Here is a 144179-nt window from a genome sequence, read left to right on the forward strand (position 1 = left end):
TTCCATCAGAAAGGATACCGTTTCTCCCAAGTGGTTCCTTTTTAAAACATCATCTGGACACCTCAGTTGTCAGTTGCGAACAGGGTCGCAAAGGGGTTATCGTTTTGGGAGTCAGACTCAAAGTCGTTATCTTTTCCCGGATGCCATACTCTCGAATGTATAAAGGCTGATAGGGCTACATGGTGCGATTTGGGGTCCATCTTGCCGTTCCGGACGAGCCTGAACAAATTACCGTGGTGCCAAAAGGTGGTGTCTAGTTTTGTGGGGACGGAATCGTCATCATAGGGCGGTGGTGTTTGGTGGGGTTTGTTGAGGAAAGTGATGAGGAAGGGATCACTCGAATCGTGGTCAGATTCGCTGGCTGTGGGTCCTGTTGCCTGGGGATAGTAGGGAGGCGTGCTGTGGCTATTGTCTGAGTCACAGTCGCTGTCGCTGCTGCTGCTGTCTGTGGGCATTCCGGGGCGGATTCTAGAGGTCGGGGTGGAGTCGAGGGCGAGTCCGTGGATGCGGTGGGCGTGTTGGGGGAGGGTAGGGATACGTTGGCTGTGGGCGGGGTGTGGTCTGCGTCGAGCATGACGTGTGTGTGGTTGGACTGTGGGCCATATGCCTTAAGCTGGTTAATATGGAACCACACAGTCTTTCCGTTGGGGTACTTAATTTTATACACGGAGGGGCTTACTTTGTCCGCAATGGAGTACGGACCCGAATACTTTGGTCCCAGGAATGTGCTGGGGTTGTAAATTGAGAGCATGACCTGCTGGCCTACCTCAAACTCAGTCGCATGCACTGTCTTGTCGAAACAGGCCTTGCTCTGTTTCTTCCGTGTGCCTAATCTTACTGTGGCTGCTAGCTGAGCCGTTTTTACATTTTCGATTAATTGCTTGACTGCATTCTCGTGTGTGAGGGCCGTCACTTCAGGGCTGGTCAAGTCCAATCCTAATAAAAATTCTGTGCCTTTCATGGGGCGTCCGGACATGAGAGTGTGTGGGGTGTAGCCTGTGGAGGTTGAGACAGTATTTCTCAAAAACATCAGCGCAAAAGGGAGGACTGAATCCCAAGTGGTGTTGTTTTGTTGGACCATTTTTCTGAGGATGGGTCCGATTCATGCGCTCCACGATACCACTTGACTGGGGGTGGTATGCGATGTGGAATTTTTGGGTAGTAAAGTCAATTCCCAAAATGTGTTCTGTGTGGGGCAGATCGACCAAAACTATGGGGTACTTTGTCGTTATATTGCCAATCTGAATGGGTACAGGGGCTGTGATGTGTCCCTGCTGTGAGTGGCCTGTGAAACCGCTGAGGGTGATGGTGGCTGTAGTGGGCCACGTGTCTTTCTGGAATATGGTGGAGGAATTGATTGTGGTGCGGGACCCTCCTGTGTCCCAGAGAAATTCGATGGGCTGTCCCCGTAACTTTGCTGCAACTACTGGTCGGCCGGACCTATCCCAAAGGGTGTCGCAGACCCAACTGGGGGAGCCCGAACACCGTCAGTCCGTTCCGTTCAGGTCTGCTTGGTCTGAACGGGTGCTAATACTATGTATGGGATCTGTCCTATTCTTATTCAGAGTGCCTGCCTGCTGGGCTCTCTGTGGCTTTCGTGGGGCATTGCATTCTTGTGCAAAGTGTCCTAACTGTCCACAGTTGTAACACTCCTGTGGCTTTTGTGGGGGGCTGTTCCTGCCTTCGTTCACCCATGCGGGGTTCTGGTGCGTTTTCACCGCTTGGATGTCTGCTTCTTCCTGCTGTTCCTCGGGTTTCCTAACTGCGGGTTTGTTTTGTACAGACTGCTCAGGCACGGGACAATCTTTTTAAAACCCATTTCTCATTGTGGGCTTCCTCTGAGGGGTCATAATTCGTACAGGCTTTTTGTCCTGCCTCTGTGGCATGGGAGCGTGTCCATTTGGCCATACCGTCTTGGGACAAATGGGCGCGTTCTAAATTGCCGAAAACTGCTGTGAAATGAATCCACAGGCGTCCAGCAAACGCTGTGGGGTGTTCCGTCTTTTTCTGCCTGCACTTATTCAGACCTTCTACGGGGTCACCTCTGTTGTAGCCGATCGCGTCTAGGATTGCTGCGTGCATTTCTGCAAGGGTGCCTCCTCCTACATTCTGTGGGTCGGGAAGGGTTGCTACGACCGAAGGGTCTACACTCAAAACTGTGAGCTTCACGTGCTCACGTTCGTCCAGGCCGTAAATGGTCGCCTTTGCTTTACTCTGGCAAAGAAATGGTGGGAGTCTGAGGTGGGGAGGAACGGTGTGATTTTCTCGCACGCGTCCCGTAATTGGGTCACGGTTAAGGGGGTGGTCTCAAGAAATTCTGTATCTCCGTCCGATATGATTGTGCGGTGGGTGGTTACTGGATTCATTGGTGCCTGAACTATCTGCGACGTGGGGGGTTGGGGTGCTTTTCTCTTCTGGGGCTTTCCTTGCGCACATGTTCCCTGAACATATCTATGCGCGGTCTCATTTAATTCTTCCCAATCCGGGCCGTCTTCTGATTCTAACTGGGATCCAAAGGTGCTCTGGAACCAATTCTGAACTGAAAGCAAAGACTGCAGTTCTGCAATCTGCTTCCGGCACTTTGCGTGATCTAGTGAACTTTGTCTGTGCTCCGTGGTGGTAACATGGAGTGCTCATAATGCTGCTTTCAGGTCGCTACACTGTCTTTGCAATGCCTCTACCTGTTTCTCTGTTTCCTCTCTTACCAGGACTGCACGTTGCGTGTCCTGATAGGCCTTTTCGTACTGTGCCTGGAAGCTGCTTAGGTGCGCCAGACAAGACTGGTGTGCCCTATTGGCATCATCCACCTCTCCGTCCTTTGCTGCTAACTTCCTTCGTAATTCTAGGTTCTCTTTCTCTATCTTGCTCACATCGACCTTACTCATTCGATGTGTCTCCTCTATCTCTTTGCAGAGCGTCCGAACAACCTCCTCTGTGCCTCGCAATTGTGCCAAACAGGACACGATTGCCATCGGCTTGCGAGCTTTTCCCAAGCTTTTCTTATGAATTTCTGACAGGTTCTCCCACCAAGTATGTCCTATACCCCCGGGTCCTGTTTCCTCATTTCACAGAACTCACTCCAAAGGGGCCATCCTTTCCCTTTGAGATATTTCCTGATTTCCTCTTCCCAAACGGGACACTGTCCCACTCTACTGCTGGTCGCTGCGACCATTGCCTGCATTGCCATCTTTCCTCTCTGAATACTTCTCTTAATATTTGGAACGAGGGGTATTAAGGTGGTGCTGTAATTACGGGTACGGCTTTCGCTATTTTCCGGAATACAAACTCCTGACAGTTTTTCGCAACAAAAATCTATCGGTATTACCTTATAACTCTGTTAGTTACGCATGCATTAACACACTTCTGAATTATGAGGATTGATCAGAACTGCTTGAACACTTGTGGTTTTTCTGTTCCCAATTGGATTTCTAATTCACATTTTGGGTTCTCCCGGAGTGGTTAAGCCACTTCTAAGTCGGGTCCCGTCAGGATGTCGCCAGTAATATGTTGCTAACTTTTGGTTGGCTCTTAAATCGTAATTTGCTCTGTTTGTTTCACCTTTGCTCTAGAGTCGCCAGGTATCTTTATGATACCGCCACGAGGTTCAAGTTCAAGTAATCATCAATAACTCAACACACCAATTAGTAAGATTAAAATCAAAACACATTTATTATACACAGTAAATCACTACTCATGCATAAATTCTACTTTCTAGGCTATTCCTGTCACTAAAAGGCCTATACTTAGCTTCGGACTGGCCCACCAGGTCAGGGAACAAATGGCCTTTCGTTCGGGTTCTGAGTCTGCAAGATTCAAAGGCTGGTATGGACTTGTAGCAAGGAGCGCCTATCTCGTAGCGAGCGTTGACTTGAGACTTACTTGGTTGATGCAGCAGCGAGGCAGGTCACTGTCAAGGGTTGGTTCAAGCTGCTGAGTGACCCTGCCAAAGAAGGATGATTTGAACTTGGGGGCTCTACTTTATAGTCCCCAGGGGCTTCCCGCCCTTCGGGGCGGACCCCGTACCTGGTTCCAAGTTATTGGACTGCGTTCCGATCACTTGGATCGATTTCTCCAATACTGGAGTTGTTCCCTGATCGTTGGGCAGTCCCTAAATGTCCGTTGGCCTTCCTTTGTCTTGGCTCCTGCTGGTGCCGAGGAGTCTGGCTTGGCTTTATTTACCTTAACTGTTGCAATTGTGCCTTGGAATAGCTCATTACTTTGCAGATGGCTGCTGGTTTCAGTGCTGTCTGGCTTCTTACAGGTTTCCAATACACATAATTTCTGTATTTGCTATTTTTGCCTGTGTTGGCTGAATTTCCCTTTAACCTTTGCGGTTTTCCATTTTAAGTCGGGACGTGGCCAACCCAGGTGGCTACAACAATCAAAGTGAAATAAGTTACTTTACAGTAAAGTCATAAAAACTTAATAACTGTTAGAAAAATATATAAACCTAGAGTCCAGAGCAGGAACTACGAGAACCAGAACTCAGAGAGAGAGAGAGAGAGAGGGGGGGGGAGAAGCAGAGTCAGATTACAGTCAGCTCGACCATGGGAAAGAGACAGTGCAAAGCAGCCGAGCTAAAACAGCTAATACATCTAAGGAAGACTTGAATTTAAAGAGTAGGCATAGTCAGCTCAGAGTCAGCTCAGAGATAGCCAGCAGAGTCAGCTCTCACAGCTCGGTACATGGGACAGACAGGACACAGCAACCGAGCTCATCAGCGAATACATCTAAAGAAGACCAGACTTTAAAAAGAAGATTGATTGTCAAGGTGGACCTGAAGGTCCCTTCAACCAACCAGAAGGATCCAGAAGCAAGATCTTTTTCCTTTCTGTAAAGAAAGTATTTGCAGCTTTTAAAAGAAAAAAATAATAACAAAATAACTTAATTTAACCTGAAATAGTGGTTATTCCAAAGTCTACTTTACTTACTTAGCAATGCGGGACCCAGGGTCGATGCTACTAAGTGGTAAATAGATGAAATCTTCGGTGAAGGTATGGGTTATACCAGGGGATAACTTGAAAACATAGTTTGACCTGAATAGCACCCACTGAAGCTTGCATTGGAGTCGGGGAGTGAGAATCCCTGATCACCATTTAGAATGTCGGCCCTTTTTGGTATAGGGGGACTTCTAAGAATAATGGTGAGTTTTCAAAAACAATGGACACGCCAAAAGACTTGTTTGAGATGAGATATGTGTTCCTCGGGGGTCGTGGACCATATCATTACATCATCTACGGAGACATGCACACCCTCAATGCCCTCCATCATCTGCTCCATGATCCTGTGGAAGATTTCAGAGGCTGAGACTGTGCTGATCGGCATACGGTTATAACAGTATCTGCCAAATGGTGTGTTGAACGTGCAGAGCTTCCTGCTGGACCCGTCCAGTTGTATCTGCCAGAAACCACACGATGCATCTAGCTTCGTGAAGAATTTGGCATGTGCCATCTCACTGGTCAGTTCCTCCTGCTTCGGGATCGGGTAGTGTTCCCGCATTATGTTCTGGTTAAGATCTTTGGGATCTATGCATATCCGCAACTCTCCTGAGGGCTTCTTCACACAGACCATCGAGCTGACCCAGTCAGTCAGTTTCGTCACTTTGGATACGATGCCCTGGTCTTGGAGCTCCTGTAGCTGTGCCTTTAAATGTTCCATCAGAGGAGCCAGCACTCGTTGTGGTGCATGGATTACAGGCGTGGCATCAGGCCTGAGTAGTCTTGTAGCAGTATGGCAGAGTGCCCATTCCATCAAACACATCCGGATATTGAGCAAGGATGTCATCAATGTCAGCCTGAAGATCCACATTGGAAGAAGACATGGCATGGACTCGCTGTACGAGGTTGAGTAGCTTGCAGGCATGGGCACCAAGCAGGGATGCCTTATCAGGCTTGACGATTTTGAATCGCAGTGTGACATTGATGGTCTTGTTGGAGACAAATAGATGACAAGATCCTAGTGCAGTTATGGCATTGCCATTATAATCGAGGAGCTGGCAGACTGGCGGAAGAATTTTGGGTTGCTTTTTAATGCGGTCAAAATCAGCTTGAGAGATGAGATTGGCAGAAGCACCAGTGTCCAGCTTGAACTGGATGCTGCATTGATTAACTTGTATGACAGCACGCCATTTGTCCGCGGAATCCACATTGAGGATAGATAGGCGTCTCACACGATGATGCCCACACGATAGGGGACTCCAGGCGGTCGTCCTCGGGATCCGTAGTGCTACCAGGATCAGAATCCAGTCAACCTTGCTGTACACATCGAACGCACTTGCGTTGGAATTGGGATCGCTGGCCCTTGACTGGTGGTGCAGACCTGCACAGGGCTGCATAATGTCCAGGCTTCCCGCAATTTAAACATTGCATGCCTTTTGACGTGCATTGCCGCTTTAAGTGGGTGGTGCCGCAGTTCGGGCAGGTCATGAAGTTGACGTTGTTACGCTCCGTGCGTCGTCGCACATGCGCAGTGCGGTCAACCGACATTCGCACCTGCGCAGTTTAGTTTTCGACCGCTTCGTTCTCCCGTTCGTGTTGCGCATGAATGGAGCCCCGGGAAAAGTGCGCGAAATGGCCGTTTTCATCGATACTGAGGCGCTGCATCCGGGTGATGGACTTGTAGCCATCTGGGATGGCCACTTTCAGCATATAAAATGGACAATGCAAAGTAACAAACAGGAGAGCCTGAACGTGTATTTGGAAACAGACTGCAGACGGAACCGAAACTCTTGGCCGATTTGCACATTGATGGCCCATCTCCGATAAACTAGTGCTCAGGTAACCAATACTGTCCCAGACATTCCGGCACCACTACCCCAGCAAGAAGACACAAACAACGCAAGGCCAACGGCCACTTAGGACACGCCCAGCCATCAAGGCACCGGCCCCTTTATTGGCTCAGATCGATGGCAGTGATCGAGAAGCTGCCCAATTAATTGAGATCAAGTTTAAGGCCCGCCTAAAAGCCCATCTAAGTCAGAGGACCCGAAGTTAAGTACTGGTGTTAGTGATAGACATAGTTTAGCCTGTAGTGTTATTGTGCATGAGTAAATCATACTGTGTGTAAATAAAGTAGCATTGACTTTGAACTAACTAACTGGTGTATTGGCTCTTTGATTGGTATTCGGTTGAACCTTGTGGCGGTATCGCGAGATATCTGGCGACTCTGAAAGCATATTCATAATTAAGATTAAGAAAGGCGACCTTATTAATCGCCATATTTAGAGCCACAAAAGAGAGCAATAGCCTGTACACTGTGCCTCGTGGGAGACAGGTTTTTCGTATTCTGCCGATTTGAAACGGGAGTACTGATTTCTCGCATGCTCATGCACTATAGACGTCTCAATTGCCACTGGCAGGGTCATGTGCTTAATTTTGAGGAGTTGCTCCCGCAAGGAATCGGAGTGCACCCCAAACACGATCTGATCCTTGAACATGGAATCAGCGGTTGCACCGTAATTGCAGGACTGCGCTAATATACGGAGATGAGTTAGAAAGGATTGGAACGGTTCATCCTTACCCTGAAGGCGTTGCTGGAAGATATAGCGCTCAAAGGTCTTGTTTGCTTCGACTTCACAGTGACTGTCGAACTTCTCCAAAACGGTCTTGAATTTGGTCTTGTCCTGGCCGTCGGTAAAATTAAGCGAGTTGAAAATCTGGATGGCTTGGTCCCCCGCAGTTGATAGGAGCAGTGTGATTTTTCTGGCATCGGACGTATCCTCGAGGTCAGAGGCCTCAATGTAGAGAAGGGACCTCTGCTTGAAGACCCACCAGTTGGCGCCGAGATTGCCAAAAATCCGTAGCTGTGGAGGGGCCTGGATCTTCTCCATGCCGCTGGAAGGCACTTGCTGGTCATCACGGAATCACTTGAGGTAAACCACTTAGAGATAGTAGACTACTTGTACCATGTCGTGTTAATCACCCTGTGGTAACACGGACTGCAACTGGATGCAGTTGTACTTGAAAGTAGACTCCAAACTTTGGTGTTGGTTCAATACGCTTTATTGAACTTGTTAAGCAGTGCACACAATTCGCTGTGGGTTTGACACTCTACTAATCTAAGCGTGCTTACTATAACTAACTAGACCAGACTAGCTCTGAGCCACGTGTAGAAGGTGCTAACTGATATATACACCCTGACTGTCACTCCAGTTGTCACCAGTGGAAAGAGGCAGAGTGTTGATGCCTCGTGCGTTTTACAGTGGGAGACCACCTTTTAGTGTTCTGCCTGGTGATTGGTTGTGTTCTGTCCTGTGTGTTGATTGGCTGTACTGGGTGTCTGTCACTGCCTGTCACTCATTATGTGCATGAGTGCATATCATGACAGGTTCGTCTTTTGCATCACTATCTTCATCCGAGCTAACTAGTTCCCTTTGTTCAGCGCCTCGTGTAGTGATAACAATCTCGGAGCCTGCTGGAGCTGCTCCGGAGGTTTTTGAATCGGAATTAGTGGAGTGTTTTGGCCGACTACACTTGCATTGTAGGCAGCTGTGGGGACTAGCTGAGGGTTTAAAAAAAGATTTGCCGGCTTCTGAGCCGCTAAATTTTCTGTCAGCAATTTGTAATGATCTTTCATGTTGTCCATTTCATTCTCTAGAATACACTTGTCTTTAAGTAATTGGGTGTTCTCCGTTTGTAGCCCAGTATTTTGGGAATTCAATTCATCATTTTGTGATATTAATTGCCGAACTGTGGAGACCGATTTGGTATTTTTCCTTTGGAGCTCACCAATTTGCAATTCTAATTGTTGAACTCTGCAGTTCGCGTCGGCTAATAGGGTTTTAGTTTGGTCTAATTTTTCGAGCTTAGATTTTGATTCTCGCAATTGCCCAACGACCGCCTGGAGTTGATCTTTAGTAGATTTAAGTTCGCAATCGTGGTTTGTATCGGCGTTTTTTTCTTGTCACTTACAGAGCTGTCCCATTACTGCAAGAGACCACCTAACACGCTCGGTCACCCTTTGAGGTTGTGGGAAGCTCTGCTGCACCCTTGGAAGCAGTGGGGACTTTTTTAGGACTAGCATCCCCCATAACTCTTCCGAAAAGGTTTCTGACCTGGGCCGCATACATTTCGCCAGTTGCTGTGGGAGGCCACACATCTTAGAGCAATAAAGCCTCAGTTGTACCCAACTCAAGTCTTTGTGCAATTGATCGTGCATCAATTTATTGCTCTAAGATTTTCAAAAGGTGGACCTCCGTATCAAACCGGATCGCCTGCAGCTGGATCCGCATTCAAGCGACTCCAAAAAGGACTTTCAACACTGGCTAGCTTGTTTCGAGGCATACATCAACTCGGCGCCCAGCCCTGTCTCGGAGGCTCAGAAGATACAGATCCTGTACTCAAGGTTGAGCTCCAGCGTCTTTCGGTTAATCCAGGACGCGCCGAACTACGCCGAAGCCATGACGCTTCTCAAAGAAAACTACGCTCAGAAGACGAACGCACTCTTCGCCAGGCACATACTACCACTCGCTCTCAACTCCCTGGTGAGTCCATAGAAGACTACTGGCGGGCCCTAATTCCACTTGTCCGGGAGTGTGACTGTCAGGCCGTTACGGCCACGGAACATTCAAACCTCCTTATGCGGGACGCGTTTGTTACGGGGATTGGGTCGGACCGCATACGCCAGCGACTGTTAGAAGGGGTCACGCTCGACCTAGCAGACACAAAGAAGCTAGCGCTCTCTATGGCGGTCGCCTCGCGCAACATTCAGGCCTACATCCCCAGCAGCGCGGCCCACCCCGCCTACGCATCGTGGACCCCACAGACGGCCACCCCAGGGGGGCCTTACCTAGCCAATATGCCTGCACCACGCGCCAGCCATCGAACCCCGGGGGTCCCCGATGTTACTTTTGCGGCCAGTAGAAACACCCCCGCCAACGCTGCCCGGCGGGCGCTGCCCTTTTTAAGGCTTGCGGCAAGAAGGGGCACTTCGCCACGGTGTGCCAGGCCCGCACAGTCGCCGCTATCGCCCCCACCTCCCTTGTTTCCGGATAATGAGCGCCGCCATTTTCACCTCCCCGGACCACGCACGGCCAGTGGGCGCCGCCATCTTCCCCCCCTCAGACCACACGCAGCCAGTGGGCGCTGCCATCTTCTCCTCCTCAGACCAAGCGCAGCCAGTGGGCGCCACCATCTTCCCCTCCAAGCAACACTTGCGGCCCATGGGCGCCGCCATCTTGTTCAACCCCACCACATGCGGCCCATGGGTGCCGCCATTTTGTCCTCCTCAAGATCTTCCGGTGCCGCCATCTTGTCTCCCCCACGGCACATGGGCACCGCCAGCGTTCCAGGACCTGTGCCCCCGGGCTCCCCATCATCCGACACCAGCGACGACCGACCACGACTCGCCTCAGTGACCATCGACCAGTCTCGTCCGCACAACCTGGCCACCGCACCAACCAGCGTTAAAATCAACGGACACGTGACCTCTTGCCTGCTGGACTCCGGGAGCACTGAAAGCTTCATCCACCCGGATACGGTAAGGCGCTGCTCCCTCGCGGTACACCCCGGCAAACAAAAAAATCTCCCTGGCCACCGGATCCCATTCCGTGGCGATCCGGGGGTACTGTACGGTCACACTCACGGTCCAGGGCGTAGAATTCAGCGGTTTCCACCTCTATGTCCTCCCTGACCTCTACGCTGCCCTACTTCCAGTGCAACCTCCAGAGCCTAACCCTGAAATTCGGCGGGCCCCTACGACCCCTCACTGTGTGCGGCCTCACGACCCTAAAGGTCGATCCGCCTTCCCTCTTCGCAAATCTAACCTCAGATTGCAATCCCGTCGCCACCAGGAGCAGACAGTACAGCACCCAGGACAGGACCTTCATCAGGTCCGAGGTCCAGCGGCTGCTTCGGGAAGGCATCATCGAGGCCAGCAACAGCCCCTGGAGAGCCCAAGTGGCAGTAGTTAAAACTGGGGAGAAACACAGAATGGTAGTGGACGACAGTCAGACCATCAATCGGCACACGCAGCTTGACGCGTACCCCCCTCCCACGCATATCTGATATGGTCAATCAGATTGCACAGTACCGGGTCTTCTCAACGGTAGACCTCAAATCCGCCTACCACCAGCTCCCCATTCGTAAATCAGACCGTCCAAACACTGCCTTCGAGGCAGACGGCCACTTCTATCACTTCCTCAGGGTTCCCTTCGACGTCACCAACGGGGTCTCGGTCTTCCAAAGGGAGATGGACCGAATGGTCGACCGGTACGGCTTGCGGGCCACCTTTCCATACCTAGACAACGTCACCATCTGCGGCCATGATCAGCAGGACCAACAGACGCCAACCTTGCCAGATTTCGCCACTCTCCTAAACCTCACCTACAACAAGGAGAAGTGCGTGTTTAGCACGACCCGCTTAGCCATCCTCGGCTATGTGGTCCAGAACGGAGTTCTGGGGCCCGATCCCGACCGCATGCGCCCCCTCATGGAGCGCCCCCTCCCCCACTGCCCCAAGGCCCTCAAACACTGCCTGGGGTTCTTTTAGTACTACGCTCAGTGGGTCCCAAACTATGCGGACAAGGCCCGCTCACTCATACAGTCAATCCATTTTCCCCTGACGGCCGAGGCACAACAGGCCTTCGCCCATATCAGAGCCGATATCGCCAAGGCCGGAATGCACGCAGTAGACGAGACACTGTCCTTACAAGTAGAGAGTGACGCATCAGACGTCGCCCTAGCCGACACCCTCAATCAGGCAGGCAGGCCCGTAGCATTCTTTTCCCGCACCCTTCATGCCTCAGAAATTCGGCACTCATCTGTCGAAAAAGAGGCCCAAGCTATCGTTGAAGCTGTGCGGCATTGGAGGCATTAGCTGGCCGGCAGGAGATTCACTCTCCTCACTGACCAACGGTCGGTAGCCTTCATGTTCAATAACACACAGCGGGGCAAGATCAAGAATGATAAGATCTTGAGGTGGAAGATCAAGCTCTTGTAGACACCTAAAATGGCTGATTCCCAATTAATTTGGCCAAAACCCGATATAAAATGGCTAACCGAAATGGCTGATGGGAAAAGCAGCCAACAGGGCACAAACGGACAGCTGCAGACAGAATAGCGTATTCGGCTCTGGGGAAGTCGGCCCAGATCGATACCTGCGACCATTAGCAGCACATCAACCCAGACATCTACAGTTTAATCGGCTATCCCCGGGAACAATTGCAACTTATTAGCAATTGAATGCCGGGCCAGACCTCTCGGCGCCAGCAGTGGCCGAGACAAAGACAGGTGAACGACCACCCCCCGATCAAGGAATCGCCCCATTATTGGAGCATATCGAACCCAGTAATTGGGAACAAGTCCAATCACTTGGGACTCAGGGTCAAGGTCCGCCCCGAGAGGCGGGAAGCCCCTGGGCCCTATAAAAATAGGGGCCAAGTTCAGATTGACCCTCTCTCCCTTCTTCTCCTGCTCGCAACCTTCGCAAGAACCATCGACCAGCAACCGTAAGTTTGACTCCAGCGATCGTTACCCGATAGAGACTCCTAGCCATCGACCTGTATCAGCCTTTTGAATCCCGCAGGCCAGACCCAATTTGATAAGCCATTCGTTTCCCTGACCTGGTGGACCATTTCCAAAAGTTAAGTATTGGCCAGTAGTGGTAGATAGTGATATAGAAAGTAGGATTATTGTGTAAGTATTTATTGCTGTACATAATAAATGACCGTTGATATTAATCTTACTAAGCGGTGTGCTGTCTTATTAATCATAACTCGATCTTGAACCACGTGGCGGTATCAGAAAGATACCTGGCGACTCGTGAGCAAAGGTGACAGAATTAGAGCAAATAAAACTAAGGCTAATAAGAGTAACACCCTCCACCTACAATTACGAGATTTTGTATCGTCCCGGTAAGCTCAACGAGTCCCCAGATGCCCTATCCCGAGGTACATGTGCCAGCGCACATGTTATATTGTTATCTTGTTATATTGTTGCTAAAACCGGGTCCCTTTGTGTCCACAAACAAATGTTTTGTGCGGCCACTGGAAGGGTGTCCAGGAAATGAAGTGTCATCACCGTTTCTTCTATTCTGGGTATCAATGGCAGGGTGTCCGGTAATGGCAGCCTGCTCAGTGCATCGACGTTTGCCACCCGGGTTCCCGGTCGATGCTTCAGTTGATATTGGTACGCTGCCAGTATTAGGGCCCAGCAGTGCTCCGGGCCGAAGCAGTTGGTGGCACTACTTTGTCTTCTTTCAGCAAGGCCAGCAATGGCTTGTGGTCTGTGATTATTGTGAATTTCCGCCCAAGCAAGTACCGGTGACATTTCTTCATCGCAAAGATCACAGCCAGTCCCTCTTTTTCAATTTGGGCATACTTTTGCTCTGCTGCTGCTAATGTCCTGGAAGCAAATGCTATAGGCTGTTCCTGTCCGTTTTGCCCTCTGTGAGCCAGAACTGCCCCAATGCCATACGGAGACACATCGCAAGTGAGCACCAACTCTTTCCTGGGTCGTAGTGTGCCAAGACGTTTTCTGAGGAGAGCTGCTGTTTTATGTTCTTGAAAGCCCTGTCTTGCTGGGCGGACCACTCCCAGGCTTGCTCCTTTTTTAGTAATTGGTGTAGGGCTATGACCCACGGGATATGGGGCTGGTATAGCACAGGGCTAAATTGCTGGCTTTTAAAGCAGACCAAGGCAGGCCAGCAGCACAGTTCAATTCCTGTACCAGCCTCCCCGAACAGGCGCCGGAATGTGGCAACTAGGAACTTTTCACAGTAACTTCATTTGAAGCCTACTTGTGACAATAAGCGATTTTCATTTTTCATTTCAGGGGGTCCAGGATGGAAGCCCTGTTCTGTATGAACTTTCCGTAGTATGTCACCAGTCCTAAAAAAGATCTTAACTCCTGGATTGTGGTGGGAGCCAGGGCATCTTTAATCGTCCTCACCCGATCCTCCAAAGGATGTAGCCCTGACGTGTCAACCTTGTACCCCAGATAAGTTACTTGAGGTGCAATAAAAACACATTTCTCCCTCTTTAGGCACACACCTGCTGCTGAAAACCTCTTCCTCCAGGTTTTGCAAGTGTTCTGCCCTTGTGTTTCCCGTAATGAGGATGTCGTCTAGGTAAATGGCGACCTGTGGTAACCCTTGTAATATATTCTCCATTGTCCTCTTAAATATCGCACAGGCTGACGATATCCCGAAGGGTAATCTTGTATACTTAAAAAGCCCCTTCAGGGTGTTTATCGTTGAGAATTTGTGCGACTCTTCATCCTGCTTCAGCTGTAGATATGCGTGGGTCATATCCAGCTTTGCATACCAATCCTCAATCCAGGGAATTGGGTATTTGTCCAGTTGTGAGTAGCAATTAATCGTTTGTTTGAAATCGCCACAAAAGTGGACCGAGCCGTCCGGCTTAAGAATAAGCACCACGGGTGCCGGCCATTCTGCAAACTGGACCGGTTTTATTATTTCTTCCCGCTCCATCTTTTGATTTCCGTATAATCTCTGTGATGGCTTTGAGTGTGAGAGGATTTATCATTCCTTTTTCTCTTGGAGGAACAAGGTGAATGTTTTCCTTTGGCATGGGAAACTAAAATGATACAAGGGGCGGTGAAAGTACATTGGCAGCAAAGCCACTTGCCCAAATGGAGGTGGTAGATCCGGCAGGATGGATTCTTCACTAGTGGGATTCTCTGTTGCGTCGGCAGCGCACTCACGCCCGGGGATTTCCCGACGGCGTGGGGCTGCCCACAATAGGAAACCCTTTTGGCCAGCTCATGGGACGGAGAACCCCGTTGCCGACGGGGGAGCGCTGCACCAGTAAACTGGTGCGGCGGGACGGAGATTCCCGCCCGGCATTTTCAGTATCCAGGATCCTGACTGTCATGATATTCGGGTGAACATCACAGCACATACATACACACATAATGATGGACAGATCAACGGACCAATCAACACACACAACACGGCAGCCAATCACGGACAAGAGGATACACAGTACAAAGCAGGGAACACAACACATCCTGGGCACTCGAGCAGGAGAGAGCTCAGGGCACAGACCTCATTGCCAGCCACTCAGAGGTTCACCATGTGCTGAATACCAGAGTTTACTATGTTTATAGTTCAATGAAATAAAACTGCGTTGTACCATACGCAACCGTGTTGGTTCGTCTGTGTGTCAGAGTACCCAACACTTCATGATACCAGGAGTGAATGGACACCTACCCACAAATCTGCCATCCTGCGCCAAGGACACCGTCTTCACACCGCAGCCGCTGCAAGTCGCTGGGAACCTGGGCATAAATTGGAAGCTATTCAAGCAGCGCTTCCAGCTCTTTCTGGAAGCCAACGAAAGAGGGAGCGCCTCGGACACCAGAAAGATCGGCATCCTCCTCACCACCGCAGGGCAGCACGCCATCCATATCTACAACTCCCTGGTGTTCGCGGAAGGCGAGGACAAATCCAAATACGAGACGGTCCTTCTCAAGCTCGACCAAAACTTCAACGTTGAGGTCAACGAGAGCTTCGAGAGATATGTCTTCCAGCGGCGCCTGCAAGGTAAGGATGAGCTCTTTCAGTCATTCCTTACCCATCTCCGCATCCTCGCGCAGTCCTGCGGTGACGACACCACCTCAGACTCCATGATTCGGGACCAGATTGTTTTTGGGGTCGCCTCGGGCACCCTACGCCAGCAGCTTTTAAAAATAAAAGGCCTCACCTTAGCCTCCGCAATCGAAGCCTGTGTCCTGCACGAAAACGCGACTAGCCGCTATGCACAATTTCAGGCGACCGAATCGGCGGGCCGGGGTCCTACGCGGCCGGATCGGCGAGCCAGGTGCCCCACGAGGCCGAACGGGTCCAGGCGATCGAGTTCCTCCCGGCCCGCGGCCCGGACGACGTCGGCCATTTCGCGCGCTTTTCGGGGCCTCCCGCGCTTGTAGCTAAATGTGTGTGTGTGCAATATTTACAGCAAAACCAAAACCTACGGCAACACTGAGGGATGTGATGCGCAGGCGCGCCCGACGCAAGACCAAACCGCGCATGCGCAGTGGCGCAATGAATGTCATGACGTCACGACGTGCGGCAACTGTGGAGCTGCACATTTAAAGCGGCAATGTCCCGCAAGAACCCGACAATGCCTACGCTGTGGCAAGGTGGGCCACTACGCTGCTTACTGTCGAGCAGCTCAACCTGTCAATCTTCCACAATTCCGACAACCTCGCAGGGACGTGCGGACCATTCAGCCTCCCCATTACGAATCTTGCCCAGACGACATCCAGACCGGTGACACAGATGACTGAGATGCCTTCCGTGTTGCGGTCATTGATGGGAACCGAGTTAACATGATCAATCCGGGTAATGAATAGTGTGCCACCCTGACGGTCAATCCGAATTCGTCGCTCACCTACTAGACTGGACTTATGAGACTGTTTATACATTGAACTCATGCAACCACTTTGTTAACATGTTTATGTTCTTATCGTTACAGGAATTTGCTTTATCGTTCAACGTTTCCCCGTTCTTTGTTCATGGTACAACCTCGTTGTTATGTCACACCCGACATCGCCCCTTGTATATAGTTAAACCCCATGTACATGCTGTTAATATTGCACACACACATTTAGCTACACTCAGTACACATCTCTATTTATAACCACGTAGGCACATAATCCTGCAAAAAGGGGGGATGTCATGATATTCAGGTGAACATCACAGCACATACATACACACATAATGATGGCCAGATCAACGGGCCAATCAACACACACAACACGACAGCCAATCACGGACAAGAGGATACACAGTACAAAGCAGGGAACACGACACTTCCTCGGCACTCGAGCAGGAGAGAGCTCAGGGCACAGACCTCATTGCCAGCCACTCAGAGGTTCACCATGTGCTGAATATCAGAGTTTACTATGTTTATAGTTCAATGAAATAAAACTGCGTTGTACCATACGCAACCGTGTTGGTTCGTCTGTGTTTCAGAGTACCCAACACTTCACTGACTGAAATTTAAAATGGAACAGGGCATTTGGCAACAGTATCTACAGAGTACCCCATAGACAATAAGTCCCTTTTGAGAGATGGAAAGAGACTACGGATTGACATAGCGAGCCTAAAACACGTGCCAGTTACCATTATCTGACTGCCTGATGAAAAAAGGGGCCAGCTCAAAAAGTTACTAGAAATGTTTCGAGGGTGTCTCTTCCTGTAAGGAAGGGAATACAAGGGTGGCTGTTTTTTTTTTAAATGGGGGGAATTCTTTGCTTCCCCAGTCGTGAGATTCCCGGCGGCACACCATCGGTGACAGTGGGTTTCTCCATTCCAGTGGCTGGCCAATGGGAATTCCCAATGTAGCCACCCCACACCACCAGGAAACCCACAAGCAGGGCGCACTGCCGGCGGAATGGAGAATCCCAGAGAATTCACCCCAATGCATACATTTTGTGTTATGGTAATTAACGTCAAATTTACCTTACTGACTGACCCATCCTCCCACTGACCACATATCCATTCTCCCACAGGTCCTCCAGCCGATGGCATCGGTCCATCCCGCCCGCACACTCTCCTGACTCCGAGGAGAACACCTCGGAGGAGAGCTCCGAGGATGCCACCATAGTCGCGGCACAGCTGTCATGCTCACCCCCCCACCAGCGCATATACACACACCTCGTGGGAAATGTTGCTGGACAGGCTTCTGGGGCACAATCTGGTGAGCACCACACTGCTGATGATATACATCAGGTGGGGGAAGGAACCCCAAGCAGTCGGAGGGCTGTTGGATCCCAGGACCCAGCTGGGTCTCAGCCTGATGCTGAGCCTGTGGAATAGAGTTACCCGGAGCTGACGGAGACGATAGGGACCAACCTGGGCATTCAGAGGGAAATGTTAGTGTCACTCCAGCAGGTCGATCGCCGCTTGGAGGAGTTCAAGAGGCTAGGGGCGCAGGAGATGACAGCGGCAATGAGTGACACCAAGGCCAACACTGCAAGGGTAGCGACCGCAGGGGAGAGCCTGGTGCGTGACGTTGGGACCATGAGTGAAGGTGGCCAAGACTTCGCGCAGTCGATGATTATCATGGCCCAGGTACTGCGGTGCTTGTCCCAGTTGCAAGTGGGCATGGCTGAGGTGCTGCAGAGGATGTCCCAGTCACTGAGAAGCATCGCTGAGGGTACCAAGCTGGACCTGTCCCATGGAATCATAGAACCCCCACAGTGCAGAAGGAGAACATTCGACCCATCGAGTCTGCGCCAGCCCTTGCTCCGTTAGAGCATCCCAACAGAGGCCCAATCCCCCACTTCTATCTCCGTAACCCCACCTAACTTTTTAGGGGGCAATTTAGCATGGCCAAGTCACCTAACCTGCACATCTTTCGACTGTGGGAGGAAACCGGGGTACCCGGAGTGTGGTGTTGGGTGTTCTGACACACAGATGAGCCAACACGGTTGCATATGGTACAATGCTATTTTATTTAAACTTACTATTTACAGTTTGGTCTTTGCACTCTGCACGTGGGGGTTCCCTGCTTGTGATGTTTTAACAGCTCTTTCTTGTTCCCTTCTCCCCAGACCTACTGACCACCAGGTGTCGTGCTCGTGCTTTTTATGTGGTTGGTGTTCTTGTCTGTGATTGGTTGTGGTGTTGTGTACTCTGATTTGCCTGTTAGTGTGTCCATCATGATGTGTGTGTTTGAATATCATGACATCCCCCCTTTTTACAAAGATATGTGCCTACGTGGTAATAAATATGATCGTGTCGTGAGTGCATCTAAGAGTGTGTGTGTGTCGTGTGCAGCATGTGCATATGACGGAACTATGTACATGGGGCGATGTCGGGTGCGTCACATGAACCAAGTTGTACCATAACATAACATAAATGCGAACGAGAGAAGAAAGAGAAAAAAAAAAAAACTTGAACAGTTGTCCAGTCAGACGACATCTGGAACGATAAACAACAACAGGTTATCATGTAAAATTGTGCAACTTGTCAAACATATGAACGGTATTATAAGTCCAGTCTAATGGGCTTGCGACGAGTTCGGGTTGACCGCCTCAAGGGTGGATCAAGAACCACCGGCTGCTCTGCAGGCATGGCCATGGGTGGCGATGGAAAGGGCGTGATGTGCGGCAGCTCCACAAAGTCATCCTCGGAAGCCTGTTGAGGATCTGGCGTGTGCGTACTGTGTGGCTGTGAGCGTGGAAGTCGGCGAAGGGCGCGCCGATTGCGGCGACGCACGGAACCATCCGGCATGCGAACCAGGAACGAGCGGGGAGCCACTTGTCGGAGGACTTCGGCCGGTGCTGACCAGCCACCATACGGTTGATGGACGCGTACTTTGTCTCCGGAGGACAGGGGGGGCAGGTCCGTCGCTCGTGTGTCGTACCGACTTTTCTGGCGATCACGCTGCAGTTGCATGTTCCGAAGAACCGCCTCATGGTCTGTTGTTGGTGCCAGGATGGAAGGTACCGTCGTCCTGAGGGAGCGACCCATTAGTAGCTGCGCTGGCGAGAGACCCGTGGATAGCGGGGCCGATCGATAGGCCAGCAAGGCAAGGTTAAAGTCCGATCCGGCAGCAGCCGCCTTGCACAGGAGCCGCTTGGCGATGTGGACACCCTTTTCAGCCTTCCCGTTCGATTGTGGATGCAGAGGGCTGGATGTCACATGAGTGAAACCATATGCTGCGGCAAAGGACGACCATTCACGGCTGGCGAAACAGGGTCCATTGTCTGACATGACAGTCCTTGGAATGCCATAGCGAGCAAATGTTTCCTTGCAGGCCCCAATGACTGCGGACGACGTCAGATCATGGAGAGGCATGACTTCCGGGTAGTTTGAGAAGTAGTCTATAATAACAATGTAATCTCTGCCGAGCGCGTGAAATAGGTCAACACCCACCTTCGCCCAGGGGGACGTCACCATCTCGTGTGGTAGAAGTGTTTCCGGAGGTTGCGCCGGCTGAAACCTCTGACAGGTTGTGCAGTTGAGCACCATGTTGGCTATGTCTTCATTAATACCCGGCCAATATACCGCCTCCCGGGCCCTTCATCTGCATTTTTCGACGCCCAAGTGGCCTTCGTGTAGTTGATGAAGAATCATCTGGCGCACGCTGTGCGGAATAACGATCCTGTGTGATTTCATAAGGACCCCGTCTATGTTGGTGAGATCATCTCGCACATTATAAAACTGGGGGCACTGCCCTTTTAGCCACCCTTCCGTCATGTGGCGCATCACCCGCTGCAGAAGGGGGTCAGTCGCCGTCTCTGCGCGTATGTGGGCCAGACTAGGATCATCAGCTGGCAGATTTGCTGCTGTCAGAGTTACGTGTGCCTCAATTTGACGCACGAACCCCTCCGCATCTGGTGGTGTGCTCACTGCTCGGGAAAGAGTGTCCGCCACGATGAGCTCCTTCCCCGGAGTGTAGATCAGTTCAAAATCGTACCTCCTGAGTTTAAGTAAGATGCGCTGGAGGCGAGGAGTCATGTCGTTCAGGTCTTTGTTAATGATGTTGACCAGGGGGCGGTGGTCAGTTTCGACCGTAAATCGTGGCAGGCCATACACATAGTCGTGGAACTTGTCCAGTCCAGTTAACAAGCCCAGGCATTCTTTTTCGATTTGCGCGTAGCGCTGTTCGGTAGGGGTCATGGCTCGTGAGGCATATGCGACCGGGGCCCATGACGACGTGCTGTCTTTTTGCAGGAGTACCGCTCCAATACCAGATTGGCTGGCGTCTGTTGAGATCTTTGTAGGGCGAGTCGTGTCAAAGAAGGCCAGCACTGGTGCCGTGACCAGTTTGTGCTTGAGCTCCTCCCATTCCCGCTGATGCGATTGGTGCCAGTTGAATTCTGTCGATTTTTTTACGAGATGGCGCATATTTGTTGTATGAGAAGCCAGGTTGGGAATGAACTTCCCAAGGAAGTTGACCATGCCCAGGAATCTTAAGACAGCCTTCTTGTCAGCCGGTCGTGGCATGGCTGTGATGGCGCTAACCTTGTCTGCATCGGGACGGACCCCTGACCTTGAGATGTGGTCCCCGAGGAATTTCAGCTCCGTCTGGCCGAAGGCACACTTCGCACGGTTGAGACGCAGGCCATTTTGTCGTATGCGGGTAAAGACACGTCGTAGACGATGCATGTGTTCCTGCGGAGTGGTGGACCAAATGATGATATCGTCCACATATACACGTACCCCTTCGATGCCTTCCATCATCTGCTCCATAATGCGGTGGAAAACTTCAGATGCTGAAATGATGCCGAATGGCATCCGGTTGTAGCAGAATCTGCCAAAAGGGGTGTTGAATGTGCATAGTCTTCGGCTGGCCGGGTCCAGTTGGATCTGCCAGAATCCTTTGGACGCATCCAATTTAGTGAATATTTTGGCTCGCGCCATCTCGCTGGTGAGGTCTTCTCGTTTCGGGATGGGATAGTGTTCCCGCATGATGTTGTTATTCAGATCTTTAGGATCTATACATATACGGAGCTCGCCAGAGGGCTTCTTTACACAGACCATGGAGCTGACCCATGGCGTGGGCTCCGTGACCCTGGATAGGACCCCTTGGTCCTGAAGAATCTGCAGTTGTGCCTTGAGGCGGTTTTTAAGTGGCGCAGGAACCCTGCGAGGTGCGTGAACGACAGGGATGGCGTCCGGTCTGAGTCGAATCTTGTACGTGTATGGCAATGTTCCCATGCCTTCAAAAACTTCCTGGTTGTGAGCAAGGAGGGAATGGAGATTTGCGTGGAACTCAGCATCCGGGAAGTCGGATATCTCATCTGGAGAGAGAGACATAATGCGCTGTACCAGGTGAAGGACCTTACACGCCTGTGCGCCCAGTAACGAGTCCTTTGATGAGCCGACAACTTCGAAGGGGAGTGTGGCCGTATACATCTTGTGAGTCACCTGTAGCTGGCAAGATCCTATGGACGGGATGACGTTCCCGTTATAGTCAACCATCTTGAGCCGGGATGGCGTGATGGGTGGTTTGACCTTCATGGCCTGGACTGCAGAGTAAGCAATCAGGTTGGCGGATGCGCCGGTGTCCAGACGGAAGGCGACGCGCGATCGGTTGACCGTCAGGGTGGCACACCACTCATCGGCTGGATTGATGGCATTGACCTTGTTGACATCAATGACGGAAACGCGGAAGGCATCCTGGTCATCTGCATCACTTAACTGGAAGTCTTGATGCGTGGGCTGGACGGTCCTGACTTGTCTGCGAGATTGTCGAGGATGCGCCGGATCCATGGGTTGAGCGAACGACAGTGGGCTGCGTAGTGGCCCATCTTGCCACATCTGAGGCACTGTCGGTTTTTTGCAGGACATTGCCCTTTTAAATGTAGAGCTCCACAACGGCCGCACGTCATGACGTCACGGCGTTCGTTGCGCCACTGCGCATGCGCAGTGCGATCTTGCGGTGGGCGCGCCTGCGCAGTGCGTCCCTCGTTGTGGCCGTTATTTTTGGCGCGCACCTGCGCGGGAGACCGCGAAAAGCGCGGGAAGCGGCCGCTGTCGTCCGGGCCTTCCCGGGTCGGGAAGTAATCGACGGCCTGGATGCGTTCGACGTCGTGGGCGGCCTGGCTTGCCGATTCGACGGCTGGGGACCCCCTCCGTGCCAACTCGGACGCCTGAAATCGGGCAAAACGGCAGGTAGCATTTTCGTGGAGGACACAGGCTTCCACAGCAGACGCTAAGGTGAGGCTTTTCATTTTAAGAAGCTGCTGGCGTAGGTCACTAGAGGCAACGCCAAAAACAATCTGGTCCCTGATCATGGACTCTGTGGTGGTGCCGTAACCGCAGGACTGCGCTAGAATCCGGAGGTGCGTCAAGAAGGGTTGAAAAAGCTCCTCCTTACCTTGCAGGCGTTGCTGAAAGAGGTATCTTTCAAAACTTTCATTTACTTCAACTTGAAAGTGCTGGTCCAGTTTGAGGATGACCGTGTCATATTTGGCTTGGTTTTCGCCTTCTTCGAACACCAGTGAGTTGAAGACGTCGGTGGCGTGCCGACCTGCGTAGAAGAGGAGCATTGCAATCTTCGTGTCATCCGAGGCATTCTGTTTTTCGGTGGCACGGATGTACAGGTCAAATCGCTGCCTGTAGAGCTTCCAGTTGGTACCTAGGTTCCCCGCGACTTGCATCGGCTGCGGTTTGTCGGTGTGGTCCATGTCCAGAATGGCAGGTTAGTAGGCAGGTATCGATCCACTCCTGTACCATGTGGTGTTGGGTGTTCTGACACACAGATGAGCCAACACGGTTGCATATGGTACAACGCTATTTTATTTAAACTTACTATTTACAGTTTGGTCTTTGCACTCTGCACGTGGGGGTTCCCTGCTTGTGATGTTTTAACAGCTCTTTCTTGTTCCCTTCTCCCCAGACCTACTGACCACCAGGTGTCGTGCTCGTGCTTTTTATGTGGTTGGTGTTCTTGTCTGTGATTGGTTGTGGTGTTGTGTACTCTGATTTGCCTGTTAGTGTGTCCATCATGATGTGTGTGTTTGAATATCATGACACGGAGGAAACCCACACAGACACGGGGAGAAAGTGCAAACTCCACAGAGACAGTCACCCGAGGGCAGAATCGAATCTGGGTCCTCGGCGTCGTGTGGCAGCAGTGCTAACCACTGCGCCACCATGCTGCCCCCATCCTCAAAGAACTCTAATAGAATCGTTGAGTGGTTCCAACACAGAAGCAGGCCATTCAGCCCATCGTGGCTATGCCAGCCCTTTGAAGAAATAATTAATTTGAGTGCCACTCCTCTCCCTTTTCCACTTAAACCTGCAAATAGTTCCTTTTCAGGTAATGATCCATTTTCCTTTTGAAAACTTCAATTAACCCTGTCTCCACCACATTCTCGGGCAGTGCATTCCAGGTCCTAACCACTCGCTGTGTAAAAAGGATTTTCCCCACACTGTTATGTCTTCCTTTGCCAATCACTTTAACTTTATGTCCTCTGCTTCTCGATCCTTTTATCAACTGGAACATTTGTTCCCTGTCTACACTGTCCAGAGCCCTCATGATTTTGGATAACTATCAAATCTCCTCACAAACCTCTTTTCCAAGGAAATCAGTCTCGACCTCCCCAAATTACAACACAACTGGAATTTATCATCCCAGGAACCATTCTCAAGAATTTTTTCTGCACACTCTCAAATGCCCGCCGAAGATATAATGGCGGAGCAGGGGGGGTGCTGGAAAAAATTTGGTGGGAGGCCCAAAATTAGTTTTCCCACTGGTGTGAATTTCCCACGCTGTGTCTTCTGCTGTGCCCGCCGTGGCAGATTGGGGAACCCATTGTCAATCAGCGTCATGCTGATAAGCAATACCTGCTTTACTAGTGCTCCTGTTTTTATAGCTATTTTATAACTATTGTTCCACTGAGTTACTGTTACCAAAGATTTTTCTTTTAAACAACATATTTGACTACCTGCTTTGCGGTCACAAGTTACCACAATAACAGTACTGCCAGCAAATTTATGCGATGCAAATGAAGGCCTGATTAGAATCAATCCCCCATGCCCGATTCTCCGCGACACCAGAGGGAAAGCACGCCAGTCCAGAACACGCCTGGAATAATGTGAAGTGCAGAAGTCTGGACTTACCTGAAGAATGCCTGGAGCTGCCTCCGGAATTCAGGATGGAAATCGCCAGTGACCCTGGAACACCAGAGCAGTGGGTGGGGGGAGCCTCCATCAGGTAGATCTTTGTGTCTTTGTGTTTAGTGTCATCAAATCGGTCAATCTTCCAGCCTCAGAGTGTTCCTGGAGATCCAACGTCTCTCTTCAGGGGCTCCATCTTCTTTCTTCAATGGTGGGTCAGTGTTGTCGGGTGCCATTCCAGTATGGCACCCAGATACGATGGTCGGACATGCACAATCTAGCCCGTCTTGCCAAGGAATACGGCCTTAAACCCCGGAATGCTTAATTAGTGAGGCCGGGGCAGGAAATCTGGCATAGTTTACTGTTAGCCTCTGCTACGGGAAACATTCCCCATCCCCACACCTGCCACTGGACTTAGACCCAGACAGGAGAATTTGGCCCAATACTCCAGTTGAGGCCAAGCCAGTGTTGTATACGGGTTTAACATGACTTGTTTTGTACTCTGATCCTATTGATAAAGGCGAGAATGCTGTATGCTTTCTTACCTGCACACTCAACCTGTCCTGCCACCTTCAATGATTTATGCACTTAGACACCCAGGCCCTTGGCTCCTGGACCCCCTTTAGAATTATCCCCTTTATTTTATATTGTCTCCTGCATTCTTACCAAAATGAATCACTTCACACTTCCCTGCATTAAATCTGCCACTTGTCTGTCCATTCCACCAACCTGTCTACGCCCCCCTTTTGAAATTATACATTATCCTCTTCATGGTTCACAATACTTCCAAGTTACGTGCCAACCACAAACTTTCAAATTGTGTGACTGGTACACTGTCCCTTTTACTCCTGGAGCTTTAACTTTGCTCGCAAACCTGTTTTGTAGCGCTGTATCAAATATCTTTTGGAAGTTCATGCATGCAACATCAACAGTCTCTGTTACCTCATCAATAAACGCAAGCATGTTATTGTAACATGATTTGCTCTTAACAATTCTATGCTGGCTTTCTGTAATTAACCAACAAGTGAATATTAATTTTATCCTGAATGATCATTTCTAAATTGTTCCTGACCATCGAAGTTTAACTGATTGGCGTGTAGTTACTGGGCTTATCTTATTTGAACAAGGGTGTATTCTTCAATCCTCTGGTACCACCCCGGTTTCTAAGGAAAATTGAAAAATTATAGCCAGTGCCTCCTGTAGCCACGTAAAATGGCTGCTTCCCGATTAAATTGATTAAACCCCGATCCAAAATGGCGAACGGCAGAGGCTGATGGGAAAATCAGCCAACAGGACTCAAACGGAAGGCTGCAGGTAAAACAGTGTATTCGCCTCTGGGGGAAGCCAGACTGATCAAATCATGCAGCCATTAACATCACAACAATCCAGCCATCTGCATAGTGAACAGCCCTCCCCGGGAACAATTGCTATACATTAGCATTTGTAAAGCTACTCCAGACCTCTCGGCACCAAGAGAGGCTAACACAAAGAAAGGTGGGCAACCACCCCCCGATCAAGGAATGCCCATTTATTGGAGCATATTGAACCGAGTGATTGGGACCAAGTCCAATCACTTGGAACCAGGGTCAAGGTCCGTACCGAGAGGCGGGAAGACCCTAGCTAACTATAAGAGTAAGGGGCCAAGTTCAGATCGACCCTTCTCTTCCTGCTCGCAACCTTCGCAAGAACCTTCGATTAAGATCAAGTAAGTTTGACTCCAGCGATCGCTACCTGATAGACGCTCCTAACCATTGACCTGTATCAGCCTTTGAATCCCGGGGGCTCAGGACCAAAACGAAAGACCATTCGTTTCCCTGACCTGGTGGGCCATTCCTGAAGTTAAGTATTGGCCTGTTAGTTATAGGTATTAGTCTAGAAGTAGCATTATTGTATAAGTATTAATTGCTGTATATAATAAATGACCGTTGATTTAATTCTTACTAAGCGGTGTGTTGCATTATTAATCATAACTTGACCTTGAACCACGTGGCGGTATCAGAAAGATACCTGGCGACTCGTGAGCAAAGGTGACAGAATTAGAGGTAATAAACTAAGGCTAATAAGAGCAACACTCCCCAACTTCCATTCTCCCTTCCTTCAGTATCCTCAAATGCATCTCTCATCCGATCATGTTACTTTATCAATTTTAGAAACAGACAGCCTATCCAATACCACCTCCTTATCAATTTTAAACTCTTCAAATGTCTGAGTTGCTTCCTATTTCACCATCACCTGGACAGTTTCTTCTTCCGTGGTAAAATATTCTTTCACTACCCCAGCATGTTTTAACATCTTTTGGTCCCTAATCAACCCCACTCGCGCTATTGCCACCTTTTTTATTCTTTATATGCCTGCAGAAGATTTTTGGATTCCCTTTTATGTTAACTGCGGGTCTCCTCTCATACTCTCTCTTTGCTTCTCTTATTTGCTTTTTCAATTTCCCTCTCAACCTTCAATATTTGGCCTGGACTGTACTTGAACTTTCTCTTCTTTAAAGGCAGTCCATTGTTCAGTGACAGTTTTGCCTGCTAATCTTTGATTCCAATTTACCTGGACCAGACCCATTTTTAGCCCACTGAAGCTGGCTTTCCCACAGTTAACTATTCTTACTCTCGATTGCTCCTTGTCCTTTTTCCATAGCCAACCTAAACCTTATAAAACAATGATCACCACCCCCTAAATGTCCTCCTATTGACACTTGGCCCACCTCACTCCCAAGGACCTGGTCCAGCAGTGCCTCCTTTCCCATTGGACTGGAAACATACTGCTGTAGGAAGTTCACCTGACCACCCTATAGGAATTCTTGTCCTTCTCTGCCCTTTACATTACTACCACCCCGCCTACATTCAGATAATAAAGTTATAACTACTTTATGATTCTTGCATTTCTCTGTAATTTCTTTGCAAATTTATTCCTCCACATCTTTCCTACTTGTTGGTGAGCAACGTAAATGCATCTTTTTTGTTCCTTAGCTCTAGCCAAATAGATAATTTTCTTGACCTCACTGGGACATCTGGCCCTTCCAGCCTTCTTTATGCTTGCCTGTAAAGCTGAAGCAGCTCTGCCTCTAGCTCTACTCCTCATATAAACCATCACTTTCATTCAGTATCCACATCTATAAACACAAGTCTTTCAACCTTGCAGATGTGTTGCAGTGACGGTAGCTGCTGCCAAGCTCTGAAACCCAGAGGTCGAGCTGCTGCTAATGACACTTATAGATAGATCATAGAATTTACAGTGCAGTAGGAGGCCATTCGGCCCATCGAGTCTGCACCGGCTCTTGGAAAGAGCACCCTACCCAAGGTTAACACCTCCACCCTATCCCCATAACCCAGTAACCCCACCCAACACTAAGGGCAATTTTGGACACTAAGGGCAATTTATCATGACCAATCCACCTAACCTGCACATCTTTGGACTGTGGGAGGAAACCGGAGCACCCGGAGGAAACCCACGCACACACGGGGAGGATGTGCAGACTCCGCACAGACAGTGACCCAAGCCGGAATCGAACCTGGGACCCTGGAGCTGTGAAGCAATTGTGCTATCCACAATGCTACCATGCTGCCCCAAAACATGAATAAGTCCGACTGCACTCCCTTCCATCCCATCCCTCTAGAATATCCATTTAACACTGGTTATAAAATGAATCTTGCTTTCAATGTGGATAGAATAAAACTAGCAGATTCATTTTAATCTGTACATCACAAAGAGCACTTTAGTTCAAAACTTATGGCTTTTAAAATAAGAGGAAAGCAAAGTAATTGCTGAAATTCCTGCCAAAATGTGGTCCCATCCTCACCACTGGACCAGAATGCCAGCCAATGCCACCTAACTTCAGTATCTGCCAGCAACACATTCCCACTCGCTTTCTAGTGGTCAGGGCCTGACATCACTGCTGAAAATCATTTACTCTTCAGGCATTCCCCGTTTGAGTGGAGGATTAGCTCTGCAATATCTTCCTTCAGTACCACCTAGTGCTTGTGAAACATTATATAGTGTGCTATTAGTTTTAAATGAAGCTAGGCAGTTAGAACCTTTGCTGGTGCAGGTTAAGCATTGCAGAACTGATGGGTCAGGACTGTCAGTTGAACTCCAAACTGCTGTCCATAAAAGGAGCTCCGCGTCTCAACAGCTTTTCATCGTTTAACCCCAGACTGAGCCAGACTATCCTGGATAGTGCATGGCATTCTAGGCCTTGTTGATGGGGACACCCTGGCAATATAGCAGAGTTGCTGAGCTTGGGGAGTGGTTAACTCTGTAATTGTTTCAACACCACAATCATCCTGGATAATCAAAGCAAGAAACGCTGTGAGCAACTAGAAAGTTAGCACAAAACTAAAAATTTTCTTAATTTATAACAAAGCAAAATAAAAATCTTCACTTTGAGAATTGAACAGGAGCAAATGATGAGATGGAGGCTGCTTTCATCACGAGGCAGTATGGCGGTGTGTGTTGTGGAACACGGGGTCATTTTCCAAAGTCAGTACCAGTGCATTTTTGAAGACTGTGATCACTTCCTGCACATGTGCTTATCCAGGACACAGGAAATATAACATGGAACAGGATGTACATTCCAGGGGTCAGAACTACGCTGCGATTTCTCGATCAAATGGATAATTACTATTTTTTTAAAAGGCTCACTTTTCTTCTGTTGTCACTTAAATATATGGAGCTTAATTAAAATGGTCCACTTCTCACAAAAAAGCAGGATTTCAAAAAAATTCTCAGCTCTTTAATCTAACTCCCTAACTTTGGAGAAAGGGAAACAAGACCCAAGGAAGACTACGCTATTCAACAGAACTTTGCCATTTGTTTTGGCCTCGGTGAGGAATCCCCGTCAAGGCCACCGCGTTTTGAGTCATTGACTGTTCGCGGATCGAGCAGAACCAATCTTTCGACTCCTCTCAGCGCAGCCACTGCGGCTTAAGGACATCTACCCCAATTCATCCAACTTGCCTCTTCCGTGGTCCTCAACCCCACTACCCCACTTCTTATGGATAAGGCCCCCGTGGACCTGACCCCTGGCATGGGCAACCTGACACCTGGGCATCTTGGCACTGCCAGCCTGGCTGCGCCACCTGGGCACCCTGGCAGTGCCAAGGTGGCACTGCCAGGATGCCCAGGTAGCAGTGCTTGGTGCTGGGGGAGTGCCAGGGTGCCACCTGTGCCTGTGCCTAATAACCCTGCCCTGTGCCTATCAACTCCACAGCGGGACACCCAGGTGCCATCACGACTTTGTGAACCAGCACCAAACGACACCCGTACGAGGTCAGTGAATCCTGGGCTCCCAGTGAATTGGGTGAGTGCATATTTTAATGAGACATGTCACTTAAATATGCGCGGCTCGATCTCACCAGCGATATCCAGATCACGACGCCTCGCAAGATTCAGCGGCCTCGTCCCGACACCAAGTCAGGTGCGACACGGCCACTGAATCGTGCCCCACAATAATCAAAGACCTTTAGTTTTGCCTTTTTACTCTTTTTCTCTCTCAAATCTTATTTGCTGGTGCAATTTTATGTTTGTACGCTGTGTCCCTCGTGAACTCTCCTCCTATTATTTAGTTTAAAGCCATCTCTGCAGCCCTAGTTATGGGATTCACCAGGACAGTCGTCCCAATGGTTCAAGGCGGCACGCTAGCACAGTGGTTAGCACAGTTGCTTCATAGCGCCAAAGACCTGGGTTTGATTCCCGGCTTGGGTCACTGTCTGTGTGGAGTCTGCAAGTTCTCCCTGTGTCAGCATGGGTTTCCTCCGGGTGCTCCGGTTTCCTCCCAAAAGTCCCGAAAGATGTGCTTGTTAGGTGAATTGGACATTCTGAATTCTCCCTCAGTATATCCGAACAGGCGCCGGAGTGTGGCGACTAGCGGCTTTTCACAATAACTTCATTGCAGTGTTAATATAAGCACAATACGTTCAACTCTCTGATCTGATTTCAGGTGGTAATTTAGATTTTTTAAAACTTTATTCACGCAAACATTATTTTGGACATTCGACCCTTCAGTTACTGCAAAAAATAAGGCAGAACAAAATATTTTGGTGAGGAGAATGCAAATAAGTTGCAGAAGGATTATGTAAGAGTCTGTCCTGTTTGTTTCCTGTTTATTCCCTTATTTCCCCATTTCTTTCATTTTTTTGCCATTATCATTTTGATCCATGTATGAGTAATGGACCCGTGACTTTAATGCAGCTAGTATTTTTAAGGCAAAGCAGCTTGTAGGTGGCCAGTGCCTTCAAATTCAGGCAGAAGGTTGCAGCAGCAGGAGACATCAGTAATGATTCGCTTAGATGGACTTGGCTGGTGCCCAATGAATTGACTCAAATGTCTGTGCCCTGCCTGGTGGGCAGTGGTAATTGGTTCTGGTTCTACTGGCATGTTTCTCAGAGTCACAAGGCTGGTTTTCTCGTTTCACTTCCAATTTTTCAAGCTAGATGGGGAATCTGACCACTCACTCCAGGAATATCCAGTTAATTCTCACCAAAAGGCCACTGTGATAATCTGATAAGTATCTTTCTCCAGGGAAGGCTGTGCAAGCAGAACCCAGAATCTGATAACTCGCTTGCTGTAAAAAAGGCTGAAGTGAAGCAGAGACCAGAATCTGATAACTGTCTATAAACAGGCTGATGTGAAGCCAGAGGCCTCTCCTGGAGAAGCTGTTAAATAAACTGCTGAGCTGCAGAGGTCTTTTCATGCTGCATTCCAGAGACTTTAATCCACACTCAAACTGTGAAGGAAGTGCACTGAAGGACTCATCTGAAGCAACGACTCTTCTCTTTTCACCTTAAATCTTTATTATTTTTCCCCTTTTGTGTTTGTCTGTCTCATGTGTGTGGGTGGAGGGTGGGGCAGTTAAAGGGGAGTCAGGTCTTAGCTCGACATTAAGCAGCTGTGTTTACTGTATGTTTTATACTTGTTCTAGTTATAAATAAGCAGTAATTGTGTTTCAATTTACAAACCTGGTGACTGTAATTATTGGACAGCCAAGGGCCAAAGCTGTTGGGTATTTTTATAAGAATTATTGGTTAACTCACTTGTGTTGTGACTCCAGGTGGTGTGTGGCTGGAATTGATAATTTCCCAGGGTGTTGTAACAATACGGACAGGTTTAATGAGTGGCAAGAATATGGCAGATGTGGGGCGGTACGCTGGCGCAGTGGTTAGCACTGCTGCCTCACGGTGCCGAGGGCCTAGGTTCGATCCCGGCCCCGGGTCACTGTCCGTGTGGAGTTTGCACATCCTGCCCGTGTCTGCATGGGTTTCACCCCCAGAACCCAAAGATGTGCGGGGTAGTGGATTGGCCATGCTAAATTGAAAAAAAAAACAATTGGGTACTCTAAATTTATTTTAAAAAAAAGAATATGGCAGATGTTGCAAATGGCAGAAAATATAAAGACACAACATTTTTTGGATTTTGAGAGACTGTAATGTTTGCTTTCAGAGGGACCTGGTTATCCATCTATATGCATTAAGGAAAATCCACATGCAGATAAAGCAAACAATAGGAGGACAAATGGTATGTTAGCTTTTGTTGCACAACGACTACCATACTCTCCCACAATGCAACTCTAGCCCCCCCCCTCCAACTGACAAGTAGGGACAACCTTTCCCCCCCCTCCCCCCAACCACCACAGGAATTGCTGGGTCACTACCACCCTCCCCCCCCCCCCCCACACCCCGAGCACGCACACAAGGGTGACCCAGTCCCTTTGCAACAGACCCTCATATCAGATGTATCCCCCACATCAGAGACCCCCCTCCACATCTGAGACAAGGTTCATAAACATCTAGCTATGATTGACAGGTTGTTGCCATATCAAAACAGTTAAGTCCTTTTTGCTGAGAAAAATAGGAAGTGAAAGCACTTATCTACAGCTGTTTGTAAACATTGTGGTTAGCTTCACAGCAGAGTACTTGAGATGCATTCAAGTATGAAGGGAGATGAAAATAAACAATCCAGAAACATGGCCCCAGTCAATTACAGCCTATTAAAAGCTATTTTTTATTTGAAAGTGAATAGAAGCATGGCAGATCAAAGGATCTGAGGGGTTTTAAAGCCTTGTGATGTATCTTGGTTTTCTATGAAGTAACAGCTGCTGCTTTCTACGCATTTGCCTGAGGCAAGGATGATGTTTTACTGTTTCTGCCTGGATTGCTCTTTAGCTCCCAGACAGGGATGACTGATGCGGGGCCTCTGATATAGGGGTGGGGTGGGCAGTATTGCATTGTGGTGGGAGAGGGACCCCCCCAATGTACCTTGAGGGCACCTACATTACATACTCACCCCCTTGACCCACTGCTTCAGGGCCATGCTTACAAACACTTGCACCAATCCACATCTGCATGAATACTTGCCAAGAAGGCCAGAGTACCATGGAGGTGTGGAGAATCGGAGGTCCAGCCCATTAATCAAATCCAAATGGGTTCAAATGAGCTACACATCCCACGCCGGCAGGGACCGGAGCATCAGAAGGCGCCTGTCTGTTTTTTTGCCCGACCCGTGATTTTTTTCCGCTGCATCAGGAACTCCGCTAGTGGCTAGTGGGCAGTGGAGAATATACCCTGACATCTTGGCATAGCCAGCTTTCATTATACTGGACATTGCTATTTACAATGGGAGAAAAAAAACTAAAAAATGTGGTCAGAAACTTCACAAACATCTCTCAATTTGAGAATAATGTTTACTCAGTGTCGTGGGTTTCTGCCATTAGTCTTCATGTGACTGAACAGGCCAATTCACAACCCTTATCCTTTGGGCACAGAATGTCCCATGAAGTTCCTTCTCTGCCTCATCATTAAGATGTTGTGACTTAAAGTGTAAGTGGAGCTCCATGTACAGGTTGCTGTCATTCTGAACAATTGATGGCAATTTGCTCCCAGACATTATTGTTAATGCTGCTCAGATTCAGAGTGACTTTGAAGTCTTTTCTTTAGCCTTCCCTGGAGGAGTGGCCATTTGAGAATTGAGAAAACAGGACCCAGCAGCGAGATAATTTTCAGCTATCTGGATACGGTGTCCAGTCCATTGAGGTTGGTTTTGCAGGAACTTTGCTTGAATTGTTGTGGAGCTGGCTTTGAGGACACTGGTGCTTGGATAATCCTCCCATTGAATCTAGAGGATGCATTTGAGAAATTCCTGATGGGAGTTTCTCTTGGGCTCTTGTGTGACTGATATACAGTACCGGAGTGTGGTGACGACAATTGTTTTGTACACGAGGACTTATGTTAACTTGAGGTCTTTGTTGTCAAACACTCAATACCATAGATAGTTTTTTGAAGAATAAAGGGATTAAGGGTTATGGTGTTCGGGCTGGAAAGTGGAGCTGAGTCCACAAAAGATCAGCCATGATCTCATTGAATGGTGGAGCAGGCTCGAGGGGCCAGGTGGCCTACTCCCGCTCCTAGTTCTTATAGCTTATAGAAAGCTGAGCTGGTGCAGCTGAGCCAGATGGTACCCAAGATTTTGTAGCCAGGAAGTGAGTTGTAAAGCCTGACAGTTTGCCATTCTCTCAATACTGCAATCCTGTGCTCTGGCCATCGAATTGTTTTATTACAGATTTCTTTTTAGTTTTTCAACCTTCAATGTTCCAGCTATCTTTGCTTGCAATGCCTTGTAGTTTTAAGACTGTTTTTTCCTAAATCAAATGATCGAATATTTTATAATAATAAACTTTTAGTGTCACAAGTAGGCTTACATCAACACTGCAATGAAGTTACTGTGAAAATCCCCTCGTCGCCACATTCCACCACCTGTTCGGGTACACTGAGGGAGAATTCAGAATGTCCAAATCACCTAATAATACATCTTTCAGAACTGGTGGGAGGAAATCGAAGCATCCAGAGGAAACCCACGCAGACATGGGGAGGATGTGCAGACTCCACACAGCCAGTGATCCAAGCTGGGAATCAAACCTGGGACCCTGGCGCTGTGAAGCAACTGTGCTAACCACTTTGCTACCTTGCTTGCTCCCCCACTGATTTCCCTATGTAATCTATTACATCTTTCCCCCTCAAGCTTCATCCTTCAGTTCTGCTGCCTACTTGTCTCCTTTTAGCCACCACTGATGGTCTGCACGGACCATTTCTACGTACAGCCACTGTATGGCCCAGATGCCCACTTCTTCTCCATCACAGCTGCCTCTGTGGTTTCCTGCCTGTGCATCCCAAGCAACATGCCCCCTCCAGCACCCCCAAATCCAGTCTACAACCTGTTCTAGGACCAAAGTACTGCCACTCTGGTAAATCCTCTACCCCTTTTCTGACTTCAGGCTGCTCAGCCCCTCTACAGCTAAAACTGAAAATATATGATTGAATTCAAGAAAAAGCTGCATTTAAATCTATTGACAGCTCCATTCTATTTGTTTTTAATTGCTACTCGTGCATTTTTTTACTCATTCCTATTTCTTACTTTAAATCGAAAACATTACCCAGAAAAAAAACCTTGCTTGAATCTTGTCCCCAATTCTTCCTTTCTACCTTAATCCTGACAATTCTCTTTTCTGCAATTGCCTCTAAAGCCCCCTTTCCTTCATGGACCTCATCCAATAAAATGTGTGTATCGGAACTAGAATAACTCCAGAATCCTAAACTTTTGAGGAGAATCGCCCTCCACAGCGCCAACCAGCAAAGGAGTGCTGATGAAATGTATTGATAAAAAAAATACTTTTGATCCCATAGCTCCACTGAGACTCTGGAAATGAAATCTGGGGCAGCCACCCTGGCCTTTGCTTCCAATATCAGTTCCTCCTGGTGAGCCAAAGTCACTGGGCATTTAGCTGATGACTACAGGCTGTAGACTACCAGTGTCACCCAGCCTTGGTGTCAGGAGAGTAAGGTCAGTGTGACCAGTACCAGGAGGCACAATTACAAAAAGAGGCAAAACACATGTTATATACAAACATGAGAATTAATGTGAAAAGTTGAACCAGAAATGTGACAGTAGAAAGTAAATCAGCATGGGAAGTACATGCACAGTCAAGATTTTTAATGTATTATGGAGTTCTAAAGAATTTGTGGAGTGCATGAAACAATGAGCCATTCGGCTCCAGACCGATTACAGCCTTGGGCTGAGCAAAACAGCTGAACTCCAGGGTCTGGTTAGCAGTGACTATCCTCGACATTAACACAGCATTTGACCTAATGTGCCATCAAGGAGTCCTGGCAAAGGAAGATGGTTGTGGTTGTTGGTGAATCATGTTAGCCCCAGGACATTGATGTAATTGTGCCCCTTGGAGCTGTTCTAGGTCCCAAAATCTTCAGCTGCTTCTTCCCCACCAACACTTAAAAGGAGAGATTGATGGTTGTGCAGAGACGGTATCATCATCCAGCAAGGCATCTACAACATTTGGGTTTAGGTTGATGAGTTGCAAGTAACATTCATGCCACACAAGTGCTGGGATGACCATCTCCAGCAAGAGGAAATCTAACCATCTCCACCTCGCATTCAACAGCATTTGCATCACTGAATCTCTTACCATCAATATCCTGCTAGTTACCATTGGCTAGAAACTTAACTTAATCAACCATATAATTAATAATCTTTATTGTCACAAGTAGGCTTACATTAACACTGCAATGAAGTTACTGTGAAAATCCCCTAGTTGCCACACTTCGGCACCTGTTTGGGTACACCGAGGGAGAATTCAGAATGTCAAATTCACCTAACAGCATGTCTTTCAGGACTTGTGGGAAAAAAACGGAGCACCCGGAGGGAACCCACAGACACGGGGAGAACGTGCACATTCTGCAGTGACCCAAGCCGGGAATCGAACCTGGGACCCTGGCATAACCACGGTGCTATCATGCCGCCCACGGTGGCTACAAGAGCAGGTCTGGAGGCTTGGAATTCTGTGGAGTAAATCAGCTGCTAACTCCTCAAAACATCCCCTACAAGGTACCGTAGGTCACTGCACTATTGGAAAAACGTGATTGCACTAGAGGGGTTCCAGAGTAGATTTAGGAGAATGTTGCTTGTACTGGAAAATTTTGGTTATGAGAAAATATTTAACAGACTGGCATTTTCATTGGAATATTGGGTTTTATAAAATTATAGAGTCTAGCTAGAGTGGATAGGAAGGCCTTACTGCCCTCAGTTCCATAATCAGGGGACATAGATTTAGGGCAAGAGGTTTTGATGGGTAAATATTTTCACTATGGGGATGTGGAGCTGCCTAAAAAGGTGGCAGAGCAAGAAACCCTTATAACATTTAAGAAGTACTTGGATATGCTGGGGAAGTGCTGCAACCTATAAGGCTACGGACTGAGAGCTCGAAGCAGGATCAAGCTGAATGGCGTCATTCAGCCAGCACGATGAGTTGAATGGCTTTCCTTTGTGCTGTAAATTTCTATGATTCTATAAATAAGGAATATTATGGAATATATTCCACTGTCTGGACGAGTGCAGCTGTAACAATTTGCACCATTCAAGACAAAGCACCCTGCTTGATCAACACCCCATCCACCAATTTAAACATCCACTCTGTTCACCACAGGCACAGTGGCAGCCATGTGTACCATCTACAAGAAACATTGCAGCAATTCACCAAGGCTATTACGACAGCACTTTCCAAACCTGCGTCCTCTGCTACCTCGGACTGGCAGCAGATGCATGGGAACACCAGCAAGTTCCCCTCCAAGCCACACACCATTCTGCATTCAACTGTATCGTCATTCCTTCACAGTCGCTGGTCAAAACCCTGGAACATCCTAACAGCACTGTGGGTATACCTACATCATATGGCAGCAAGAAAGCAGTTCACCCCCTCCCTCAAGAATTAGGGATGGGCAACTAATGCTGGCCTTGCTCTCTATGCGCAACTCCTGCGAATGAACAAAAAAATTGGGTTTTTCAAAATTATATTTGTATGTTGCAATCATGGTGCAAGGTACCATTGAAGTAACCCAATTCAGGACTTGGTCCTGAATTATAGGGAGAATTGAAGAATATTAAGCGTACAGGGCAAATTCAAAATGTAATTATAGCTGCACAATAAAGAATTATGCAAGCAACTTGCACAAATAAGCAAACTGCCATATTAGCTGATGACCGGTTAAAAAATGTTTGGCTTAGCTTGGTGTAGTAATTACACAATGTTTGCCAGTTTATTTCTGCCCTTCAGAAACTTTTGTATGACCTTTATCCAACATGAGCATTACTCTGAAATTTCGCCAATTCTGGATTCAATATTACTTATCAGCTAGAATATTAAACAGTCATGCTTAAGAGAAAAGAATCTTGGGCTACAGCTAAATAAGTGTGAAAGCTCATGTCATCACTAGATATTTTGTGAAAGGAACATGCAAAAATGTCTTTCTATGTCCACTGGAACTGTGAAAAAACATCCAGCAATACAATAAAACTTTAGCTTTTCTCCTTCCAAATTTTGATTCTATCTAGTAAGGCTATTTTGATTTGTAAACACTGTAGGCTGGATGCAGAGGTTTGTGGTAATAAGAGTTACAAACCAGAAACACATTGGCATGCTAAAGTACACTTCCTTACTTACAAGTTAACAGTGTACAACATTCTTTCACCGCCATCTATTTAGTATATCACTCCCTTAAAAGGAGGGAATTAAAAAAAAATTTTTTTTAAGTGCCCCGTTTCCCCCCCCCAATTAATGGGCACTTTAGCGTGCCCATCCATCTACCCTGCACATCTTTGGGTTGTGGGGTGAGACAGGGAGACACAGGGAGAATGTGCGAACTCCACATGAACAGAGTCCCGGGGTGGGACTGAACCCAGGTCCTCGGCGCCGTGAGGCATCAGTGCTAACCACTGCACACCCCATAAGGAGGGAAAGGTGAACAGTTGACAATATGTTGCTTTATGTTCAATGTAGAATTCAATGCAGAATTATTCAAATGATGCAGTATTACTCTAATTTGGAGTATAACAGAACTATTTCTGTGTCAGTTACTTTCGCACCTAGAAATTTAGTTTGAAGTTCATGGTTTGGCAGACAGCACTTACCAGAATGAGTAAATGTTGCTAGTATGGACTGAGTTGTCAAATTTCAGACCTTACCGGGAAGGCAAATGGAAGAACTAGAATGGTATGGCTCAATGAAAATGGAATCACATTTTAGTTATAGAGAAGCCCAAAAGTTCCTCTTTCAGTTCGTCCAACAGGCATCCTGCAGAGGGAGCTTTGTGTTTTACAAGTTGCTGCTAAATTATCAGTAGAGAACAACAGGAAACCATGCTTACCCAGTAATTAAGCTAATAAATCAAGGTATGAAGATATTCTCTCATTTACCAGTTTATTTTACAATGGTTAGGAATCATTCTACAAGTTTAAGGCAGTTATACTTAGAATTTGATTTAGAAACTATACTCAGTTATAACATAAATCGTTAAGTGTTGTTAATATAAAAATGAAGACTAATTGTCATATCATGTTGGAATAGCAGTAATGATCAATCAATGCATTTGTGACAATATTGAATACATCTATATGGTATTTATATTTTTCTTTAAAAAAATTGTAATTGGGCCTTTGATAATCGTAAAAATGAATAAAGTTGGCAACCAAATATACAATAGTCTCAAAGACATTGGCAACTGCTGAAGAAAATATTTTGGTTTTTGGAGAATCAAATACAAATGGCGTGCTATGTGGCATCACAGAGTTGGGTTTTCTGCACTGAAGTTTCTCTTTTCTGGTCAGATGTAGTGGTGCTGTTTCCTTCCAAAATACTTGTAACATCCTGGCTGCAAACCTTCTCTAAGGAGCCAAGAAAGCTTTTTTCCTTTTTAGACTTGGTGTACACAGCCCTTGTTAATGCAACAATCATATAGCAGTTAGTTGTCATTTTTAAGTGCCAGAAGGCAGCTCTGCAGTAACTGCAAGTGTCCCTGTGGAAAACAAAAGAAATCACTTGCTAGAATCTTGAGGAAATGAGATATCTGGTTTGGTGCAATCATGCAGGATCGGAATATAAATGTTGCTAATCATTCAAAGGTTAGGCAACACTTTGTGCTATTCACTTACAAAGTACAGTTTTATGTTGCCTTAAATACTTATAACATTCAAGGGGTTTAGATAACAAGGAACCACGACTCATACAGATGTTTAAGATCAGTATTCAAAGGCAAGGGGGCAAACAAGCAAATCTGCTCTCAAAAAGTGCCCACAAAAGCACTGGAAAATTCGACCGGGGACAACCAATGAGGGAACCACCACCCTCGTATGTAGAAGGGACAATCTGCAAGGAGCTGCCCCTCCACTCAGTGCCTTCCCAATGTGTACCGCTGATAGGCTCAGCTAGGTGCATGCCTGTAAGCACGCGCGACGTGTGTGGTGAGACTGGCCAGAGAAGAGGCTGCAATGAGGACAGAACTATTTAAAGCCAAAGAAATATGCAGCTAACGGGAAGACAGGATGTCACTAAGGCAATGCATTCCTTGCAAATGAATGTGGAGTCTCTAGTTTAACGATGCGCAAGTTCAGAAGTTAAAGAAAGAACAAAATGTAGTCGATACTATTATGTTGGACATTGTGTTAATTGGATAATTTAATACCAAAATTTTATTCCGTAACAAAGATTTGCATTTATGTGTTATCACATCTCAAAGTGTTTCATACGCTGTGAATTACTTGAGGCGGTGACTGTGTTAAGAGACAAATATGCAACCATTTTACATATACTGAGATCCCAAACAGGAAAGGAAGACTTGCATCCCAAGTGGTTTACAGTCAATGCAATGTATTAGAAGTACAGTTACGTTTCCTTTATTACAACAGTAATGAGGTAAGCGATCAATTAATATAGGGGAGTCGAGGACTAGGGAGCGTAATCTAACAATTGGACCACATAGGTTGTAGAAGTTTGGCACTCTATTCCACAATTGAAAAAGGGTTTAACTGCCTGGTTAAAGTGTTTACATTTGTGCAACTGTGATGAAAATGCATTAGCTGTGACCTCACCAGTCTGTAGAAGTGTGTTCAGGGTGATGGCTTTTTATGTGTAGATGTATGTCAGTTATTCTGAAAAATACATTTGCTGCTAACTTAGCCTGTTGTCTTGTGCCAATTTACATACTGTGGTGTCTAGGAAATTAATGCTTCCCTTGTGTGATTTGTCTTCAAGCTTAATGGAGGATGTTCTTTGGAACAGGCAAGGAAAGAAACAGGTCATTCAGCAAAAAAATGGTGTAAGAAAATAGATGCAAGGTTATAAAATAGCTGTTGCTTTAGCCAGAAAACCCACCGTCTATAGCTACAGACGATAAAGAGCTCCTAATGAAAGATCATTGACCATAAACATCAATTCTATTTCTCGCCACAGAAGCTGCCTGACCTGCTGAATATTTAGAGTACCCAATTCTTTTTCCCCCCAATTAAGGGCCAATTTAGCGTAGCCAATTCACATGCCCTGCACAACTTTTTGGGTTGTGGGGGTGAGACTCATGCAGACACGGGGAGAATGTGCAAACTCCACACGGACTGTGACCTGGGATTAAAGCCAGGTCCTCGGCACCCCCACCCCCGCAAGGCCCTCCCCCTTGTCAGTGTCAAAGTGGCACCCTGCAGTTCAAGGGTTGGCACGATGGTGGTACCTTCCCAACAATTGATTCCAGGGTGCCGACCGGGTTCATTCATGGGAGGTAGAGGTTGGGGGGTGGGCTTGCGCTGCACTGAGGGGCTCAGGTCGGGATTTCTTCCTGGGCTGGGGCTCATTTGGCTGCTCGCTCCATCTGCAGCTTTGAAATCCATTAAACAGTCAGTATGTTAAAAATTAAAGTTCTCATATAATAAAGTGAAAGTGTTCTCATTTGTACCCCTAAACCCTTTAAAAAGTTTGTCAGTATGCCAGGTTTAAAGGTTTGTGAGATGAAGTTAAAAGTTATCCCATTTGACTTCCGGGTGTGGCGATGACCAGCTAAGTCGCACGTTTCGGCAGCTCCCGGTGGAACGGACTTTTGGGCTCTTGATAGGAGCCCCAACGGCAATTTTAACGGCAAAAAACACTGTGCTGTAATCCAGAAGGGAATCCCCCCTGGACACGGATGGAAAAAAGAGAGGAAGGTGGCCGGATTGCGGTGGATCCTCTAGAGCAGCGGCCAGGAAGGCAGGCACAAAGCAAGACGGCGTCGGTAGGAGGCAGTTTAATATGGGGCCCTGACCAACAAGAGTTCCTGCGGCGTTGCGTGGAAGAACTCAAAAAGGAGATGAAGAAGGAGCTGTTGGCCCCGATATTACAAGCGATTGAGGGGCTAAAGGAGGAGCAAAAGACCCAGGAACAGTAGCTTCAGGGCGTGAAGGCAAAGGCTGCTGAGAATGAGGACGACATACAGGGCCTGGTGGTGAAAACGGAGATGCACGAGGCACAACACAAAAGGTGTGTGGAAAGGCTGGAGGTGCTGGAGAATAATGCGAGGAGGAAGAATCTAAGGATTCTTGGTCTTCCCGAAGGTGTAGAAGGGGCGGACGTCGGGGCATATGTGAGCACGATGCTGCACTCGTTAATGGGATCGGAGGCCCCGACGGGTCCGCTGGAGGTGGAGGGAGCCTATCGAGTTATGGCGCGAAGACCGAGGGCTGGAGAAATTCCTCGAGCCATAGTGGTGAGATTTCTCCGATATAAGGACAGAGAGATGGTCCTCTGATGGGCAAAGAAAACTCGGAGCAGTAGGTGGGAGAACGCGGTGATCCGCGTATATCAAGATTGGAGTGCGGAGGTGGCGAGAAGGAGGGCAAGCTTTAATCGGGCCAAGGCGGTGCTGCACAAACGGAAGATTAAATTTGGAATGCTGCAACCGGCAAGACTGTGGGTCACACATCAAGGGAAACACCACTACTTCGAAACGGCAGATGAGGCGTGGACATTTATTGTCGAGGAGAAACTGGAGTGAGCGGGCCATAAAAAGAACGTTAGGGACAAAGTGGGGGGGTGAATATGCGGGATGACGGGGGGGGGGGGGGGAAAAGAGGGAAGAGATGACTTCCCAAGTTGTTAATCCTGCGACCCTGTAACTTTTCTCTCTTCCCCATGTCATGGGGGAGGGAGGATGAGGAGCTGAGGGCGCCGGCCATTGGGGGCGGGGCCAAAAGGGAAGCGCGGGCTTTGTTCCCGCGCTATGGTAATCACGGCGGGAACAGGGAAGCAGGAAGGAGGGGGCCTTGCACAGTGTGAGCCGAGGTCACGGGGGGAAGCCGAGGTTGGCCAGAGTTTGCTGACTTCTGGGAGCAACATGGGGGGTGCAATTACGCTAGTTTGGGATCTAGCGGGGGGGGGGGGGGGGGGGGTAACTGGGTTGCAGCTGCTGGGGAGAAGGGGGAGCTGGTATGGGGGGGGGGGGCGCCGCATGGGGGAGATACGGCTACGTGGGAACCGGGTGAGGAGCTGGATTGGAAAAGGAGATGGCTAGTCGTCAAGGGGGGGGGGGGTAAAGAGCCCCCCAACCCGGTTGATCACGTGGAATGTGAGAGGGCTGAATGGGCCGATTAAGAGGGCACGGGTACTCGCACACCTAAAGAAACTTAAGGCAGATGTGGTTATGCTTCAGGAGACGCATCTGAAGCTGATAGACCAGGTCAGACTACGCAAAGGATGGGTGGGGCAGGTGCTTCATTCGGGGCTAGACGCAAAAAACAGGGGGGTGGCCATACTAGTGGGGAAGCGGGTAAAGTTTGAGGCAAAGACTATAGTGGCGGATAGTGGGGGCAGATACGTGATGGTGAGTGGTAAATTGCAAGGGGAGGCGGTGGTATTAGTGAACGTGTATGCCCCGAACTGGGATGATGCCAACTTTATGAGGCGTATGTTAGGACGAATCCCGGACCTAGAAGTGGGGAAGTTGATAATGGGTGGAGATTTTAATACGGTGCTGGACCCAGGGCTGGACAGATCGAGGTCCAGAACTGGAAGGAGGCCGGCTGCAGCTAGGGTGCTTAAGGACTTTATGGAGCAGATGGGAGGAGTAGACCCCTGGAGATTTAGTGGACCTAGGAGTAAGGAGTTTTCGTTTTTCTCCTATGTCCACAAAGTTTATTCACGGATAGACTTTTTTGTTCTGGGAAGGGCATTGATCCCAAAGGTGACGGGGACAGAGTACACGGCTATAGCCATTTCGGATCATGCTCCACATTGGGTGGACCTGGAAATAGGGGAAGAAAACCAACAGCGTCCACCCTGGAGAATGGACATGGGATTATTGGCAGATGAGGGGGTGTGCTTAAGGGCGAGGGGGTGTATTGAAAGGTACTTGAAACTCAATGATAATGGAGAGGTACAGGTGGGAGTGGTCTGGGAGGCACTGAAGGCAGTGGTTAGAGGGGAGCTGATATCTATTAGGGCACATAAAGGAAAGCAGGAGGGTAGGGAAAGGGAGCGGTTGTTGAAAGAACTTCTGAGGGTGGACAGACAATATGCGGAGGCACCGGAGGAGGGACTGTACAGGGAAAGGCAAAGGCTACATGTAGAATTTGACTTGCTGACTACGGGTAATGCAGAGGCACAATGGAGGAAGGCACAGGGTGTACAGTACGAATATGGGGAGAAGGCGAGCAGGTTGCTGGCCCACCAACTGAGGAAAAGGGGAGCAGCGAGGGAGATGGGGGGGGTGAGAGATGAGGAGGGAGAGATAGAGCGGGGAGCGGAGAGAGTGAATGGAGTGTTCAAGGCATTTTACGAAAGATTATATGAAGCTCAGCCCCCGGATGGGAAGGAGAGAATGATGTACTTTCTGGATCAGCTGGAATTTCCCAAGGTGGAGGAGTAGGAGAGGGTGGGACTGGGAGCACAGATTGAGTCGGAGGAGGTGGTGAAAGGGATTGGGAGTATGCAGGCGGGGAAGGCCCCGGGACCAGACGGATTCCCAGTTGAATTCTATAGGAAATATATGGACTTGCTGGCCCCGCTACTGATGAGAACCTTTAATGAGGCGAGGGAAAGGGGGCAGTTGCCCCCGACTATGTCAGAGGCAACGATATCGCTCCTCCTAAAGAAGGAAAAAGACCCACTGCAATGCGGGTCCTACAGGCCCATTTCCCTCCTGAATGTGGACGCTAAGATTCTGGCCAAGGTAATGGCAATGAGGATAGAGGATTGTGTCCCGGGGGTGGTTCATGAGGACCAAACTGGGTTTGTGAAGGGGAGACAGCTGAATACAAATATACGGAGGCTGCTAGGGGTAATGATGATGCCCCCACCAGAGGGGGTAGCGGAGATAGTGGTGGCGATGGATGCCGAGAAAGCATTCGATAGAGTGGAGTGGGATTATTTGTGGGAGGTGCTGAGGAGATTTGGTTTTGGGGATGGGTATATCAGGTGGGTACAGTTGCTGTATAGGGCCCCGATGGCGAGCGTGGTCACGAATGGACGGGGGTCTGACTATTTTCGGCTCCATAGAGGGACGAGGCAGGGATGTCCTCTGTCCCCGTTATTGTTTGCACTGGCGATTGAACCCCTGGCCATAGCATTGAGGGGTTCCAGGAAGTGGAGGGGAGTACTCAGGGGTGGGGGGGGGGGGGAGAAGAACACCGGGTATCTCTGTATGCGGATGATTTGTTGCTATATGTGGCGGACCCGGCGGAGGGGATGCCAGAGATAATGCGGATACTTGGGGAGTTTGGGGATTTTTCAGGGTACAAACTGAACATGGGGAAAAGTGAGTTGTTTGTGGTGCATCCAGGGAAGCAGAGCAGAGAGACAGAGGATTTACCGTTGAGGAAGGTAACAAGGGACTTCCGGTACTTGGGGATCCAGATAGCCAAGAAGTGGGGTACATTACACAGGCTTAACTTAACGCGGCTGGTGGAACAGGTGGAGGAGGACTTTAAGAGATGGGACACGGTGTCCCTGTCATTGGCAGGTAGGGTGCAGGCGGTTAAAATGGTGATCCTCCCGAGGTTCCTTTTTGTGTTTCAGTGCCTCCCGGTGGTGATCACGAAGGCTTTTTTCAAAAGAATCGAGAAGAGTATTATGAGTTTTGTGTGGGCTGGGAAGACCCCGAGAGTGAGGAGGGAATTCTTGCAGCGTAGTAGGGACAGGGGGGGCTGGCATTACCGGGCCTAAGTGAGTACTACTGGGCCGCCAATGTTTCAATGGTGTGTAAGTGGATGGGAGAGGGGGAGGGAGCGGCGTGGAAGAGATTGGAGAGGGCGTCCTGCAGGGGGACTAGCCTACAAGCAATGGTGACGGCACCGTTGCCGTTCTCACCAAAGAAATACACCACAAGCCCGGTGGTGGTGGCTACATTGAAAATTTGGGGGCAGTGGAGACGGCATGGGGGAAGGACGGGAGCTTCGGTGCGGTCCCCGATAAGAAACAATCATAGGTTCGTTCCGGGGAGAATGGATGGGGGATTTGGAGCATGGCAAAGAGCTAGGGTAGTACAACTGAGAGATCTGTTCGTAGATGGGACGTTTGAGAGTCTGGGAGAGCTGACGGAAAAATATGGGTTGCCCCAAGGGAATGCATTTCGGTACATGCAATTGAGGGCTTTCGCGAGGCAACAGGTGAGGGAATTCCCGCAGCTCCCGACGCAGGAGGTGCAGGATAGAGTGATCTCAGAGACATGTGTGGGGGATGGTAAGGTGTCGGACATATACAGGGAAATGAGGGACGAGGGGGAGATCATGGTGGATGAGCTGAAAGGGAAGTGGGAAGGGGAGCTGGGGGAGGAGATTGAGGAGGGGCTGTGGGTTGATGCCCTACGTAGGGTAAACTCATCGTCCTCGTGTGCCAGGCTAAGCCTGATACAATTTAAGGTGTTACACAGGGCGCATATGACTGGAGCACGGCTCAGTAAATTTTTTGGGGTAGAGGATAGGTGTGGGAGATGCTCGAGAGGCCCAGCGAATCACACCCACATGTTCTGGTCATGCCCGGCACTACAGGGGTTCTGGGTGGGGGTGGCAAAGGTGCTTTCGAAGGTGGTGGGGGTCCGGGTCAAACCAAGCTGGGGGTTGGCTATATTTGGGGTTGCAGAAGAGCCGGGAGTGCAGGAGGCGAGAGAGGCTGACGTGTTGGCCTTTGCGTCCCTAGTAGCCCGGCGCAGGATATTGTTAATGTGGAAGGAAGCCAAACCCCCAGGTGTGGAGACCTGGATAAACGACATGGCAGGGTATATAAAGTTAGGACGGATTAAGTTAGTGTTAAGGGGTTCGGCTCAGGGGTTCACCAGGCGGTGGCAACCGTTCGTCGATTACCTCAGAAAGATAGAGGGAATGGAAAAGAAGTAGACAACAGCAGCAACCCGGGGGGGTGGGGGGGGGGGGGGGGGGGGGGGGGGGGGGGGAGGGAGGAATCGAACGGACTCTCAGAGATGTTATTGTATATGTATAATATGTATAGGTAGTTTTAATAGGTAATTGTATATTGGATTGTATTTTTGGAGAGTATTTTTTCTTTGTTCTTTACAAATATATGAATAGGATGGGAATAGAAGGATACGGACCCAGGAAGTGTAGAAGATTGTAGTTTAGTCGGGCAGTATGGTCGGCACGGGCTTGGAGGGCCGAAGGGCCTGTTCCTGTGCTGTACATTTCTTTGTTCTTTGTTTGTTCTTTGTATTTATTTTGGACAAGGCAGTTGCCATTCAGTTCTGTTTTTGTTTATATATTATTTATTTATTTGTTTAAAACTGGCCAGTTATTTATATTGCTTTATTGTTGTGGAAAAGAAACACTACGTATTGTTATGTTTGGCCAAAAATCTTGAATAAAATATATTTAAAAAAAAGTTATCCCATTTAACAGGTGGAAACCTTCGGAGGTGGTTTACACACAGTCAATTTCTTTGCCCTTTAAAGTTAAAAGTCTCTTTGTATGGCTGGAAGGCTGAAAGTTTTGAACTTGATTGTTTACATTCAATTTCACATTCCATTGCCATACTGAAAGCTTTTTGATTGTCAAGTCGAGTTAGTTTCAAAGCGGAGAATCAGATTGTTTATTTTTAGAGCCCTGCAGGGATCAATTAACTCAGGGGAGCAGGTGTTTTCCTAATCAATTAAAAAAAATTAGTCTGTTATTGTGCTTCCTAGAAAGTGCAGCCAAACGAATCCCATCCCAGGGAAGCCCCTCAAGTTGAGCACAAGACCTCCTGGCCCCAATCTCCCATGAAGGATCCCCTCGGGCACCCTGGAAGAATTGTTGCGGGGGTATTTGCCACCCCTTGGACTACAAACCAACAGGTCCATGTGCCTCAATACATGCACCAAAGCATCCCAGCTGGCTAGCGAATGGTGCATCCTGCCCGTCAATGACATGTAAAATAGCTCTAATGAGCTATTTGCATGGTTCTGCCGAGTTGGGGCAGGGAGCCCAGCTGTGACGTTAGGAAATTCGCTACGGCTGGCGGGGTAGACATGGAGAATCATAGGGGTCTGCCTGGCATGAATCCCGATTTCGGCCCGAGACAGACCATTCCGAATCCCACATCTAGCAGGTGGACCCAGAGGATCCTGGCCAGTGTCTTTGGTATCCTTGATGTTTCATTGGAGGAAATGTCTGCTCGCCCGGTGCTGGATATGGGACAAGTAGGCTGACAACAGAGACAGTTGAGTGATCAAAGTTGTGGTGAGGTAGAAGTGGATGTCCACAATATGTGCAAGAATCTGATGCTGTCTTTAGGTGCTGTTGCCAAGGAGCAGCACATGGATGAAAAATAAGTGTGGGAGTCAGGACCAGAACCTTGGGGGACCCCAGAAGTAATGGTGCAGGAGTGAGGAGAAGCCATTGCAGGAGATTCTTTGGCTGCGACTGGATAGCTAAGAGTTGAACCAGGAAAAGGCAGTTGGCTCAGCTGGGCAGTGGAGGAGAGGTGTTGTAGCATGACGGTGTAGATTTGTCAGAGTGAAACAAGGCCGAATGCTTAACTCGGGGAATTTGATGAGTGAGGAGGGAGATGCTGTTTGGTCCTTGCGTTGCAAGTTTAAAAAAATGTTAAATATCAACACATTTAAAGTAAGCTCTATACTTAAGGATTTTAAATGGATGTAGTACTTCAAAAACATTACCTTAGAATGCTTTAGTTCCAATTCTGCCAATTCTACAAGATTTTTTCGAAATGCTGCAACTCTTCGAGTTTTGAAGTCTATAAGTTCTAGGAACAAAGATTAATTATCAAAGCTACATGATCTCAGGGAAGACAAATATATCTTTAATCGCTAAGACAACTAATGACAGATGCTCAAATGCATACTCCATTCCTGATTTGTCCAATTACTCCTAAATAACCTGTAAGATATGATCATTATGTCATCAATAAAGGCACCATGAACTGTTGGCAAAGGAAGGTTTTTTTTTGGGGAGGGGGGGGGAAATGATGAGTGCTCCCCAGCTTCCCACCACCATGCCATCTTAACAGTGGCAGAGAAGATGTAGACAGCCCTCCTGTTCAGAAGCCAATTAGGCCTTGAAAGTGGAAAATGAGGGACCTTTTTCTGACTGCTGCATTTTATCAGCACCATGTGGGCCCTCCGCCACATTGGGAGAACGCCTGGTGGCCTCCCTGCAGTCTTTTGATTGTGGGGGGGGTGGAGAGATTTGGGGGATTTTGCATTATTCAGGCATTTTGATCCCTTGGACAGCAATAGTATTCCCCATGGCAAAACCCCAACAGCCCTTTACGCTGCTCCACTACTCAATTGATAGCCAGAGAATAATATTGACAACTCTCTTCAAAGCAGCTCAACAACCACATGCAAAACATTCAATGGTCACAGAAAACATTGCTTATAAATGGTACTTCTGAAATTTTATGATAGTAAATCATTTACCTTGTTTTGCTGACTCTGAAAGTTTCTCAAATTTCTGACAACATAACTGCTGATTGGTCTCAGCTTGAAGCACATCTTTATTTTTTGCTCTTGATTTATCCAGTAGTTTGTTTGCGTTTTCATAATCCACTAATGACCTTGCTCGTCTATAAAGGAGGTCCTATATACAAAGTCAGACAGCTTGAATAATTTTATTTTAAAACAGTGTATACAAAGTCCATGAAAATTACACAAGATTATACAAATTGAACTTGCGCATATTATTCAGTTTTGAACGTTTCCACTACAGATGTTTTGATGCTTTGCGTTAAGTAAAAGTCAAAAAGAAAGGCAATGGAAAACATAAATATTCTTACAATTATGTTATACAATGTCTGAGAACATCTCAGTAAAAGAGGCAATGGGACTAGAAAAGATAATTCTGCTAAATTACACTAAGTACTGCAATGCTGCAGAAGGTATTCACTACTGTTCTTTTTCATTTAAATCGGTTCCTTGTGAGCAAGATCTCTAGCCAGGGCACTTGTGTGGAGAAATAGGGAGAATTATAGACCGGAAATATTGGGATTTGCCTTGTGAAGTTCTTCATTTGAAGGAGGAAGTGAAGGATTAAGAAGACCACACACTGGGCAAATCTGGCACCGCAGGCATTTTCTGGACGTTACCCACTGGTACCCAAATCTATAGTAGGCGAGCTTACTTCGACTGACAACTTGGCAAAGCTGTAGGTGGCTCATTTTATCAAGTGGCAATAACCAAGTTGTGGCTACTGCCGATAGCTGAGGAATAGCTTACAAGAAAGACTTCAGATAATTGGGATCACAGAACATTGGAAAATGAATGGTTCCAGCACAGGCAGAGGCTCTTTGGCATGTCATGTCTATGCTGGCCCTCTGAAGGAGCAATTCACCGACTGTCTTTCAGATGATAATTCACTTCCCTCTTGGAAGCTTCACTTGAGTCTGCCTTCGTCACACACTCAGGTAGTGCATCCACATCTGAACCATTGTGAAAACATTTTTTGCTCATGAGGCTATTACTTCTATTATCAATGACCTCAAGCCTGTGCCCTCTGGTTCTTGAGCCCTACACCAATAGGAACAGTGTCTTCCTATATATAGGGTGGCACAGTGGTTAGCACAACTGCCTCACAGTACCAGGGACTCGGGTTCAATTCCGACCATGGGTGACTATGGAGTTTGAATATTCCTGTGTCTGCGTGGGTTTCTTCCAGGTGCTCCTGTTTCCCCTCAGTCCAAAGATATGGTTAGGTTGATTGCCCGTGCTAAACTTCCCCTTAGTCCAAAAAGGTTAGTTCGGGTGACAGGGATAGTGTAGGAACGTGGGCCTAGGTAAAGTGCCCCTTTGGAGGGTTGGTGCAGACTCAATAGGCTGAATGGTCTTCTTCTGCATTGTAGGGATTCTATGATATCCTTCCCCTCATGATTTTGAATATCTCGCCCAAAGCTTTTCTCAACCTTTTTTTCTAAGGAACCGTTCCAACTTCTCTAATCTTCCTATGTAATTGACTGTCCTCATCCCTGAATCTATTCTCGTGAATCTTTTCTGCACCCTCTCAAAAGCCTTCACTTTCTTCTTGAAGTGTGGTCGCAATACTCCAGTTGAGGCAAAACCAAAGTCTTACACATGTCTAATATAACCTCCTTGCTGTTGTATTCTCTGCTCCTATCGATAAAGCCCAGAAGGCTGTAATGCTTAATTAACCACACTCACGACCTGTCCTGCCACGTTCAATGATTTATGCACCCCCAGGCCCTCAGCTAATGCACCCCTTTCGAATTATTCTTTTGATTTTTTAAAATAAATTTAGAGTACCCAATTATTTTCTTCCAATTAAGGGATAATTTAGAGTGGCCAATACAACCCTGCACATCTTTGGGTTGAGGGGGGTGAGATCCACAAAGTCATGGGGAGAATGTGCAAACTCCACACGGACAGTGATCCGGGGTCGGCATCAAACGCGGGTCCTCGGCGCCGTGAGGCAGCAGTGCTAACCACTGCACCATCGTGCCATCCTACCCCTTTTTGAATTATACCCTTTATTGTCAGGGCATCTGCTGTTTGTTTCCTGTTTATTCCCTTATTCCTTTTAGTTTTGCTATTACCATTTTGATCCATAGATGAAGAATGGACCTGTGCCTTTAAATTGAAGCAGAGGATTGCAGCAGCAGGAGATCAGCGATGACTTCATTTTATTAATTTGGCTGATGGCCAATGAATTGGCCAAATGAGGCGGTGCTCTTCCTGATGGCAGGTGGTAATCGGATCTGGTCACACTGTTGCTTTTTGGTGTCACAAGGCTTGTGTTTTCGTTTCACTTTCAATTGTGCAGGCTGCATGGAGGAACCTAACCACCTCACTCCTGGAACATCCAGTTAATTCTCACCAAAATGCCACTGTGAGAACCACCTCCCCCTGCAGAACTGACTGTGCAAACAGAATCCAGAATCTGATAACTCTCTCGCTCTCCAGACACTGATGCAAGCGGAGACCAGAATCAGGTAACTCCCTCCATAACAGGCAGGTCTGAAGCTCTCCGGAAAGGATGATATACTGAACTGCAAAGATCATTACATGCTGTAGACCAGAGACTTTAAACCACACTCATACTGTGAAGAGAGTGTACTGAAGAACCCAGCATCTGAAGCATAGATTCTTTCACCTTAATCCTCTTTATTTTCCACCCTTTTCCTTCCCCTTTGTGTTTGTCGGTCTTGTGTGTGGGTAGAGAGTGGGGCAGTTAAGAGGCGGGGGGGGGGAAGAGGGGGTTAGGTGTTAAAGAACATTTAACCAAATGTATCATTGCATATTTCATATTTGTTCTAGTTATAAATAAATAAGAATTGTGTTTAAAGCTACACACCTGGGGACTGTAATTATTGTGACGCCAATTGCCAAAGATTTGGGGTATTTTTATACAAATCATCGGTTAATTCACTTGTGTTGTGCCTCCAGGACGAGGGGGGCTAGAGTTTACCACACACTTACCCAAGGGGTCATAACAACCTCCACATGCTTTCTATCAAAATGAATCACTTCATGCTTCTCTGCGTTAAATTTCAACTGCTTTTTTTGAACAAGGGTGTAAAATAAAATAAAGACGGGAGTAGCTGTAAACCATTTAGCCCCTCGTGTTTGCTCTGTCATTCATAGATTTTATCATAGAATTTACAGTGCAGGAGGCCATTCGGCCCATCGAGTTTGCACCGGCTCTTGGAAAGAGCACCCTATTCCCATAACCCAGTAACCCCACCCAACACGAAGGGCAATTTTGGACACTAAGGGCAATTTGTCATGGCCAATCCACCTAACCTGCACATCTTTGGACTGTGGGAGGAAACCGGAGCACCCGGAGCAAACCCACGCACACACGGGGAGGATGTGCAGACTCCGCACAGACAGTGACCCAAGCTGGAATCGAACCTGGGACCCTGGAGCCGTGAAGCAATTGTGCTAACCACTATGCTACCGTGCTGCCCTATGTCTAATCTGATTTTATCTTTAGCTCCACTTTCCTGGCTGTTCTCCATAATCCATTGCTCGTGTCTCGAACATTTGCAATTCCCCAATTGTATGGCACCGCCCCGCAGTCTAAGAAAGATTGGAAAATTACTGACAGTGCCTCTGCAATTCCCACTTTCACTTCCTTCAGTATCCTTGGATGCATTTCAACAGATCCTGGTACCTTATCAACTTTAGGTACAGACAGTCTGTCCAATACTTTCTCCTTATCAATTCTAAACCCAAATTTCTGAATTGCTTCCTCCCGCCATCACTAGGAAATTATGGACCAGTCAGTCTCACCTCAGTGGTGGGGAAGTTACGAGAAATAATTCTGAGGGACAGAATATATCTGCACTTGGATAGATATGGATTAATCAGGGACAGTCAGCGTGGAATTGTTAAAAGAATGTTGCGTTTGACAAATTTAAATGAATTTGGGGTAACCAGGAACGTTGATGAGGGTAATGCATTTGATGTGGTCTATCTGGGTTTTAGCAAGGCTTTGATCAGGTCCCTCATGGAAGACTGGTCAAAAAAGTAAGGGCCCATGGGATCCAAGAAAAAGTGGCACATTGGGTCCAAAATTGGCTGCAGGGCAGGAAGCAGAAGGTGATGGTGGAGGGATGTGTCTGTGACTTTCCAGTCGGGTTCTGCAGGGCTCGGTGCTGAGGTTCTTGCTATTTGTAGTGTACATTAATGATTTGGACTTAAGTGTAAGGGGTATGATCAAGAAGCTTGTGGTGACAGGAAAATTTGTAGGGTGGTAAATAGTGAGGAAGATAACCGTAGACTGCAGGAGAATATCAATGGACTGGTCTGGTGGGCAGAGCAGTGCCAAATGGAATTGAACCTGGAAAAGTGTGAGGTAATGTGCTAGGGAAAGGCGAACAAGGCAAGGATTACACAATGAATGTCAGGATCCCGGAAAGTACTGAAGATCCAAGGGACCTTGGGTGGTGCAGATCTACAGATCCCTAAAGGTGATAGGGCAGGCAGATAAGGTGGTTAAAAGGACAGAGATACTTGACTTTATTAACCGAGGCATAGGATACAACAGCAGTGAGGTCATACTTGAACTGTACAAAATGCCGGTTAGGTCACAACTGGAGTACTGTGTGCAGTTCTGGTCACTGTATTATAGGAAGGATGTGATTGCGCTGGAGAGGGTGCATTAGAGATTTACCAGGATGCTGCTTGGGCTGGAGGGTCTGGGCTTCGAGGAAAGATCGGATAGGCTGGGTCTGTTTTCCTTGAGGTAGCCACGGTTGAGAGGGGATGTGATAGAGATGTAAAAGATTATGGGGGACATAGATAGGGCAGGTCGGAAGGCACTTTTTCCATTAGTAGATGGGTCAATAACCAAGGGACATAGAGTTAAGGTAAGAGGTAGAAGGTTAAGAGGGGAGTTGAGAAGTTTTTTCACCCAGAGGGTAGTGGGAGTCTGGAACTCACTGCCTGAAAGGATGATTGAGTCAGATACTCTCATAACATTTAATAAGTATTTAAATATTCACTTGCGCTGCCATAACCGCTAGGGCTACAGGCCAAGCGCTGGAAAATGGACTTAGTGTAGTCAGGTCTTTGTTCAACCAACTTGGGCATGATGGGCTGAAGAGCCTCCTTCTGTGCTGTAAACATCTATGAATCTATGCTCAGTTATATAAGTTTGCCGGCTAACGTTTGATTCCAATTTATCCGGGCCAGATCCATTCTTAGCCCATTAAGGAGTAGTAAGGGCGTGGAATGCCCTGCCTGCAACAGTAGTGGACTCGCCAACACTAAGGGCATTCAAATGGTCATTGGATAAGACATATGGATGATAAGGAAATAGTGTAGATGGGCTTTAGAGTGGTTTCACAGGTCGGCGCAACATCGAGGGCCGAAGGGCCTGTACTGCGCTGTTATGTTCTATGTTCTAAAGTTGGCTTTCCAAGGCTCCTTTCTTTACTTTTCCATAGCCAACCTAAGCCTTATGGTAAAGCCGGCATGGTCACCAATATGTTCCCCTATTGACACTATTGGCAGTAAAGTAAAATACTAAGATTGCTGGAAATCTGAAATAAAGAAAAAAAATGCTGGAACACACACAGGTTGGGCAATTGAGTTTGTAGAAAACTTGCCTTAAATCGGAGCGAGAGCTGGTGCAGAAATAAAATACATGCATGTATTCCACTGCTTTGGTAGTTGGGAGTAAAGCTCACATGCAGGAGAAGAAACTAGGTCTCCCTTCTACTGGGCCTGAATTATGTCTTTCATGGGCCTCCATCCCACAAGGCTAAAATGCCAGGTCATCCTTAGCAGATTAGACAATTAAAGAGTTTGAATTCCCTGACAAATCTTCAGCTTCAGAAACAATGTTGTGTCAAATTTGTAGATACAAAATAGCCGCCTTGGCTCGGACAGCTTCTAAACCCTATATAGGGCTGCACCAAATGTTCTGCTCTCCTGAAACCAGGCACCCTGGTTCCAGTTGTCAGGTACCTGCCATTAATATACACTGATGGTGCGCCAAGGAAAACTGAGGTGCTCGACATTGACATCAAGATCAGGAATCCTGACTGATTTTCCTCTTCTCATCATGCACATTAAAACCTGCAATACAATAAAACACATCGCAAAGGCCTGCTGTAATACCCCACTGCTTTAACACGGCACTAAGCAGATATCTGGGCTAGGGGGTGGATTTTAACCTTACATGCCCACCAAAACCAAGCAGATGGACAATTAAAATGCTTTGGTGACTAACCAACTAGAAAGCCTCTAAAATCCCAAAGTTTCTCATACTAACGGACACTTTGCCACCTACCCAGATCTGGCAGACTCCCAATTCATATCTGCTAATTGTAGTCTGATGATGGCATTGAGCCCCAGAACGATCTTAATTTCAGCATTCCCGCCAGTTAAAGACCAACATTGAGGCAGTTCAGAAAGTTGAAAAATTTCAATTTCAAAAATTTCCAATACTTAAATGCCACCTTTAACTCACTGCAATGTCGCTAGGCACCTCACAGGAACATTATAAAACAAAGTATGATACCAAACTACATAAGGAGGTTATGTCAGATGACCAGAGGTTGGGCAGAGGTAAGGTTTAACGGAGGAAAGCAAGATAGAGAGGTGGAGAGGGTGAATTCCTTACACCTTTCCAGGTGAATTCAAAGATAAGAATTTTAAAGTCAAGATGTTGCTTGATGATGGCTGACGTAGGTCAGCGAGCAGAGGTGATAGGGAAACAGGACATAGCTGCCTGTGCCTTATCATGCACAAAGTTTTGGATGACCTCAAGCTTACAGAAGGTAGAATGTAGAAGACCTGTGGAGTGCATTGGATAATCTCAAGGTAACAAAGGCATGAATGAGGATTTCAGTAGCATATACTGAGACAGGGCACAGTTAAAGGTAGAAATGTGCAGTTTTAGCGATGGCATGAATAGGAGGTTGGTAGTGATTTGTTATGTTCTTGGTGCAACATAAGCGGCTTCCTTGTGGTGCACTTGACAAAGGAAGGTTCAGACGTGGAGATAACTTCAACACGTTTATTAAACTATTTACACTTCTATTACTCAGGTTCGACACTACTGCTAATCCTACTATAGCTACCCAGACTGACTAACCAGTTGCTGCAATCCACGTGGTGGGTGTAATATTGAATCAATCCTGTGTCTCTACTCACTGACTGTCTCCACTGGAAAGAGGCAGATCAGGTGTGTGGTGTCCTTTATATATGGGTTGGTGTAATGCCCTCTTGTGGTCGTGTCACCTGTGTGTATCGTGAATGTCCATTGGTCGTGTCCTATCTAATTGATCTATTGGTTGTGTGTGTGTGTGAGATATCTCTTGTGCTCCCTCTAGTGTCTAGCTAGCCTATATGTATTTTTACATTATGCACATCACCACACCCCCCCTTTTTTATGTTACAGATTTTCTGCACACCTTTGAGAAAATTGAACAAAAAACAGGTAGCTAGGTTAAGGTATATACAAGTCATGGGAACAGTGATTAAACAATAAGTCCAAATCATTCGTGTGAGTCCAAAAACCATCAATCATCATGGTGAAATGTCTCTCTTGGTTATGAACGCCATCAACGTCCCTGTGCCACAGGAACCAAGAAGTGGTCAAATCACTTCGCTGTCTGATTTGGAGTCCCTTTCTTTTTCGATGTTTGTGATGATGCTGTCAGATGGCATCTTGTAGCTAATAAGATATTGACGTTGAAGAGGTACCATCAACAGTATCATTCGAGGTCATGGATGTGCCATATGGTGAAGTTGGATAAGACTGTACATACTGGTTCTGGCCACATGCTGTGCTGGAAGGGTGATCCTGCGGAGAACCATTGAAGCTTGTCGAATTGGAAACGGAATTGCTGCTCGCATAAATACCTGGTGGTGGTGTGAAACTAGAACCTTGCATCTGATAGGAATATTCCATCTGGCCAGGCTGGGGTGCAGCAAATCCTGGGCTGTAACTAAGGCATCCAGTCTGTAGTGCAGATTGCGCTTGCGGTAGTCCTCCTTCGGTCTTGATTCCATTAGTGGGCAATCCGTAGTGCTGGCCTGTTTGAGAATATGCTGCATGGACTGCTGGCTGCTGCATGCCTGAATACTGGGTTCGCCCAGCATGAGCCGTCATTGGCTGCACTGCTGGTGTGGAAAAAGTGTGTAGATATAGCTGTGGTGAATATTGGTGTATTTCCCTTGGACTGTAGCCGCTGCTTGTTATTACTGACCCAGTGTAATTGTTAAGTGATCCATCTCCTGTCGTTGTGGCATCTGCTGTCACCCTGAGCGTGCTATCACTGAGGTTGCAGCACTCCCTGTCTCGAGTAAAGTCCGGATTACTCAAATCAGAGTCGGCGTTTGGATGCTCCCCATCTGGAGTCTGGTCTGTTTTAACTGAGTCAGTGTTGGTTTGTTGGTGCCCCCCGTCCGGAGTCTTAGCAGGTTCACTGGAGTCAGCTGAGATTTCTTGAAGCTGCACGCCTGGAGTCGGAACATGCAGGAATGCATTGACTTGTGGAGAGGTTCGAGCGAATGAGGGTGGAAGTATCATGTTGTCACTGGAATCACCAGTGGTCTCACAGTGATCGTCGAGTACCTCTGTACACACTAGCAGTCTGTCACTTTGCACATCTTGCATGGGAAGTGGGAAGCTGTCGTCACTCGTCTCACATGCCGTGGTTAGAGCCCCAGTAGCTGCTTGTTGGTCACTTGGGTTGGGTAAATTGTCAGAGTCTTCATCTGGTGGTGCAAAGAATGTGGGTGGACTGTCATTGTCTTGCTGTTGTCCTTCATTTGGACTTGGACTGTCATCGTCGCTTTGCTCTTCACTGTAGCATGATAGACTGTCATGGTCATCCTGCTGCGCACTGGAGCGTGGTAGACTGTCATAGTCTTCTTGCTGTTTACTTGAGCATGGCAGACTTGCATCGTCTGCCGCTAGTTGGTCAGAGGAGGTTGCTAGACCCTCATGGTCTTGTTCCTGCAAGGACTGCGCGTCGGAGTATTGCGTTGTTTCTATCATGGAGGCTGTCCACGAGCTCGCTGTGGAGGCTTGTGACGAGTCACGTCTTGTGTGTGCAAGGACTGCGCTCTGGAATCTTGCATTTCTTCTATCGTGGAGTCTGTCCACGAGCTCTCTGTGGAGGCTTGTGACACTGGAGTCATGCAAGGACTGCGGTGTGGAGACTTGCTTGTCTTCTTTCGTAGAGTCGGGAACCCTGAGCGGTGTGTGGACCACGCTCTGTGTGGCAGCAGGCCGCTCTCTGTGGGCTTGTACCGCTCTCTGTCTCTTGGTTTCAGGCCGCAGCATAATCCTGCACTCACGAGTTGGGCTGTCATATCTGCTGGGCTGAAGATCCTCAAATCCAAAGAACTTGTCGTCGGGGTCGTCAATGTGCAACATGTCTAGTTGCGGTTCGGATTTGGTACTGGGGTAGCCTCCCAAGGTGAAAGGTTCGTCTTCACTGCTTGCGTCGGAGCTGGCATTGGGCTCGCGAGGTCCAGAGAAAATGTAAAGGTCGGTATCAAAGTATTCAAGGTCGGAACCATCGGTTTGGGCGTAGGTAACTGCTTGTTGCAGGGTTCTTCGGAGGTTAATTTCATTTCCTGGTTCAATTTGAGGCATTGTGCTGTCATCCCAGGTGAAGGAAGGTTGTTTTACGGCTTTAAAAGATTTTCTCTTTGATTTGGGACGTTTCCCCTTTAAATGGGCGTGGTCCGGGGCCTCTGACGTCATGACACACGTGACATAATACGTAGGAAGCATTTGTGCATGCGCATATCGCTGTTCCTGTACCGGGGGCCGTTTTCGTGATTGCACATGCGCGGCGTCCGCACGGCGTCTTGCAACTGCGCAAGTGCAGTCCCTTTAGAAAGATGGCCGCCGATCAAAATTGGTCTCTGCTCCGGGATCTCGGCCTCATGGTGAATACTGGCGCTTCTCTTACCTTTTCTTGCTGGTTGGAGTGTGTTTTCCTCACAGTATTTGCTGAATTTGTCCAGGACTGCCTGGAAGTCGCTCCTGTTTTGCTCTTTGGAGAACTTGAATTTTTAAAAAGATTTCTTCTGCTCTGGCACCGGCGATGGTGAGCAGAAGCTCTGTCTTTACAGCATCAGCCACATCTTCTAGTTTGGCTGCTACCAGGAAGATTTTAAACATTTGCCAGAATACCCGCCAGTTTTCACGGAGATCGCCGTGGCACTGGAGCCGCCGCGGAACCCGGATCTCGAACATCTTTGCCTGGGTATCGTTGCTGGTTGTCACTGTACGCTGAGGTATGGCTATATGGATTGAAACAGTTCAGCCCTGGTACCATGATTTGTTATGTTCTTGGTGTAACATAAGCGGCTTCCTTGTGGTGCACGTGACAAAGGAAGGTTCAGACGTGGAGATAACTTCAACACGTTTATTAAACTATTTACACTTCTATTACTCGGGTTCGACACTACTGCTAATCCTACTATAGCTACCCAGACTGACTAACCAGCTGCTGCAATCCACGTGGTGGGTGTAATATTGAATCAACCCTGTGCCTCTACTCACTGACTGTCTCCACTGGAAAGAGGCAGATCATCTGTGTGGTATCCTTTATATATGGGTTGGTGTAATGCCCTCGTGGTTGTGTCACCTGTGTGTATCGTGAATGTCCATTGGTCGTGTTCTATCTAACTGATCTATTGGTTGAGTGTGCGTGTGTGATGTTTCTGGTGCTCCCTCTAGTGTCTAGCTAGCCTACATGTATTTACATTGATGCACATCACCACAGGTAGCTCACCTCAGGATCAAATATGACTCAAAGGCTGCAAATGGATTTTTCTAGGGTGAGGAATGAAATCGGTAGCTGGGGAACAGAGTTTCGAAGGAGGGCTGAAAACAATAGCTCCAATCTTCCCATACTTAATTGGGGGATATTTCTGCTCAACCAGTACAGGCTGTCTTACAAGCAATCTGATATATTTAGCAAAAGTGGAGGAGTAAAGGGAGGTGGTGACGAGATAGAGCTGGGTGTCGTGAGCATAGATGTGAAACATGTATTGTACCATTGGATGTCACTGAGGTGTAGCTTGTAGTTGAGAAATGGGAGGGGACAGGGGTGCTAAAGATTGATCCTTGGGGGAGACCAGAGGTAATGGCAGGAAAATAAGCCATTGCAAGTGCTTCTCTGGCCACAATTAGATATCTAAAAATGGAAGCACTGGTCGGGGAAATGCCGAGCAGAAGAAAATCACGGATTTGAACCGGGGAGGATGGATGCGAGATTCTGGGGATGGGAGGAGAGGGGGATCAGGGAGATGAAGGATTTATTTCTGGGAGGACGGTTTGCAAGCTCAGAGGTGCCAAGTGAAAAGTTTGAGTTGGCGGTGGGGTTCCGTACATGCAGGTGTGGGACTTGGTGAGGGAGGTCTTCCCGACCTTCCCGATTGCACCCGCCTCTTCGTTGTTGGAGGTGTTATTAGTGAGGGGATTGGAGATGTCTCAGCGATTTATGGGAGCATTTTGGTGGACAATAAGGTGGCCATGGAGGGGGGTTACGGCTAAGTGGGAGGAAGGGCTGGGGGCTGTGTTGGCAGAGGGACTGTGGTGTGGTGTGAGGTGTTTCAGAGGATAAATGCCTCAACTGTGTGTGCAAGTTGGAGCTGATACAGCTCAAGGTGGTGTATTGGGCACACCTGACAAAGTCAAGGATGAGCCGACTGTTTGAGGATATCTGTGAGCATTTGAGAGGAGTCCTGCGAATCATGTGCATATGTTTTGGTTCTTCCCGAAGTTGGAAATGTTTTGGAGGGCGGTTTTCAGCACCATCTCGGGGGGTTTTGCATGTGGATGTAGAGCCTGGTCCCCTGAAAGCCATATTAAGGACATGGGACCGGCCGGAGCTGCAGACGGGTGCGGGGGCAGATGTCTTCGCTTTTACCTCACTAATCGCTTGCAGGCGGGTCTTGTTGGGGTGTAGGTCAGCTTCTCCCCCCCGTGCCTCGGCATGGCAGGGGGACCTGCAGGAGTTCTTAGCCCTGGAGAAGTTGAAATTTGCTGTGGGGGCTGGGGTTGTGCGAGTGATGGGTTCTCTAAAATTTGGGGTTTATTCATTTTGCATTTTGGAGAGTTGGTTATCGCTGATTTCGGAGGGAGAGGTGGGTTTATTATTGTTGTAAAATGTAAAGAGTTGAAAATTTGGAATAAAAATACTTTTTTTTTTAAAATGGAAGCACTGAGAGTCTTCCCGTTCAGCTGGCAACAGTGGAGAAGGATGGTGGAGGTGAACTATATCAAAGGTTGCAGACAGGTCGAGAAGGATGAGGAAGGAAAGTTTACTTGTCACAGTCACATAGGATGTAATTTGTGACTTTGCAACTGAGGTAAGGATGGAATCTTGATTGGATAGATTTACATGACTACCGGGGAAGATAAGAGCAAATTTCAGAGGCGATAACTCGCTAAAGACCGTTTTGAGAGGAAAGGGATTGGAAATTGGACAGTGCTTTGCAAGGACTGTGGGGGTCAAAGATTATTCATTTTTGAGAAGGGCGGTGACACCAGATTTAAAGAAGGACACAACACCTGAACAGAGAACCATTTACAATATCACCTAACATGGGAGTCTGGAAGGTTAGGGTTAGGGTTAACCCTAACCCTAATTTGGTGTCAACAGTTTAGTGGGATTAGGAACAAATGGTGGGTCTTATTGTCAAGACAAGTTCAGAGGGGGTATGAGACAGATAGGAGAAAAACTAGAGTAAAGATAAGAGTTCAGGGTTAGGGTAGGAGGGAGTATTAAATTAAGTTTGACCAGTGAGAGGGCTGCAGCAGAAGCAATTACCAGTTGTCTCAATCTTAGAAACTATGAAGTCAACTTGCTGTTGGAGAGGATGGGAGAGAGGAGAGGCACTTAAGAAGATGGTCTGCAGTAAAGAAACTAGGAGTTATCTTTGCATTCCAGGGATATCCTGGAATAATTAGCAGCTTTATTAGAACACAAGAGGTCCAGTCAAATCTGATGGTGGACTGCCATAAATATCCTTTCATCCTTGGACTAAAGGGAGCAGAAAAAGGGGCTGTACCAGAGAGATTGGCAAATGTGAGACAGAGTAATGGCTTCCTTTGAACTTGGACCTCAAAGTTGGAGGTGAGGGCGTGATGAGTAAATTAGTAGCTGAAGAAATGCTGTGGCAAACAGGGGGTCAAAGGTTGGATAGTTAGAATTTTGAAAGTGCAGTTGTAAATGAATTGAGGCTAGTTGTTTTCCAGAGATGGATACAGGAGATGGTAGGGTTGGGGCATAGAAGGAGGATGTGGCTGGTGAGTGATACAAGCAAGAGGTCAGAAATGGCTTCATCTGTAATCAATACAGTGGGGCCAGCAAAACCACGTACAATGACAAGGTCAAGGGCAGCTGTGAATATGAGTTTATGTCCTTTAGATAACTTCCATTTACTTTTCTTTGTGGATATTCAATCTTCCTGAGACCAGCAACCATTCCAAGCAAGAAGTGGACTAATGGCACCTTAATGAGGCTTGGTGGTTAAAACTATTGTGGTCTCATACTGCCGTGGGTGTTCAGGAAACTAACTGAAACTGGTGGTTTCCCAACAGATCCCCACCGGCAGCCAAAATTAGTCTCCCCCTTTGAATCTGTGATCATCCTGATCTGTACCACTCACTGGTTAAACTTGCTGAGAACATCAAGGAAACATCCTGAAAAAAGCATTAGAAATTACCAAATTTTATAAAAACAGCTACTGGTTAAAAAATAATTTACCTTACCAGCTTGTGATTCCCTTAAGTAATACCTCAAAAGATCAGAAAGTTTTAGGTCTTCATCTGCTGACACTCGTGCTTCTATTTTCTGGAAATGAAATGCAAGAAATCAAGTACAAAATGATAGCAATCTGTGCATGATGGATCTAGAGAAATTTGGATCAAACCATCTAATGTTAAAATCACTAGCCTATATTTTTTTCAAAAAGGTTTATACAGAATAGTTTAACTAAGCTGAATGCTTAAAAGATGTTCATGCATATTTGTCAAATAAGTAATGGTAGCTAATCTTTTGTACCCATTTCTGATAAATGGATAACTACACAAATGCTTACTTTGACTTTTTGAATAAAAACAATTTAGAAATATTCTGAAAACTCTTGCAGTAAAATACCAAGTTCTCAAATATTGTACATTTTCAGAAAAATACACTTTTCAATTCACTGCATTCTTCAAAATGGAAAAAAAATATTTCTGGTTATAATTTTAGCAGTGAATGTTACTCATTTGAAAAATCAAGCAGAATGTGATTACATAGTAAATTCTTCCTTATAACAGCCAAGGTAAAAAATAATAAATGTAAAAATGTCAATGAGGCAAATGTACAGTAACTGTAAATAAATTTAATTGATTTTTATTTTAACCAATGTACCAAGATGTGCAGGTTAGGTGGATTGGCCATGCTAAATTGTCCCTTAGTGTCCAAAGGTTGCCTAAATTGCCCAGTTAGTTGGGGTTATGGGCTTATGTAGGATGTTCTTTCAGGGACTCGACGGGCCAAATGACCTCCTTCTGCACTGTGGAGATTCTAGATTCTACTAGCTTGAGTTAGAGATATTCTATGATATCAAGGAAAATTATAGAAATTACAGGAGACTATCACACCTACATCAATGTTAATGCTTCACCTGGAGTCATTTCCTTCAAATATATTTTCCAGCAACTTTCCCCCTATATGCTTCAGTCCGCCATGTTCAGACGATTATTCCGACAGGTTTGTAGTCAAAACTCATGAATACAAAAACTTTATATAAACCATATTGAAATAAATGTAATGATTGCTCACAGCCTGATATCACAAGCAGTTTGCGTCCACAAACTGCACGTTGGTAGTTTGTAGGTTAGTATCTATAATTTCCAATAAAGTACGGTCCTGGAACCAGCAGGAAGTCAAAGGGAAGGTTGCCCAGCTCGGTGCTTAGTCCACACTGGTGCCACATATTGGGAAATTGTGCAACTCCAGAATGTGATTTTCTGTCCATTAAAACTAGAACATTTATTCTGTACTTTGATCTACCCACACATCTAGTACCTTCCCTCTCTTAGATCTGAATATGTTCAACTTCTTTAAAATGCTTGACTTGCAAAGTTTTTCATCAAGTTATCCTTTTTTCTTTTCTCCCTCAGCCTCTGCAATGAGTAACTCCACCTCCTCACTACTTTCAATCTCCTTCTCAACTCTTTCCTGCAAGTTCATTATGCTCTTATTCACCCTCAATTGACTTCCAGATAAACTCCTAACGATATCCATTGTCACACCCTAGATCTGGTCAACCCCCATTCTCTCTATATTTCCATGGTCTTGATCATCAACCACTTATCTATAACCACATCATCCACTAAGCACATTAGTCCTCTGCCCTCTAATCCCCTCCAGCAAAACCCCCAAGTTATTTACAATTGTACCTTTGAACTCACAATTGCTTAACTTTTGGCATTTGATTCACTGCAAAACTTCTGCAGCTTTCAATTTGCTCCTCTATTAACTCACCTCCACCATTGATGCCCTTATCTCATAAAAACTTTTGCTTTCCCCATCTGGGCAGCATGGTAGCAGTGGTTAGCACGGTTGTTTCCAAGCTCCAGGGTCCCAGGTTCGATTTCCGCTTGGGTCACTGTCTGTGCGGAGCCTGCACGTTCTCCCCGTGTCTGCGTATTTAAAATTTTAATCCTCATCTTTAAATCTCTTCATGGTCTCACCCACCCTCAACGCTACAACACCCCACCTCCCCCAAACTCTTCATTCTTCTGACTGTCTTTTGCACTTCCCCCTTAGCCCACCACTGATTGCCATGTCTTTAGCTATCCTGGCCCCACGCTCTGCAGTTCCCTCCCCAAATCCCTCTTCCTCCATACTTCCTCCTCCTAGATTCTCCTGGAAAAAAACCCAAATCAAGCTCTTGGTTAGCCTTCCTCCCTTGGTTCGATGTTCATTTTACCCTAACACCCATATAAAACACATTGAGCATTTATTTGGCATGTTGCTATATCTACACCAATGCTGAATAAGGTGATAATAGGCTTATGGACAAAGACCTATGAAAGAAAGCTCAACTAAATTTCAAAATTTGGTAAGTTAGTCAAACTAGATGCATGCAAGTCAAAATTGACATACCCTTGTTTTTTCAAATAACTCTGATACCTTCAAGAAAAATCTGAAACAAAATTATGAACATATTACCAAACCGTAACGTCCTTTTTTCAAAAACAATATATGGTACTTAATGAGAAAAGCAAATTTATTAAATTGACCATTCCAAAAAATGTACTTTAGAAGTTACTATTCAAAACTAAGACAATTGTGTGGCCCACAAGGTCAAATCCTCATCTCAACACTTCCAAGACTTGGCTCGTAGAACTCTAAATGGAATGATTTTGGCTAATCTTAATCCAATGGACACAAATTCATATCACAAAACTGTTTTGTAGCATGGCTGTGGTTGGAAGCAGAAATGTCACACGATGCAGAAGGGAACCCGAGTTTGGATCATTGCTGAATGCTGGACTGAGTAGGGAATATACATTATCAATGCTATAATCAGGGCAGCACGGTAGCACAGTAGTTAGCACAGTTGCTTCACAGCTCCAGGGTCCCAGGTTCGATTCCCGGCTTGGTTCACTGTCTGTGCGGAGTCTGCACGTTCTCCCTGGGTGTCTGCGGGTTTTCCTCCGGGTGCTCCGGTTTCCTCCCACAGTCTAAAGATGTGCAGGTTAGGTGGATTGGCCATGCTAAATTGCCCTTAGTGTCCAAAAAGGTTAGTTGGGGTTACTGGGATAGAGTGGGGGCGTGAGCTTAGGTAGGGTGATCTTTCCAAGGGCCGGTGCAGACTCGATGGGCTGAATGGCCTCCTTCTGCACTGTAAATTCTATGATAGCTGATTCAGAAGTGAGGTACACGGATTGGTGGAAGTGGAAATAATGTTTGATTTCTCGGTGTCATGTGGATGGAAAGACCTCTCAAAACACCATATTCAAAATGAGTAAATGCAGTATTATACATTTTAGTATGATCAAATAAACTTAATAGAAAATCCAATTCATAGACATATTTTTCAAATTGTTAACCCCCGATTGGCTATATTTGCAAGAGAAAATGTTGAAGAATTATTAACTGCATTTATTAAATTGTGTCCTCTTTATTCAGCAGGAAATCAAAATGTGAACGCAGTCATTTAGCTTTCATTTTGCACTATCACCACAAAAAATAATACTTCAAAATCTGTCTCAATCTTAAAATTTATTAAAATGTATTGACTGGTTACATTGTAACAATTTTGTCTGGATATTCCACAAAACAAAATTCCAACATACTTGCTAAAACCCATGGATTTTAATTCTCTCAAATCGTTACCTTTTATTTCTGTGGTACTACGATTATATCGAGAAAATAAAGGTCCTGAATTGACTCTTTTAATGTACATTCTTATCTCTTAGAAACACAAAATAATTTGCGTTATTACACTCCTGTGACTCATGTAATAGTATTGATTTGCAATGATGGCTTTGCAATGGCTCTCTTGGGGGAAGGTTCCTTCTGTGCATTATGTAATAAAATTGTTCTCTGTAATTTATGACTTGATGATTTAATTACACATAATGCACAGAGGAAATCTTGCCCTTTAGCTTGTAATTGCTTAATTCAACTGACTGAGGCTGTAATTGCCATAACAGATAGTGTGTGATTAAATCACCAGGTTCAAGAGACTACTGCAACCCAGTTGCGCTTAACTATCATAAGAACCTCTAATATGAATGTTGAACATACACGTTTCTATTGCAACTGATTAAAAAATAGATTGCAAACAAAAATTACAAAATATCAAAGTCAGTGTCTAGTATATGCAAGTGTAAGGCACATTATTTGCTTTGTCTCCCAGTTCTATGTTAAATGTTTAGCACTATTAATTGTTACTATGAATTATAATGCTTTTCAGCAAAATATGTAGGGTCAGGGAACTACTTGCAAGTTAATCAAAAAAACATGAATTGTTCAAAATCCTGACATAGGTTGAACGCTGGACTTTTCCCCCTTTTAATTCAACAGTTCAAGTTCTGGAACAATGGAAAACTCCACAACTTAAAACGTACATTATATACATTTGAGCTCCAATTGAACAACTAGAACATTGAATTCACCGTGTCTGTAACCAGGATATTTCGAAACAACATAACATTTCTTCAGGATAAATTACCAAGAAAGATGATTAACACATCAAAGATTTGAATCAGGTTTAATTTTATGCAATAATACAGGAAAAATTACATTGTGCTTCAAGTGTTTATTTGAATGTAGATCAATTCACTTTAGTGTACAATAAATGTTTCTATATTGGCATGTGAGAGTACCTTTAAGAAATGGGTGTTTACAAATGGGTGTGTATAAATATCTGTAGTGAGAGTACCTTTAAGAAATGGGTGTTTATTACTGCTGTGATATCAGAGAGTGGGTGGAGCTGGGCTGTCTGTCAGCTTTTTACTTTTGTTTTTGAGCAGGCTGCAGGGTGTTTTAGTTTCGTTTTCAGTGTTGGAGCTGAAGCCAGACAGAGCAGATGTACTGTTGATCTCTCTGCCATGAAAAGACTATATCTTGATAATTTGGTGAATTCAGAATTATAAATGTTCTCAGTAGTGAATGTAAACCTAATGTGCTTCTGTTAAAAGGTGTTTCTTTTGTCTGGATGTTAAAAGGAAAGCTTAAAGGATTACTTATAGTGTTGTATTCTTTGGGGGTTGTACTTGAATTAATGGTTGCTAAGATGTTCACTATGTTTTGAAAAGGTTAACTTGAGTTCATAGAATAAACATTGTTTTGCTTTCAAAAAATACTTTTCCATTTCTGCTGTACTACATCTGTAGAGTGGGCCGTGTGCTCCCCATACCACAATCTATTAAATGTTGTGGGTCAGGGGAACTCCATGACACACTTTGGGGTTCTCCGAACCCTGGCCCATAGCAAATTGGGGGCTCGAGGGGGATAAAAGTCTATCTATTGGATTGGCTTAATGAACTTAAAAGCAGTGAGGGGTGAACATATTGTGGTTGCTTTTCAGGTGTGGTATTTTAGTTTAGGGAGTGTGTAGTGGACAAAGACTCTTTCAGAGGCTCTGAAGTTTCTGGGGGTGGAGACGGTCACACGCAGTACCTTATGGACAGAGACTAAAAGCAGACTGTTAAGATTTGGCAAAAAACATTGCAGTTAACATTATCTGACAAAATGCGAAAAGATGAGGTAATTATGGTGGTGGCTAAGCATTTAAAGTAGTCTAAGATACAGTTTGACTCATTGGAAATGGCAAACATTCAGTTGCAAATTAAACAAATGGAACATGAGAAAGAATTAAAGCAGCTTGAATACGAAAGAGATAGAGAAGAAAAAGAAAGAGAGAGAGAGGAAAAAGAAAGAGAGGGAGGAAAAAGAAAAGGAGAGAAGGAGAAAAGAATAGCCCTAGCAGAACAAAAATAAAGAGAAGAGGAGGAAAGGGAAAAAGATACAGATCAGGGAAATAGATAGAGAGAGTTTGAACTTCAGAAAATGGCCATGAAACAGGAGTCAGTTAAAATTGGCAGACTTAAAGGGAAACGTACAGTTGGATGGTAGTGATGAGGATAGTGAGAAAGAGCGTCAAAGTCGAAGGCTTGGTGGGAATCTATTTAAATATCTCCAAGCATTGCCAAGGTTTGATGAGAAGGAGGTAGAAGCCTTTTTCATTTCATTTGAGAAGGTGGCTAAATAAATGAAATGGCCACAGGACATGTGGGTATTACTGATTCAAACAAAGCTGATAGGTAGGGCTAGTGAAGTGTTTGCATCACTACCGGAGGAGGTATATGGCATGTATGAGGTGAACAAATCCATCTTAGGTGCATATGAACTAGTGCCTGAAGCCGACAGACAAAGGTTTAGAAATTTAAGGAAAGAATTTGGTCAAATATACATGGAGTTTGAAAGGATCAAACAGAGTAATTTTGATATTTAAATAAGGGCTTTGAAAATAGACCAAACGTATGAAGCTCTCAGAGAAATTATACTTTTGGAGGAGTATAAAAGTTAATTCCTGATGTAGTGAGAACTCATGTGGAAGAACAGAGGGTAAAAACTGCGAGATTAGCAGCAGAAATGGCAGATGATTATGAATTAGTTCATAAATCAAAGCTTGGTTTCCGACATCAGTTTCAGCCTGTGAGGGATAGAAACTAGGGACATGTGTAATACTCAAGTGGAAAAGGTAAAGGTGATCTGAAGGGAGATAATAAGGAGTGTACCTCAGATTAAAAAGAAATCCAGGCGGTTGGAAGAGACATGAAAAGTTTCAAATGTTTTCACTGTAATAAACTAGGCCATGTAAAGTCACAGTGTTGGTGGTTGAAGAAAAGCACTGGGAAGACTGATATGGTAAAACAGGATAAGACAGTGGGGTTTGTTAAAGGGGTAAAGGAAAGCCCAAGTGAAGCAAAGGAGGTGCGAAAGATTGTACAGTCTGATCAAGAGGTGATTGATGAGAAGGTGCCAGATCTCTTTCAAGAATTTACTTGTGTGGATAAAGTTTACTCATGTGTATCAGGAGGAGCAGGTAAAGAAGTCACAATTTTAAGAGATACGGGAGCTAGTCAATCTTTAATGGTAAGAGATGAAGAGTTATATAGTTTGGGAAGAATGGTAATATGTGGAAAGGTGGTAATATGTGGAATTCAGGGTGAGAGGAGTAGCGTTCCATTATATAAGGTAAGATTGGAAAGTCCAGTGAAGAGTGGTGAAGTGATAGTAGGAGTAATGGAGAAACTATCTTGTCCAGGAATGCAGTTTATCTTGGGTAATGATATAGCTGGATCGCAGGTGGGAGTGATGCCTACTGTGGTTGATAAGTCAGTGGAAAATCAATCAACTGAAGGATTAATATCCTGGGATTCTTCCGGATTGTGTAGTAACAAGGTCGCAAAGTCACAGGTTAAGACAAGAGGAGAAATCAGAGTGAAGATGACGTTGAAGTGCAACTATCAGAAACAATTTTTGATCAAATGCTTGAAAAAGAACAAGAACAGGTGGAGGATGAGGCGGATATTTTTAGTTCAGGAAAATTGGCAGAGTTACAACAGAAAGATGTAGAAATAAAACGGATATATCAGAAACCATATACGGAAGAGGAATTTGCGTGTACACCAGAGTGTTATTACCGTAAAAGTGATGTCTTGATGAGAAAATGGAGACCTTTACACATGTAGCCGGATGAAAAGTGGGCAGAAGTTCATCAAATAGTATTGCTGGTAGGGTATAAAAAGGTGTTGTGAGTTGCACATGAGGTACCAGTGGCAGGTCATTTGGGGATAAGGAAAACGCAAGCTAAAATCCAGAAACATTTTTATTGGCCTGGACTACATTAAGATGTAGTTAAATTTTGTCAATCATGTCACACATGTCTAGTGATAGGGAAACCTCAAGCAGTGATAAAACAAGCACCCTTAATACCCATTCCAGCATTTGAGGAACCTTTTACAAGGGTCCTAATTGATTGCGTAGGACCGCTTCCCAAAACAAAAAGTGGGAATCAATATCTTTTGACGATAATGGATGTGTCTACTAGGTTTCCAGAGGCCATTCCAGTACGTATTACAGCTAAAGATTGTGGAGGAGTTACTTAAATTCTTTACTAGATATGGACTACCCACAGAAATATAACCGGATCAAGGATCAAATTTTACCTCAAGGTTATTCAAAGAAGTTATGGATAGCTTAGGAATAAGACAATTTAAATCAACTGTGTACCATCCAGAATTGCAGGGAGCGTTAGAAAGGTGGCATCAGACATTAAAGACAATGTTGAGGGCTTATTGTCAAGATTATCCAGAGGATTGGGATAAAGGAATTCCATTCGTACTGTTTGCAATTAGGGATGCACCTAACGAGTCAACCAAATTTAGTCCTTTTGAACTACTTTTTGGTCAGGAGGTAAGAGGAACACTTAAATTGATTAAGGAAAAATTGGTGAGTGAGAAATCAGAAATTACATTATTGGATTAAGTATCAAATTTTAGGGAATGATTAAATAGAGCAGGTGAATTGGCTAGACAACATTTAAAAGTTGCACAAAATGTGATGAAACGGGTCGCGGACAAGAAATCCAAAGTTCGTAGTTTTGCCAGTGGATATAAAGTTTTAGTGTTGTTACCAGTGGTAGGTGAGCCTTTAAAAGCTAGGGATTGTGGACCTTATCAGATTGAAAGGAAATTAAGGTGAGGTGAATTATGTGGTAAAAATGCCAGATAGAAGACTCACCGAGTGTGTCATGTGAATATGCTTAAAAGGTACTTTGAGAGACTTCCGGTTGCGGCGATGCACTGCTAAGCCGCACGTTTCGGCAGCTCCCGTTCTAACGGACGTTTGGGCTCTTTTTGGGAGCCCCAACGTAAGTTTTTTCGGCCCAAACCCAGTGTGGGTGGCGAAGTAAGGAGTCCCCCCTGGCGTGTATGGAAAGGATCGGTGGTAGTGGCCAGATTGCGAAGGATCCTTTGGAGCAGCGGCAGAGAAGAGAAGAAGCAAGATGGCGACGGATGGAGCCCAGGCGACATGGGGCCCGGACCAGCAGGCATTCCTCCGACGGTGTGTGGAGGAATTAAAGAAGGAGGTGCTGGCGCCAATGTTATTGGTAATCGAAGGGCTAAAAGAAATGCAAAAGGCCCAGGCGATAGAGCTCCGTGGGGTGAAGGCGAAGGCAGCTGAGAACGAGGATGAGATTCTGGGCCTAGCGATAAAAATGGAGATGCACGAGGCGCTACACAAGAGGTGTATCGAAAGGCTCGAAGTCCTGGAGAACAGCTCGAGAAGAACCTCCGGATTCTGGGTCTCCCCGAGGGAGTGGAGGGAGCTGACATTGGGGCTTATGTGAGCACGATGCTCCATTCGCTAATGGGAGCTGAGGCCCCCTCGGGCCCCCTGGAGGTGGAAGGGGCTCACCGGGTCCTTGCGAGGAGACCAAAGGCTGGAGAACCACCAAGGGCGATAGTGGTGAGATTTCACCGCTTCACCGACAGAGAGGCTGTTTTGAGCTGGGCCAAGAAGGTACGGAGTAGCAGGTGGGAGAATGCGGTGATACGAGTGTATCAGGACTGGAGCGCGGAGGTGGCGAGAAGGAGAGAGAGTTTTAAAATCGGGCCAAGGCGGTGCTTCACAAGAAGAAAATAAAGTTTGGGATGCTGCAGCCAGCGCGATTGTGGGTCACGCACCAAGATAGGCACTACTACTTTGAAACGTCGGACGAGGCATGGACCTTCATCCAAGAAGAGAAATTGGACCAGAACTGAGGGACTGATGCTGTGGGGGAGACGACGATGTTGATGTATAGAAATGTAAATTGGGGAATGGGAGGTTCACAGTATCGGGTCGATAGACGGGATTTTTTCTCTTCTTGACGGGGGGACACTAAGAAATATGGGCGCCGGTGGAAAAAGGGACTGAGGTGGGGGATGCTGTGCCATAGGGGGCGGGGCCGATCCAGGAAAGCATGTTTTTTTTTCCCGCGGCTAGGGAGATGATGGCGGGAAGATAGGCGCAAGGAGGATGAGAGTTCCACACACCGGGGGGGGGGGGGGGCAAGGAGAGAGCGGGGGAAGCCGGGGTCAGTTGGAGTCAGCTGACTTTCAGAAGCATCATGGGGGAGTGACCATGCTAGATGGGGATCTAGCGGGGGGGGGGGGGGGGGGTCAACTGGGTTGCTGCTGCTGGGAGCGAGAGGGAGCTGGCAAGGGAAGAGATGGTCGGGACGGGAGTGCGCCGCCTGGGGGGCGGGTGGGTGCGCGGGACCTGGACGTGGGACTGGCCTAGAATAGGGGATGGCTAGTCGGGGGGCCCAATCCGGCTGATCACGTGGAATGTGAGCGGCGTAAATGGGCCGATTAAGAGGGCCCGAGTGTTCGCGCACTTAAAAGGACTGAAGGCAGACGTGGTCATGCTTCAGGAGACGCATCTGAAGGTGGCGTATCAGGTTAGGTTAAGGAAAGGATGGGTGGGACAGGTGTTCCACTCAGGGTTGGACTCGAAAATCAGAGGGGTGGCGATATTGGTGGGGAAACAGTTGCCGTTCGAGGCTAGGAATATAGTGGTGGAAAACAGTGGTAGATATGTGATGGGGAGTGGTAGATTGCAGGGTAAGGAGGTCGGAGGTCGTGCTGGTAAATGTATACGCCCCGAACTGGGACGACGCGGGATTTATGAAGCGGATGCTGTGATGTGGGACTATTGGCGGATGAGGGGGTCTGTGGAAGGGTGCGGGGATGTATTGAGAGGTACCTGGAGGCCAATGATGATGGTGAGGTCCAGGTGGGGGTAGTATGGGAAGCGCTGAAGGCGGTGGTTAGGAGAGAGTTGATCTCCATTAGGGCTTACAAGGAGAAAAAAGAGGGCAAAGAAAGGGAGAGATTAGTGGGGGAGATTTTGAGTGTGGATAAAAGATATGCGGAGGCCCCGGACGAAGGACTATATAGAGAGGCGAAGACTTCAGACGGAGTTTGACCTGCTGACCACAGGGAAGGCAGAGGCACAGTGGAGGAAGGCACAGGGGATGAGATACGAATATGGGGAAAAGGCGAGCCTGCTGCTGGCCCACCAGCTTCGTAAGAGGATAGCGGCGAGGGAAATAGGGGGAGTTAGGGATGAAACGGGAACTACGGAGCGGAGTGCAGGGAAGGTAAATGAGGTGTTTAAGACCTTTTATGAGAGGCTATGTAGGTCCCAACCCCCGGAGGGAAAAGAGGGGATGCAACAGTTTTTGGACCAACTAAGGTTCACGAGGGTGAAGGAGCAGGAGGTGGCAGGTCTGGGGCCGCCAATCGGGGTGGATGAGGTGAATAAAGGGCTGGGGAACATGCAGGTAGGGAAGGCCCCGGGACCAGGCGGGTTCCCGGTGGAATTTTACAGGAAATATGTGGACCTGTTGGCCCCGCTGCTGGCGAGAACCTTTAACGAGGCCAGAGAAGGGGGGGGACTCTACCCCCGACAATGTCGGAGGCGACAATATCACTAATCCTGAAGAGAGATAAAGATCCGCTGCAATGCAGGTCATATAGGCCTATCTCGCTCCTAAATGTGGACGCCAAGTTGCTGGCAAAAGTGCTAGCGACGAGAATCGAGGACTGTGTCCCGGGGGTGGTGCATGAAGACCAGACAGGGTTTGTAAAGGGGAGACAATTGAATGTCAACGTGCAACGGCTGTTGGAGGTGATAATGATGCCCCCAGCGGAGGGGGAGGCAGAGATAGTGGCAGCGATGGATGCAGAGAAGGCATTCGATAGGGTAGAGTGGGAGTATTTATGGGAGGTGTTGAGGAGGTTTGGGTTCGGGGAGAGGTTTGTCAGTTGGGTCAAACTCCTCTATTGGGCCCCAGTGGCAAGTGTAGTCACAAATCGGCAGAGATCGGAGTATTTTCGGTTACATAGGGGAACAAGGCAGGGGTGCCCCCTGTCCCCACTACTGTTCGCTCTGGCAATTGAACCACTGGCCATAGCGTTGAGAGACTCTAGGAAATGGAGGGGGGTGGTTAGAGGGGGAGAGGAACACCGAGTGTCACTCTACGCAGATGACCTACTGCTGTATGTGACGGATCCTGTGGAGGGGATGACAGAGGTTATGCAGATATTGAGGGAGTTTGGAGATTTTTCGGGATATAGGCTTACTATGGGGAAGAGTGAGCTTTTCGTGGTACACCCCGGGGACCAGGGAAGAGGGATAGACGCCCTGCCGTTAAGGAGAGCGGAAAGGAGTTTCCGATATCTGGGGATTCAGGTAGCCAGGAGCTGGGGAACTTCACACAAACTCAATCTGACGCGGCTGGTGGAGCAGATGGAGGAGGATTTCAAGAGGTGGGATATGCTGCCGCTCTCACTGGCGGGCAGAGTGCAGGCGGTCAAGATGATGGTCCTCCCAAGGTTTCTTTTTGTGTTTCAATGTCTCCCCATTTTGATCACTAAGGCCTTTTTTAAGAAAATAGATAGGAGTGTGATGAGTTTCGTGTGGGCAGGGAAGACCCCGAGGGTAAGGAGGGGGTTCCTGCAGCGCAGCAGGGACAGAAGGGGACTGGCGTTGCCGAATCTGGAGGATTATTACTGGGCCGCCAATGTGGCGATGGTTCGCAAGGATGAGTGAGGGAGAGGGGGTGGCATGGAAGAGGCTGGAGATGGCGTCCTGTAAAGGAACGAGTCTAAAGGCGTGGTGACGGCGCCGCTACCGCTCTCCCCGAATAGGTATACCACGAACCCAGTGGTGGTGGCAGCCTTAAGGATCTGGGGGCAATGGAGGTGACATAGGGGTGTGACGGGTGCCTCGGTGTGGTCCCTGATCAGGAACAACCATAGGTTTGTCCCAGGAAGGATGGACGGAGGGTTCCAGAGCTGACATCGGACAGGAATTAGGAGATTGAGAGATTTGTTTATTGACGGGACGTTCGCGAGCCTGGGAGCGCTGGAGGAAAAGTATGAGTTGCCCCCGGGGAATGTCTTTAGATACATGCAAGTGAGGGCGTTTACGAGGCAACAGGTGAGGGAATTTCCGCTGCTCCCGACACAGGGGATCCAGGATAGTGTGATTTCCGGGGTATGGGTCGGGGAGGGCAAAGTGTCCGAAATATATCAGGAGATGAGAGACGAGGGGGAGGCGCTGGTAGAGGAGCTGAAGGGAAAATGGGAAGAAGAGCTGGAGGAGGAGATTGAGGAGGGTCTGTGGGCGGATGCCCCAAGAAGGGTAAATTCCTCTTCCTCGTGTGCCAGGCTTAGCCTGATACAATTCAAGGTTCTACACAGAGCACACATGACGGGAGCAAGGCTGAGCAGGTTCTTCGGAGTGGAGGACAGGTGCGGGAGGTGCTTGGGAAGCCCGGCGAACCACACACATGTTTTGGTCGTGTCCGGCACTGGATGAGTACTGGAGGGGAGTGGCAAGAGTGATTTCAAAGGTGATGAAGGTCCGGGTCAAGCCAGGCTGGGGGTTAGCTATATTTGGGGTAGCGGAAGAGCCGGAGTGCAGGAGGCGAAAGAGGCTGATATTCTGGCCTTTGCGTCCCTGGTAGCCCAGCGAAGGATCTTACTCATGTGGAAGGAAGGGAAACCCCCTCGCGTGGAGGCCTGGATAAACGACATGGCAGGGTTCATAAAACTGGAACGGATGAAGTTTGCGTTGAGAGGATCGGTTCAGGGGTTCTCCAGGCGGTGGCAACCGTTCCTTGACTATCTCGCGGAACGTTAAGGGAAAACAGATCGTCAGCAGCAGCAGCCCAGAGGGGAGGGGGGGGGGGAGCACTATTTTTTTTGTTACTTTGCCAGTTCACTATTTTATTTAAATAATGTTACTTATTAGTTATTGTGTTATTTTTATGTTGATTTGTAAGGTGGAAAAATTGTGTTTGAAAACTTTAATAAATATATATTTTTTAAAAAGGTACTTTGAAAGGGAAGGAGAGAAAAAGGAGGTTTTAATGATTCTAACTCAAAGTGACGAACCAAATCCAGATGACTGTGAATTCGACATGCCTCAAATTAAATTGGAAAACGAGGATGTTCTTAAAAAGTGGGATAAATTGTTGAGCTGCCTTCCAGAGGAAAAACGAACTGACCTGAAAGAGTTACTGATATCAAATGGGCAAGTTTGTCGAGATAAATTGGGAAGTACTAAAATGGCTGTACCTGATGTAAATGTGGGAAAGGCTGTTCCGATCAAACAACATCCTTAACCCTTTAAAATTGGCACAAGTTAACAAAGAGAGTATGCTTAAAAATGGCATAATTGAAGTGGGTTGCAGCCAATGGAGCTCACCCATAGGGATGGTACCTAAATCAGATGGTACCCAACGGTTGTGTGTGAACTACAGAAATATCAATGCAGTTACAAGAATGGACTCTTATCCTATCCCACGTTTGGAGGATTGCATTGAGAAAGTGGGACAATCAGCTTTTATTTCCAAATTGGATTTACTTAAAGGTTACTGGCAGGTACCTTTATCCGAAAGAGCTAAGGAGATTTCCGCTTTTGTGACTCCAGATGGTATATACCAATTCAAAGTTATGCCATTTGGTATGATAAACGTCCCAGCCACATTTCAACAGTTAACTAACAAAGTTGTTTCAGGATTACCCAATTGTGTGGTATACATCGACGATCTGGTAATTTTCAGCCAGACATGGAAAGAACATTTAAAACATCTGATGGAGTTATTCACTCGACTTCAGGAGGCGGGTTTGGTGATAAACATAGCCAAAAGTGAATTTGGAAAGGCCCAAGTCACTTTCCTTGGCCATACAATCGGACAGGGTCGAATGGTCCCACGGGATGTTAAAACAAAAGTTATTGGAGAATTTCCGATACCTTTGACACAACGGGAAATAATGCGATTTCTTGGTATGAGTGGATTTTACCGGAAATTTACACCCAATTTTCGCAGTGTGGTCGCTCCACTGACGGACTTGCTCAAGAAGTGTAACAAATTCCAGTGGATAGTGGAGTGTCAACAGGCATTTGATGGCCTGAAGGCTGTGTTAACCACTGCTCCTGTGTTAGCCATCCCAAATTATACGAAACTATTCAAAGTGGCGGTTGATGCGAGTGATGTGGGTGTAGGTGCGGTGCTTCTACAAGACGCGACGAAGGGCTAGAGCGGCCTATTGGTTATTTTTCAAAATTGAATTCTCACCAGAAAAATTATTCCACGATTGAGAAGGAGACTTGGAGTTTGCTGCTGGCTTTGCAGCATTTTCACATTTATGTGACCAGCAATCCGTCTGACACCGTTATATATACTGATCATAATCCGTTGACGTTTTTGGAACGATTCCATAATAACAATGCAAGGCTGTTTCGCTGGAGTTTATTGTTGCAGCCATTTCATTTAAAAATAGTACATGTGGCGGGACAAGAAAACGTGATAGCCGATGCTTTGTCACGAATGTGATGAACGAAGCAGTTTCAGTTGGAGGAAGAAAAAAAAAAAAAAGGACTATATTATACCTGTTTGCGTGTGTTGTTTTTTGATACAAAAAAGTATATTTACTGTGTGCATTTCTTAAAGAATGGTGAAAAGGTGACAAAAGAAACTATCTTGAAGTTGATGGGATTTTTTTTCCTTGGGGGGGGGGGGGGGGGCGGTGTCATGTGAGAGTATCTTTAAGAAATGGGTGTTTATAAATGGGTGTGCGTATAAATATCTGTGGTGAGATAATCTTTTAAGAAATGGTGTTTACTACTGCAGTGATGTCAGTGAGTGGGTGGAGCTGGGCTGTCTGTCAGCTTTTTACTCGTTTTTGAGCAGGCTGCAGGGTGTGTTTTAGTTTTGTTTTCAGTGTTGGAGCTGAAGCCAGACCAAGCAGGTGCACTGTTGATCTTTGCCATGAAAAGACTATCTCTTGATCATTTGGTGAATTCAGAATTATAAATGTTCTCAGTAGTGAATGTAAACCTAATGTGCTTCTGTTAAAAGGTGTTTCTTTTGTCTGGACGTTAAAAGGAAAGCTTAAAGGATTACTTAGTTTTGTATTCTTTGGGGATTGTATTTGAATTAATGGTTGCTAAGACGTTCACTATGTTTTGAAAAGGTTAACTTGAGTTCATAGAATAAACATTGTTTTGCTTTTAAAAAATACTTTTCCATTTCTGCTGTACCACACCTGTAGAGTGGGCAGTGTACTCCCCATACCACAATCTATTAAAAGTTGTGGATCAGGAGAACTCCATGATACACTTTGGGGTTCTCTAAACCCTGGCCCATAACAATATTAAGAATGCTAAAATGGAATTAAAAAATACTGGACAATTGCAAAGCCAACGCTAACCATGTTAAAAATCAGTGGATAAAGGACAATTAGTCCGTTGAAAGATTTGCCACGGTTTAAATCAGTTTTCACTTCTCAACAAGATACCACGGTCCCAGTAGTACAGGACAGATATGAGACTGTAACTACATCTTTTCACTATTGATATACTAAAGATTGGATGCTCTGCAGAACCCAAGGTTTCTCAAATAAATGGGGAAGTCCACAAGTCAGACCAAATGAGAAGGCTGCAGGCGGAGTAAGAAAAGTTAAGCAAAAGAGCTGGTGTGGCAAATGTTATTTGACATGGACAAGTGCAGTGACTGTCAGAAATTAGAATTCTTGGAATCTTCACATTAAAAGTGCCAATCAATAAGTTGTTAAAGATGCACAATGTTAACTGGCTGCAAAGAAAGCAAATACATTTTTAGGCTGTACTACCAGGACCACTCAATTCAAAGAATCACATATTTAGGCGAGATAAGGATCTGGTAGGTTATAATTTATGGAACCCTGTCCAGCTTTGGTTACTGCACATAGCGAAGGAACTCTAGAAAGACTGTTGAGGAGGTTAAACGGATGGTATTAAATCTAGACTCCATCACAACTTTCAGATTTAGCATGATTCAACGGTACAGGTCAATCTTAAGTTGCATACCTATGATGCACAGTGCACCTCATACTGACCACACCTAGCTAAATGATAGCATGACCCAGGCACTAATCAATTACTCGCCAGTGTATTATTGAATGTGCTGCCCTGTACATTCACCTCTTCAAAGAGGGGGCTGAAAAGCATGTGGAGATGTGGCATAACCTCAAACCAACAAGCTTGTTTAGTTTACAAAGAAATGAACAGCAATTATAACAAATTCTTAACTTTGGTTGTGGGATATTAATCAAGATGCTTCCTTAGATCACAGTTGGATTACTGCATGGTCACCGTATTTCAAGAAGCATGTGATTACATTAGAGAGGATACAGAGATCTGGAACGATGCTGCCTGCAATAGAGAATTTTAGGAGAGGAAAGATTGGGTAGGCTGGAGCTCTTCTTTGAAACAGAGATGACTGCATGTTGATTTAACGGAAGTGTAAAAAATTATGAGCTGCCCAAATAAAGTGGATATAAAGGACGTATTTCCATTAGCAGAGCAATCACGAACCAGAGGGCACAGGTTAAAAGTAATTGTTGAAGGATGAGAGGGCTGGTGAGGAGCATTCTTTACTCCTAGAAGTTGGTAAGGGCTTGAAACTAACCACGTGGTAGAGGCAGAAAGTCTCACTGCATTTAAAAGACACTTTGATATACACTCAAGATGCTGTAACCTGCAGAACATGGACCAAAAACTGGAAGGTAAAATTAGACTGGCTAGCTCTTCACAGACAGAATCAGAATCTGTCCGTGCCGTAAATCCATCCAAGTTTCCTTGCATTTTCCTCTAGATGTAAACCCAATTTTGAGTTAATCCAAAGATTAGTTTTGACTGTGTGAGTGTGCCGGGAGTTCCTTCTTTAAATAGCATTTCAGAAGTTGTACGATATTCAGCCATAAACTGAAGTTATCTTAAATAAAACATCTTCCTTTTGTTCTGAGAACATTACTTGTCCCATCCAAAGTCCTAGCTGTGCAAATAGATGAAATGATGCCTGGCACGATGCCTGGAAAAACATTTAAAAAATCGTACTTTAGACCTAGCTTGAACGAGCTACACTGCGTGCAGTTTTAAATTAACTTTCCAAATCAGTTGTGTGGAGACAAAACCCAAGTAGCTGATTTAATGTTGAGGAAAATGCTGCTTGTAGCCTTAGAAGTTATTCCATCCTTATTTATATCTTAACATTACAAAAATATTAAAAGATTAATGCAGGCATTACAGGGTAAAATAAAAACCATTACAAGTCCTCAGCTAGAAGAAGAGTTGGGTTATTTACTTTGGAATAACATGGTTATAGAGGGAAATATAATTGAAGCTTTTAAGATGAAGGAGCTGGATACAGTCTAAATTAAAAATGTTATTTAAAATGGATAGCGAGGGTAGGACTGGATGTTATGTCTATAAATTCAAAAGGCAGAGTTAGATTACATGACAGTCATCGGTCTCTGGCACAAATGCTGGGACAGATTGGGTATCGAGTTGCTATTTTCCTGCACAAGAAATCTGACATGTTCAGGAGAGAAGAGCACATTTCCAATTAAGTTGCAACTTTATTGTGGTTGTGATAAATCATGGACAACCACAAGCTGCTGAAGTTTTGCTCCATTACCTTAGTCACAGTACCTTAGTACAGTATATACATACCCTCCTTTCAGAGATTATGCAGTAAAGCATGAAAATATGTCTAAAACAATTAACTCATTACATTATTGCATAACTGTTAAACTTCAATGTCATGCAAGTTTAGTAGTAAAAACATACATTAATGAATTTAAGGAGGGGGGGCGTTGAAGAATAAACACATTAGATACATACAGGAAATCTGGTCTGTAAAATTAGTTGAGACACAATCACATTATTGACTTAATTTTATTCTCACCATCTATTTCCAGGTGTAAAATGTAATCTTAATTTCCATCCCCTGCAACCCCCATCACCATTGCTTCCAAATTCTCTAACGGTACCTACTCTCTGTGGAATACATCTCCAGAAACACCAGATGCATCCCGTCACCTCACCCACGTGGTCCTCTTTTATCTGTGTCAGTTGGCTATTTCACTGTGGAGGGCATCGCAGCCAAACCAGATCCTGCTCTCATCACACGTCGTCTTTCCGACACGAGTCAGTGTAACAAGCAAAAGCAGGCATCCTTGCTGACATTTTTCTTTCCATAGTCCAGTGAAATCAAAGCCAATTACAGCAACACAAATATTGCCTCAAATAAAGTGAGCTGCGTGAGCAGAGCACAAAGTGGGAATTAAAGAAAACACATTCTGGCGTTTTGACTTAATGTTCCACTAGGACCATCAGAAAAACCTCTAAGTCATAATTCAAGCGATAATTCATTTAGAATACCTAGAAAGAAGTATTTTATAAATCTTACTTGCATAGATCTGTTGAGTCTTGTGTTCCTAAAGTGTGCAATGTTGAACTAATTCTACTATTGTCATCTGCCACATCTGAAAAGGAAAAGTATGCCGTGTACTACAGGAAGATATCTCACATCAATGCAACAAAAATTGTTTTAGTGCCTGTTCAGCATGCATTATACATATTATGTATTCCCTCTTCCCTTTCACTCCACAGTTACTGCATGACTCACCCAAGTCATAGTTCCTTTGCTAATCTTTCACATCACTTTTTGTTTTAAAACTAAAATCCTTTCTCCATCCAGGTATTGATTTCAGTCTCAATGCTACTCAACAAGCACCATAACTAGTTCTGTGGGTCCATCTGCTATACTGTCACTTTTATACAGATTGGATGCTTTCTAACAATTGTGAAATAAATGACTAGGTAAAATTGGAATGGTAATTGTATTTTTGTAACTAGCCAAATGTAAATAATAATTTAATACAAAGATGAATATTTTGTTCAACAATTCAACATCCTCCATATCTCAATGGCATTGCTTCACATTGCAATGCCTCACAACAAAAACAACTACTTACTCTTGTGCGATTTGGTCAATTTGTCTGCCTTGATTGCTGCATCCTTTATTCTGTTATTATATTCCAGAAGGAAGGTTTTCTCGTGCTCAAAGAAATCATCAACATCCTAAAAATATTTTCACAGCTATTTTAAAATCAACAATTTAATGCAGAATTAAAATACTTGGTTTGCTTAAACAGCAATCCAATAGAGAAGTGCTCGCTTGAACACTGTGTTCTCAGGTCTAACTCTCGGTAGTAGCTGATCTTTGTCAGCTAACCAACGGGGCCACATTGTAATTTTGTGACAGAAGATGTACCCTAACAAGTTTTGCTTTATGTAACAGCAACCAGATAATAAGTAGTCTAATGCAGTTTGTAAAAATAAGTAATAATGTGACATTTACAGATTTCACATTTCTCATTAATACTTTTGTAGATGGATATATAATTTGCTTTATATAGCACCCTGAAAGAAAGATCTTAAAATACTTCACAACAAAATGGCTGCCAAGCCAGAAAGGAAAAGGGATTGGAAGGGTAATTAAAAGTTTTGTCAAAGAGGTGGTTTTTCAGAAGTTGGAGAAGGAGATTGCAAGGTAGAGAATTTTACAGTAGACTTGCACAGCAAGAGACAAGACAGCTGAATGCACTTGAACCAATAGTAAGGTGGGATGAAGGGATCTACAAGAGGCTGGATTCAGAGGAATGGAGCATTTGGGAGAAGAAATAAGGCCGAATGAGATACCAGAGGTTGTATGCAGGGATTCCTAAACAACGATAATTTTTAATCGAATATTCTGCGAAACAATATACCTCAGTAAGGACAGAACATGACAATAAAGTCATGTCCTAGGTTTTCAAAACCTGGAGAAGTTAAGATGTTGGCATTGGACTGGGGTGGGCATACACCAGGTTAAAGTCCAACAGGTTTGTTTCGAATCACTTGCTTTCAGAGCGCAGCTCCTTCCTCAGGTGAATCTTAAGGAAGGAGCTGTGCTCCGAAAGCTAGTAATTCGAAACAAACCTGTTGGACTTTAACCTGGTGTTGTAAGACTTCTTACTGGAGAAGTTAAGGTAGAGGTGAAAGTATTTTTCAGTTGTAGTTCAAGATTTAGCAAATCTTAGAGAAACTGTTAAACGAATATTAGATTAACTATTATATTAACTACAACACGAAATACAGAAATGTGGGTTAATTACTGGTTGTGAATTAATTTGACGATTTCATAATCTCTGACAATGTTTAAGTATTCTCTATTTCCACGACTCCGAATTTATAATTTTTCGACCTTTTAGTCAAACCTTGATGTAGCTAAATTCTCTCTCCTTTTTTCCTAGTCTACTGTAGTATATCTTCTTTATATGCAGCAGCTACCTCATAGATAAAAATCTTCAAAAGGCCTGAAGCAATATTTCCACTAAAAAAGAGACAACAGACCTAAGGCAATCTTGTGGCAAAACCAACCATGTTGGTTATTATATAGAAGATCAATTTGAATACACACACATGTAAAATATTTTAAGATTAAAAAATTAATTCACACAAGAAACTGTAATGTATCTGTTTATACTCAAGATACAGATTAACCAAACAACAATAACTCCATCTGTAAAGCACCTGTGATGCTGCCAATGAAATAATTCATTCATGTTAACAAACGTCCAGCAAGCTACTTTTGCCAGCATCCTTGATATGTGTCAAGAGGCTATAGTGACTAAGCAAAGCTGAGGTTTTTATAACATTTTAAAACTGATACCTTGAATTTTCCTCAACTGTGCCATTATTAACACCGATGTGGAGATGCCGGCGTTGGACTGGGGTGAGCACAGTACGAAGTCTTACAACACCAGGTTAAAGTCCAACAGGTTTGTTTCGAATTACTAGCTTTCGGAGCGCTGCTCCTTCCTGAGGAAGGAGCAGCGCTCCGAAAGCTAGTGACATCGAAACAAACCTGTTGGACTTTAACCTGGTGTTGTAAGACTTCGTATTATTAACACCATTTAAGTAGGAAAAACATATTTTGAAAATCCACAACAGGATCAAGTGAAAATGAAGCAAATATACAAAAATTCCTTGAAGAAAAATAGACGCGATTTAAACTCCTTTCCCAAGCAACCTAGACTGCAGTTTGACAGATGAAAGACTTTCAGCGCCTGAATTCTGACACTGGTATGTAATATTTAGCACAAGGTAACTGGTTTTGTGACCTTGCTAAATGGATCTATATGGAATCGGCTCTTACCTTTCCCTGAGCTGCAGGTAGGTGCCAATCAAGGTGGTTGTTTTCTCCCAACTTGCTTGCTCTCCCAAATTGTCATTCTTATTCTTTAAGAAAATTCCCTGCCCTTTTTTTGGTGTGATTCTATTTTAACTCATAATTGATTCTCTCCTAACTAGCTCTCCATATTTTAGTTTGCTGGACAACTTCTGGTCTCGTTAGTATCCTGCTCTACTTTCTATGAGCCTCTCTCAATGACATGCTCAAAAAATATCAATCAGCAAACCATCTGAAATAAATACACATTTCATTTTAACTGCTTTGCTTTCATGGGGGGAGATTTCTGCTTGGTCCTTAACTTGTGTATTTAGGATAGGCAAATCTTAGGAATGGATTGGCATGGAGAAGGGGTTTCCAATCACGGCTTGTGAGCCCCAGTGGAGTCATGAGCTCCTCCCACTCCAAGGCAGCAATGATGATTGTGCACACTCTTGCTGGACAGTCCAGGGCTCGGTTCATTGGCGCCATGACACACTCACACAAGTTCTGTTTTCTTGCTGTGCTTCGGAGAGAGCCTCCCAAACAGCAAGCTCTGAAGCCCAATCAATACCTCCAGAGCCTGTAAATGGGTTGGTGAAAAAACACTGATACAGTTCTCACAACTTAACCCCCCACAACTCTCACCAGTGACAATATTACAGATTAAACTTTCCATACAGATTTATCAATTTTCTTGGTCTTAAAAATACAAAAGCATTAACGCACCTTAACACCTGCAACAAGTACTTCATCAGCTGTCTTTACCATATTCTTAAAGAAATCTTCCAGTTTCTCCTTTTTATTTTTTCCACGAATACTCAGCTTATGAAATAAAATAAACAATCTTAGCTAGCGTGGTGGTTACAGGAGTACTCTTTCATATAAATAATTCAATTAACACTCCAGTTTGCAACAAACATTTACAATCTGTCATTTTCCTCAATAAATTATACAAAGGTAGTTAAGAGCAAGGCAGGGCAGAGGTTCAAGCTTTGCTCTCCTGGTTTAGGGGCTGGTTTAGCACACTGGGCTAAATAGCTGGCTTTTAAAGCAGACCGAGGCAGGCCAGCAGCACGGTTCAATTCCCGTACCAGCCTCCCCGAACAGGCGAAGTAATGTGGCGATTAGGGACTTTTCACAGTAACTTAATTGAAGCCTACTTGTGACAATAAGCGATTTTCATTTCCTTATTTCATACACCTACCTTATACTTCAAATGGAGAAAATAAGGGAAGCAATCCAAAAAGCACATTAAACAAGAGTACAAATTATGGATTGAAATAGCATGCTACTTTCCTAACTTTTCTAATCATGTGCCAAAGATTAACATAATTGAGTTGAAAATTAAAACTGATAATGGCGGCACAGTGGTAGCACTGCAGCCTCATGGCGCTGAGGTCCCAGGTTCGATCCCAGCTCTGGGTCACTGTCCATGTGGAGTTTGCACATTCTCCCAGTGTTTGCATGGGTTTTGCCCCCACAACCCAAAAATGTGCAAGGCAGGTGGATTGAACATGCTAAATTGCCCCTTAAATTGGAAAAAATGAATTGGGTAGTCTAAATTTAAAATACACTACTGCCTCAATGCTGAGGACCCGAGTTCGATCCCGGCCCCGGGTCACTGTCCGTGTGGAGTTTGCACATTCTCCCTGTGTTTGCGTCGATCTCAGCCCCAAAACCCGAAGATGTGCAAGGTAGGTGAATTGGCCACACTAAATTGCCCCTTAATTGGAAAAAAATTGGGTACTCTAAATTTAAGGAAAAAAAAAGAAAATGAAAGCTGATCACCCATTCTCGATGTAGACATACACACAATGCTACAGCAGGGGGTGGAAGGCTACATCACTTAATTTCTTCATAAATAATGAATTACCAATTTCCTCTGCTGTGGGGGGGGGAACCAAGAAGATATTGGGCACCTCACTAGAGGTACCAAGTATTTTATAATCAGGTATTTTAAGTCAGTAAAAGGTGAGGGGCAGAACCTTAATTTTCCCAGTTTCCATCAATTCAAGGTTTAGCCTGCTGTAAGGAGATGAGGTTACACAGCCCTTCTGATATTACCCTGGTCATATTCTCCTCCAGACAATATGATTTGACATCTGGAATGTGTCATGTGAGAAAGTTTCTGATGGTAATTAGTGTTTTATCATTCAGTTGTTGCACTATAACCAATTAATATTTTCAGTGTTTAATGTAACTTAGACCATATTTAAGAATATATAAATGGCTCAGTCTGCAGTTACAAGTTCGATTACACATCAGGTTCTGCATGAAAATGTATTTAACTTTTGAAAAAGATTAATTTAACTATAATCCTATCTAGGCCTAACTACAATCTTTCAGAGTTCCCTAGATTCAGGAGTAGTCATTCTGGGTTGGAAAATTGCACATGTCATTCCACATTATAAGAAGGGTGAAAGAGAGAAATCAGGGAATTACAGATCGATTAGCTTAACATCTGTGGTGGGGAAATTGCTGCAGTCTATAATCAGGGATAGGGTAACACCTTGAAAAATTTTGGTCGATCAGGAAGAGCCAGCATGGTTTCATAAAGGGAAGGTCATGCCTGACAAATCTCACTGAATTATTTGAAGAGGTGACTAAGGTAGTGGACAGGGGAATGTCTACGGATTTATTTATATGGACTTCCAGAAGGCATTTGATAAAGTTCCACTAAGGTGGAAGCCCACCAAGTTGAGGGCAAATTATTGACATGGTTAGGAAATTGGTTGAGTGGCAGGCGACAAGAGTGGGGATAATGGGAAAGTACTTTAATTGGCAGGATGTGACTAGTGGTGTCCCTCAGGGATCTCTGTTGGGGCCTCAATTATTCACACTATTCATTAACGGCAGAGAAAGTCATCAATCCAAATGTGCTGATGATACAAAGTTAGGTGGCATTGTAGTTAGTCTAGATTATTATATCATAAAATTGCACGGAGATAGTGACAGACTAGGTGAATGGACAAAATTGTGGCAGATGGAATTCACTGTAGGCAAGTGCGAGGTTATCCATTTTTTTTACCCAAAAAAGATAGAGTTTCTAAATGGAAAGAGGTTAAGTACAGTGGATGTTCAAAGAAATTTGGGGGTTCAGGTGCATAGATCATTAAAATGATACGAACAAGTGCAGAAAATGATACAAACAAGTGCAGAAAATAATCAAAATGGCTAATGGAATGCTAGTCTTTATACCTAGAAAATTTGAGTATAAAGACACAGATGTTATGCTGCAGCTATACAAACCCCTGGTTAGAACCCACTTGGGAGTGCTGTGAGCACTACCTTAGGGAGGATATACTGTCTTGGAGAGAGTATAACACAAGTTTACAAAAATATCTGGACTACAGGGGTTAGGTTACAAGGAGAGATTGCACAAATTAGGCCTGTTTTCATTAGAATTTAGAAGGTTAAAGGGTGACCTGATTGAAGTCTTCAAGATATTAACAGGAAAAGACAGGGTAGATAAAGAACAACTATATCCACTGGTTGGAAATTCTAAAACTAGCGGGGGCATAGTCTAAATATTAGGGCCAATGCATTCAGGAGAGATTTTAGGACGCACTTCTTGACACAAACGTTGGAGGTTTGGAAATCTCTTCTACAAACAACAGTTGAAGCTAGAACAGTTGCTCTGATTTTTCTTAAGCAAAGAGATATGGGCCAAAGGAGTTCGGCCACAGATCAGCCATGATCTCATTGAATGGCGGGCAGGACAGGCTCGAGGGGATGAATGGCCTACTCCTGTTCCTATGTAACACCATAAACTTTACAGGTCATTTCTTTCAAGGAGAATCCATTCTGGATTTACCCAGAGGTGTCAGGTCCTGTGAAATGGTTTTCTGACACCTTGGAGATCAGTTTCAGAAAACTAAAAGGTTGCTGCCAGCTAAAAAGGTACCTTCATTCACACCACGCTACAACACCAAAGCTATTTGTTCAAAAAATAAACAATATTTGTTGTTGCTTTGCAATTAGTAAAGAAAATGTTTATATTTTATATTAATGTAATGCAAGTTGTTAAAACCTTTTTAAAAATTCGCTCTTGGGATGTGGGCATTGCTGGCTGGGCCCCACCTTGAATTGCCCTGAACCAACTGGCTTGCTGGGCCATTTCAGAGGTCATTTAAGAGTCAGCCACATTGCTGTCCGCCTGGAGTCACATGTACGAGACCAGGTAAGGACCACAGATTGCCAGGGCGGCACTGTGGCGCAGTGGTTAGCACTGCTGCCTATGGCGCTGAGGACCCGGGTTCGATCTCAACCCTGGGTCACAGTCTGTGTGCAGTTTGCACATTCCCCCCGTGTCTGCGTGGCTTTCACCCCCACAACCCAAAGATCATAGAATCATAGAATTTACAGTGCAGAAGGAGGCCATTCGGCCCATCGAGTCTGCACCAGCTCTTGGAAAGAGCACCCTACCCAAGGTCCACACCTCCACCCTATCCCCATAACCCAGTAACCCCACCTTACACTAAGGGCAATTTTGGACACTATGGGCAATTTAGCATGGCCAATCCACCTAACCCGCACATCTTTGGACTGTGGGAGGAAACCGGAGCACCCGGAGGAAACCCACGCACACACGGGGAGGATGTGCAGACTCCGCACAGACAGTGACCCAAGCCGGAATCGAACCTGGGACCCTGAAGCTGTGAAGCATTTGTGCTATCCACAAGGCTACCGTGCTGCCCACTGATGTGCCGGTTATGTGAATTGACCATGATAAATTGCCCCTCAATTGGAAAAAATAATTGGATACTCTAAATTCATATTTTTAAAAAAGACTGATTGCCTTCATAGAATTGTTGCTGTGCAGGAGGCCATTTGGCCCATCAAGCCTATACTGACCCTCTGAAAGAGCACCCCATCTCGGCCCACTCCCCCGCCCTATCCCCATAGCCTAACCTACACATCTTTGGACAAGATGGGCAATTTAGCATGGCCAATCTACTTAACCTGCACATTTTTGACTTGTGGGAGGAAACCGGGAGCACCCAGAGGAAACCCTCGCAGAGGGGGAGAAAGGGGAAGCTCCACACAAGGCTGGAATTGAACCCAGGTCCCTGGCACTCTGAAGCAACAGTGCTAACCACCGTGCCGCACTAATGTCCTTCCCGAAAGGACATAAATGAACCAGATGGCTTTTTACGACAATGGTTTCATGGTCATCATTCGACTTATAATTCCAGATTTTTATTGAATTCAAATTTCAACACCTGCCATGGTGGGATTTGAACCCGGTTCTCTGGATTATTAGTTCAGTGACAATACCATTAAGCCAGTCCATCCCCTTAGAACCTTTTATAACTCTGTGATATAAGTAACTTCTAATTTGTTTCCATTACTGAACAACATACATTAAAGTTGCATTCCAAGTACACAAAATTCTTGAAAAAACATGAGCACTGTTAAAATATAGGCCATTGGAAAATCAGACCTTTCCAATTAACTACTAGTTTACCATAAATAAGTTGAAAGCTAAACTAATCACAATGTAAATATTCAGAAAGACTTCAGAAAGTAAACTCAACTGACATCTTGATTATATTCCAAGAAGATATGAAAGTTTAAGTCATTTCGAAGAACTGGATGTGCAGCTACACGACACAAAAAAACTTCATGCATGGCAACGGTTTTCTTGAATATAGCCAAGTACTCACTGTAACAAGAAAATAGTTTAAAGTCACCATTAAGAATTGCAAGACAATGTGCTGACTTGTTAAACTGTGTGGTATATAGTATGCTCACGCTTCAAGTTCCTGTTTCATCTTTGTGAACTCTTCCTTGGTCACGGATCCTTCTCCTTCCCCTAATTTCTGCAGTTTATCTCTCGAAGCATCAAAGTCAGGTTTTGGAGGTGCTGGTGGGATCTGTTGAGATTATATGTAATTTAGTTTTAGTTGGAGAACTAAAAATGCTTATTTGTTTTCAGTTGTTTAATAAAATCAGACTAGGGAATAAAACAATGTTCGATTACTCAGACTTCATGATAGGTTTTAAGCTTGTGATTATGCAATTACATTTTAGAGGAAACTTGACCTGTATGTAACCATTTTCCAAATGCACCCACCAGGAATGCTACCCCCATATATGATTTATTTGATGCAGCAGCAAATTTATATATCTGATCTTGCAATAGAACATTTTTAAATTCAGCTGGCTAGAGTGATATTGTGCACCATTAAGTGTTGAGCTTAAGATAAAAGACTTTACTCAAAAGGTAATTAATGTTTGGAATGATCCATCAGGTGAAAACTAGAATCAGAGATAGGGGGCTCGATTCTCCACTCCCACGCCGGTTGGGAGAATCGCCTGGGCCGCCAAAATTTCCGGGGACGCCGGTCTGACGCCCTCCCGCGATTCTCTCAAGCGGCGGGAACGGCCCGGTCGAGTTTCGGGGGCCGCAGGCCGGAGAATCGCCGGAGACACCCAAAATGGCGATTCTCCGGCACCCCCGCGATTCTGAGGCCCGGATGGGCTGAGCGGCCAGGCCAAAACGGCGGGTTCCCCCTGGCGCCATCCACACCTGGTCGCTGCAGTCGTGGGCGGTGTGTGAACGCTGAGGGGGCGGCCTGTGGGGGGGAGAGGGGGGATCCTGCACCGGGCTTCACCTGTAATGTGGGGTGGCCCGCGATCGGTGCTCACCGATCGTCGGCCGTCCTCTCTGAAGGAGGACCTCCTTCCTTCCGCGGCCCCGCAAGATCCGTCCCCCATCTTCTTGCGGGGCGGATTTGGACAGGACGGCAACCACGCATGCGCGGGTTGGCGCCGGCCAACGCGCGAATGCGTGGATGATGTCCGTTATGCGAACGCGGCCGCGTCATCTATGCGGCGCCGCTTTTACGCGGGCAACAAGGCCTGGCGCGGGTAGATGACGCGGCCCCGATACTGGCCCATTGTCAGGGCCTGAATCGGTCGGGACCAGGGCCGTTCCGCGCCGTCGTGAACCTCAACGGCGTTCACGACGGCGTGGGAGTGGAGAATCGCGCCCCATGTAGTTCAAAATGCAGTTGAGTACTAGACAAGTTGAACGGAAATATCAGTGCTAAGCCAGAAGGACCAAATTGCCTTTACTCGACCTTAACATTTTTGTACATTCCTGAACCAGATACAGCAAACTAAATAAATTTTGAACCCTTGATGTTTCCCGCAATATCAGTAATCATGAAAAGTTAAATAAGGCTCAAACGTTATGTAGTCATATCATGCTGCACAGGATTCTTGATTGCACTAGTAATGTGGCTCTTAAAAAAAGGGACACAGACGTAAAGTTGAAAAGAAAGTTAGCCAAAAGTAGTGGGCTTAAAAATTTGTGAACTCTTGGGTACATAACAAAAAAAAACAGAAACCCAATCTGTGACCATGAGGATGTCAAGGACATGTATCATAATATTGCGGTGTTCTGTTGTGGATACCAGAAAACATTTCCAATACAATTTGTTTTTGACCATATAATTTATTGATACTACTTCCCAGAAAGAAGTAATGAAACAACATTTAATCCAAGTATATTGCCAAGAAATTTGAAGACTTCCACAACTCAGTGCACATGGTTCTCATTTAGTTAAATTAGGCTTGGAGTTTACAATGCCTTCATTGGAGTTATAGATTATTTTCACTTATCCACATGTTTACTTAGCTTTATCTAATCCAAACTTTAACATGCTGTACTATTACACAAACTGAACTCACTCAAATGTCACCACTGTACTTCCCTCTTTGCCCCACTGCCCTCCATTCAGTTTACTAAAATGGATGCCTGGACATTTTCAGGATTTGTAAGTCCACATTTAAAGCTGGCGCAAATACCAGCTGATTTTGGAGATAGAAGATATTTTACAATTTTGCATCACTTGAGTCACAGAAATAAGCAGTGTGGAAGGAGTCCATTCAGCCATCATATCCACGCTAACTAATAACAAGTACCATTATGTCTAATCCAACTTTCGAGCTCTTGGTCCAGTGAGTTCCAGAGCCTCACTACTCTCAGGATGAAACAAAACTCCCTTGAAATCCCCTCAAAAGCATGTTCCCTGGTTAAAGATCCCTCGACTGAGGAGAATAGAATTGTCTTCTCCACTTCATCTAGACTCCTCATAATTTTATGCAGTTAGGTCTCCCCTCAGCCTGCTCTGTTACAAAGACGTCCTATTCTATCCAATCTTTTCTCAAAGTAAAATTCACCAGTCCAGGCAAGATGCTAATAGAGGATTTATGAGTAATAAAATGGTGCTGGGAAATTAATGGGGTTAGAAGAGGCTGACAAATTAGCAGGGTCTGATAATCTACATCCCAAAGTATTAAAGGAAGTGGCCCTGGAAATACTGGATGCATTGGAGTCATCTTCGAAACTTTTATAGACTCTGGAGCAGTTCCTACAGATTGGAGGGTGGCAAATGTGACCCCACTTTTAAAATGCGGGGAGAAAAAAAATGGAGAATGGTAGGCCAATTAGCCGGATATCAGTAGTGGGGAAAATACGAGAGTCTATTATAAAAGGCGTGATAACGATATATTTGGAATGCATTAACGGGATTGGATAAAGCCAGTATGAGCTTATGAAAGGAAAATCATGCTTAACAAATCTGCATCAGTTTTCTTTTTGAGGATGTGACTAGTAGAATTGGTAAGGGAGAACCAGGGATGTAGTGCATTTGGATGTTCAGGTTTTTGCTAAGGTTAAACACAATTAAAGCACATGGATAGGGGGTAACGTGTTACATAGAACAGTACAGTACAGAACAGGCCCTTCGGCCCTCGATGTTGTGCCGAGCATTGTCCGAAACCAAGATCAAGCTATCCCACTCCCTGTCATTCTGGTGTGCTCCATGTGCCTATCCAATAACCGCTTGAAAGTTCCTAAAGTGTCTGACTCCACTATCACAGCCGGCAGTCCATTCCACACTCTAACCACTCTCGGAGTAAAGAACCTACCTCGGACATCCCTCCTATATCTCCCACCCTGAACCTTATAGTTATGCCCCCTTGTAACAGCTACATCCACCCGAGGAAATAGTCTCTGAACGTCCACTCTATCTATCCCCCTCATCATCTTATAAACCTCTGTTAAGTCGCCTCGCATCCTGCTCCGCTCCAAAGAGAAAAGCCCTAGCTCCCTCAATCTTTCCTCATAACACCTACCCTCCAATCCAGGCAGCATCCTGGTAAATCTCCTTTGCACCCTTTCCAATGCTTCCACATCCTTCCTATAGTGAGGTGACCAGAACTGCACACAATACTCCAAATGTGGTCTTACCAGGGTCATGTACAGTTGCAGCATAACCCCGCGGCTCTTAAACTCAAGCCCCCTGTTAATAAACGCTAACACACTGTAGGCTTTCTTCATGGCTCTATCCACTTGAGTGGCAACCTTCAGAGATCTGTGGACATGAACCCCAAGATCTCTCAGTTCCTCCACATTCCTCAGAATGCTGCCGTTGACCCTGTAATCCGCATTCAAATTTTTTCTACCAAAATGAATCACCTCGCACTTATCAGGGTTAAACTCCATCTGCCATTTTTAAGCCCAGCTCTGCATCCTATCAATGTCTCTTTGCAGCTACAACAGCCCTCCACCTCATCCACTACTCCACCAATCTTGGTGTCATCAGCAAATTTACTGACCCACCCTTCAGCCCCCTCCTCCAAGTCATTTATAAAAATCACAAATAGCAGAGGACCCAGCACTGATCCCTGTGGTACACTGCTGGTAACTGGTCTAGTCTGAAAAATTTCCATCCACCACCACCCTGTCTTCTATGTGATAGCCAGTTACTTATCCAATTGGCCACATTTCCCTCTATCCAACCTCCTTACTTTCTTCATAAGTCCACCATGGGGAACCTTATCAAACGCCTTACTAAAATCCATGTATACGACATCAACTGCTCTACCTTCATCTACACACTTAGTTACCTCCTCATAGAATTCAATCAAATTTGTGAGGCAAGGCTTACCCTTCACAAATCTGTATTGACTATCCCGGATTAAGCTGCATCTTTCCAAATGGTCATGAATCCTATCCTTCAGGACCTTTTCCATTAACTTACCGACCACCGAAGTAGACTAACTGGCCTATAATTCCCTATTCCCTTTCTTGAACAGAGGAACAACATTCGCCACTCTCCAGTCCTCTGGCACTATCCTTGTGGACAGTGAGGACCCAAAGATCAAAGCCAAAGGCTCTGCAATCTCATCCCTTGCCTCCCAAAGAATCCTTGGATATATCCCATCTGGCCCAGGGGACTTGTCGACCGTAAGGTTTTTCAAAATTGCTAATACATCCTTCCTCAGAACATCTACCTCCTCCAGCCTACCCGCCTGTATCACACCCTCATCCTCAAAAACATGGCCCCTCTCCTTGGTGAACACTGAAGAAAAGTATTCATTCAACGCCTCTCCTATTTCTTCTACTCCATGCACAAGTTCCCACTACTGTCCTTGACCGGCCCTAACCTCACCCTGGTCATTCTTTTATTTCTCACATAAAGGCCTTTGGGTTTTCCTTGATCCGGCCCGCCAAGGACTTCTCATGCCCCCTCCTAGCTCTCCTAAGCCCTTTTTTTAAGCTCATTCCTTGCTACCTTGTAACCCTCAAGCGACCCAACTGAACCTTGTTTTCTCATCCTTACATACGCTTCCTTTTTCCTCTTGACACGACATTCAACTTCTTTTGTGAACCATGGTTTCCTCACACAGCCATTTCCTCCCTGCCTGACAGGGACATACCTATCAAGGACACGCAGTATTTGTTCCTTGAACAAGCTCCACTTTTCATTTGTGCCTTTCCCTGACAGTTTCTGTTCCCATCTTATGCTGCCTAATTCTTGCCTAATCGCATCATAATTACCCCTTCCCCAATTAAAAACCTTGCCCTGCCGTATGGCCCTAACCCTCTCCATTACAATAGTGAAAGACAACGCATTGTGGTCATTATCTCCAAAGTGCTCTCCCACAAACAAATCTAACACTTGGACCGGTTCATTACCCAGTACCAAATCTAATGGGGCCCCCCCTCTTGTCAGCCTATCCACATATTGTGTCAGGAAACCCTCCTGCACACACTGTACAAAAACTGCCCCATCCGAACTGTTCGACCTATCGAGGTTCCAATCAATATTTTAAAAGTTAAAAGTCACCCATGACAACTACCCTGAGACCTCCACACCTAGCCATAATCTGTTTTGCAATTTCTTCCTCCACATCTCTATTAGTATTTGGGGCCTATAGAAAACTCCTAACAACATGACCGCTCCTTTCCTATTTCTAACTTCGGCCCATATTACCTCAGTAGGCAGATTCCCTTCAAACTGCCTTTCTGCAGCCGTTAAACTATCCTTGATTAACAATGCTACTCCTCCACCTCTTTTACCACCTTCCCTACTCTTACTGAAGCATCTATACCCAGGAACTTCCAACAACCATTCCTGTCCCTGTTCTAACCATGTCTCCGTAATGGCCACAACATCGTAGTCCCAAGTACCAATCCACGCTCCAAGTTCACCAACCTTATTCCGGATGCTCCTTGCATTGGAGTAGACACATTTCAACCCACCTTTCTGTCTGCCGGTACACTCCTGCGTCCTTGATACCCTCCTCAGTCCCTCATTACTCTCAACACTGGCTTCTGGACTACAGCTTGTTTTCCCATCCCCCTGACAAATTAGTTTAACCCCCCCCCCCCCCCCAACCCCCGAAGAGCCGTAGCAAATTTCCCTCCCAGGACATTGGTGCCCCTCTGATTTCAGGTGCAAACCGTCCTGTCTGTACAGGTCCCACCTTCCCCAGAATGTGCTCCAATTATCCACGTAACTGAAACCCTCCCTCCTACACCATCCCTGCAGCCACGTGTTTATCTGCACTCTCTCCCTGTTCCTCACCTCACTAGCACGTGGCACCGGCAACAAACCAGAGATGACAACCTGGTTTGTCCTGGCTCTCAGCTTCCACCCTAGCTCCCTAAATTCCTGTTTTAAATCCCGGTCCCTTCTCTTACCTATGTCGTTGGTACCGATGTGTACCACGACTTGTGACTGTTCCCCCTCCCCCTTAAGGATTCTGAAAACACAGTCCGAGATGTCACGGACCCTGGCACCGGGGAGGCAACATACCATCCGTGAGTCTCTTTCGTTTCCACAGAACCGTCTATCTGTCCCTCTAACTATCGAGTCCCCAATAACTATTGCTCTCCAGCTCTCCCTCCTTCCCTTCTGAGCCACAGGGACGGACTCAGTGCTGGAGATCCGTTCACCATGGCTTACCCCTGGTAGGTCATCCCGCTCAACAGTATCCAAAGCGGTATACTTGTTACTGAGGGGAACGGCCACAGAGGATCCCTGCACTGACTGCTTCCTGCCAGCCCCTCTCACCGTCACCCATCTATCTTGATTCTTCGGAGTAATTATATCCCTGAAGCTACTATCTATGACCACCACTGCCTACCGAATGATCCGAAGTTCATCCAGCTCCAGTTCCCTAACGCAGTTTCTGAGGAGCTGGAGGTGGGTGCACTTCCCACAGGTGAAATCAGCAGGGACACTGACGGCGTCCCTCACCTCAAACATTCTGCAGGAGGAACATTGCACTGCCTTCCCTGCCATCCCCTCTAGATAAAACAAGAAAAAGAAAGAAAGAGCTTACCTGTTATTCACTCTACCCCTTAGGTTAGAGGTGGAAGGGTGGGGGACACTACAAGTGTAGTGTCTAGTGTTTAGGAACCGCCCAACTTAAATACAGGCAAAAAATAAAACACTTAACCAGCAACGACTGCGCCCCGCATGAGAACAGCAATCAGCTGTTGTGTTGGTATGGATCGGGAATTGGTTGACAGACAGAACACAGAGAATGTGAATAAATGAGTCTCTTTCCAAGTGGCAGTCAGTGACTAGTGGGGTACCGCAGGTATCAGTGCTTGGGTCCAAGCTGTTCATGATATAGTACTGCAGTTATACAGGGTCTTGGTGAGACCCTGCAGCCCTGGCCACTGCAGTTTTGATCACCCTACACAAGAAAGGATATAATTGCCATATGAGGGAATGCAGCAGAGTTTCACTAGGCTGCTACCAGGGTTGGCAGGGCCTGTACTCACTGGAGTTTAGAAGGATGAGAGGAGATCTGATTGAACCATATAAAATTCTAAACAGGGCTGGGCAGACTAAATACAGAGAGGATCTTTTCCCTGGTTGGGAAATCTAGAAACATGCAACACAGTCTCAGGCTATGGAGTAGACCATTTCGGAACGAAGTGAGGAAAAAGTTCTTCACTCAAAGGATGGTGAACTTGCGGAATTCTCTAACACAGAAGGCTGTGGAGGCCAAGTCACTGAATATATTCAAGAAAGAGATAGACTTTTTTTTTTTTAAAACCGGCACCAAGGGGTTTAGGGAGAAAGTGGGAATTTGACATTGAGATGGAAGGTCAGCATGATCTTATTGAGTGGTGGAGCAGGCTTGAAGGGCCCAATGGCTTACTCATGCTCCTAGTTTCTGTGTACCTCTTCAGTGCAGTCACATCTCTCCAAAAATGTGACCAGAACTACATGTAATACTCCAGCTGTAGTCTAACTAGTGTTTTGTACGTTTTAAAAGTCTGCTCAAACAGATGATAGTACTAACTTGGCTACATCAAGCTGGTCTACATCAAGCTGGGGCTGGTTTGGCACAGGGCTAAAGAGCTGGCTTTGAAAGCAGACCAAGGCAGGCCATCAGCACGGTTCAATTCCTGTACCAGCCTCTCTGAACAGACGCCGGAACGTGGCGACTGGGGACTTTTCACAGTAACTTCATTTGAAGCCTACTTGTGACAATAAGAGATTTTCATTTCATTTCATCAAGCTTAAACCAAAGGAAATAACAGGCAGACATAATTTCATAACATAATATTCAAGAGTTATACTTTCAAACAAAGTAGATAAAAAATATGCTAGAATTTGAATGTCCCCACATTCTACTTGTGTCTTTAACGGAGTCTTTATTTGACATTTAAAACTAGAACTATATTAACTGGTCATATCAAATAGTTGATATCAAATTGAAGGATCGCGATCCCTCAAAAATATTAAATGAAATTATGCTACATAAGTTGAATGACTTTCTCTCCTCCCAGCCTATATTTTTCTCAGGACTAGGTTTTCTCCAAAATACATTCTTTTTAAAAAAAAAAGGAAGATGAACATATTGATAAAGAAGCATTTTATAATTTGCATCAGGACAGAATTTAGCTTCTGTCACATTGGCTTCCCACTTTAGACACTCTGCTACTCTAAGATTTATTCATTCCACTTTATTTCCTTTACCCAAGCTACATTTGAACGAGCTTAGCAAATATCTTAAGAGCACTAGTGGTTTGTTTCGCTCTCGTATTGCAGTTTATTTAATTGAGCTTTATTTTTGAAAATATTTACATCAAATCACACTATTAATTCTAACATAAAAACCACAACAACTATTAAAAGGGAAATCACTGCTATTTTGGAGAAGACCACGTCTTCCTGAAACTTTCAAGCAATATAATTCATTTTTTCTTCATTGTTTTTGTCATTTATAATTTCAAAAAATATTTACAGATTACCTGTATAAACCCCAATGACACTCAAACACTATTAGTAAGGAAAAGATTGTTGTGTTGCAATCAGACTATTACATCTCTGTAACACTTACAACATAGCCGGCATATTCTTCATTTTCAACAAAAGCATCGTGAAGCCAGACAAATTCTTCATGTTGACGCACTACAGAAAATTCATCCTGTTTGAAATTAGGTAGAGAACTCTGCAGGGAAATAAGAACACTTTAAATAACAATTTAGCTTTACCCAGGAATTGTTATGGTAGATACAATAAAAAAATAAAGATATTGAACAGGCAGTGGGATAACATAAGTGCAGTAGCAGAAAGGCCATTATCATATTACATCAAAAAGCTGCCACCAATAAAATGAAATTGCAGAGAGGTAGTATGTAGATTGCAAATAGAGATGGATAAAGTACAGAATCCAGGGGCACACAATAAATAGTCATGCAGATATGGCAGAAGAAACCATTAAGAGATGTGGCAGAATGGCAATTTTAAGTTTGATGCCACTGAAGTGGACCAATGAGAGGTGAAGGAGAAACGGATGAGCATAGGTGTTTTTTGCAGGCAAGAGGTTGAAGCTCAGCAAGAATGGTGGGTCACAACTGCAGTCAGTTCAAATGTTATAGATGACCTTGGTCTGGCTAGTTTTAATGCTGTGGGAATATCAGAAGCCAGATTAAAGGGATTCAGAGCAGGGTAACAAACAGCAGTTAGGCCACAATGAAACATCAAAAACCCTTGACAAGAAACAGGAATTTAAAGGTTAGAAAGAGAACAAGAGAACAAAGGTGTTGATGACAGACTTATTAACTATACTTAGGGTACTGCTGCAATACTTGTAAAATATGGGAATTAGGTCAGAGAACAAAACTTGACCCAACAGTAAGCATGAAGCCAAGTCAGAACTTGGATAGTCAGGAGTTGCATGGAAATCGGTCAAAGGAGGAAATGACAGCGTTATTGGCGGAACAAAGTCTGATACATTGCTCAAACAGAAAATAGTTTTTGTAAATCACTGTCTAGCCCTGAAGAAAAATCTAATTAAGCAGTGTCTATATATACAAACAGTAAATTAAATAAACCAGAACAAAAGAGCGGCTGAAATGTTAACTGTTACTCTCTATACAGATGCCGCCAGACCGATGTATTCCCAGCTTTTTATGTTTTTGTACTGCATTTATGAACATGCCCAAAATTTGAACAAATTCTGCCACTAAAACAATACCTTTGAAAATGATTTGCTTACCAGAAACTCTTTAAGTATCTATGCCTACTTTGCATTCAGGAATTAACCATGGAAACTGTAAATCAACTAGTATAAATTATGGCATGAGTTATTACTGTATGTTGCAGATCACTAGAAAGAATATTTAAAATGGAATTTTTACTGTAGATAGATTTTTCCAAACTACACACAAACTGTCAACAAATTTGATTTAAAAAGAGGTGCTGAAATTTGTTGAGTTTATTGCCTTAAATAGCAAGGAAGTGAGCAAAAAGTAACATTTTGACAACATACAGCTTAGATTTTAGATGATGGAAAACACAAGTACCAATAGAGGAACCAAATAAGTTTGTGGTTTCCATAATTATTGCAATTACAAACTTTTACACAACCAGATAGGCATCCACAGTTTATAGAAACTATATCACCACAATTAGGATTAGCTTAAGGTACCCACATCTATTTTAATTAGAAATATAATCTAACACAAAATTCTAGGACTTCTTCAATATTGATTGATATTTCAATATAGTGTAGAATTGGGCTGTGATGAAAACACTGCTAACATAAAACATTGCATTGCATTCATGTTCCTCATAAGGGAGTTCCCAATTTTTATCAGTACTGCCAATGTACACTCTCTTGAGGGCCTACAACCAGGAATCAAGTTTCTCTCTTATCTGGACATTATTAATCAATGTGACTTCCATAGATTTTGAGCACTCTTACTTATAATTAAGCAAGGTGCCAAGCAATAGAAACATAGTGTTTTAAAAACAAAAATGTGTATTATTCTATTATGCATATAACTCAGTCCATCCAGAATATTAATCCCTCAATCCATAAACGTTTCAAAAGAAATGCGCACAGCATGTTTGAAAATATCCTTGAAAGCTGGGGCAGGGTCTAAAGAAATTCAGGCAAGAGATTCAAATCCTTGCCAAGTGGCTGCTTAACAGAAATTGTGTGAATAAAGTTACTTAGAATAATTAAGCTGCAGATAGCCAAAAGAAAACTATTCTGCACAAATTACAGCACAATATTTCATTGTTTACCGCATATCAGAAAGTAGTACAGGCCATTTAAAGGGCTCAGTTTTCATCTTAAATTTCAAATGCCTTTACCTTTGTGTGAACTGTAAATTTTACTTTATCTCTTTCACTAAGAGCATCAGAAATGTCAACCTGAAGAAAGGCATCTGTTTGAAGATCCACAATGACTGGCCTAGGCTGAAATGGAAAAAACAATTGAAAATAAGTGCCAAAATGTACATTTCATTAAGAAATCAAGCTGAATATGAAGTTAAATGCAGAAAAATGTGAAAGAATACATTTCGGTAGTAAAAATGGGATTGGAAAAAATGTTAAGATTTTAAATTGACCAAAGCAGTGAGAGGAGTTTGGTGTGCAGCTATGTGGGTCACGAAAGGGAAAAGGACTAATGGGATTCTGGTTTTCCTATCTCATGCTATTGAATATAAAAGCAAGTTGATGTTAAACTTATGACATCTGGAGCAGTGTTTGGAGATCTCCCATTACAAGATAGATATAAACGGCGGCACGGTAGCACAGTGGTGCTTATTGCTTCACAGCGCCAGGGACCCGGGTTCAATTCCCGGCTTGGGTCACTGTCTTGCAGGGTCTACCACGTTCTCCTTGTGGGTTTCCACCGGGCGCTCCGGTTTCCTCCCACAAGTCCCGAAATACATGCTTAGACATTCTGAATTCTCCCTCAGTGTAACCGAACAGGCGCCGGAGTGTGGCGACTAGGGGATTTTCACAGTAATTTAATTGCAGTATTAATGTAAGCCTACTTGTGACAATAAAAATTATTATTAAAAGCAACATAAAATGTGCAGCATAGATTCACGAGAAAATTGTCAGACATATTATAATTATGAAGACATTTGCAAAGTTGGGGATTTTGGTTAAGGACTGATTTACAAGGTGCTAAAGGACAATTGAAATACAGTGAAAGATCATTTCCACTACTTGGCAAACAAGGGAGCATAAATTCCTTAAAATCACAATTGAAGGGTGTGGTAGTATGTATTGGGGGTCATGTGGGACTGGAAGCCCTAATGTCATTGGCTGACAGATCCCGGGTCCTGGTTGGCCGTTGACCTCAAGCTCCGCCCTGAAGGCGGAGTATAAGAGGCCGGAGTCTTCCCCCGCAGGCCAGTTTACTATCGAGCTGCGGGGGAACAGACACGCTTAATAAAGCCTCATCGACTTCACTCTATTCGTCTCACGGAGTCTTTGTGCGCTACAATTTATTAAGCGTGCCTAAAAAAAAAAAAAGGACTATGGAGCTCAGGATCATTCCGGAATGCCTGAGGATCAGCCCCCACGCAGTGAACGCGGCAGCAGCCTTCAAGGACTGGCAGACTTGCTTCGAGGCCTACATCAGAACGACCACCGGCCGAGTCTCAGACGAACAAAAACTGCAGGTCCTGCACTCGAGGGTGAGCACGGAGGTTTTCTCCCTCATCGAAGACTCGGACGATTTCCAGACGGCGTTCGCAGCACTGAAAAGTCTCTACGTTCGCCCAGTTAACCAAATCTACGCTCGCTACCAGCTCGCGACGAGACGGCAAGCTCCCGGAGAATCGATGGACGAGTTCTACGCCGCGCTGCTGATTTTGGGACGAGCCTGCAGCTGCCCGTCGGTGAACGCAAACGAACACACGGACATGTTAATGCGCGATGCTTTTGTGGCAGGTATGCAATCCTCCCAAATCCGCCAAAGACTTCTAGAAAAAGAGTTGCTAGGACTCTGAGGCCCGGGCCCTAGCAGCCTCCCTAGACATGGCCGCGTGTAATACCCGCGCCTACGGCCCCGACCGCGTGGCAACCCATTGGGCCCCGTACGTACCCGTCGCAAACCGCCTACCCCCTACCCCCCCCACAGGCTTGCGCGGTCCAAACGCCAAGTCGCACCGGGGGCGCCCGCTGTGATTTCTGCGGCCAGGCGAAACACCCCCGGCAGCGCTGCCCGGCCCGCACAGCTATCTGCAAGAGCTGCGGGAAAAAGGGCCATTATGCGGTTGTGTGCCGGTCCCGCGAGGTCGCCGCTGACCCGGGAGAACAGGGAGCCCTGCAAGCCGTTTACGCGCCCCAAACCCCCCAGCACGCCATGTACGACCCGCAGGCGCAGCCGCTCTGGGTCCCGACCACCGCGGTCCCGGGAGAACTGGGAGCTCTGCACGCCACCTACGCTCCCCAACCCCCCTCCCCGCAGCCCATGTATGACCCGCCGCCGGCGCTACCGCTTTGGGTCCCGGCCAACACTCTCCACGGAGAGGAGGGAGTTTTCCGCGTCCCTAACGCCACCCTAACCTCCACCCCGCGCCCCTCGCCTGACCCGCCGGCGCCACCTACTTGGGCCCCGACCACCGCTGTCCCCAGTGAGGGAGCTCCGCGCGGTCCTAGCGCTCGCGGTCCTAGCGCTCGCGGTGAGGGAGCTCCGCGCGGTCCTAGCGCTCGCGGTCCTAGCGCTCGCGCTCCTAGCGCTCCCCAGCCCCCCCCAGCACACCATGTGCGACCCGCAGATGCCGCCATTTTGGGTCCCGGCCACCACGAGGGGAGGAGGGGCGCCGATGTGCGACCCGCAGACGCCGCCATTTTGGGTCCCGGCCACCACGAGGGGAGGAGGGGCGCCGCCATCTTGGACCGCCCCAGACCTGTACGACGCGTGGGGGCGGCCATTTTGTCCACCCCCGCCGCCATCTTGTGACCCCCCAGCCACGTGCGATGTATGGGGCGGCCATTTTGTTCATCCCCGACGCCATCTTGGACGGCAACAACGGACCCCACTCCACTACTACAACCACGGCTCGCTTCGATTACGATCGATCAAGCTCGGCCCCGGACTCTCCAGACGACGACGACAACGGTACTAATAAACGGCCACGAGACGCCATGCCTCGTCGACTCCGGGAGCACGGAAAGCTTTATACACCCCGACACGGTAAGACGCTGTTCCTTAACCACCTATCCCAGCGCACAAAAGATTTGCCTAGCTGCAGGATCCCACTCCGTACAGATCCAGGGATTCTGCATAGTTACCCTAACGGTGCAGGGGAGGGAGTTCAAAAACTACAAACTAAACGTCCTTCCCCAACTCTGTGCCCCCACCTTGCTGGGATTAGATTTCCAATGCAATCTACAGAGCCTTACGTTCACATTCGGCGGCCCCATACCACCATTCACTATCTGCGGCCTCGCAACCCTCAAGGTCCAACCCCCGTCCTTGTTTGCGAACCTCATCCCGGATTGCAAACCCGTCACCACTAGGAGCAGACGGTACAGCGCCCAGGACCGGACCTTCATTCGGTCCGAAGTCCAGCGGCTACTAAAGGAGGGCATAATCCAGGCCAGCAATAGTCCCTGGAGAGCGCAGGTGGTGGTAGTGAAGACAGGGGAGAAACAAAGGATGGTCATTGACTATAGCCAGACCATCAACACGTACACACAATTAGACGCGTACCCTCTCCCCCGCATATCCGACATGGTCAATCGGATTGCCCAATATAAAGTCTTCTCCACCGTGCACCTCAAGTCCGCCTACCATCAGCTCCCCATCCGCCCAAGTGACCGCAAGTACACAGCCTTCGAGGCAAACGGGCGATTATACCATTTCCTACGGGTCCCTTTTGGCGTCACAAACGGGGTCTCGGTCTTCCAACGGGAGATGGATCGAATGGTTGATCAACATGGGTTGCGGGCCACGTTCCCGTATCTCGACAATGTAACCATCTGCGGCCACGATCAGCAGGACCACGACGCCAACCTCCAAAAATTCCTCCAGACCGCCAAAGCCTTGAACCTCACGCACAACGAGGACAAGTGCGTTTTTAGCACCGACCGGCTAGCCATTCTGGGCAACGTAGTGCGCAATGGGATAATAGGCCCCGACCCCGAACGTATGCGCGCACTCATGGAATTTCCCCTCCCGCACTGCCCAAAAGCCCTGAAACGCTGCTTGGGGTTCTTTTCATATTACGCACAGTGGGTCCCCCAGTACGCAGACAAGGCCCGTCCCCTAATACAGACCACGACCTTCCCTCTGTCGACAGAGGCTTGCCAGGCCTTCAGCCGCATCAAAGCGGATATCGCAAAGGCCACGATGCGCGCCATCGACGAGTTCCTCCCCTTCCAGGTCGAGAGCGACGCCTCCGACGTAGCTCTAGCGGCCACCCTTAACCAAGCGGGCAGACCCGTGGCCTTTTTCTCCCGGACCCTCCACGCCTCAGAAATCCGCCACTCTTCAGTAGAAAAGGAAGCCCAAGCCATAGCGGAAGCTGTGCGACATTGGAGGCATTACCTGGCCGGCAGGAGATTCACTCTCCTCACGGACCAACGGTCGGTTGCCTTCATGTTCGATAATGCACAGCGGGGCAAAATCAAAAACGACAAAATCTTAAGGTGGAGGATCGAGCTCTCCACCTTCAACTATGAGATTTTGTATCGTCCCGGAAATCTGAACGAGCCGTCCGATGCCCTATCCCGCGGCACATGTGCCAACGCACAAATTAACCGCCTCCAAACCCTCCACGAGGACCTCTGCCACCCGGGGGTCACTCGGTTTTACCACTTCATCAAGTCCCACAATCTCCCATACTCTTTAGAAGAGGTCCGTACAGTCACAAGGGACTGCCACATCTGCGCGGAATGCAAGCCGCATTTTTTCAGGCCAGATGGAGCGCACCTGATTAAGGCTTCCCGCCCCTTTGAACGCCTCAGTCTCGATTTCAAAGGGCCCCTCCCCTCCACCGACCGCAACGCATATTTTCTTAATGTAGTGGACGAATACTCCCGCTTCCCTTTTGCCATTCCCTGTTCTGACATGACTGCGGCCACAGTCATTAAAGCCCTGAACAGCATCTTCACACTGTTCGGTTACCCCGCATACGTCCACAGCGACAGGGGGTCCTCTTTCATGAGTGACGAGCTGCGCCAGTTCCTGCTCAGCAAGGGCATAGCCTCAAGCAGGACGACCAGCTACAACCCCCGGGGGAACGGGCAAGTAGAAAGGGAGAACGGCACGGTCTGGAAGGCCGTCCTACTGGCCCTACGGTCCAGGGACCTCCAAGTTTCACGGTGGCAGGAGGTCCTCCCGGACGCTCTCCATTCCATCCGGTCGTTATTATGTACAATCACTAATCAAACGCCTCACGAGCGTCTCCTTGTCTTCCCTAGGAGGTCCTCCTCTGGAACGTCGCTGCCGACCTGGCTGGCGGCCCCAGGACCCATCCTGCTCCGAAAGCATGTGCGGGCACATAAGGCGGACCCGTTGGTCGAAAGGGTTCACCTCCTCCACGTGAACCCCCAGTACGCCTACGTGGAGTACCCCGACAGCCGACAGGACACGGTCTCCCTGAGGGATCTGGCGCCCGCCGGCAACACGCACACCCCCCCGACACCATCAACCCAACCCCCCCCCCCCTTCCTGCCACCGCCGCACCCCGCGACCGCCCCCTTCCCAGGAGGATCGGTTCCCCTCCCCTCAGCTCCGACCAAGAATCAAGCCCAAGCTGAAACCGTACGGCTCCTGGAGGCGACAACACTGGTACAAGCACCACCACCACCGCCGGGGCCGAGGCGATCGACACGGACGACCAGACCACCCGACCGACTCGTGGCGTCAATGTAAAACAAATATGGACTGTTCACAAGAACATTTTGCTTTTCTTCCTATACCCTCTGTAAATAGTTGCAACAGGACAAAATTGTCCAATACTGTATTGCCATGTGAATGTTTTGTCCTCCCAGGACCAGCCCTGTAAACCCTTACCACCATACGAAGCATCACCCCGCCGGGTTCATTTTTGACAAGGGGTGAATGTGGTAGTATGTATTGGGGGTCATGTGGGACTGGAAGCCCTAATGTCATTGGCTGACAGATCCCGGGTCCTGGTTGGCCGTTGACCTCAAGCTCCGCCCTGAAGGCGGAGTATAAGAAGCCGGTGTCTTCCCCCGCAGGCCAGTTTACTATCGAGCTGCGGGGGAACAGACACGCTTAATAAAGCCTCATCGACTTCACTCTATTCGTCTCACGGAGTCTTTGTGCGCTACAAAGGGGAAGTTTAAAAAAAAAGATCTGTTATGTAGCTGGTGATTAGAATGTGGAATGTCCTGCCTTAAACTATTGTTGAAGGAAGATCTACAAACTCTTCGAGGAGAATTAGGTAGCTGCTGAGCTAAAAAGGAAAATTAAGAGTATGGTGAGTCGGGGGAATGAAATTAGACTAGGTGCCCCATGGGGGAAATATTAGCACATACTTGATGGGTCTGTGATCTAATCAAGCTTGAAGAATGTTAAGATTTACTTGAAAGTAATCTCAGAAAATCTAAGACAAAGTCCAACTGCAAAGCACAAGTGGCTACATAATGTTCCATTATTACATTGAAAAATCTGCAAACTATTACTTCTTTATGCTCTGACATATAATTTTCTTTGTACCAAAGTAATATTGCGAGCTTTAGAAGAAAGTTCAATTGGTACAAAATAGTTCTCCCCCATTAATCAACATCTTTGCTGCAACATTTCATCCTTAAGCTCAATGAATGTGTATATTCAACCATTACTAACTTAGAAACTAAGACATTTTCTGTACTTCCTCCTTTCGACTTGAAGGTATATCTCAATTAACGATACCCGGGCCAAGAAAACTATAAAGATAGATTAAAAGGAATAGGAACAAAAGGAAGGACTTTAACAGTATTCCATCACACTCCTGTCTTGTGAATGGTGGACAGACTTTGGTAAATTGGGAGGTGAGTTACTTCTTGCAGAATCCCCAGCCTCAGACCTGTTCTTTTAGCTACAGGATTTATATGACTGGTCCAATCCTAGTTTCTGATCAATGGTTACTGCCCAGAATGTTGATATTGGGGGATTCAGCTATGGTAATACCATTGAATGTACCAACAAACAGGAAGAATTTAAGATTTAGCCACGACCAAAATATCCACAATTGGGTCATGTGAAGAAAGATAAACTGATAAACCGAAGGCACCAGCGCTTAAAAAAAAATCCAAATATATTGTCAGGATGGCGATTTATGCACCAACAAAATTCAACAATTTCAAAATAAGACTATCCTTTTTGTAAATGTAATACAAATTAGAAAATGTATTATTATTCCAATGTAAATTACATGTCCCGCCAATCCCCCCCACCCCAAATCCGCTAGGGGGTGGGGGGAATTGTAAAATCTAGGCCTACGTGTTCATCTAGCTTCCCCTTAAATGTATCTACATTAATCACCTCAACTATTCTATGTGGTAGCGAGTTCCACATTGTAGGACTTCCTCCCGCTCTGCAATCACTAGTCACTATCTTCTCTTTATGACTCCTAGTTCTGAATTTCACTACATCTTCAATGTGTCCATCAAACCCTTTCCTAATTTTGAAAATTCCTATCAGGTCACACGATTGGGTCAAACTACTGGAACTCCCACCCTCACAGCACGTGGGTGTACCTACACTACAGGGATTGCAGCAGTTCAAGGTGGCAGCTCACCACCACCTTTGGGCAATTAGGGGTGGGCAACAAATGCCAGCAACGCCCACATCCCATTAATGTTTAAAAAACATACAAAGTAGGAGTAAGCCAATCAGACCCTCTTGTCTGCCATTTCATGAGATCAGGACTGATCTGACTGTGGCCACAACTCTCCCCTTGCCCCCCATAGCACCTTTGACCCTCTTGCCAAACTAAGAATCTGTCTAACTCAGCCTTAAAAATATTCAACGATTCTCCTTCCACTGCTCTTTATGGAAGAGGGTTCCACAGGCTCACAACCCCTCGATAGAAAAAGATTTCTAATCTCCATCTTTGCTCTGGTTTGCTCCCACAGTCCAAAGATGGTTGGGTGATTTGGCCGTACTAAATTCCCTTTTAGCCTCCAAAGGTTAGGTGGGTTTACAGGGATAGGGCGGGTGATTGGGCCTAGGTAGGGTGGTCTTTCAAAGGGTTGGTGCAACCTCGATGGGCCAAATGGCCTCCTTCTGCACTGTCGGGATTCTATGATTCTATTAAAAAACAAGGTGAGTAAACATATTTTTAAAAAAAAACATATTTTAAAAAAGTGAGAGTGACTGCCCTTGGCATCAAAGCAGCATTTTACAGAGTGTGGCATCAAAACAAAACTGGAGTAATTAGAAATTGGGGGAAAACACTCTACAAAGATGGTTGCGGTTGTTGGAGGTCAATCATCTCAGTTCAGGGCATCACTGCAGAGTTCCTCATGGTAACGTCCTAGGCCCAACCATCTTCTGCTGCTTCAATGACCTTCCCTCCATCAGATGTGGAGATGTTTGCTGATGATTATACAATTGTTAATACCATTCGAAACTCCTCCGATACTGAAGCAGTCCATGTTCATATGTTGTCCATTACTTACAGTAAATATTAATGACTTAGACGAGAAAAGTAAATGTACTTTTGCCATGTTTGCGGATGACACAAAAATGTGTGAGAAGGCAAGTGGTGAGGATAACAAAGTCTACAGAGGGATATAGACAGGTTAGTTGACTGTGCAAAATCTTGGCAGATGTAATGTAGGAAAATGTGAAGTTATGCACTTTGGTAGGAAGAATAAAGGAGCTGATTATTTAAATGGAGAAAAACTGCAGCACGGAGGGATTTGAATGCCCCGTGCAAAATGACAAGAAGCTAGCATGTACGTTCAGCGGTAATTGGGAAGGCAAATGGAATGTGGTCTTTATTTCAAAGGGAATGGTGTATAAATATAGGGAAGTCTTGCTAAAACTGTGCAAGGCAATAGTTAGACCACACCTGGAATACTGTGAACAGTTTTGGTCCCTTTATTTAAGGGAAGATATACAGGCATCAAGACGATCTAGAGATGGTTCCCTACGTTGATTCTGGATATGGAGACATTTTCTTACGAGAGGTTGGACCTGTACTCATTGGAGTTTAGAAGAGTGAGAGACAACCTTATTGAGACATGGAGGATTCTCAGGGGGCTTGACAGGGTAAATGCTGAGAGCTGTTTCCCCTGGGGGAAGAGTCTAGGACCAGATGTCATTGAATTGTGGAGCAGACACGATGGGTAAAAGTGACTACTTCTGCTCCTACTTTTCTGACTGCATGACCTGTACAACATTCAGACTTGGACTGTTAAGTGCCAAGTAGCATTCACAAGTGCCAGGCAATAACCATCTTCAACAAGAGAGAATCCATCCATCTCCCCATGACATTCAATGGTATTACCATAGCTGAATCCCCCAATATCAACATTCTGGGCAGTAACCATTGATCAGAAACTAGGATTGGACCAGTCATATAAATCCTGTAGCTAAAAGAACAGGTCAAAGGCTGGGGATTCTGCAAGAAGTAACTCACCTCCCAATTTACCAAAGTCTGTCCACCATTCACAAGACAGGAGTGTGATGGAATACTGTTAAAGTCCTTCCTTTTGTTCCTATTCCTTTTAATCTATCTTTATAGTTTTCTTGGCCCGGGTATCGTTAATTGAGATATACCTTCAAGTCGAAAGGAGGAAGTACAGAATTCAAAGTTTCAAATCAAACACTATGTCCTCAAATTTGGTATTTCGTAAAGGAAATCCCCGACTTTCTGGCACCCAGGATATTGGAGGTTCAGTTCGATTGGTTGGCTGGCAATGGGTTGATCAGGGACAGTGTTCTGCCTGGCAACAGACAGCAATTGTCTCCCGTCAGGTGGGGTTTTTCATAGAAAACCCAGCAGAAGACATGAGACCTTCGAAGCAAGAAACTGTGTTTTCTCCCTCTCTCTTGGCTACTGGCTGCCTGCTCTCTCTGTGACTCGTGAGTTAGGAAGGAGGGGGTGGGGGTGGGGGTTGGGAATTAGATAGTTAACCAGATGTATTGTTGCCTATTTAATACTAATTACTGTTAAATAATAAAAAGTTAATTGTGTTAAAATTCACACACCTGATGGCTGTACTTAATCGGGATCAAACCAAAGACATTGGATATTTTAGCAACTTTAATTTCACCTGTGTTGCAACCCCGCGTCAAGTGTGACTGAAAATGGTAGCACACTAACCCTGAGTGTCATGACTATACTCTCCACTTGCCTGGATGAGCGCAATTCAAGAAGCTCAACACCATCCCAGTTAAAGCAGCCTGCTTGATTGGCAGCCCTTCCACCACCAGTGGCAGCCATTTACAAGATGCACTACAGCAACACACCAACGCTCTTTCGACAGCACCTTCCAAACCACAACCTCTGCCATGTGGAAGGACAAGGGCAACAGATGCCTGGAAACACCACACCTGCAGGTTCCCCTCCAAGTCAATCACCATCCTGACATGGAGCTATTTTGCAGTTTCTTTGCTGTTGCCGAGTCAGAAATCTGGAACTCCCATCCTGACAGCATTGAGGGTGCACCTACACCACATGGACTGCAGAAGTTCAAGAAGGTGGCTCACCGCCATCTTCTCAAGGGCAATTAGAGATGGGCAACAAATGCAAGCCTTGCCAGCGATGCCCACATCCAGTGAAAGAATAAAAAAGTTGGATTCCAGTTCCTCGTGGTCACGGATTCCTGAGATTTTGAAATGGGACCTGGAGATTGGAAGGTAACAAAATGTCACCCCATTATTTAAGGGAAGGAGAGAGAAAACAAGGAACAATCGACCTGCAAGCCTTACATTAATAGTAGGGAAAGTGCCAGAATTTATTCTAAAGAATGTGATAAATTGATACTTGGACAATCATAATCTGATTGGGCATTGTCAATATGAATTTACAAATGGGAAATATGTTTGATGAACTTGGAGGTTTTTGAAGATGTTACTAACAAAACTGACGACGGAGGGTTGATGGACACAATACATTTGGCTGTTCTGAAGACTTTTGATAAAGTCCCCCATAAGAGGTTGATTAGCCAAATAAAAGCACATGGGAAAGGAGGCAATTTACTGGCATGGATTGAGGATTGGCGAACAGGCAGAAAACAAAGAGGAGGAATAAATGTGTCATTCTTGCATTGGCAGGCTGTGGCTAGTGGTGTACCTCAAGGATCTGTACATGGGCCCCAGCTGTTCACAATATATATCAATAATTTGAATGTGGGTTCCAAATATAATATTTCCAAGTTCGCAGATGATACAAAGCTAAGTGGGAATGTGTTGTGAGGAAGATGTAAAGTGGCTATAGGAGGATTTGGACAGACTTAGTGAGTGGGCAAGAACATGGCTGATGGAATATAATGTGGAAAAACGTGAGGTAATCTTCTTCGGTAGAAGGAACAGATGTGTAGAGTATTTCCTAAACGTTAAGTAATTCGAAAGTAAGGGACCTGGGTGTCCTTGTTCATAAGTCACTGAAAGCTAACATGCAAGTGCAGCAATCTAATGGAATGTTAGCCTTCATCGCAAGAGGACTTGCGTATAGTAGTGAGGTCTTGCTTTAATTGCACAGAAGCTTGTAGACCTCGCCTGGAGTATCTGGTGCAGTTTTGGTCCCCTTACCTCAGAAAGGATATTATTGCTAGAGAGGGAGTGCAATGAAGGTTCACCAGACTTGTTCCAGCGATGGTGGGACTGTCTTATAAGGAGAGACTGTGCAAACCAGGCCTGTATTCTCTAGTTTTCAAAAATGAGAGAGAGGTGATCTCATTGAAACCTATAAAATACTGAAATAAATATAGTTGCAGGCAAGATGTTTCCCTTGGCTGGGAAGTCCACAACCAGGAGGCACAATTTCAAAATAAGGGGGATGCCAGCTGAATCCTCGACTTATCTGTCAGTTTACACCAATATTTCCTTTGTCTTACAGTTTAAGTTTAGCTGGAAAAATACCCTAAATAAAACATTTTCAATCCACCTTGATATCTTACATACCCTTAAGATCCCAAGTGTCCTGCTCAACCTTTATTCCTCAATGAGTATCATTTATCTGATGAATCGTGCGGTGTACAAATTGGATGCAGTTTCCCCATTTCAATACAGTGACTATATATCAAAAGAACTTGGTTCAGTGTGAAGAGTGTCCCATCCTGAGGTTGTTACAAGCTCTATATAAATGCAAGTTATTTGTTCAGGAAGGTTCTAACTCATTCAAGCTTCTCTAATTTTACCTCATAACTCAGTCCTGACATTACATACAGGTCTGAAATTTTGCCAGGAAGGTGGTACAGAGCTTTCCGATAGCGTTGGATCCCACACTGTTGGATGAGATAATGGCGACAGGGGGAATGGAGAAGGGGATGGTGTCAGCAATTTATGGGGTGATTCTGGGGGAGGATAAGATATCGCTAGGGAGGATTAAGGTGAAGTGGGAGGAGGATACTAAAGAGGGGTCATGGTGTGAGGTGCTCCGGAGGGTGAATGCGTCAACTTTGTGCGCGAGGTTGGGGCGGATACAGTTGAAGGTGGTGTATGGGGTGCACCTCACAAGGGCGAGGATGAGCCAACTTTTTGAGGGGGTGGAGGATGTTTGTGAACGGTGTGTGTGTGTGGGGGGGGGGGGGGGGGGGGGGGAAAACGACACTAATCACATTCACATGTTTTTGGACCTGTCCAAAACTGGAGGGTTTTGGAAGGAGGTCTTTAGGATAATCTCAAAGGTGGTACACGTGAGACCTGAACCGGGTCCCCTAGAAGCCATATTCAGGGTGTCGGATTGGAAGCGGGTGCAGAGGCAGATGTCTTAGCCTTCGCCACGCTAATCACCCGAAGGTAGATTCTGTTGGGGTGGAGGTTGCCTTCTCCACCTAGTGCCTCGTCATGGCAGGGGGATCTGCTGGAGTTCTTAACACTCAATAAAGTAAAGTTCGAGTTGAGGGGAGGATGGAAGGGCTTTACAACTCATGCAGCTTGTTCATCATGCATTTTCATGAGTTGGATGGCATCGAACATTAGGGTGGGGGTTGGAAGGGGGGTTTTGGAATGTTTAAGTTATTGGTGATTCTTTTCATTGGTGTTTTGAGGATGGGTGGGATAAGGGGATTGTTGGCTGGGGGGTTGCCATTGTATTTCATATTGCTGATTATCTTAAATTTATATGTTTCAATGAAAATATAAAAAAGGAGAATAAAAATATATTTTTTAAACTCCTGACATTAAGACTCTTTCAAAATCCATCAACCTGTACGGAACTAAAATCAGATTCTATGAATCAGCCTTTTAGCTCTTCTTAGTACTGATTCCATGCTTGGTACTTCTCTAAAGCTTTAGTAACTGATACCAAATGTACTACTCAAGTTAAAGTTTAACCAGAGCACTAAACTTCTGCATGGTGCCCTCAGACTTATGCAGCACACTATTTCACAATATGAGCAAACATTCTGTTTGTCCTGTGGACTGCTACTTTGCAATACTGGACACGTGTTGAGTCTACTGCCCTTTGATTCCCCTTCAGCCACGCCTTTGGGCAGTTCAAGACAATTCAATAAACCTGGTGACAAAATATAGAATTTCTGCAGTTTATTCAACGTGACTTTGAAATTGGTCAGAGCTAAACTTCAAGCTGCCCCATTACTAAATTGCAAAACGGTGGCCAGGAGGCAATTTGTCTTAAAGACCAGGTTGATTAAACTGGAAATAAGCCAGAATGGATAGGCTTTGTTCTATGTGCAAATTAAACTTTACATGGCCGAGACACTAAGAGCTCTCAAAATGAAGCTGGCACATGCCCGTTAATGTGCAATTATTTCTACCATTGCCATCTTTAAGCATATTTGATTGACAGCTTTAACTTCTATAACCTTTGGACTGAAGATGAAATAAATTCCTCAGTGCTTCAGCCCTGGCAGGGATTCCATTCTTAGGAAACTTTGATCTGGACATCAGTAACAACAGCACACCTGGAAGGTCCAGAAACATAACCATCACTCATTAGATTCCAAGCAGTGCGTTCTGCAAAGAACACTTTGAACACTTGTGGAGGGGATTTCAATTCCGTTTTAAGTTTCGTGTTGATTCAGTACCTTGGAATACTATTTGACCTACAAATAAATGTACACACATTCATCTGCATTTTAGATATAATCACTGGTATTGTTAAAAGCAGAATTACCAGCAACACAATTTATGCACTTCAACTCAAAAATTCAAAATAAATTTTATCTAAGTTAACATATGAAGTTTGATTCCATATCTATTCACACATTAGGGAGGGGCAAGTGTGTTTTCATTATCTTTCAAACTTTCAACTACACAGCACCTTTGCAACATGCTTCCATGATTCTGTACATGATTTTGCAACATATTGAGCAAACACTTCCATGTACACAGTGTAATCTCAGAAACGTATCACCAAATTATTCAGCTAAATGTTCAAACTGATATAAAGTAGGTCATGGGGGGGGGGGGGGGGCAGAAAGAGGATAAAGCAAAACACGCTAACAATTTGATAATCTGAAATGACATTATTCCCTCGCATTATCAGTAGCTTGTTAGAGGCAAGTCGAGTCAAAAAATTGAGTTCACGATGTTCCAGACTTCCCTCCCCCCACCCCCAGCAAAATGTTATGCTTTTCCTGGGAAGGAAAATAACTTTCCTAAACCACAATCTGTTCCTTAACTGCTACACAAGCAAGCAAAGCAAACGACATTACTACCCTCCGGTCACTCTTGCAGCCAAACCTCTTAAAGCCAACTCAATAACTTGAAACTTCAAAATCGGAGGCTAAATGCTGATGCGAGAAACAGAGAGATAAGCAAGTTAAAGAGGGTCTGTGGTACAATAGAAATCTATCTGGCGTTTAATCGGAAATAATTTCGGCACAGAGAGGCCGAGGAGGTGGGCAAGTGGATCTGTGAAGGGGAAAGTGTGAAGGGAGAAGGGGTGAATTGGCGGATTTTCCACCCAAGGCCCGATGGAGGGCCCCAGACTGGAGAAGCTCAAACCGAGAAGTGGAAAAACTTACTCCTCTGTCCTCCTCTGACAGGAAGTCGGGGCCGTCATCCAAACCTTCCTGCTGATTGAAGAGAAAACATTGTCATTGCAAACAGGAAAACTACCGTCCGCACCCGGCATCTTACTCCAAGTGAGAACAGGTGAAGGCGGCAGTAAGACTGCAGAGCGGTGTAAAATCAGACAGACCCACCATCATGGCTGCGCCGGCCCGACAGCAGCCCGGCTCACGTGACACCCGGGGAACCCCGTGACGCAACAAACAGCGACGCACTTCCTCCACTCAGCTGTTCTCACCCACTTGGTGCAGGGAGGGTGACACCCACTCAGCTGCTCTCACCCCACTGGGTGCAGAGAGGGTGACACCCACTCAGCTGCTCTCACCCACTGGGTGCAGGGAGAGTGACACCCACTCAGCTGGCCTCACCCACTGGGTGCAGGGAGGGTGACACCCACTCAGCTGCTATCACCCACTGGGTGCAGGGAGAGTGACACCCAGTCAGCTGCTCTCACCCACTGGGTGGAGAGAGGGTGACACCCACTCAGCTGTTCTCACCCACTCAGCTGGCCTCACCCACTGGGTGCAGGGAGGGTGACACCCACTCAGCTGCTCTCACCCACAGGGTGCAGGGAGAGTGACACCTAGTCAGCTGCTCTCACCCACTGGGTGGAGAGAGGGTGACACCCACTCAGCTGTTCTCACCCACTGGGTGCAGGGAGGGTGACACCCAATTAGCTGCTCTCACCCACTGGGTACATGGGGAGTGACACCCAATCAGCTGCAGTCAGCCACTGGGTGCAGGGAGTGACACCCAGTCAGCTGCTCTCACCCACTGGGTGCAGGTATGTGTTGGAAACCTGCCCCGCTGAGGTTGAGCTGCATCGTTAACCTGACCTCACCTTCCCCTGTTGGTGAAGTGTGGGAAGGAGAAACTTACCCGGATTAAAGGCAAGGGCATTGGAAATGATGGCTTCCACTGGACTGGATTGCCCCATCCACTGTGATTCCCTCTCAAGGTGGAGGACGACCATCCCATACATTTTGAAAGAGCAGTAATGGCTGAAATGCTGACCGAACCAGCATGTCTCAATGATCATGTTGGAATGGGCTTAACGCTTTATCCCATGCTTTTTGGTGATTGGCATGAAAGAGAACTGGACTGCAAGAGCAGCAGGGTAGCAGAGGCAGTCACTCCTGTGTCACTATATTCAGGTCCTGCCATTGGCGAGGATGAAGTGAGACATACCCACTCCCAGTCGCAAGTTCCATAGACCCATAGAATTCCTACAGTGCAGAAAGAGACCATTCAGCCCATCGAGTTTGCATTGACCCTCTTAAAGAGCATAGTACCAAGGCCCACGCCCCCGCCCAATTCCTATAACCCCACCTAACCTGCATATCTTTAGATACTAAGGGACAATTTAGCATAGGCAATCCACCTAACTCGCACATCTTTGGACTGTGGGAGGAAACCAGAGCGCCTGGAGGAACCCACATAGATATAGGGAGAATGTACAAACCTCACGCAGTCACCAGAGGCTGGAATCGACCCTGGGTCCCTGTCGCTGAGAGGCAGCAGTGCTAACTACTCTGCTACCGTGCCGCCCCTCAAGCAGCTCAGAAGGGCAGCAAGGTGAAAGTAATGACTACCTGTCCCTTAGAATGGGTTGATAAAGATGTCTGCTCCCTTCTGGCAGACCAGTGATTACAATTATAAAATGCAGGGAGATCAATGCTTTGGAAAAATGATCTCCCCATAAATACAGAAAGAGAGAGAGGAAGGAGGAAAGTTATGGGATGGTCGGTGCTGGCAAGGTGCTCTTGATGGTTAGAGTTTCTGTTGGTGATCCTCCTTGCAGGGTTGGAGATGTGTCCCCCCACAGGACTAACCAGGCACAGGCTTCCAAAATGTCTTGAGGGGTTAAATTAAATCAAATCACAACCAGGACACATTACAAAATGTTACCATGATGACGATTGACATTCAGCACCAATGGCAGTAGTCTGTGGGAGCAGCAGTTGAAGTTAGTAGGTCATGTGATGTCATCTCTTGGAATATATCCAGTCAGAGACTAAGCCACCCAATTATTGAGGATAGCAGTGATGAACCACACACATACTTGAGTGAAATTTTTGACTCATATTCTGAAAAGGATTTGTTTGTCACACGACTCCAACCATAAAAGTCAATCCTCTCTAGGTTGGCAGAATTCTGCAGATTTAGGAAGACCAATCACCATTTAAAAGCCTCATTTATTTTCATTTGCTCAATGGGTTCTAACAATTTTCAGTCAGATATTACATTTTGAACAAGTGAAGACACAACCAGGAAAGCACAAAATCTTACATTGAGAAGTTTGGTTGAACATGATATAGCACATCTAAACTTGCCTGGCATATTCCTCAGTGCTGATTGGTGGTTTCCGATGGACGCCATCTAACTACCTCATCAACTGGCAGCTTGAGATTGGCGGATATGTGTCAGCCAGAGGCCATATCACCCCCACCTTCCAGGTGGCCATGGGTTAATTTATAGGTCATATATCGGGTAAATTACCCCAGTAAATCCGATAAACAAATCCTGTAACTCGTATAACTTAGTGCCTTGCACAATGGGCCTCTAGCCATCCCCACCCCAAACACCACCAATCGACACAGCCCCCTACCCCCCTCCCCCTCTTCCCGCGAACCCGGCCTCTGACTCTTCCCACTCCACGGAACTCCCTCTCCTGGCCTTTGGCGGCCAAGTTCTCCAGCTCTACTACGACCCACATGCCCCCTCCAATAATCCATGATTAGCCACTTGAAGAGTTCTGACGGAGGCCAAAAAGGACAATGAATTTAGGGGTACAAATTTGATCTCGGTACCATCTAAGGTTGCCCTAAAGAGCATTTCTGTACTCGTTGGAACGTCCCAGCGCCGCTGCTTAACACTCGCTGTGACATCCCAATTCCCAGACTGAGTGGGTTTCACAATCGCTGTGATATTCCAATTCCCAGACTGACGGAGTTTAACACTCGCTGTGACATCCCAATTCCCAGACTGAGGGGTTTTAACACTCGCTTTGACATGCCAATTCCCAGACTGAGAGAGTTTAACACTCGCTGTGACATCCCAATTCCCAGACTGAGGGGGTTTAACACTCGCTGTGACGTTCCAATTCCCAGACTGAGAGAGTTTAACACTTGCTGTGACATTCCAATTCCCAGACTGAGGGGGTTTAACACTCGCTGTGACATTCCAATTCCCAGACAGAGGGGGTTTAACACTCGCTGTGACATTCCAATTCCCAGACTGAGGGGGTTTAACACTCGCTGTGACATTCCAATTCCCAGACTGAGGGGGTTTAACACTCGCTGTGACATTCCAATTCCCAGACAGAGGGGGTTTAACACTCGCTGTGACATTCCAATTCTCAGACTTCGGGGGTTTAACACTCGCTGTGACATTCCAATTCCCAGACTGAGGGAGTTTAACACTCGCTGTGACATTCCAATTCTCAGACTTAGGGGGTTTAACACTCGCTGTGGCATTCCAATTCCCAGACTGAGGGAGTTTAACACTCGCTGTGACATTCCAATTCTCAGACTTAGGGGGTTTAACACTCGCTGTGACATTCCAATTCCCAGACTGAGGGGGTTTAACACTCGCTGTGACATTCCAATTCCCAGACAGAGGGCGTTTAACACTCGCTGTGACGTTCCAATTCCCAGACTGAGGGAGTTTAACACTCGCTGTGACATTCCAATTCCCAGACTGAGGGAGTTTAACACTCGCTGTGACATTCCAATTCCCAGACTGAGGGAGTTTAACACTCGCTGTGACATTCCAATTCCCAGACTGCGGGAGTTTAACACTCGCTGTGACATTCCAATTCCCAGACTGAGGGAGTTTAACACTCGCTGTGACATTCCAATTCCCAGACTGAGGGAGTTTAACACTCGCTGTGACATTCCAATTCCCAGACTGAGGGAGTTTAACACTCGCTGTGACATTACAATTCCCAGACTGAGGGAGTTTAACACTCGCTGTGACATTCCAATTCCCAGACTGCGGGAGTTTAACACTCGCTGTGACATTCCAATTCTCAGACTGAGGGAGTTTAACACTCGCTGTGACATTCCAATTCTCAGACTGAGGGAGTTTAACACTCGCTGTGACATTCCAATTCTCAGACTGAGGGAGTTTAACACTTGCTGTGACATTCCAATTCTCAGACTGAGGGGGTTTAACACTCGCTGTGACATTCCAATTCTCAGACTGAGGGAGTTTAACACTCGCTGTGACATTCCAATTCTCAGACTGAGGGAGTTTAACACTCGCTGTGACATTCCAATTCTCAGACTGAGGGGGTTTAACACTCGCTGTGACATTCCAATTCCCAGACTGAGGGGGTTTAACACTCGCTGTGACATTCCAATTCTCAGACTGAGGGAGTTTAACACTCGCTGTGACATTCCAATTCTCAGACTGAGGGAGTTTAACACTCACTGTGACATTCCAATTCTCAGACTGAGGGGGTTTAACACTCGCTGTGACATTCCAATTCCCAGACTGAGGGAGTTTAACAATCGCTGTGACATTCCAATTATCAGACTGAGGGAGTTTAACACTCGCTGTGACATTCCAATTCCCAGACTGAGGGAGTTTAACACTCGCTGTGACATTCCAATTCCCAGACTGAGGGAGTTTCACACTTGCTGTGACATTCCAATTCCCAGACTGAGGGAGTTTCACACTTGCTGTGACATTCAAATTCTCAGACTGAGGGGGTTTCACACTTGCTGTGACATTCCAATTCTCAGACTGAGGGAGTTTAACACTCGCTGTGACATTCCAATTCCCAGACTGAGGGAGTTTAACACTCGCTGTGACATTCCAATTATCAGACTGAGGGGGTTTCACACTCGCTGTGACATTCCAATTCCCAGACTGAGGGAGTTTAACACTCGCTGTGACATTCCAATTCCCAGACTGAGGGAGTTTAACACTCGCTGTGACATTCCAATTCCCAGACTGAGGGGGTTTCACACTTGCTGTGACATTCCAATTCCCAGACTGAGGGAGTTTAACACTCGCTGTGACATTCCAATTCCCAGACTGAGGGAGTTTAACACTCGCTGTGACATTCCAATTATCAGACTGAGAGAGTTTAACACTCGCTGTGACATTCCAATTCCCAGACTGAGGGAGTTTAACACTCGCTGTGGCATTCCAATTCCCAGACTGAGGGAGTTTAACACTCGCTGTGACATTCCAATTCCCAGACTGAGGGAGTTTAACACTCGCTGTGACATTCCAATTCCCAGACTGAGTGGGTTTAACATCGCTGTGACATTCCAATTCCCAGACTGAGGGAGTTTAACACTCGCTGTGACATTCCAATTCCCAGACTGAGGGAGTTTAACACTTGCTGTGACATTCCAATTCCCAGACTAAGGGAGTTTAACACTCGCTGTGACATTCCAATTCTCAGACTGAGGGAGTTTAACACTCGCTGTGACATTCCAATTCTCAGACTGAGGGGGTTTAACACTCGCTGTGACATTCCAATTCCCAGACTGAGGGGGTTTAACACTCGCTGTGACATTCCAATTCTCAGACTGAGGGAGTTTAACACTCGCTGTGACATTCCAATTCTCAGACTGAGGGAGTTTAACACTCACTGTGACATTCCAATTCTCAGACTGAGGGGGTTTAACACTCGCTGTGACATTCCAATTCCCAGACTGAGGGAGTTTAACAATCGCTGTGACATTCCAATTATCAGACTGAGGGAGTTTAACACTCGCTGTGACATTCCAATTCCCAGACTGAGGGAGTTTAACACTCGCTGTGACATTCCAATTCCCAGACTGAGGGAGTTTCACACTTGCTGTGACATTCCAATTCCCAGACTGAGGGAGTTTCACACTTGCTGTGACATTCAAATTCTCAGACTGAGGGGGTTTCACACTTGCTGTGACATTCCAATTCTCAGACTGAGGGAGTTTAACACTCGCTGTGACATTCCAATTCCCAGACTGAGGGAGTTTAACACTCGCTGTGACATTCCAATTATCAGACTGAGGGGGTTTCACACTCGCTGTGACATTCCAATTCCCAGACTGAGGGAGTTTAACACTCGCTGTGACATTCCAATTCCCAGACTGAGGGAGTTTAACACTCGCTGTGACATTCCAATTCCCAGACTGAGGGGGTTTCACACTTGCTGTGACATTCCAATTCCCAGACTGAGGGAGTTTAACACTCGCTGTGACATTCCAATTCCCAGACTGAGGGAGTTTAACACTCGCTGTGACATTCCAATTATCAGACTGAGAGAGTTTAACACTCGCTGTGACATTCCAATTCCCAGACTGAGGGAGTTTAACACTCGCTGTGGCATTCCAATTCCCAGACTGAGGGAGTTTAACACTCGCTGTGACATTCCAATTCCCAGACTGAGGGAGTTTAACACTCGCTGTGACATTCCAATTCCCTGACTGAGTGGGTTTAACATCGCTGTGACATTCCAATTCCCAGACTGAGGGAGTTTAACACTCGCTGTGACATTCCAATTCCCAGACTGAGGGAGTTTAACACTTGCTGTGACATTCCAATTCCCAGACTAAGGGAGTTTAACACTCGCTGTGACATTCCAATTCCCAGACTGAGGGAGTTTAACACTCGCTGTGACATTCCAATTATCAGACTGCGGGAGTTTAACACTCGCTGTGACATTCCAATTATCAGACTGAGGGAGTTTAACACTCGCTGTGACATTCCAATTCCCAGACTGAGGGAGTTTAACACTTGCTGTGACATTCCAATTATCAGACTGAGGGAGTTTAACACTCGCTGTGACATTCCAATTCCCAGACTGAGGGAGTTTAACACTCGCTGTGACATTCCAATTATCAGACTGAGGGAGTTTAACACTCGCTGTGACATTCCAATTCCCAGACTGAGGGAGTTTAACACTCGCTGTGACATTCCAATTCCCAGACTGAGTGGGTTTCACACTCGCTGTGACATTCCAATTCCCAGACTGAGGGAGTTTAACACTCGCTGTGACATTCCAATTCCCAGACTGAGGGAGTTTAACACTCGCTGTGACATTCCAATTCCCAGACTGAGGGAGTTTAACACTCGCTGTGACATTCCAATTCTCAGACTGAGGGAGTTTAACACTCGCTGTGACATTCCAATTATCAGACTGAGTGGGTTTAACACTCGCTGTGACATTCCAATTCCCAGACTGAGGGAGTTTAACACTTGCTGTGACATTCCAATTCCCAGACTGAGGGGATTTAACACTCGCTGTGACATTCCAATTCCCAGACTGAGGGGGTTTAACACTCGCTGTGACATTCCAATTCTCAGACTGAGGGAGTTTCACACTTGCTGTGACATTCCAATTCCCAGACTGAGGGAGTTTAACACTCGCTGTGACATTCCAATTCCCAGACTGAGGGAGTTTCACACTCGCTGTGACATTCCAATTCTCAGACTGAGGGAGTTTCACACTTGCTGTGACATTCCAATTCCCAGACTGAGGGAGTTTAACACTCGCTGTGACATTCCAATTCCCAGACTGAGGGGGTTTAACACTCGCTGTGACATTCCAATTCCCAGATTGAGGGAGTTTCACACTCGCTGTGACATTCCAATTCCCAGACTGAGGGAGTTTAACACTCGCTGTGACATTCCAATTCCCAGACTGAGGGGGTTTCACACTCACTGTGACATTCCAATTCCCAGACTGACGGGGTTTAACACTCGCTGTGGCATTCCAATTCCCAGACTGAGGGAGTTTAACACTCGCTGTGACATTCCAATTCCCAGACTGAGGGAGTTTAACACTCGCTGTGACATTCCAATTCCCAGACTGAGGGAGTTTAACACTCGCTGTGACATTCCAATTCTCAGACTGAGGGAGTTTAACACTCGCTGTGACATTCCAATTATCAGACTGAGTGGGTTTAACACTCGCTGTGACATTCCAATTCCCAGACTGAGGGAGTTTAACACTTGCTGTGACATTCCAATTCCCAGACTGAGGGGGTTTAACACTCGCTGTGACATTCCAATTCCCAGACTGAGGGGGTTTAACACTCGCTGTGACATTCCAATTCTCAGACTGAGGGAGTTTCACACTTGCTGTGACATTCCAATTCCCAGACTGAGGGAGTTTAACACTCGCTGTGACATTCCAATTCCCAGACTGAGGGAGTTTAACACTCGCTGTGACATTCCAATTCACAGACTGAGGGGGTTTAACACTCGCTGTGACATTCCAATTCCCAGACTGAGGGAGTTTCACACTCACTGTGACATTCCAATTCCCAGACTGAGGGAGTTTAACACTCGCTGTGACATTCCAATTCCCAGACTGAGGGGGTTTAACACTCGCTGTGACATTCCAATTCCCAGACTGAGGGGGTTTAACACTCGCTGTGACATTCCAATTCCCAGACTGAGGGAGTTTAACACTCGCTGTCACATTCCAATTCCCAGACTAAGGGGGTTTAACACTCACTGTGACATTCCAATTCCCAGACTGACAGGGTTTAACACTCGCTGTGACATTCCAATTCCCAGACTGAGGGGGTATCACACTCACTGTGACATTCCAATTCCCAGACTGACGGGGTTTAACACTCGCTGTGACATTCCAATTCCCAGACTGAGGGGGTTTAACACTCGCTGTGACATTCCAATTCCCAGACTGAGGGAGTTTAACACTCGCTGTGACATTCCAATTCCCAGACTGAGGGAGTTTAACACTCGCTGTCACATTCCAATTCCCAGACTAAGGGGGTTTAACACTCACTGTGACATTCCAATTCCCAGACTGACAGGGTTTAACACTCGCTGTGACATTCCAATTCCCAGACTGAGGGGGTATCACACTCACTGTGACATTCCAATTCCCAGACTGACGGGGTTTAACACTCGCTGTGACATTCCAATTCCCAGACTGAGGGGGTTTAACACTCGCTGTGACATTCCAATTCCCAGACTGAGGGAGTTTAACACTCGCTGTGACATTCCAATTCCCAGACTGAGGGAGTTTAACACTCGCTGTGACATTCCAATTCCCAGACTGAGGGGGTTTCACACTCACTGTGACATTCCAATTCCCAGACTGACGGGGTTTAACACTCGCTGTGACATTCCAATTCCCAGACTGAGGGGGTTTAACACTCGCTGTGACATTCCAATTCCCAGACTGAGGGGGTTTAACACTCACTGTGACATTCCAATTCCCAGACTGACAGGGTTTAACACTCGCTGTGACATTCCAATTCCCAGACTGAGGGAGTTAAACACTCGCTGTGACATTCCAATTCCCAGACTGAGGGGGTTTAACACTCGCTGTGACATTCCAATTCCCAGACTGAGGGAGTTTAACACTCGCTGTGACATTCCAATTCTCAGACTGAGGGAGTTTAACACTGGCTGTGACATTCCAATTCCCAGACTGACGGGGTTTAACACTCGCTGTGACATTCCAATTCCCAGACTGAGGGGGTTTAACACTCGCTGTGACATTCCAATTCCCAGACTGAGGGAGTTTAACACTCGCTGTGGCATTCCAATTCCCAGACTGAGGGAGTTTAACACTCGCTGTGACATTCCATTTCCCAGACTGAGGGAGTTTAACACTCGCTGTGACATTCCAATTCCCAGACTGAGGGAGTTTAACACTCGCTGTGACATTCCAATTCTCAGACTTAGGGGGTTTAACACTCGCTGTGGCATTCCAATTCCCAGACTGAGGGAGTTTAACACTCGCTGTGACATTCCAATTCCCAGACTGAGGGAGTTTAACACTCGCTGTGACATTCCAATTCTCAGACTGAGGGGGTTTAACACTCGCTGTGGCATTCCAATTCCCAGACTGAGGGAGTTTAACACTCACTGTGACATTCCAATTCTCAGACTTAGGGGGTTTAACACTCGCTGTGGCATTCCAATTCCCAGACTGAGGGAGTTTAACACTCGCTGTGGCATTCCAATTCCCAGACTGAGGGAGTTTAACACTCGCTGTCACATTCCATTCACAGACTGAGGGAGTTTAACACTCGCTGTGACATTCCAATTCCCAGACTGAGGTGGTTTCACACTCACTGTGACATTCCAATTCCCAGACTGAGGGAGTTTAACACTCGCTGTGACATTCCAATTCCCAGACTGAGGGGGTTTAACACTCGCTGTGACATTCCAATTCCCAGACTGCGGGAGTTTCACACTTGCTGTGACATTCCAATTCTCAGACTGAGGGAGTTTAACACTCGCTGTGACATTCCAATTCCCAGACTGAGGGGGTTTCACACTCACTGTGACATTCCAATTCCCAGACTGAGGGAGTTTAAAACTCGCTGTGGCATTCCAATTCCCAGACTGAGGGAGTTTAACACTCGCTGTGACATTCCAATTCCCAGACTGAGGGGGTTTCACACTCACTGTGACATTCCAATTCCCAGACTGAGGGGGTTTCACACTCACTGTGACATTCCAATTCTCAGACTGAGGGAGTTTAACACTCGCTGTGACATTCCAATTCCCAGACTGAGGGGGTTTCACACTCACTGTGACATTCCAATTCCCAGACTGAGGGAGTTTAACACTCGCTGTGACATTCCAATTCCCAGACTGAGGGGGTTTAACACTCGCTGTGACATTCCAATTCCCAGACTGAGGGGGTTTAACACTCGCTGTGACATTCCAATTCCCAGACTGAGGGAGTTTCACACTTGCTGTGACATTCCAATTCCCAGACTGCGGGAGTTGAACACTCGCTGTGAGATTCCAATTCCCAGACTGAGGGAGTTTAACACTCGCTGTGACATTCCAATTCCCAGACTGAGGGAGTTTAACACTCGCTGTGACATTCCAATTCCCAGACTGAGGGAGTTTCACACTTGCTGTGACATTCCAATTCCCAGACTGAGGGAGTTTAACACTCGCTGTGACATTCCAATTCCCAGACTGAGGGAGTTTAACACTCGCTGTGACATTCCAATTCCCAGACTGAGGGAGTTTAACACTCGCTGTGACATTCCAATTCCCAGACTGAGGGAGTTTAACACTCGCTGTGACATTCCAATTCCCAGACTGAGGGAGTTTAACACTTGCTGTGACATTCCAATTCCCAGACTGACGGGGTTTAACACTCGCTGTGACATTCCAATTCCCAGACTGCGGGGGTTTAACACTCGCTGTGACATTCGAATTCCCAGACTGAGGGAGTTTAACACTCGCTGTGGCATTCCAATTCCCAGACTGAGGGAGTTTCACACTTGCTGTGACATTCCAATTCCCAGACTGAGGGAGTTTCACACTTGCTGTGACATTCCAATTCTCAGACTGAGGGAGTTTAACACTCGCTGTGACATTCCAATTATCAGACTGAGGGAGTTTAACACTCGCTGTGACATTCCAATTATCAGACTGAGGGAGTTTAACACTCGCTGTGACATTCCAATTCCCAGACTGAGTGAGTTTAACACTCGCTGTGACATTCCAATTCCCAGACTGAGTGGGTTTCACACTCGCTGTGACATTCCAATTCCCAGACTTAGGGGGTTTAACACTCGCTGTGACATTCCAATTCCCAGACTGAGGGAGTTTACCACTCGTTTTGACATTCCAATTCCCAGACTGAGAGAGTTTAACACTCGCTGTGACATTCCAATTCCCAGACTGAGGGAGTTTCACACTTGCTGTGACATTCCAATTCCCAGACTGAGGGGGTTTAACACTCGCTGTCACATTCCAATTCCCAGTCTGAGGGGGTTTAACACTCGCTGTGACATTCCAATTCCCAGACTGAGGGGGTTTCACACTCGCTGTGACATTCCAATTCCCAGACTGAGGGAGTTTACCACTCGTTTTGACATTCCAATTCCCAGACTGAGGGGGTTTAACACTCGCTGTGATATTCCAATTCCCAGACTGAGGGAGTTTCACACTTGCTGTGACATTCCAATTCTCAGACTGAGGGAGTTTACCACTCGCTGTGACATTCCAATTCCCAGACTGAGGGAGTTTAACACTCGCTGTGACATTCCAATTATCAGACTGAGGGAGTTTAACACTCGCTGTGACATTCCAATTCCCAGACTGAGTGGGTTTCACACTCGCTGTGACATTCCAATTCCCAGACTGAGGGAGTTTACCACTCGTTTTGACATTCCAATTCCCAGACTGAGGGAGTTTAACACTCGCTGTGACATTCCAATTATCAGACTGAGGGAGTTTAACACTCGCTGTGACATTCCAATTCCCAGACTGAGTGGGTTTCACACTCGCTGTGACATTCCAATTCCCAGACTGAGGGAGTTTACCACTCGTTTTGACATTCCAATTCCCAGACTGAGGGAGTTTAACACTCGCTGTGACATTCCAATTCCCAGACTCAGTGGGTTTCACACTCGTTGTGACATTCCAATTCCCAGACTGACAGGGTTTAACACTCACTGCGACATTCCAATTCCCAGACTGAGGGAGTTTAACACTCGCTGTGACATTCCAATTATCAGACTGAGGGAGTTTAACACTCGCTGTGACATTCCAATTCTCAGACTGAGGGAGTTTAACACTCGCTGTGACGTTCCAATTCTCAGACTGAGGGAGTTTAACACTCGCTGTGACATTCCAATTCCCAGACTGAGGGAGTTTACCACTCGTTTTGACATTCCAATTCCCAGACTGAGTGAGTTTAACACTCGCTGTGACATTCCAATTCCCAGACTGAGGGAGTTTAACACTCGCTGTGACATTCCAATTCCCAGACTGAGGGAGTTTACCACTCGTTTTGACATTCCAATTCCCAGACTGAGGGAGTTTAACACTCACTGTGACATTCCAATTCCCAGGCTGAGTGGGTTTAACACTCGCTGTGACATTCCAATTCCCAGACTGAGGGAGTTTAACACTCGCTGTGACATTCCAATTCCCAGACTGAGGGAGTTTAACACTCGCTGTGACATTCCAATTCCCAGACTGAGGGAGTTTACCACTCGTTTTGACATTCCAATTCCCAGACTGAGGGAGTTTAACACTCACTGTGACATTCCAATTCCCAGGCTGAGTGGGTTTAACACTCGCTGTGACATTCCAATTCCCAGACTGAGGGAGTTTAACACTCGCTGTGACATTCCAATTCCCAGACTGAGGGAGTTTACCACTCGTTTTGACATTCCAATTCCCAGACTGAGGGTGTTTAACACTCACTGTGACATTCCAATTCCCAGGCTGAGTGGGTTTAACACTCGCTGTGACATTCCAATTGCCAGACTGAGGGAGTTTAACACTCGCTGTGACATTCCAATTATCAGACTGAGGGGGTTTAACACTCGCTGTGACATTCCAATTCCCAGACTGAGGGGGTTTAACACTCGCTGTGACATTCCAATTCCCAGACTGAGGGGGTTTCACACTGGCTGTGACATTCCAATTCCCAGACTGACAGGGTTTAACACTCGCTGTGACATTCCAATTCCCAGACTGAGGGGGTTTCACACTCGTTGTGACATTCCAATTCCCAGACTGAGGGAGTTTAACACTCGCTGTGACATTCCAATTATCAGACTGAGGGAGTTTAACACTCGCTGTGACATTCCAATTCCCAGACTGAGGGGGTTTAACACTCGCTGTGACATTCCAATTCCCAGACTGAGAGAGTTTAACACTCGCTGTGACATTCCAATTCTCAGACTGAGGCAGTTTAACACTTGCTGTGACATTCCAATTCCCAGACTGACGGGGTTTAACACTCGCTGTGACATTCCAATTCCCAGACTGAGGGAGTTTAACACTCGCTGTGGCATTCCAATTCCCAGACTGAGGGAGTTTAACACTCGCTGTGACATTCCAATTCCCAGACTGAGGGAGTTTAACACTCGCTGTGACATTCCAATTCCCAGACTGAGGGAGTTTAACACTCGCTGTGACATTCCAATTCCCAGACTGAGGGAGTTTAACACTCGCTGTGACATTCCAATTCTCAGACTTAGGGGGTTTAACACTCGCGGTGGCATTCCAATTCCCAGACTGAGGGAGTTTAACACTCGCTGTGACATTCCAATTCTCAGACTTAGGGGGTTTAACACTCGCTGTGGCATTCCAATTCCCAGACTGAGGGAGTTTAACACTCGCTGTGACATTCCAACTCCCAGACTGAGGGAGTTTAACACTCGCTGTGACATTCCAATTCCCAGACTGAAGGAGTTTAACACTCGCTGTGACAATCCAATTATCAGACTGAGTGGGTTTCACACTCGCTGTCACATTCCATTCACAGACTGTGGGAGTTTAACACTCGCTGTGACATTCCAATTCCCAGACTGAGGGGGTTTCACACTCACTGTGACATTCCAATTCCCAGACTGAGGGAGTTTAACACTCGCTGTGACATTCCAATTCCCAGACTGAGGGGGTTTAACACTCGCTGTGACATTCCAATTCTCAGACTTAGGGGGTTTAACACTCGCTGTGGCATTCCAATTCCCAGACTGAGGGGGTTTCACACTTGCTGTGACATTCCAATTCCCAGACTGAGGGAGTTTAACACTCGCTGTGACATTCCAATTCCCAGACTGAGGGAGTTTAACACTCGCTGTGACATTCCAATTCCCAGACTGAGGGGGTTTAACACTCGCTGTGACATTCCAATTCCCAGACTGAGGGAGTTTAACACTCGCTGTGACATTCCAATTCTCAGACTTAGGGGGTTTAACACTCGCTGTGGCATTCCAATTCCCAGACTGAGGGGGTTTCACACTCACTGTGACATTCCAATTCTCAGACTGAGGGAGTTTAACACTCGCTGTGACATTCCAATTCCCAGACTGAGGGGGTTTCACACTCACTGTGACATTCCAATTCCCAGACTGAGGGAGTTTAACACTCGCTGTGACATTCCAATTCCCAGACTGAGGGGGTTTAACACTCGCTGTGACATTCCAATTCACAGACTGAGGGGGTTTAACACTCGCTGTCACATTCCAATTCCCAGACTGAGGGAGTTTCACACTTGCTGTGACATTCCAACTCCCAGACTGCGGGAGTTGAACACTCGCTGTGACATTCCAATTCCCAGACTGAGGGAGTTTAACACTCGCTGTGACATTCCAATTCCCAGACTGAGGGAGTTTAACACTCACTGTGACATTCCAATTCCCAGACTGAGGGAGTTTCACACTTGCTGTGACATTCCAATTCCCAGACTGAGGGAGTTTAACACTCGCTGTGACATTCCAATTCCCAGACTGAGGGAGTTTAACACTCGCTGTGACATTCCAATTCCCAGACTGAGGGAGTTTAACACTCGCTGTGACATTCCAATTCCCAGACTGAGGGAGTTTAACACTCGCTGTGACATTCCAATTCCCAGACTGAGGGAGTTTAACACTCGCTGTGACATTCCAATTCTCAGACTGAGGGGGTTTAACACTCGCTGTGACATTCCAATTCCCAGACTGAGGGGGTTTCACACTCGCTGTGACATTCCAATTCCCAGACTGAGGGAGTTTACCACTCGTTTTGACATTCCAATTCCCAGACTGAGGGGGTTTAACACTCGCTGTGACATTCCAATTCCCAGACTGAGGGAGTTTAACACTCGCTGTGACATTCCAATTCCCAGACTGAGGGAGTTTAACACTCGCTGTGACATTCCAATTCCCAGACTGAGGGAGTTTAACACTCGCTGTGACATTCCAATTCCCAGACTGAGGGAGTTTAACACTCGCTGTGACATTCCAATTCCCAGACTGAGGGAGTTTAACACTTGCTGTGACATTCCAATTCCCAGACTGACGGGGTTTAACACTCGCTGTGACATTCCAATTCCCAGACTGCGGGGGTTTAACACTCGCTGTGACATTCGAATTCCCAGACTGAGGGAGTTTAACACTCGCTGTGGCATTCCAATTCCCAGACTGAGGGAGTTTCACACTTGCTGTGACATTCCAATTCCCAGACTGAGGGAGTTTCACACTTGCTGTGACATTCCAATTCTCAGACTGAGGGAGTTTAACACTCGCTGTGACATTCCAATTATCAGACTGAGGGAGTTTAACACTCGCTGTGACATTCCAATTATCAGACTGAGGGAGTTTAACACTCGCTGTGACATTCCAATTCCCAGACTGAGTGAGTTTAACACTCGCTGTGACATTCCAATTCCCAGACTGAGTGGGTTTCACACTCGCTGTGACATTCCAATTCCCAGACTTAGGGGGTTTAACACTCGCTGTGACATTCCAATTCCCAGACTGAGGGAGTTTACCACTCGTTTTGACATTCCAATTCCCAGACTGAGAGAGTTTAACACTCGCTGTGACATTCCAATTCCCAGACTGAGGGAGTTTCACACTTGCTGTGACATTCCAATTCCCAGACTGAGGGGGTTTAACACTCGCTGTCACATTCCAATTCCCAGTCTGAGGGGGGTTTAACACTCGCTGTGACATTCCAATTCCCAGACTGAGGGGGTTTCACACTCGCTGTGACATTCCAATTCCCAGACTGAGGGAGTTTACCACTCGTTTTGACATTCCAATTCCCAGACTGAGGGGGTTTAACACTCGCTGTGACATTCCAATTCCCAGACTGAGGGAGTTTAACACTCGCTGTGACATTCCAATTATCAGACTGAGGGAGTTTAACACTCGCTGTGACATTCCAATTCCCAGACTGAGTGGGTTTCACACTCGCTGTGACATTCCAATTCCCAGACTGAGGGAGTTTACCACTCGTTTTGACATTCCAATTCCCAGACTGAGGGAGTTTAACACTCGCTGTGACATTCCAAATCCCAGACTGAGTGGGTTTCACACTCGTTGTGACATTCCAATTCCCAGACTGACAGGGTTTAACACTCACTGTGACATTCCAATTCCCAGACTGAGGGAGTTTAACACTCGCTGTGACATTCCAATTATCAGACTGAGGGAGTTTAACACTTGCTGTGACATTCCAATTCCCAGACTGAGTGAGTTTAACACTCGCTGTGACATTCCAATTCCCAGACTGAGGGAGTTTAACACTCGCTGTGACATTCCAATTCCCAGACTGAGGGAGTTTACCACTCGTTTTGACATTCCAATTCCCAGACTGAGGGAGTTTAACACTCACTGTGACATTCCAATTCCCAGGCTGAGTGGGTTTAACACTCGCTGTGACATTCCAATTCCCAGACTGAGGGAGTTTAACACTCGCTGTGACATTCCAATTCCCAGACTGAGGGAGTTTACCACTCGTTTTGACATTCCAATTCCCAGACTGAGGGTGTTTAACACTCACTGTGACATTCCAATTCCCAGGCTGAGTGGGTTTAACACTCGCTGTGACATTCCAATTCCCAGACTGAGGGAGTTTAACACTCGCTGTGACATTCAAATTCCCAGACTGAGGGGGTTTCACACTCACTGTGACATTCCAATTCCCAGACTGACGGGGTTTAACACTCGCTGTGACATTCCAATTCCCAGACTGAGGGGGTTTAACACTCGCTGTGACATTCCAATTCCCAGACTGAGGGGGTTTAACACTCACTGTGACATTCCAATTCCCAGACTGACAGGGTTTAACACTCGCTGTGACATTCCAATTCACAGACTTGAGGGGCTTTAACACTCGCTGTGACATTCCAATTCCCAGACTGAGGGGGTTTAACACTCGCTGTGACATTCCAATTCCCAGACTGAGGGGGTTTCACACTCGCTGTGACATTCCAATTCCCAGACTGACAGGGTTTAACACTCGCTGTGACATTCCAATTCCCAGACTGAGGGGGTTTCACACTCGTTGTGACATTCCAATTCCCAGACTGAGGGAGTTTAACACTCGCTGTGACATTCCAATTATCAGACTGAGGGAGTTTAACACTCGCTGTGACATTCCAATTCCCAGACTGAGGGGGTTTAACACTCGCTGTGACATTCCAATTCCCAGACTGAGAGAGTTTAACACTCGCTGTGACATTCCAATTCCCAGACTGAGGGAGTTTAACACTTGCTGTGACATTCCAATTCCCAGACTGACGGGGTTTAACACTCGCTGTGACATTCCAATTCCCAGACTGAGGGAATTTAACACTCGCTGTGGCATTCCAATTCCCAGACTGAGGGAGTTTAACACTCGCTGTGACATTCCAATTCCCAGACTGAGGGAGTTTAACACTCGCTGTGACATTCCAATTCCCAGACTGAGGGAGTTTAACACTCGCTGTGACATTCCAATTCCCAGACTGAGGGAGTTTAACACTCGCTGTGACATTCCAATTCTCAGACTTAGGGGGTTTAACACTCGCGGTGGCATTCCAATTCCCAGACTGAGGGAGTTTAACACTCGCTGTGACATTCCAATTCTCAGACTTAGGGGGTTTAACACTCGCTGTGGCATTCCAATTCCCAGACTGAGGGAGTTTAACACTCGCTGTGACATTCCAATTCCCAGACTGAGGGAGTTTAACACTCGCTGTGACATTCCAATTCCCAGACTGAGGGAGTTTAACACTCGCTGTGACAATCCAATTATCAGACTGAGTGGGTTTCACACTCGCTGTCACATTCCATTCACAGACTGAGGGAGTTTAACACTCGCTGTGACATTCCAATTCCCAGACTGAGGGGGTTTCACACTCACTGTGACATTCCAATTCCCAGACTGAGGGAGTTTAACACTCGCTGTGACATTCCAATTCCCAGACTGAGGGGGTTTAACACTCGCTGTGACATTCCAATTCCCAGACTGAGGGAGTTTAACACTCGCTGTGACATTCCAATTCTCAGACTTAGGGGGGTTTAACACTCGCTGTGGCATTCCAATTCCCAGACTGAGGGGGTTTCACACTCACTGTGACATTCCAATTCCCAGACTGAGGGAGTTTAACACTCGCTGTGACATTCCAATTCCCAGACTGAGGGAGTTTAACACTCGCTGTGACATTCCAATTCCCAGACTGAGGGAGTTTAACACTCGCTGTGACATTCCAATTCCCAGACTGAGGGGGTTTAACACTCGCTGTGACATTCCAATTCCCAGACTGAGGGAGTTTAACACTCGCTGTGACATTCCAATTCTCAGACTTAGGGGGTTTAACACTCGCTGTGGCATTCCAATTCCCAGACTGAGGGGGTTTCACACTCACTGTGACATTCCAATTCTCAGACTGAGGGAGTTTAACACTCGCTGTGACATTCCAATTCCCAGACTGAGGGGGTTTCACACTCGCTGTGACATTCCAATTCCCAGACTGAGGGAGTTTAACACTCGCTGTGACATTCCAATTCCCAGACTGAGGGGGTTTAACACTCGCTGTGACATTCCAATTCACAGACTGAGGGGGTTTAACACTCGCTGTGACATTCCAATTCCCAGACTGAGGGAGTTTCACACTTGCTGTGACATTCCAATTCCCAGACTGCGGGAGTTGAACACTCTCTGTGACATTCCAATTCCCAGACTGAGGGAGTTTAACACTCGCTGTGACATTCCATTCCCAGACTGAGGGAGTTTAACACTCGCTGTGACATTCCAATTCCCAGACTGAGGGAGTTTAACACTCGCTGTGACATTCCAATTCTCAGACTTAGGGGGTTTAACACTCGCTGTGGCATTCCAATTCCCAGACTGAGGGGGTTTCACACTCACTGTGACATTCCAATTCCCAGACTGAGGGAGTTTAACACTCGCTGTGACATTCCAATTCCCAGACTGAGGGAGTTTAACACTCGCTGTGACATTCCAATTCCCAGACTGAGGGAGTTTAACACTCGCTGTGACATTCCAATTCCCAGACTGAGGGGGTTTAACACTCGCTGTGACATTCCAATTCCCAGACTGAGGGAGTTTAACACTCGCTGTGACATTCCAATTCTCAGACTTAGGGGGTTTAACACTCGCTGTGGCATTCCAATTCCCAGACTGAGGGGGTTTCACACTCACTGTGACATTCCAATTCTCAGACTGAGGGAGTTTAACACTCGCTGTGACATTCCAATTCCCAGACTGAGGGGGTTTCACACTCGCTGTGACATTCCAATTCCCAGACTGAGGGAGTTTAACACTCGCTGTGAAATTCCAATTCCCAGACTGAGGGGGTTTAACACTCGCTGTGACATTCCAATTCACAGACTGAGGGGGTTTAACACTCGCTGTGACATTCCAATTCCCAGACTGAGGGAGTTTCACACTTGCTGTGACATTCCAATTCCCAGACTGCGGGAGTTGAACACTCGCTTTGACATTCCAATTCCCAGACTGAGGGAGTTTAACACTCGCTGTGACATTCCAATTCCCAGACTGAGGGAGTTTAACACTCGCTGTGACATTCCAATTCCCAGACTGAGGGAGTTTCACACTTGCTGTGACATTCCAATTCCCAGACTGAGGGAGTTTAACACTCGCTGTGACATTCCAATTCCCAGACTGAGGGAGTTTAACACTCGCTGTGACATTCCAATTCCCAGACTGAGGGAGTTTAACACTCGCTGTGACATTCCAATTCCCAGACTGAGGGAGTTTAACACTCGCTGTGACATTCCAATTCCCAGAGTGAGGGAGTTTAACACTTGATGTGACATTCCAATTCCCAGACTGAGGGGGTTTCACACTCGCTGTGACATTCCAATTCCCAGACTGAGGGAGTTTACCACTCGTTTTGACATTCCAATTCCCAGACTGAGGGGGTTTAACACTCGCTGTGACATTCCAATTCCCAGACTGAGGGAGTTTAACACTCGCTGTGACATTCCAATTATCAGACTGAGGGAGTTTAACACTCGCTGTGACATTCCAATTCCCAGACTGAGTGGGTTTCACACTCGCTGTGACATTCCAATTCCCAGACTGAGGGAGTTTACCACTCGTTTTGACATTCCAATTCCCAGACTGAGGGAGTTTAACACTCGCTGTGACATTCCAATTCCCAGACTGAGTGGGTTTCACACTCGTTGTGACATTCCAATTCCCAGACTGACAGGGTTTAACACTCACTGTGACATTCCAATTCCCAGACTGAGGGAGTTTAACACTCGCTGTGACATTCCAATTATCAGACTGAGGGAGTTTAACACTCGCTGTGACATTCCAATTCCCAGACTGAGGGAGTTTAACACTCGCTGTGGCATTCCAATTCCCAGACTGAGGGAGTTTAACACTCGCTGTGACATTCCAATTCCCAGACTGAGGGAGTTTAACACTCGCTGTGACATTCCAATTCCCAGACTGAGGGAGTTTAACACTCGCTGTGACATTCCAATTCCCAGACTGAGGGAGTTTAACACTCGTTTTGACATTCCAATTCCCAGACTGAGGGAGTTTAACACTCGCTGTGACATTCCAATTCTCAGACTTAGGGGGTTTAACACTCGCTGTGGCATTCCAATTCCCAGACTGAGGGAGTTTAACACTCGCTGTGACATTCCAATTATCAGACTGAGTGGGTTTCACACTCGCTGTCACATTCCATTCACAGACTGAGGGAGTTTAACACTCGCTGTGACATTCCAATTCCCAGACTGAGGGGGTTTCACACTCACTGTGACATTCCAATTCCCAGACTGAGGGAGTTTAACACTCGCTGTGACATTCCAATTCCCAGACTGAGGGAGTTTAACACTCGCTGTGACATTCCAATTCTCAGACTTAGGGGGTTTAACACTCGCTGTGGCATTCCAATTCCCAGACTGAGGGGGTTTCACACTCACTGTGACATTCCAATTCCCAGACTGAGGGGGTTTAACACTCGCTGTGACATTCCAATTCCCAGACTGAGGGAGTTTAACACTCGCTGTGACATTCCAATTCTCAGACTTAGGGGGTTTAACACTCGCTGTGGCATTCCAATTCCCAGACTGAGGGGGTTTCACACTCACTGTGACATTCCAATTCCCAGACTGAGGGAGTTTAACACTCGCTGTGACATTCCAATTCCCAGACTGAGGGGGTTTAACACTCGCTGTGACATTCCAATTCACAGACTGAGGGAGTTTAACACTCGCTGTGACATTCCAATTCCCATACTGAGGGAGTTTAACACTTGCTGTGACATTCCAATTCCCAGACTGCGGGAGTTGAACACTCGCTGTGACATTCCAATTCCCAGACTGAGGGAGTTTAACACTCGCTGTGGCATTCCAATTCCCAGACTGAGGGAGTTTAACACTCGCTGTGGCATTCCAATTCCCAGACTGAGGGGGTTTCACACTCACTGTGACATTCCAATTCCCAGACTGAGGGGGTTTAACACTCGCTGTGACATTCCAATTCCCAGACTGAGGGAGTTTAACACTCGCTGTGACATTCCAATTCTCAGACTTAGGGGGTTTAACACTCGCTGTGGCATTCCAATTCCCAGACTGAGGGGGTTTCACACTCGCTGTGACATTCCAATTCCCAGACTGAGGGAGTTTAACACTCGCTGTGACATTCCAATTCCCAGACTGAGGGGGTTTAACACTCGCTGTGACATTCCAATTCACAGACTGAGGGAGTTTAACACTCGCTGTGACATTCCAATTCCCATACTGAGGGAGTTTAACACTCGCTGTGACATTCCAATTCCCAGACTGCGGGAGTTTAACACTCGCTGTGACATTCCAATTCCCAGACTGAGGGAGTTTAACACTCGCTGTGACATTCCAATTCCCAGACTGAGGGAGTTTCACACCTGCTGTGACATTCCAATTCCCAGACTGAGGGAGTTTAACACTCGCTGTGACATTCCAATTCCCAGACTGAGGGAGTTTAACACTCGCTGTGACATTCCAATTCCCAGACTGAGGGAGTTTAACACTCGCTGTGACATTCCAATTCCCTGACTGAGGGAGTTTAACACTCGCTGTGACATTCCAATTCCCAGAGTGAGGGAGTTTAACACTTGCTGTGACATTCCAATTCCCAGACTGACGGGGTTTAACACTCGCTGTGACATTCCAATTCCCAGACTGCGGGAGTTTAACACTCGCTGTGACATTCGAATTCCCAGACTGAGGGAGTTTAACACTCGCTGTGGCATTCCAATTCCCAGACTGAGGGAGTTTCACACTTGCTGTGACATTCCAATTCCCAGACTGAGGGAGTTTCACACTTGCTGTGACATTCCAATTCTCAGACTGAGGGAGTTTAACACTCGCTGTGACATTCCAATTATCAGACTGAGGGAGTTTAACACTCGCTGTGACATTCCAATTATCAGACTGAGGGAGTTTAACACTCGCTGTGACATTCCAATTCCCAGACTGAGTGAGTTTAACACTCGCTGTGACATTCCAATTCCCAGACTGAGTGGGTTTCACACTCGCTGTGACATTCCAATTCCCAGACTTAGGGGGTTTAACACTCGCTGTGACATTCCAATTCCCAGACTGAGGGAGTTTACCACTCGATTTGACATTCCAATTCCCAGACTGAGAGAGTTTAACACTCGCTGTGACATTCCAATTCCCAGACTGAGTGGGTTTCACACTCGCTGTGACATTCCAATTCCCAGACTGAGGGAGTTTACCACTCGTTTTGACATTCCAATTCCCAGACTGAGGGGGTTTAACACTCGCTGTGACATTCCAATTCCCAGACTGAGGGAGTTTAACACTCGCTGTGACATTCCAATTCCCAGACTGAGTGGGTTTCACACTCGCTGTGACATTCCAATTCCCAGACTGAGGGAGTTTACCACTCGTTTTGACATTCCAATTCCCAGACTGAGGGAGTTTAACACTCGCTGTGACATTCCAATTCCCAGACTGAGGGAGTTTACCACTCGTTTTGACATTCCAATTCCCAGACTGAGGGAGTTTAACACTCGCTGTGACATTCCAATTCCCAGACTGAGTGAGTTTAACACTCGCTGTGACATTCCAATTCCCAGACTGAGTGGGTTTCACACTCGCTGTGACATTCCAATTCCCAGACTGAGGGAGTTTACCACTCGTTTTGACATTCCAATTCCCAGACTGAGGGTGTTTAACACTCACTGTGACATTCCAATTCCCAGGCTGAGTGGGTTTAACATTCGCTGTGACATCCCAATTCCCAGACTGACGGGGTTTAACACTACATGTGACATTCCAATTCCCAGCCTGAGTGTTGTAATGTTCTCTGTATGCATGGATAGGGAGGTGTTTATAGTTGAAGTGATCAGAGAACATATGGCTTTGTAAATGAACAAAATTGTTGATTAATTAACTAAAACTCTAAAGGGTTTCTATGATGTCTACTAAGATTGCAGTAGGATATGGCATCTAAATACAAACAATTATGATAAACTATTATTAATTCCTGTTGACTCAGGAGCTGTTCGATCTGTGACTGCAGTCTATGCCTGCTGTCCTGCTTGTGTCTCTCTGTGCTGTCTAGGATAATACATCCTGGGCGGGATTCTCCATTCCCACGCCGAAGTGCCCACGCCATCGTGAATGCCGTCGAGGTTCACGACGCCGCGAAACGGCCCCTATCCCGACCGATTCAGGGCCCGATAATGGGCTAGGAGCGGGGCCACGTCATCTACATGCGCCAGGCCTTGTCGCCGCATAAAGGCAGCGCCGCATACATGACGCGGCCGGCGCCGCATAACTGGCGTCACCCGCGCATGCATGGTTGCCGTCCTCTCTGTGTCCGCCCTGCAAGAAGATGGCGGACGGATCTTGCGGGGCCGCGGAAGGAAGGAGGTCCTCCTTCAGAGAGGACGGCCCGACGATCGGTGGGCACCGATCGCTTGCCATCCCACATTTGAGGTACCCCCCGGTGCAGGATCCCCCGTCCCCACCCCCCGCAGGCCGCACCCCCAGCGTTCCCGCGCTGTTCCCGACGGCAGCGACCAGGTGTGGACAGCGCCAGGGAGAACCCGCTGTTTTTGCCTGGCCGCTCGGCCCATCCGGGCCTGAGAATAGCGGGGGTGGCGGAGAGTCGCCATTTTGGGTGTCTCCGGCAATTCTCCGGCCTGCGGCCCGCGGAACGTGACGGGGCCGTTCCCGCCGCTTGGGAGAATCGCGTCGGACCGGCGTCCCGGGAAATTTTGGCGGCCCAGGCGATTCTCCCAACCGGCGTGGGAGTGGAGAATCTCGCCCCCTGTCTCAAATGTGGCCTGTCTTCCAGTGACCTACTCCTGCTAACACTCCACCTGTGGTCGGATGCCAGAATTGTAATCTATGCATACAGGCCCCAATGTTTATTTACAGTTTGGTTATTATGTTATATACACAAATAATGTTCTACATATCATTACATCCTCCTCTTTTCCAAGTTGATTTTTAAAGCATTTGCATGCACATATGCACTATTTACAAATACATGAATTTTTTAAATGGGTCAAATTGTACACAATCAAAAATTTCCTTTTTTTTTTCATGTGTCCGGTGTTTTAAAAAGATTTATACTGTTCACAGATCCAGTCTGTCAGGTCACCCCCGAACCCAGGTGGACTGTCGTAGTGCTTGTGTTGAGGTCGAGTCAGCTTGGCCGTTGTCGGGCAGTCTCACTTGCTCAACATTTGTTGCTGTTGGCTACCCTTCTTTGGTGACGTGCACAGGCTCATGTGTGTGAAGAGGAGCAACCCCTTTATCCAGCCTTGGCTGTATGGTGAACGGCTGATTGCCCTTTAGCTTCATTAATGCCCTCCGATTCCGTCTCAGTATGGATCCTTGATATGTGAGGACAACAAATGATTGGGGACCAGCCTGTCTCATGACCTTGGCAGTCGTAGACCACCCTTGCGGTGTCTGCACCCTGATGATGTTGTCCAGTCCCAAGTCGTCCAATATCTTGCTGGATCGGTTGTAATACTGAACATGTTTTTGTGCCCTGATTCTCTGCACGATTGGCTCATCGACTTTTTCCGGCATGGTGGAGAGTGTTGTCCGCAGCCTCCTACCCATGAGTAATTGGGCTGTTGCCAATGCACAGCTCAGTGGCGTGGTGCGGTATGCCAACAGAGCTGAGTGCGGGTCACTGCGTGATGCCATGGCCTTTCTAAGCAAAGTTTTGATAATGTGGACCTCTTTCTCTGCCTGCCCATTTGATTGAGGGTAATGCGGGCTGGATGTCATATGAAGTCATATTTCTGTGCGCACTGCTGCCATTCAAAGCATGCAAAGCAGGGACCCTTGTCGCTCATGACCGTTTGCGGTATGCCATGCCGAGCAAAAATCCCTTTTGCAGCTTGGATGGCACTGACAGTGCTGGAGCTCGGTCGCTTCATTACCTCCGGGTAGTTGGAGTAGTAGTCTACCATTACCATGTATTCATTGCTGTTCATAGAGAACAGATCCACCCAACCTTCACCGGTGGCTTGTTGACTGGCTCTATCTCGGCCATTGGTTGCTTTTGTTAATTATTCTGTTACCTCTGGCAGGTCTCACAGTGCCCCACTGTGTGTCTTGGTCGATGTCTGGCCAGTAAACCGACTCCCTGGCCCATCTCTTGCATTTATCGATCCCCTGGTGCCTTTCGTGGATCTGGACGAGGAACATGTTTTGTAGGGTCTGTGGAATGACAATTCAATTTTTTTGTGGCAGAAAGCCATTAGTGTGGCTTAGCTCACATTCCAGAATTTGGAGCACGCATTGGTGGGCCATCCATGCCGCATGTGATGGATTATCTTCTGCAAGGTCACATCTTTCAATATCTCGGCTTTTATCAGTTCGGACTTGGTGTCTGACACTGATAGTGTTTCCACCATCAAATTGACCTGTCCCTGTTCAATTTCGGCCATGTCTGTACGTTCCTTGTTGTTGGTGGCTCTGGACACGGTATCCGCAACCACAATGTATTTGCCCGGCAAGTACATTGTGGTTGAAGTCATATCTCTGCAGCTTCATAATTAATCTCTGTGATGCGAGGTGACATCTCACAAAGGTTCTTCCGAATGATGAAGACCAGTGGTCGATGATCGGTTTCCACCGTAAATGTTGGTAGGCCAAAGACGTAGTCATGGAATTTCTCAATGCCCTCCATCAGCCCAAGTCATTTTTCTATTTGGGCATAGCTTTGCTCGGTGGCAGTCATTGCCCTGGATGCTTACGCCACTGGTTGCCAGGCCCTGTCAGCGTTCTCCTGTAATAAGACTGCTCCTAGTCCATTCTGGCTGACATCAGTTGATAGCTTTGTATATTTTGTTGGGTCGAAGAACACCAACACTGGTGCGGTGGTCAATGCCTGTTTTAGGTCGGTCCGCTTAGTTTCATGGCTGACCATCCATTGAAAAGGAACAGTTTTCCTGATTAGGTTCCTTAAGTTTACGGTCTTCGAGGCTAAGTTGGGGATAAATTTTCCGACTAAATTTATCATACCCTGCAGACGTAGCACCGCTTTCTTGTTCTTCGGACGAAGCATGTTGATGATGGCTCGGAGTTTCTCTGGATCGGGCTGCACTCCGTGATTGGACAACTTATCACCGAGAAAGATGATTTCTTTGACGCCGAATTGGCACTTGTCCCTGTTGAGTTTTGGCCCATACAGCTTGATCCGGAACATGACTTGACGTAGTCGCTCATTGTGTTCCGCTAAGTTTGATGCCCAGGTGATAATATCATTGACATA

At 46.4% G+C, this 144179-nt stretch overlaps 1 protein-coding gene across 3 annotated transcripts; it reads right to left on the reverse strand.

The window, feature by feature from the left end:
• Positions 1–38780: 38780 nt before the first annotated feature.
• snx6 (sorting nexin 6) lies at positions 38781–116935 on the reverse strand. 3 transcript variants are annotated; one of them, XM_072488616.1, is made up of 14 exons: positions 116834–116935; positions 116654–116701; positions 101885–101989; positions 99621–99731; positions 90711–90832; positions 90498–90621; positions 85683–85778; positions 82717–82822; positions 82149–82224; positions 65441–65480; positions 63047–63133; positions 49263–49422; positions 48501–48586; positions 38781–39392 (listed from the first exon to the last, which is right to left on the reverse strand). In XM_072488616.1, the coding sequence occupies exons 1-14, from the start codon at positions 116837–116839 to the stop codon at positions 39339–39341; spliced, it is 1221 nt and encodes a 406-aa protein (XP_072344717.1). In that variant the 5' UTR covers positions 116840–116935; the 3' UTR covers positions 38781–39338. The 3 variants fall into 3 exon arrangements, with proteins under 3 accessions (XP_072344717.1, XP_072344710.1, XP_072344726.1); XM_072488609.1 differs by having other exon boundaries at positions 116654–116704; positions 116834–116905; XM_072488625.1 differs by lacking the exon at positions 116654–116701 and having other exon boundaries at positions 116834–116854.
• Positions 116936–144179: the final 27244 nt, after the last annotated feature.

This window comes from Scyliorhinus torazame, chromosome 2 (genome assembly GCF_047496885.1).
Source record: "Scyliorhinus torazame isolate Kashiwa2021f chromosome 2, sScyTor2.1, whole genome shotgun sequence".
NCBI lineage: Eukaryota > Metazoa > Chordata > Chondrichthyes > Carcharhiniformes > Scyliorhinidae > Scyliorhinus > Scyliorhinus torazame.

What these genes read in the sequence shown, in the direction of transcription:
- snx6 (XM_072488609.1), bottom strand. An exon ending in TGTCAGAGGAGGACAGAGGA is followed by an intron (nt 101,990 to 116,653) that starts GTAAGTTTTTCC and finishes TTTCCATTTCAG; the next exon opens with CCTAGGCCAGTCATTGTGGA. An exon ending in TACTTGTTGCAGGTGTTAAG is followed by an intron (nt 82,823 to 85,682) that starts GTGCGTTAATGC and finishes AAATATTTTTAG; the next exon opens with GATGTTGATGATTTCTTTGA.